Source organism: Schistosoma haematobium, chromosome 4 (assembly GCF_000699445.3).
Source record: "Schistosoma haematobium chromosome 4, whole genome shotgun sequence".
Classification (NCBI taxonomy): Eukaryota; Metazoa; Platyhelminthes; class Trematoda; order Strigeidida; family Schistosomatidae; genus Schistosoma; species Schistosoma haematobium.
In genome coordinates, this window is record NC_067199.1 from 39,986,584 (window position 1) to 40,130,762 (window position 144,179).

The 144,179-nt window shown below is 38.3% G+C and overlaps 4 protein-coding genes across 6 annotated transcripts in view; 2 read left to right on the forward strand and 2 right to left on the reverse strand.

Moving 5' to 3' along the window:
- Positions 1–8,586, reverse strand: part of LDB2_1 (LIM domain-binding protein 2) — a 16,458-nt gene extending 7,872 nt beyond the window's left edge. Inside the window, exons 1-6 of the mRNA XM_051216393.1 lie at positions 8,331–8,586; positions 8,098–8,296; positions 4,786–4,864; positions 4,641–4,743; positions 4,312–4,607; positions 3,766–3,964 (exon numbers count right to left, since the gene is read on the reverse strand). Of these exons, the coding sequence (XP_051066987.1) occupies positions 3,766–3,964; positions 4,312–4,607; positions 4,641–4,743; positions 4,786–4,864; positions 8,098–8,267 (847 nt within the window). The 5' untranslated portion in view covers positions 8,268–8,296; positions 8,331–8,586. The remainder of the gene's footprint in view (positions 1–3,765; positions 3,965–4,311; positions 4,608–4,640; positions 4,744–4,785; positions 4,865–8,097; positions 8,297–8,330) is intronic.
- Positions 8,587–17,481: 8,895 nt separating this feature from the next.
- Positions 17,482–45,376, forward strand: MS3_00008056 (uncharacterized protein). Of its 2 annotated transcripts, XM_051216394.1 has the most exons (13): positions 17,482–17,740; positions 17,776–17,869; positions 17,900–18,030; positions 18,065–18,115; positions 18,153–18,225; positions 18,259–18,938; positions 22,281–22,359; positions 27,362–27,649; positions 29,396–29,715; positions 30,975–31,094; positions 32,148–32,871; positions 39,301–39,740; positions 42,525–45,376. In XM_051216394.1, the coding sequence occupies exons 1-13, from the start codon at positions 17,634–17,636 to the stop codon at positions 42,631–42,633; spliced, it is 3,216 nt and encodes a 1,071-aa protein (XP_051066988.1). In that variant the 5' UTR covers positions 17,482–17,633; the 3' UTR covers positions 42,634–45,376. The 2 variants fall into 2 exon arrangements, with proteins under 2 accessions (XP_051066988.1, XP_051066989.1); XM_051216395.1 differs by lacking the exons at positions 17,482–17,740; positions 17,776–17,869; positions 17,900–18,030; ... (3 more) ...; positions 22,281–22,359; positions 27,362–27,649 and adding an exon at positions 40,368–40,460 and having other exon boundaries at positions 28,878–29,715.
- A 137-nt stretch (positions 45,377–45,513) lies between these two features.
- MS3_00008057 (uncharacterized protein) lies at positions 45,514–54,651 on the forward strand (the record flags this gene model as incomplete). Of its 2 annotated transcripts, XM_051216396.1 has the most annotated exons (3): positions 45,514–46,762; positions 50,193–50,743; positions 53,043–54,651. In XM_051216396.1, the coding sequence occupies one exon, from the start codon at positions 53,048–53,050 to the stop codon at positions 54,218–54,220; it is 1,173 nt and encodes a 390-aa protein (XP_051066990.1). In that variant the 3' UTR covers positions 54,221–54,651. The 2 variants fall into 2 exon arrangements, with proteins under 2 accessions (XP_051066990.1, XP_035587201.2); XM_035732513.2 differs by lacking the exons at positions 45,514–46,762; positions 50,193–50,743 and adding an exon at positions 50,793–50,796.
- A 622-nt stretch (positions 54,652–55,273) lies between these two features.
- On the reverse strand, positions 55,274–116,374 carry PHKA2 (Phosphorylase b kinase regulatory subunit alpha). Its single transcript, XM_051216397.1, has 23 exons — positions 116,264–116,374; positions 114,483–114,669; positions 114,288–114,446; positions 114,039–114,255; positions 113,923–114,005; positions 113,806–113,886; positions 107,214–107,464; positions 105,963–106,179; positions 103,750–104,031; positions 101,013–101,190; positions 98,818–98,927; positions 94,829–94,979; positions 92,994–93,060; positions 90,596–90,669; positions 86,255–86,506; positions 85,798–85,890; positions 81,812–82,332; positions 74,505–74,753; positions 67,211–67,442; positions 65,484–65,512; positions 59,323–59,655; positions 57,757–57,966; positions 55,274–56,818 (listed from the first exon to the last, which is right to left on the reverse strand). The coding sequence occupies exons 2-23, from the start codon at positions 114,543–114,545 to the stop codon at positions 56,543–56,545; spliced, it is 4,128 nt and encodes a 1,375-aa protein (XP_051066991.1). The 5' UTR covers positions 114,546–114,669; positions 116,264–116,374; the 3' UTR covers positions 55,274–56,542.
- Positions 116,375–144,179: the final 27,805 nt, after the last annotated feature.

Sequence of the window (144,179 nt, forward strand, 5' to 3'; positions counted from 1 at the left end):
GAACATGGAGGACACCATTTATCAGTCTCAGTCCTTTCATAAAACATCAACTGGGAAAGCTTGGAATAGAAATCATTTATAGGAAGCGTGATAGTTCATGGAAGTTGATCGCGTAAAGGAGAGCTATGTTAGACTAACACTTGTTAGGGTTTCAAAACACGTTAAATGAAGTCTAGAATAACAAGCAACTCATTATAATGGGTGGCTTAGAATTGACTTCAGTAACGATGGTGAGGTTTATATAGTCAAATAACCAGGCTAGGAAACAGTCAGTCAGTCAGTAACAACGTAGAACTTCGTACGTACGTACATCAGTTCGAGTTGCCACACCACATTAGCACAGAGATGCAGCGGCCGATTCAAATCCCGTAGTGGTAGAGGTAATAAGAGTATAAGCAGTAATCGGGAAGATTAGGGTTTGGAGATGTTATTTAAAGAGTATAATCCAGTGAAATAAATTTGGAAAGAGGAAAAAAGGGACATGAAGGATTCAGAAGATTAGAATTTGGGAGAACACAGAGAGTGGATGCACCTGCGCCATTGCAAACGATTTTGAGCCATGTCATTCAGGGTCTCTAACCATCGGTTGCTTTCATCTCGCGGTCCCCAACCAGGTAGTCTACACCTACCGACATGACTCAAACCACTTGTCAGTGACTTCATGGACTTGTGCCATGTTTTGGTCTGGCCGCCCCTAGCTTTCTTCCAACCTACTCCTATACCACTGAACATAGCACGTCGAGGCAGTCGGTCGTTGGGCATACGTAACACATGTCCAAGCCATCTCAACTGATGAAGTTTCACTACTTCATCAATTGATTTGTCATCCTTACCTAGTACCCGTTCCCTAACAACTGCATTGCTTACTCGATGGTCCCAGGATATACGAGCAATGTGTTGAAGGCACCTATGATCAAATACTAGTAGCCTACGGATATCCTCTACTCTTACCGGCCATGTTTCACTGCCATAAAGTAGGACGGAACGAACTGCTGCGCAGTAAACACGTCCTTTGGTTGATAGACGGATATCTCGCCTACGCCATAAATGACGCAAGTTGGCAAAAGCTAGTCGAGCCTTCTGCATCCGTGCTGAGATTTCGTCACACACTAAACCACAAGGGCTGATGAGACTTCCAAGATAAGTGAAGCGGTCGACACACTCAACTACTTCACTCCCTATCACTAGTTCGGGTGTCGATGTAACCCAATCCTGAAGCAACATTTTGCATTTCGAGGGAGAGAATCGCATCCCGAACATGCCTGCATTGTTGCTTAGAGTGGTCAGAAGACTGCATTTTGTCAGCGTCTTCACCAAATAAAACTATGTCATCTGCATATTCTAAGTCAACAAGTGAACCTCCCGGTAGAAGTTCAACCCCTGGAAATTTAGATGAGGAGAGTGTTATCTCTAAAAGTACGTCAATGACAAAGTTAAACAAGAATGGGGAGAGTGGACAGCCCTGACGAACACCACTTGAGGTAATCAATTCTGATGACAGTTCGCCATAAGCTCTCACTCTACCAGTTGTGTTCGAGTAGAGAGCCTTTATAAGGTTAATGTACTTCTTTGGTACTCCTTTCAGTGACAAACACTGCCATAGAACCTCACGATCAACAGAGTCGAATGCCGCCTTAAGGTCGAGAAATACTACCATTGTGGGGCGTCTGAATGTGTGTCTGTGTTCTAAAACCTGACGTAGTGTGAATATCTGATCTATACAACCACGTCCAGGTCGAAAACCGGCCTGGTTTTCTCTAATCTGCTCTTCACGAGCTTTTATTAGGCGTCGAAGTATTATTGAAGCTAATATTTTAGACACTATATTAGTCAAACTGATTCCTCTGTGATTGTCACAAGAGGACTTTTGTCCTTTCTTATAGACTGGCACAATCAGTGATTGAGACCAGTCAGATGGGATTACGTCCAGTTCCCAAATTCTACCTATGACCTCGGTTAATCTCATTGCTAATACTGGACCACCATCCTTAAAAATCTCAGGAGTAAACCTGTCAGGGCCTGCTACTCTCCCTCGTTTCAGATTTCCTATGGCTTTTTCAACTTCGTAAAGAGACGGAGGACCTACATTAACTTGCCATTCAGGTTGACTAGAGATCGTGGGAAACCGAAGTGTGGCTGAAGGCCAGTTGAACTGATCCTTAAAGTGTTCTGCCCATCGATCCAATCTCCTGGATTGAGAATGAATAATATGTCCATCTTTCTCTGAGATTGTTTCGCTAACGGTCGGGTTCCTAATTCCGGTTTCCTTAACGAGTCTGAACAATTGTCTGCTATTACCTATTGCCGCTGCCTTTTCCATCTCTCTTGCTTTCGCTACCCACCACTGTTCGCGATCATTGCGTAGACTTCTTGTCAGCTTGCGCTTAAGCTGACTCCGCTCTTCATTATGTTCAGAGCCGGGTGGAATGAGTTTCCGAGCATCTATCAGTGCGATAGATGCTGCTGAGATCCAGTGTTGCTCCCTAACCTTCTGGTTTACCTTACTAGCAGATATCACTGCTGTTTCCACAGCTTTTCGGATATCATTCCATGCTGCATCGGGGTGGGCATCACATACATGGCTGCCTAACTGTTTGCCTAGTTGTTCCTGAAATATACTCTTAGCTTGACTATCATTAAGTAGGCCCCTAAGAGGTTTCCTTGCAGCGTCTTTCCTACGTCCAGTAAGACGCAAGCAAATACGCGCTCGCACTAGAGCATGATCTGAATCTAGGCATGTGCTCCAGAATGAGCGGCAGTCTTCTATTGAGCCCCTCCATCGGTGGCTGATAGCGATGTGATCTATTTGGGTCCAACGTTGGGACGAATTCGGAGGTCGCCATGTTAAAAGATGTTTTTCCTTATGCTTAAAGTTAGTATTTGCAAGGAACAGGCGGTTATCTGAGCATAGCTGCAAGAGACGGTCGCCATTATCTGTTCTTTGAGCCACGACACCATAAGATCCACCTAGGTGTCTTTCCCTATCGCTAAGTTTACCTACTTGAGCATTAAAGTCACCGGCCACTATTACTACATCCGAGCGCTTAGCTTTTCGGAGAAGGTCCGAAAGCTTTCTGTAAAACTCATCTTTTACATCATCTGAGCTGCAATCAGTGGGAGAATAGGCAGAGACGACTAAGAGGCAACGACGAGTGTCCCTATCTTTCCGGATTCTTACTGTTCCGTTCAGTCGGACAGCGCACAAACGACTGTCTACTGGGATCCGGTCTAAGAGAGCTAGTTCTGCCCTAGGACTCAATGCTATACCTACGCCGGCGAGGCCACGGGAAGCAGAATCAGGGCTTCCAGATACACGAAGCGTAAATCGAGTCGGTTCTTTATTTTGGCATGGTGAGGTCAAATGAATGACGCTACTTGGATCCTGTATGCGCGTTTCGGAGACGCAGCACACATCGATGGCGCGAGATTCTAAAGTTTTAGTAAGGAAGCCTGCTGTCCTATTTGGCAAAGTGTTCGTACGTTAAAAGCTCCTACGTGTAGTTTAGAGCGTGGTTTCAGGAGACCAGGAACGGCGTTCCACGTACTCAAATCGTTTGCCCTAGCGGTGCGAGGTGATAAAGAGACGTGAGGAGGGTTAGTCATGCTGTCCACCTCAATCACTTCAGCGCGGAATGGCGTGTTTGCCTTTTCTATACCATACCACTGAAACTTAGTTATGCTGCGCTTTTTTACCTGTCCAATATGCCAATTATTGTCTTTAGAGATGGAAATACAAATGATCAGTGAGAAAACTGTTCAACAAACCTTGGGGCATCATTCTCTGCCATTTCTGAAATAAAGTGGTTTTAAGGCAATCACGGGGTGTAAGACTATATGCCTTTTGACGCGACATCAGTTCTTGCATTGGTTCCAGAATTATACATAATCGGAAGAAATTGAGGGTGGTATTTGTCATGCCGTATCTGGTAATGTTCTTGGATAGTTGATCTAAAAAAGCTGGGTCCTAAACAAACAAAAGCATTAAAATTGTACCGAAAAAGTAACAATACAACTATTAAATTATATTTCGCAAAGGATAGTTACCTATGAAATATAATTACGGTTAATACCAAACGGAAGTTTCAGGCAACAAAACTCAGAAACCAAGCACAAAGTTGCGAGCTATGTTCTGAACCATGAACTGAGATAACTTACTTTCCAGCTATAAATGTTAGTCTCTATTACTCAAATAATATTCTGCATTAGTCTTTAGTTTATATTATATATATACTTTAAATCCGTTTAGTTTCTTAATTTGAGCACTTTAGTAATGTGTGTGAATTCATAATTACTTAAAGGAAATGTACTTACTTGAATGCCAAGCATTGAGCGCATTATCATTTCACGATGAGTTCGGATGAGAAAAATCCACGACCGAATCCTCATTAAATCATCAAAAGCGAAATCGAGTGTTAATCGACCTTCCACAACAACCGTAACAGGAATAGATCTAACCATAGTCATAGTCATCGTTGCAGATTCTGAATCCAGAGTTAAAATTGGATGATGAAAATATTCATGGTTCAATCTAAGATTGTAATAAAGTTCACCGCATCCACTTTCAAATATACTGCGAAAATAACGAGGAATGAGCGTTCGCCCGATTGCTAAGAGAGAAATGTGACATAAGATAGGCTTACTGTAACTTTTTGGACCCTCTTCCGTCAAAAAGGCAAGAGTAAGTGTTGCGTCATCTTCAAAAAAGTCAGTAGCAAATGACTCCCACCACAAACTATCACAGTCCTGAAAATAGGTTAGTGTCTTGGAAAACATGTACAGACATACGTCGCTGCGCTGTTGTAATCGCTTATTCATTTCAAATATCCGTAGCTCTGGTTGACCTATCAAATGCGGTAGTCGATTCCTAAAATAAAGGAAAAGCTGTCATGAAATATAAATATAATAGTGGCAGTGTATGGTATAACTATTTTAGACTGGAAATCGGAGTTACTTTTGTTCTAGTGAAATAATCAAGATCTTTTGTAAGAACAACACTGAATCCGCTTAAGATTTTTGATAAAGAAATTTCTGCATTTTTAGGCGATGTAAGTTTCAGATCGGTTGCAGTGGGACTGTGTTCAATTCAGAGCAATAAGACCAATCTGTTTATATTAGATTTGAGATATCGTACTGTGTTAACTTTCGAAAGACTCAGTTCCTCAACAGTTGCCAATTGAACGACAACCTGACAGCATAATTGGTAATGAATAAAAAGACTCACTAGATTCAGCTACGAAATTTTTCACTTAGCTATGTACTATTTTGTATCATCAGTTGATTAGCATTCCCTCAATAATTTTAGCAATCAGAACTCATTAAGTGAAGACGAGAAGAGCCGTTAAGATGGACGCAGATAAACTTGAAAACGTGTTGGGAAACCAGATTAAGTCGATGGATGTGTAGGAAAACGAACATGACGGCTTTGATGATACAGTCAATGGTATCGCCGACTTTACATATAGGCAGGTCTGAAACATGATCTTAGATACTTGGTTTCACCAACACGAAAACTTATCCAGCATAAACTTTCTCAATTAGGAGAATAATTAGAAGGCTCACATACTTTTACGTAATATTTAAGCTAAACTAGATAACCACTGTGATTATTTTACAACAGAACACATGGGACAGAGCTTCCGTGGAAATAACTGCATCACATCCTATTATTTGATCATTCATTACTTTCTAACAACCGCTATTACTGTTTGAAGCTAGTAGTGAATAAAAACGATGGTTTGAGATCGCAGTGCAACAATCTGTCATGTGGACTTTTTAGATTAAAATATTACCAGTGAACATTTAAATTATTTATCCTCATATCCAATTGTTGGCCAGTTAAACGTGGTAAAATACACAGGATATCGATATACACAGTAAGATATCAAACTATCTTACAATGCTGCTTTAGAAGTGTGACGAATCTGAAGAATATGACTCAGGTTAAAGCAGTTTCGATGTGACTGATTCAATGTCTATCAGTGCAAAAATCTGTTGATCCTTCCCACCATTTCAAGTCACAAGTGAAATGTCAAAGTGCTTTCACCACTTAGCACCGGTGAGGGGAAGTTTAGAAAACCCTAACTCTAGAACTTGTTGTAAAAAATGTTACATAGACCTCAAAAGCTGTTACTTAAAGTAATATATGTGTAGACAAAAACTGGGACTGATAGGGTAGGTGTAGCTATACTTAAGTATATCGCTGTTGATATCAAGTTAATAGTGTTGTTGGGAATGTGAAGTCCCAAAGTACAACTTTTGAGGAAAACCAACATCGATTTAAGGTGATGCACTTCTGCTGTACTACTTTGTGAAAATTCAGAGGGTTTTTATTGTAACTTTGTTTAATGACAATCGCTCGGTTTACAACTTTAAATCATTGTATCTGATATGTAACCAATTAACTTAAAATGTATTTTTAGTTCTATTAGAAACCTTACCAACAAAGCTCCCATTAAGAAACCGGACCTCTCTCTCTAGTCAGTGGGGGAGGGGATGTTAATATTTTTATTTATTATTGAGGTCGAAGCTGCAAAGATATTAGCTCAAAGCACGAACTGTTCAGTTGGAACTGATGCCTGATTAGACGTTAATGACAGGGTTATTGAATACATTATTTACTTAGGAAACTAGTGATCATGTTTGATAGGTACTAGCACTGACAAAAATTAACTAACTTGGCCTAAACCGCAAATATAATGTCCAATGTTGAAAGCTGTCACCTACCCGTTGTTTGGTTACTACTAACACAGGATTAAAGGTTTATTGAAGACTGCTCTATGAATAGTACAACTTCCCGTATGCATCTCCTGGGTTACATGAGTCTCCTAAACTCAGGTGATTGACTAACGTCTAATACTTTATGACCAGGATACTAAGGTCATATTCAACTAGAGCAAAACATTACACATCAGTAATTGGTGCTTTAATCTCTCAAAGAACAAGTGGTTTTGTGAAAACCTGCACATCACCATTTACTGAGCAAGCCGAGGAGTAACGGTATGGAATACTAGTATAAGAAGCAACCCATCTGACCCAGCAAAAACTTGGGTTTAGTGTCACACATTACCTGACTTACGAACCCTTCAATTATTAAACGAATGTCATGGGGACTTTATATGATAAATTATTTATAGACAGGAAGGCATCACGTGCGTGACACAGGTACTAGAAGAGCTGAAATGGATACCGAACGCCATTAAAGGGTGCTTATTTCAGGTCAGTATCACGATATATGGAACACGTTGGTTGATTGTCATATACAATATTCATTCCCTTGATTATCATCAACGCGAAAGATATGCAACATTTTGATTAGCGACATAAGGATGGATAAATTTACCCCACCGTTTATGATTCGTCAATGAAGAGGAATAATTCGAGGCATATGACGACTGGATATCAGAACTACGGCGGGGTAAGGTTGCAGTAAATTGTTGGAGAAACCTATTGCGCCAGCTATAAGAACACTATGATATGAGACGACAGAAAACCATTCCAGGTCGTTACTCGAAACCCTAACTTTTTAAGATTTACAAGCATCTACTTTTAAATTGGTGTGGTTGAACGATGAGATACCACTGTACAACTTTAAACCAAATGGAAAAGCCCGAAATCACGCGGCGAAGAAGACACGTGAACGATTCTCGACTACTTCCCGCTTGGTTAGACATAATCATTAATGACAAATCATTTGTGGCGAACAATCGGAACTGTATGTACTAGAGCAAGAGTGAACCACGCCCCAACCACACATGAATAGAAACAAATCAGGACTGCTATTCGACATAGATTTTTGAGATTTAGCGCCTTAAATCCAGTAAAGATACTACCAAGCTGTGCATGAGGACGAGAACTTGATGGGTCCGACCATGATATATAATAAATGATAAGAGAAAGACGGACAAGATAAACTATGTAGTTATGGCGACACGTAACCAAAACGCAGAAACTGCCCGAGACCACATCACACAGACATTAACCGTGCAAAAAAATTGGGTTCAAACATATTGTCGTACTAGGTGATAGGTCCACGACTGTTTGAAAAAATATTCAAAACGGCTAGATACACTTTTAAGAGTTAAAATATTATAAACTCACAATGATAGTAGTGGATGGTGATGGAACTGGCTAGGATGACCATGTGGGACCATATTTGGGATAGGATGAGGGGAACCAGGATTCATACCAAGAGTGGAGAAATAATGGCCTGGTATTGGTCCAGAACCTGAAGCTGGTGTAGCAGGCTCACGGTCATGAGGACCAGACATTTGGATACCATGACCCGAATGGAGCATTCCTGAATAATTATTTCTTAACCAAAAGTTTCATACCAGGTGGGAGGGTGTTTGGCAAATTTAGAGAACTTGATATCACCGGGCCTGAGTGAACTGGTTGCATATGGAGAGGCTGAGACCCACCACTCGCAACCGCAGAAGGCATCCTGTTCATTGGAGTTTTGGAAGGGAAGCCAACTGCATGTGGAAAATTCAAAAACTTCTCCGGATATTCTGAGATATTGGGATCCAGCGTTGGCAAACGGATAACACAATAGACAGACTTCAACGAGCCAACCAAAATGGAGTCGTCCTAAATAAGAAAAACAGACAGGTTAAACAAAAATGGTCATCTTACTACATAGCAGTTTAGCAGAGAAAATATCATCTTCAGCTTGTTCATTTGTAAGTTTTAATGTGCATGAGTAATAATTTTGTGCAACCGAACGCGTGTTTATAAAAAAGCGTAATGATTTTCTAATTTATGAATCAACTTGCTTTTGTGTGTTTTGGCATCAAGAGCTTACTAGGTCAGATCTAGCTTGAATCATTTCGAATAAAGTTATCAGGCGCTTACAAATCTTTTTGTGATGCGCTTCTTGATTTTTCACCAATCTTCGCACCTGCTGGGATCTTGCGTATTTTCTTCGGGTTTTTCAATCTAGTAGATTCTATACTGTTCCATTGTCTTAGGTTATATATATATATGACAGGTTTTGTACAGCTCTTTTTGCAGTGGTTGGTTATTCTCATAAATTCGGACAGCATGAGTGTTTCTTCATTACAGAGAAAAGAACGCAGTGTGATTGGTACAACAAGTGGTTTCATAAAATAACCAAACGTTTGAAACCTACAAAATTTGGGGTGTCCACAGCCTAACTTCCATTATCTCTGCACCTGCTGTTGTTGCAGCAGGACTTCGCTGATCCAGGAGGCGATGAGCTTTCTGACGTTGGTCAGTAAAAGGTTGATGATAACTGAACTGATGATTAGGGCACTGACAGAAAATTCTGCCAGTTCTGTATGCTCAGATAAACGAGAAGCTAAATAGTCGACTGAGAAACCTGAATAAGTAAAATCTTTGAGACAAATAAAGATTAACACATCACTGCATGTCGGGTTACATGAGTCTAAAGCCGTATCTGAAGACCTAGAAAACCGTTACAAGTACATTTGATGTGAGTGTCTTGGGTGAAGGGAAATAAACAACAGTTTAGAAGAAACCCACTTCCACTAACAGTAAATGGTTGGCTGACAAACCTTCGGTATGTTCCCATTCTGAGTCACAGAATATTCCTCCGAATTTTCGAAGTAACACTATCCTTAACCCTTGAGTAGGAAACAAATTTAATTTCACCGAACATTCGTGTGAGAATCAAAGAACGTTGATCCAGCATTTAGACTTACGTATGACTTAGGGAAGGTTGGAACATTTATTGGTAACATATTACCCAGACATTCTACGGGAGTTCGGACCGTAAAACTGTTACAGATGGTTAAGGGGACTAAGGGAAATATTGGTCCCCAATCACGTATGCTCTTGAAGGTGATCCTAGGGTCAGAGGACCGAATAGAGATGTTGTTAACGAGTGGTCGAAAGCGCTACCATTACAACACACATGTTGAACCTAATGTCTCTGAAGGATAGATTAAAAAGTCCTATGTGAACTAGAAATCTGTCAAAAGAATGGTGAAGAAAACCATCTTCTGGTGGATCTCCAAATATCAAGGTCTTGGGAGAGAATACGAACAAAACTTGCATGGGTAGGTCATCCTCTTTAGGAGTCTTGTGCACAAACTCTCATAGTATGTGAAATAAATTTCATGAATTAATAATGTGAGTCAACTAAGTGAAGCTGCTGAATTATGGTCTACTTTGTCATTAGTACTGCTCTAATAATAAACTCGATCTCAAAAATGTAGATTTGTCATGATGTAGCTGCTTCATCTACAAGATCTTACGTGGAAGTCACTAACTCGTCTTATTGTAACAATCACCAATATATAATCGAGAACATGTAACAGCTTATAGAATTATGGTCTACTATGATATTAGTACTGCTCTAATAATAGACCTCATCCTACACTTGTAGATTTGTCATGATATAACTGCCTAATCTATAAGATCTTACGTGGAAGTCACGTCATCGTCTATACCAACTCACTACATCGTAACAATTACATGATAGAGAACAAACATAGGCTAGAGATAGAACAATATATTTAATATGAATAAAAGATATAAGGTAACATTCAACAGGGACCACGCCTGCATGGCCGAACCATGCCATACGATCAACCCCAATTAATTCAATTCATTCTTCTCACCCTCTTCATCGCTGGGTTTTCCTCCGTGTTATATGTTGATTGTCTATTTCCCACATTGTCTCGCGTTAGGGCCCAATGCCACTACAAGCTTAGGTTGATTGGTTAAAAGTTGACTTCAAACAACTAAGTATGTGTAGAAACAATAGAATTCAAGTATTCATTCACTTCCTTATTTTGTATAGGCGTTATATTCCCTATTATCTTATACTAAATGCTGAGAGGCCTTGTTCGTCTGAACAGGCAATCCCACACTCCACTGTGACTGCGTAAAGACCTAAATAAAGACCTATTCACTACTAGTTTGGTTCCTTCTATCAATAGCATGAGGGTTCCCTACAGGCACGGAAAACACATTTAGGCTGGACATAGATTAATATGTTTAATATGAGTAAAAGAGATATGTTGCATATGCATGATAACGTCTACAAAGTTGAGCCATGCCATCCGATGTATTCTATTCATCCTTCCCGCCTTCTCCATTGTTAGGTTTTTCTCAGCGGTAAATGTTAAATGTCTATCTTACCAGTTATCTCATCTTCAGCTTTGAGGAATGTGTGGTTAGGGCACAATGACACTACAAAGACACTTATCACATCCGTGACTGAAACTTGGTTAGTCCATGACTACAGAACTGTACAAGTACAACTACCTAAGAGGTGATGAAAATAGATGTAGGGATGAGAGGGATCCTTGTATGCGTAACTAATAATACGGATAAATGTTCCTTTATTTTCGAATCTCGTAACAATGAGGGTCAAAAAAGTTATATCGTTGGATGCTCTGATAATTGAGAAGGAAGTTATCTAACGATTACTGTGATATCTGAAGCCACATAAGTTCAGTGGTCCTTATCATATTCACCCTAGGATCATGGAAATTCTGATGTATATAATTGCTGAAACTCTGGCAGTACTATTTTATATATCTCCCAAATAGACTAGGTTGTCAAGGGATTGGAAAGATGCAATTATAAATACGGTTTAAAGGTGAAGTAACAAACATTTATAAGCGATCACCCTGTTCGTCTAACCAACGTAGTCGCCAAAAAATGTCTACTCTAAACTATATGGAATGGGATAATCTTTTGTGAAGAGGGTAACATGGTTTCGAAGGGGGTCTTTCATCCTTGACAAATGTCGTTGCTGGGGAATATTTTACTGCATCGGGAGATATTAACTGCCTCGTATATGTGATTTTCACCGATCTCAGTAAAGCCCAAGCTAAACTTTCTCAGATTAGTCTTAAATTAAAACTGGAAAGTTTTGGAATCCATTATAGAACTAGAAGTTGGATGCGTAACTCTATTGACAATAAGAGGCAACATGTACTGGTAAATGGGGCTTTATCCATATTGATATCTGTAGAGAGTGGATTTCCTCAAAGTACACTCCTTAGCCCTCTTCTTTCTTGCTTTATGTAAATGATTTGCTAACTGTCGCAAAGTCATATTTTCTACTCCTTAATAATAACATTAAGACTTAGGGAGCCATACACTCCATGACTGGTGAGATAATACTACAAGAATACTTGAATTTACCGGTTGAAAGGGTAAAAAGGTGGACATAAATCTGTAGTGTCGGTTATTATGTTAAGCCCACATACTTTATTGTAGTTTTCGGACAGCTCATACTATTCATTCTACTTGAGTCACATTCTGACCTTGTTATTTATTCGCTTATCAATTTTGACTGTTTTTATATGTACGCGTAGGTGTGTGTACATTTCTTATCCCATTACTCATCACATGTCTGCAACTGACTTTTGTGTAACTACAAACATTGATTAACGCTTGGTTAAAAGGAGTTGGCTAACCAGCCATCTCCACTGAGCGTCGTTTCTCTTCTCTCTATTCCATTCGCTTTATATACAAAATATATGTATTGAAAAGTCCGTTCTCGTTATTTGACTTATTTAATTCCGTTATTGACTAACGCGATTTAAGTCGACGATTATAGACGAGGGTAGGCGACATACTTATTTCGATATCAAACATTCATACGATCTAATTTGAGTCCGATCCACGGGCCACTAAAGTGGAGAGCCCTTCCGACAACATCGTTCAATCTAGATGACGACAAAATTATGGGCCCCACTGAACATCAATTCTAGCAAGAGTGCAGTAGTGCATATAAATAATTTTAACAGTTTACATAAGTACAGAACAAATAAAATGTAATTACATAAAGTGATGGATTATAAAAATTTAGGAGTCATAACCCGCGTTGACCTTGTAGATCACCAACGTAGATGATCTATGTCGAAATGATTGGAGGCCGACTCGAGTTAGACGTGAATGGTGTGACGAACCAACTAACGTCGAAGTCACACCTCGTGGTCAGCACCTTACGTGGACTACCCCATTGACGTAACAAGGTACTATAGATGCTTTGAAGACTGTACAACACAAAGGACGTTATTACAGAAATATATTAGTTAAAGTAGATACAAGCGAAAGTAAGACCACTGCCGCATGGGCCAGTCCATGGCGTATGATTAACTAATGCGCGTTGGTTGTACATGACCTTGGCAGGGAGCGACGATCTGTTCGACATTCAGTGATCCAACTGTCGGATGATTTGGCTAGGGCTCAGTGACATTTCACTGGCCCTACAATACTCCCCCACCAGATTCAGCGGCCGTTTGAATCGGTACCAAACATGTTGGGAGCAGTCGCGCGCCGGAGAGTGCCAGACGAATATTATAAATCCTCCAGGTATTGCTTATCTGTAAAAGAAATGGAAAGGAGGCGGCAGAAACTGGTCGCGAAACAGCGAGTCATAATATGTTATTAGGACGTTGGTTAAACGTAAAGCGATTAACCATAGAAATAATGAAAAGAACAAAACGTTTTATTGTTCTATCAAGTCGCGCTGAAATATATAGCCTTGACAAGTAATTCAGTTCCTCCGATGACAAACGTTAAGTCTGCCGCAAGAGTAATGATGCTATAGCGATAGTAGGATAAGTGTATTATCAATCGATATCCATATTTGTACTGTCATTAGTTTAAAGTTGTAAGTCGGACAGTGTCGTTGACAGCTATTAATTAGTGTCAAATTCTAGTTATACCTATATCTAACAGACTAACCGTAAGTACAGAAGTATAACAGTGAAGAGTGGTCGTGATTTCGTTGTGCGAAGCTATTGACCAACTTGTAGTCACAGTTTGAAAAGTCGATGACTGCTGTTACAGTCAGTAAGGGTTGAAGGCTACAAATCGACAGCAAAAGGTGGCACGATGAAGTCTCTAAAAGATGATAAACGGTGAATGCTGCGTGTTTGTTCGGTTAGTGAACAGAAAAATATCGAAAAGAACATAAGAAACCAAGAGTGTCACTCTGGACTCATGTCAATGATACCCGTGAAAAACGCTGTCAGTGTTGGGATAGAGGCGACAATATCGTTTTCAGTTTGCAGGAGATTCGCTCGACTGCATAAACTGATGATTCGCGCGAATGATATTGTCGTCAGACCACCAATTGAACTGGACAGGTTGTAAATCGTCGAGTAGTTGAACAGCCGATTGATGTACCGGAATCATCTGTTAAATAACAGCCACGAGGAAACAATACTTCATAAAATGAAGTACGACATCGAAGTAGAACAACTACAATAGTTCAGATGTGTTACAATGTCAAGTCTAAATAACATCGTTCTTACGTATATTGACAGTTGCACTGAACGTTCGCTTAGGTATGATTAGCGTAACAGTTGGATGTGTGAATAAAAACATATACGAAACTATGGTTGGGTTCGTGGAGAATTTTCGAGGACGTTTAGATATTTTCCAAACCCGTATCGCATGTAAATAAACCGAAAATAGAATTAAAACGACTGTTGTGTAATAAGGAAATCGAGCCATGATTTACCGTGTGAATTATTAGCAAATACAAGGGGTATAATAAACATTAATTAAAATGGTAACCACCAATGTAACTAAGGTTTAGAGGGTCCAGGTAACGTGGCCATTTCGTAAAAGGATGATACAAAGAGCTTATTACCTAGCATTAAGTGACATATTAAGTACGACAACATGTGTACTTGGGACATGGACTAAGCGTGCTCGTGTACATGCAATATGTTTTACCACAGTATGTCGACTAACGAGTCATAAATGTACATGATTTCGACTAAAACTTGACGGCAGTGACAGAATATATGACTAGTTTACGTGAAAGCAACTACGAAATGTTATCACGCATCATAAATATAGTACGAAATAATCTAATGAAATTATGAAACTCGCCTGGGTTACTCTTGCCTTTAAGTAATGAAGTAGGCAGTAGTTTGAATCTGGATTATGTACGAGGTACTGTTGATTAAATTTTTCGATTAACACAGCGTTGTAGACGTGAATTTCTAGCATTCGTATCCTCTGTTTGGCCATGGAACTCAGCAATTGGAAATTAGGCAGGCAGTGGTAAAAAAAAAGCAAAACATTCTAGTGGATAGTGGTTAAGCAGAAAGATGAATTTATAGTCGATAGTTAATCTTGTCTTATTTATACCAGTGGATAAGGTACAAAGAGATATGCGTTCGTGTTGCCTTGTGGCTATACTCACGAGTGGTTGATATTTTAACAGACATATTACACAGGAGCATTTACATGCTCCTAATGCTTGTTAAAGAACCACGATAGCCGATTATAATCGTAGTTGATTGGTTAGTTCTGTCGATTGAACGAATTATCTAGGTTTAAATGCTAATCAACATTGACATGAAGCAACGAAAGTTCACAGTAACAGATTAACATAGGCGATGATAAAAATGAAAAAGAATAAGTATAGAATACAATAATAAAGATTATAGTGATAGGTTGCGTTATTCGAAGTCTTGCTCACCAGTGTAAATCACCAACGTGGATGATCTATGTCGAAATGATTGGAGGCCTACTCGAGTTAGACGTGAATGGTGTGACGAACCAACTAACGTCGAAGTCACACCTCGTGGTCAGCACCTTACGTGGACTACCCCCATTGACGTAACAAGGTACTATAGATGCTTTGAAGACTGTACAACACAAAGGACGTTATTACAGAAATATATTAGTTAAAGTAGATACAAGCGAAAGTAAGACCACTGCCGCATGGGCCAGTCCATGGCGTATGATTAACTAATGCGCGTTGGTTGTACATGACCTTGGCAGGGAGCGACGATCTGTTCGACATTCAGTGATCCAACTGTCGGATGATTTGGCTAGGGCTCAGTGACATTTCACTGGCCCTACAACCTTGTGACTACGATTAAACATAAGATTGCCGCTGCCCAAAGCTTTGGGGTCTCATGGACTACTCAGTACTCGTTTCGTCAGCTCGATGAGGTTAAGTTAAGGGTACTATACCTGGCCTTTGTGAGACCGCACCTGGAGTACAAAATTCAAACGGAGAATATTGGTTTAAAATATGAAGCGGATACGCTTAGAGTTCAACGGCGGGACACTAAATGGTACAAGGTACTGTCGACTTAACTTATGAAAACAGGGTGAGACGCTTCAATCTATTTATGAGGTGGTTTGATAGTGACTTACTGTATACTTGTTATTTCCGATGAAGACTAAAGAAATGGTAACTGCCAGGATTAGTTTATAGGCTATTATTGCACACATTCTCATTGGACAATTATTAACTAGATTGTGTTATATATTTATATTCCTTTAATCATGAGCTTTTGATTAACCCACTAACTACTGTTGCATGATTCACTACACTTAATCTGTTACCATTTAATTGTTCACAACCTCTACAATTCATAGCCAATTTTGGCTTGATCATGCATAATTGCTACCCTTCATTTTATGGTATGATGTAGTTGATCACGTATACACATAATCTACTTGTTTTTGAAATATAATATTCACAAGGTGAAAGCTGATTTCAGTGTTCTGAGCTGAACAAGCATAACAGAGAGTGAAGCCGGAGATTTTTGAGCCAGTGAAAACTTAGCACTTAGCTTAAGGTTATTGATGCTCTACCGATTTTGACTGGTATTTTTTGTCACGTTATGTTGGAAAGTGGCCATAGGTCATAACATAAGTCCGAAAATTTTCAGGATTATCTAAAGATTTGGAAACTTAGTAAGTGACTCTAGTAAATGGATGAAAATAATAAGAGTAAACGGGGCTTCCCGGATATGAAGATATCATGGGACGACATGGACTGGAAAGACGGAACGAGAATGTTAACAGATTTGCAAATAAATGTACGTCAACGCCTCATCAAGATGCTCAAGAAAGGAAATATCAGAAAATGTGAGAACTACAGAGAAATCACACTATTGTCAATACCGAGAAAAGCTTTTTACAGAGTGCTTCTGAACCGGAGGAAAGACCCATAGACGCCCAACTTCAGGATTAACAGTCTGGATTCCGTAAAGATCGGTCGTGCGCATGCCAAATCGCGATACAAAGGATCATCGTTGAACAACCAATCGAATGGAACTCGTCACTATACATCAACTTCCTTGACTATGAGAAGTGGTATGACAGTGTGGATAGGAGAACATTATTGAAACTTCCTCGATACTATGGTGTGCCTGAGAAGATCGTCAATATCATACGGAACTCATACGATGGACTACAGTACAAAGTTATGCACGGAGGACAGCTGACAAGTGCATTCCAAGTGAGGACCGAAGTCCGACAAGACTGCTTACTCTTCCCCTTCCTCTTCTGAAGGTCGACTGGATTATGAAGACATCGACATCTGAGAGGACATTTCGAGAGCTTAAAAACACAAAATCAAATTGACTACATTTAGAGTTTGGTTTTTTGCATGGAAACATTAGTATCCGGGAGTTTGTCAGAGAACGTATTATCAGAATCGGTTTACAAATTTCAAAGATGGTGCTGGGAATCGATTTCCTATCCTTTCATCTGACCACTGAAAGAAAGAACTCGCCAACAAGCGGACGAAAAGAACTCGATCGGCTTATAAAAGTTCATCACAATGATATTGGATATTGGATACCTTATGGTGACCTTGGGATGCTTTTATTACCGTAACCTTCGTTAAGGCTCCACAGACGTACGGGTTGATGTCGTTTGCCCTCCTAAAAAAGGCCTTCGGTATTGGGAAAGCAATCGACGACCGGGAGTTTGACGAATTTCTTAAGGCAGTTGACGTCAATGATGTCCATGTCGGGTTTGTAGTTCAGTTTTCTCTGACCGACATTTAAGGCAATTGAGTAAATTATTGAGAAAAAAAGCAGTCCGGTTGTTTGTCCTAAAAAATGAGGACTCAGGTGTCATATTTGATTCTTCAGCGCTAAAGGTATGCCAAAAATTATAATTTTACTCTCAGGATCCTGTGAAATCCACTCCAACCATTAATGTTGGTCGTCAACAGTTGAATCTTAGTGATATGGCGTTTGGGTCTTATTCATTGAATAACAGAAAACCGCTCTTGCATTCAATGAAAATTCATGATATGAGGTGAGTTCGACCCCTAACTAATAATAACTTGTAGTTCCATTGGACAGGTTCTGTTTACTCGAGTTTTTCATGAATTTGACGAGTGGTAAGTACGAAAAAATTCTTAAGCAAATACTTTTCAGGCGAAAGCTGTATCCGAAAAGTGAACACAACCAGGGGATCAAGCAGGAAACGTGTGTTGGAAACCCTGAGTTGGTATGACAACTTACTAAATTTATTTTCCCATAGTTAAAGAAACAAAACTTAAAAAGTTACAAAACCTTGGCAGTTTGCCTACTCATCAATTTGGAGTGGTGTTCACCTACTAGTGGGTCGTGTCCCAACAAAGCATGTTCACAAAAGCCACATAGCCGTCGGAATTTCTATCATCTATTCAACACTGATGTTTCCCACCACAACCAACTAGTTCCTCAGTCGTCCGCGGATACTAGCTTAAAAATATCGGCTTTTACCGCGAGACGTTTTTACAATATGCTCTTTGAACACTGGGTTCAGCTGAGCCTAATAATAGAGACATTGTCGAATGAATGTGCAATAGCCGTATGCAGCAGTGCTAAGAGCTATTGGGGCACGCACAAACTTGTTCCAGAGGCACACTGTACAGAAACCATTGCAAAAGCTTTCAGCAACTTTCTGAATTATTTCCGAGATCTATGTCTGCCCAAATTATATTTTCCGATCTGGCCTACGTTAAATGTCACATTATCTACCGATTTTGATTCATTATCACCCTGCTCTGATCGATCACGTGCTGATTGTGTTGCTTATTGGCTTAATATGGACCCTAGTTATTCTCAGTCAATGATTGTCGATTCTAACCAAGTCTCCAAAGATAGTCTACTCGATGTGTTTGTGAGATCCTGTCTGGCACCTTTAATTATTAAGGGTAATAGTAAAGAACATCGTAGGTAAGTGAGCTTTACATGATACACCTTTAACGCTTAAGCTGCATTATAAAAGTGTTCACCTTAGTATATTATGTTTGATGAGTTTGTAGCCGTCTAGTTTATCCGTACAATACGTAGTTATGATTTCAGTTTTTCTTTTGGATTTTAGATCATACAGCATGTAGGGATTGTTTAGTTAGCTAGTTATTCACACACTAACGTTAAAAGGGTGACTGATACACTTTTTATCGAACCACTACTGGACAAAGCTATAAACAGTATCTCAGGTTTATCATTCTCTTAGAAGCATTTGATTTTAGGTGAATAAAAAGCACTGGAATGAGTATTCACGCCTTTCCAAGTGTCTGCCGGGTAATTTTCCTTTGCGTTTTGTCACTTGTATTCCTGTCGCCGGTTTTATGTTTTTTTTTTAGTAGTGTTTTATGTTAGGAATCAATTCATATTGATGTCCTGTCATTCAAGAATATTTTAGGTCTCTGTATGGCTGGTTTATTTCTTTACAGGCCAGCTAAACTGTTCTTTTGACTTCTTCCTACTAGGCAACAAATTTCGAGATTCCTGTGGGTCACTTTGTAAATTATGTAAAGTTTCGCCATCTGTCTACTTAGGTAGTTCAACTACTTCGTGATGCGCTATGGTTGGGAACTTTTTTCATGAATCTTTATATTTGCTGGTAAAGAAGAGTCATAAAATGTACTCACCTTATTCACGTAAAAATGTTACTCAGTTCAGCCTATTTTTTAAATCATAAATTCGTATATATTTCTGATTATATTCTGTTAGATTAGTCTTGGCGAATTTCGCTCACCATAATTTAATCAATATATGCTAGCCAAAAGCGTCCTTACTTCAGATTATTTAAAAGTCCAGTAGGTATGGTTCAATCGTGTTTCATTCCATATACTCAATCCAAGCACTCACTGAGTTAAAAACATTTTTACTGTATATTCGACGGGACTGCATCATATACGAACCGGAAATCGACTACTCCTGTTGGCAGAGCGGTTTACGTTTAATTGAAACATGCATATGGCAAGATTGGAAATTAATTATTGGCATATACAAACATAGAGGACACTATAAGAGTTGATTCAAGTGGTAGCTCTTAGTAATGTGTCACCTTTGAGTAAAATGTCTTTACTGGAGAATCTATTTCAGTGAGACTGCTACAAAGCTGCGGATCAATGGAGCGATGTGTCGCCTTTAGATAGAAAAAATTATGGCATGGATCTGACGTCTGTATTTGTGTTCCAGAACCCGAGGCGAAATGTCCGGTCAACAAGTTCCTTACTGGCAAAAACGTCTGTTTTTTCCCAATTTCACTTCAGTGCCATAGACGTCAGATGATTGTAGAATATTAGTTTTAAAAAATATGTCAATTTGATTCCTCCGCAGTTGTGACATGACTTCTGTCCTTCGTCATAAATGGGAATAACTAGGGATAGAAATCAGGATACCCTTTTATTGATTAGTAAAATTATGACGTCTTTTGAAGTTTCTGAATCTTTTTCACATCACAGTGTAAATTTTAATACCCAAATTTAGTCATGTCTGCAATTGGGTGCTTATCAGGATACAGTTGCCAATCTATTTGTTGTCCTTTAATTTGACCTTTATGTTTTTTTATGAACTTAAAGCCTTCAATAGGAGTTTTTCGTTTTACCCTGTAGTCGTTAACACTCCACACAATATATATTCAGGCAAAAATCTGCACTTTAGTCTCTCCATACTTAGCCAGTGCTATTCAGTCGATCGGGATTCAGTTCATAATAGTGCTATATGCACGTGTTCTTCTTCAGGTCCGTATTTGAAAACATTTATTTCCTTATTTCATTCTCGTTTTGGATCATTCTCATACTTAGTTCTTTGCATTACCCTTGGCATTGTAATTCTAACTCCTGCCCAGTCGTACACTGACCATGACTAGCCGACCAAGTGTTTAACTTGTCCCTAAATTTCCATAAGATGTTTATTGCAGATTCACTGGTCGGATAAGGACGTGAATGTTCATTTTCTGGTTCAAAGTATAGTTCTGGTTCAGTTAGTCGTCGTTTAGGAGCGCAGATGCTACCTCTAGTCTTCACAAAATGAGTGCCACTCAAGGCCTAGGATACTAACGTATACGTAGTTACTGATTTCAGTTAACCAACTTGATTGTAATATCCAATTTTGGTTAATAAACATCCACAGCATTGAGTTCTCTTGTTTTGTATTTTTATGCTAATAAATAAAAGGTGCTAGGATTGAAGCTTCAACAACTAGTTCAGAACACCAAAAATGTCACTTCGTCCTTTTTATTAACATTTAGAGGTTATGTAGAAGACCTTATGGGAAACTGAAACGTTATCGATAGGATGGTAAATAGTATTCCACCGGGAGTGTTCACAGCATTTCCGGGTAGAGTACATAAACACATTGACAAGCTCTTTTCTGAACTCCGACTATACACTAGTACGCGCCACACATCTTGTGTTTTAGAGGTTAAAACATCCATCCTAAACGGATTGATGTAAATTTGCATCACTTACCACCACATTACTTTGGTTAGTGACTGCCAATCCACCCAAAGAGGTAAAGATCCGTAAGAATTTCGAAGTTGCTCAGGCATTTAGATTCAACCGACATTTCAGGTTAGTTTGAAGAATAAAAGTGAATTTCTGGTTAGGAGGTTGTTTGAGTTGCTTTGGATGATTTGGCAGTCTGGATATTCAATAGTCTTGGGATAAGGCGATTATCGTACCATCTCTGAAGATAAATATACTATAATTATCGACTTTGAGTCTGCTTCCAATAAGATTTTTTCGAACCATATTTTCCAATATTTAAACTTTCTTACCATTGTTGATACTATTATTCCGGTTTTGATATTCTTCGTGTCAAGTCCATTTAACTTTACCGATGTTATGTTTCGGCTTGAACCGACACACATTTTTGCTAGATCCTACGTTGGTTCTGACTTACCAACTTTGTGAGCACACCAGTGTGTTTTAATGGGATTCTAGAAATTCACTTACTGTAACTATTGGCTAAAAGTCATTGCCTTGATCACTTTTATAGAGGAATCTGAATACACCACGTGATCACATCATGATAGGAAGTCAATAGACAAGCGCTCTAAGTAGTGCTGTCCGAATGCGTCGTCATGAAAAATAAACCATATCGTCACATTCCTGTAGTCGCAGGTAGAGTTGTTCCTATTCGTTTGGTAGCCATAAGTTCGACAAGTCAAAATACAATAGACTTTTTTTGTTTGTTGAGGATTGCGAGAGATTTCACATATATACACGCTATGCTGTGCTGTAATAGTAATTTGTAAAATGTATTGGCTGATTTTTATTGTAGCTTTCTTGCTCGTTTGATTACTGGTATTCTTATGTTCCATACTGGCTGGATTGATGGTTCAGGATCACGTTCAAATCCGGTAGGTTTTCAGGAACTCATTGTAGTTAATCTGTTAATTTAGTCAACTGACAGTTTTCGTTGCAACATAGAAGTAAAGAAATTATGACAATTTTAAGTGGTACCATCTGTAATGGTATTTGTCAAGTATAACTAAGCGTTATGGATAGTTATATTTCGCCTTAATTTGATGGTAAACCATATTTTAGATTGTTCTCGTGCTTTGAATTCTCTTCTACCAACTCGGATTATCTCATTGGAAACCATTTTTACAGATGTTCATGTACATCTGGTCAACACGACATTCATTTATTGTCTTTGTATGTAAGGGACAGAAATATATCAGGAAACCTTAATTGTTGTACTCTAGAGTTGAAAAGACTTTCAGCATTTCAAGGCGAGGAAGGGAAGCAGGGCCTGATAGATTAACTCCTGGGATTTTCAAGGGTTGGGGTCTATTTTTGGCAGTTGTATTGACTAAGATCTGAGCTAGAATCTGGGGACTGGACGTAATCCCATCTGACTGGTCTCGACCACTGATCGCTTCAGTCTATAGAAAGGGACAACAATCCTCTTGTGACAATCACATAGATCAATTTGACTAACATAACGTCTAAAATATCAACCTCAATAGTACTTTGACGTCTAACTAGAGCTTGTAACGAGTAAACCTGTGAAAACCCGGTTAGTTATAGACCAAATATTCACCCTCCAGGATGTTCTGAAACAGCTATATTTCCGACGTCCGACAACAGTTGCATTCCTTGGCCTTAAGGCGACGTCCGGCTCTGTTGATCGTGAGGTTCTGTTTCAGTATCTCACTGAAAGATATACCAAAGAAGTACATTAACTTTGTACAGGCTCTTGATTTAAACACTATTGGTCGAGTCAGAGCTTATGAGAAACTGTTATCGGAATCGATGACTTAAATTAGTGTTCGTTAGAGTTGTCTGATTTTCTTACTTCTAATTAACTTTGTCAAAGACATGGTTCTGCAGATAACACTTTCATCGTCTGACTTTCCAGGGATTGGTCTTCTACCAGAAGATTCACTTGTTGACTTAAAATGTGCAGATGGTATTGTTCTGTTTGTCAATGATGCTGGCGAAATCCAAAGTCTTCTGGCTACCTTAATTAGCAATGGAAGCATATTTGGGATGCGATTCTTTCCCTTCCAATGCAAAATGTTGCTTCATGACTGACCTGGGTCAGCACCTAAATCAATGATAGAGAGTAATGTAGTTGAACTCCGCCTGTAGCTCTTCTAGAGTTACTGCCGGTCCCAAGCCCGGGTAAAGGAGGAGGGTTGGGCATGGGGTTAGCGTCCCCATCCCGTAGAAAACTAACTCGCTAAAAAAACGCTTACCAGAAAAAATAATTCAAACCATTTTAACTCTGCCCTGAGAGTTAGAAGGTCTTCATTTAGAAGAATTATGACGCTTCATGGTGAAAGCCGAATTCCTTCGGAAGCCACGAGGCCGATGCCCCTTCTAACAACCAGAGCAAAAATTTTTATAGGTACATGGAACGTTAGAACAATGTGGGAAACCGGGAAGACCAGCCAAATAGCAACGGAAATGAGGAGATACAACTTGGCAGTACTGGGAATCAGCGAAACCCACTGGACCCAAGTTGGACAGAAAAGGCTAGCTACGGGAGAGATACTGCTATACTCCGGTCACGAAGAGGAAAATGCTCCACACACACAGGGAGTTGCTCTTATGCTGTCCAAAGTAGCACGAAATGCACTTGTAGGATGGGAATCCCACGGATCCAGAATCATCAAAGCATCATTCAAAACAAAGAAGGAGGGGATCTTAATGAATATTATCCAATGTTATGCACCCACCAATGATAGCAACGACGACATTAAAGATCAATTCTACGAGCGGCTGCAGTCAATCATAGAGAAATGCTCAAGAAAGGACCTCACCATTCTGATGGGAGATCTAAATGCCAAGGTCGGAATAGACAACACTGGATATGAAGATATTATGGGACGACATGGACTGGGAGAGAGGAACGAAAATGGAGAAAGATTTGCAAATTTGTGTGCATTCAACAAATTAGTCATAGGAGGCACAATATTTCCACACAAACGTATACACAAGGCTACATGGATCTCACCGGACCACACTACAGAGAACCAGATAGACCATATTTGCATAAAAAAAAATTCCGAAGGACAATGGAAGATGTGAGAACCAGGAGAGGAGCTGACGTAGCTTCAGATCACCACCTAGTTGTAGCCAATTTAAAACTGAAGCTAAAAAAGAACTGGACAAGTGGACAAACAGCAATACAAAGGTTCAATACAGCCTTCCTTCGAGATACTGACAAACTCAATGAATTCAAGATAGCTCTCAACAACAGATTCCAAGCCTTTCAAGATCTACTGAAGGAAGAAGAAACTACCATGGAGGACAACTGGAAAGGCATCAAAGAAACATTGACTTCAACGTGTCAAGAGGTTCTGGGCCTAAAGAAACACCATCATAAGGAATGGATCTCTATAGAAACACTGGACAAGATCAAAGAAAGGAAGAACAAGAAGACAGCAATTAACAACAGCCGAACACGAGCAGAGAAAGTCCAAGCACAAGCTGAATACATAGAAGCAAACAAGCAAGTGAAGAGGAGCATTAGAGCCGACAGGAAGAAATACGTGGAAGAATTAGCAACGACGGCAGAAAAAGCTGCTAGAGAAGGAAATATGAAACAGCTCTACGATACAACGAAGAAACTATCAGGGAAATACAGTAAACCAGAGAGGCCGGTCAAAGACAAAGAAGGCAAGCCAATCACTGAAATTCAACGACAGCAAAACAGATGGGTAGAATACTTCGAGGAACTCCTGTATAGGCCAGCTCCAATGAATCCACCGAACATCGAAGCAGCATACACAGATCTTCCTATAGATGTCAATCCACCAACGACGGAAGAAATTAGAATGGCCGTCAGACAAATCAAGAACGGGAAAGCAGCAGGACCCGACAACATACCAGCTGAAGCACTGAAATCAGACGTCGAAGTAACCACAAGCATGCTTTACCCTCTATTCAAAAAGATTTGGGAGGAGGAACAAGTGCCAATGGACTGGAAAGAAGGACACCTCATCAAGATTCCAAAGAAAGGAGATCTGAGCAAATGTGAAAACTACAGAGGCATTACACTACTGTCAATACCAGGGAAAGTCTTCAACAGGGTGTTGCTGAACCGGATGAAGGATGCAGTAGATGCCCAACTTCGAGATCAACAAGCTGGATTCCGAAAGGATCGGTCGTGCACAGACCAAATTGCAACACTACGGATCATCGTCGAACAATCAGTTGAGTGGAACTCGTCACTATACATCAACTTCATTGATTATGAAAAGGCATTCGACAGTGTAGATAGGAGGACATTATGGAAACTTCTTCGACACTACGGAGTTCCTGAGAAGATTGTCAATATTATCCGGAACTCATACGACGGACTACAGTGCAAAGTAGTGCATGGAGGACAGCTGACAGATGCATTCCAAGTAAGGACCGGAGTCAGACAAGGCTGTTTACTCTCTCCATTCCTCTTTCTTCTGGTGGTCGACTGGATTATGAAGACCTCGACATCTGAAGGAAAACACGGAATACAATGGACAGCTCAGAACCAATTAGACGATCTGGACTTCGCAGATGACCTAGCCCTCCTATCACGTACACGTGAACAGATTCAGATAAAGACAGCCAATGTAGCAGCAGTCTCTGCATCAGTAGGCCTCAGCATACACAAAGGGAAAACCAAGGTCCTCAAATTCAAAGCGGAGAACAGCAATCCAATCACCCTTGATGGCGAAACTCTGGAAGATGTAGAATCCTTCACATATCTGGGAAGCATCGTCGATAGACATGGAGGTTCAGATGCAGACGTAAAGGCGAGGATTGGCAAAGCAAGGGTCGCATTCCTACAATTGAAGAACATATGGAACTCAAGACAACTTTCAACCAATATCAAAGTAAGAATCTTCAATACGAACGTCAAGGCAGTTCTACTGTATGGAGCTGAAACTTGGAGAACTACAACAACCACAATCAAGAAAGTACAAGTATTTATAAATAGCTGTCTACGCAAGATACTCAACATCCATTGGCCGGATACCATCAGCAATAGCCTTCTGTGGGAGAGAACAAACCAACTACCAGCTGAAGAAGAAATTAGGAAAAGACGATGGAAATGGATAGGACATACATTACGCAAATCGTCAAACTGCATCACGAGGCAAGCTCTAACTTGGAATCCTGAAGGGAAGCGGAAAAGAGGAAGGCCAAAGAACACATTACGTCGGATAATAGAAGCAGATATGAAAAGGATGAATTACAACTGGAAGGAGTTGGAAAGGATTGCCCAGGACAGGGTTGGATGGAGAATGCTGGTGAGCGACCTATGCTCCTTCACGAGGAGTAACAGGTGTAAGTAAGTAAGTAATGTAGTTGAGCGTGTCTACTGCTTTACTTATCTTGTTGGTCTTATCAGTCCTGATGGTCTGGTGTCCGACGAAATCTCGACACGGATTCAGAAAGCTCGATTGGCTTTTCTCAAATTGCGTCGCTTGCGGCATAAGGAAGATATCCGTCTGTTGACCAAAGTGCGAGTTTACTGCACAGCAGTCCGATCCATCCTACTTTCTGAGTGTAAAACATGGCCATTAAGAATAGTGGGTGTTCTTATTTTGTTTATTTATTTGAACATATAAATGTTGGTACAAGGGGTTACCAAATGCATATGCACCACACAATAACAATGAGAATGTTCAGGGTTTTGTCAATTTTGTAAAAGTACTTTGCACTTCGAGAGTGCAAAGCACAAGCCATATCTACGGACACTAATTGCCTACTAATTGAGTGCGAATTGCATGGCTTGGGTTCCTCAAGGAATAACAGGTGTAAGTAAGTTTACCGTAAAGAAAACATCAAATTAACCGAATCTCTATGAATCATTTCATCCTACAATAATTATTTGCTTTTGTTCTCTAAAATTTATTATTTTAGGGGGTCAGTTGTGGGAATTCATCAATATCTAATAAACAGAATGTGCCCGTCAGTTTATTGGATCAGTTACTTACACAAACAGGTTTCAAAACCATAGGAACGGATTCAGTATCATTCGGAAGTATATTTAACTGCACTGTAATTTCTGGCCAGTCTCGTGCTTATTTAATGGCACTTCTTCACTTCGCTACGTATTTCTTGAGATTCATGTGCTTGATTCACACACAGGAATGCCTCCCAGAACTTGGACCAGCTGATCTGTTTGAATTAGAACAACAGAAACGGCGGGTAGGTGGTGATCACATTAATTTTTAGAGTTGATACTTTTATGCCGTCCACTAGGGTAGGTTATCGCTCTTTATCAACTTTACACTTGTTTTCCTTATGTGATCCTCAGTTCCTCGAAAAAATTATAGACCTTACCGATGCATTTAAGTTGTATTTAGTAAATAATAACTATCATAATTATTACTTAAGGGTTTAGCCTTATGACATGGGTTGATTATTAATTTAGTGTAATGTAGGTAAACATACATTGGATATCGAGACTAAATGGTTATTAAATAGATTTATGGCAAATTTAACAATTATCACTTCATTTTGAATTGCCAGACCCTCTGGATTACTGTGCTCCTTTTAGGTCTTAATGTTTTCAGTTTAGTCACACATAGATCTATTCTTTGTGATTCGAAGAGCTTTATTGAACTTCGTATTATAGTGTATCCTTTTGTTTAATAAAACTGTCGAATAGTATTGCAAGCGTAACCAACGACGAGGAATGCGAATTAATAAGTGATCCTAAATAAATAAGTTTATAAGATAGTGAAGGTTTATGGTAATTGTATTACCACTAGTGTCTTCTTTGACCTTTTTCTTTCTAGCTTACAAATTGCCAATTTGTTCGATGTTAATGTTCCCGTATCAAAAAAGCTTGTAGATTTCAAAGATAGCCTCTGTAACTTGTTTGATGACTTTGTTCTGCTTTATAATTATATTCATTCACGTTTGATGAGGGTGGAGGATACCGCTTAGAACAATGATCAAAGTCTATCATACTACATTTTCATACTCAGTTGAACTGAATTAATCAAGAATGTGCATCTCTAGATTATTTATCGTACTGACGTTTGGTGATGGTTATATGCATAACTAGCTTTATGCTGTTTTTCACTTGAAATTGTGGTACACTTCTTGTAAAATTATCCATATACCATGAAGGAGGTTAAAGAATATTCAGACTAGAGTGTACGACGTCAGTCTGCGTAACTTACTGGAAAAGATGTCTCTTAAGTAGCCTAAAATGTTTATAACGTACTGCTGTATGGATACAAATATCTTGGTATTTTGTTGCCTTAAGTGCAATATATGAATAACAACAATCAGGCAAATAATTGTCACTTGTTGACAATTCAGCAATCACACACAGATGTGTCAACCCATTATAAAATATATATATATATATCTACTGCTTGAGAGAGCTAATAGATACTACAACCGGAATGAAATGATATTTGAATATATGACCCACTAGTTGTAGGCTAACCCTCTAAAGTTATGAATCACGATTTCACAGAAATGCATGTTATATGGTGAAAATGGAGAAATGTTTTGATAATGCGGAAAGCAGGAATTATCAATATGGATTTATTTCAGTATTGCAATCCCCCCTTCCCAAAATTGTCTAGTGTGCTATTAATGTTTTTCTGTTGACTGTATATGGACCCGATTCCATACTAGTTCATATTGATTCTTCAAGTGTTTGTACTCTTCACTTATTTTGTACTTTTGTTAATACCTTTCAAATTGTGGTCGTCTCATACGTTGTAAATTCGAATATTAGGTTGATCGTGAAGATCAAGACAGTTCTTTATATACTTTGATGTTCAATGTTGATATAGTCGTGCCTACGTGGTAATTTTTTTGAATACAACGCTTGCATGTAAATCTGTTTTTGATAACAATAGGGCCTGTTATTTTAGGATTTAGACAACGAACGGCTCGTTGAAAATAAAAACTTATCTTTACTTTTAAAAGACTCGTCTAGGTGCTAAATCACGTCGTAAATCTGGATCGGCAACCAGTAGTAACTCAACTGGTCACAGTGGTGATGCACATGATTCTGGTATCAGTTCCCAGGAAGATTTGACTTCTGCATTTTATTCAGCGAGCACTGGATCATCTCCTACACACGTTTCTGGTATGGCGTTGTGTATGACGCATCGACTAACTCGTGACCAATGTCGAATGGCTGAAGTAGCTGCTCACTTTATGGTTACTCGAGAGGCTGCTGCAGCAGCAGCGGCGGCAGCAGCGTCCGGTCCAATTAATTCTCAAACTTCTGTTAGCACAACACGGTAAGTTTACATTGTGTGAGTTGTTTTTTCTATTGTGTCGAGTAAAATCGATGTTTATTTGCATGTAGTTTCAATCCAGTTGTTTGAAACTACGTGCTTCCATTTTTCATGTGTTGTAGTTTATTCAGGTTCATTTTGCCTCAGTTTTCATTGAAGAACGTCCGATATGATATGAGTGACCATACGAAAACTATTAAAAATTTCAGTGGATTCTTACTATCCCGATCATACAGTTCTACTGATTTCATATCGTTGATACCTCAATAGTTTAAACTCTCTCTCTCTCTTATAAGTACTTGAAAATTCTCTCATTGAAGATTACCACATGATTGACTATCTGGACTGATTTTCGAAATTCATGTATTTTTTGATAACAATTCATTTATTATTCATTCAGTTAGTTATAGGCAAGGTAGAACTGACCATTCATGTGCTACACCACATCATAGCGAGATGAAATTATCAAGGTTAGTGAAAAAGTAGTAGAAGTAGCAACAGGGTTAGTGGTAGTAGAGAATATCAGGCATAAAAGATATAATTTGAGGAGAAAGTAAATTTGCGGAATAAAGCATACAAGGTAATTTTAAACATGACTGTAAGGAAAATGGAGAGTAAATGTATCTACACTATTGCAACCAATTCTAAGCCATGTCACTCAATGTCTCCAATCATTAGTTGTAATAATCTTATTGACCCCTAACAGTCTGGGCCTACCAACACGGCTCAGTCCAACAGTCAATATCTTTATGGACTGATGCTACGTCTTGGTTTGGTAGCATTCAGCTTTCCTCCAACTTACTTTTAAATCAGCAATCATCGCTTGTCGAGGTAGGCGATGATTGGATATGTATTCTTTAGTCAAAGCTTATCTTACATCGTAAATGCTTTCCGAGATTTTGTCAGACACTTACCTACTAGGACTAGTGAGACTTCCAAGATATGTGAAGTCATCGGTGCGTTAACTAATTCTTTCTATACCATCAGTTAAAGTGTTAGTATAAGTCAGTCGTGAAGCGACATCTTGCATTCGGAGAGAGAGATTCATCCTAAACATTCTTTGTCATTCAAAACGATCAGAAGACTCATATAAGTGTCTTCATCAAACAGAATTATGTCATCTGCATATCCCATGTTCATAGATAAAATTCATTGTTTGATTATTTTTGAATCGTACATATGCTGTTTACGTGTTGTTTATCGTCACCTTTATATATTCTATAATATTATTGTTTTTCATTTTAATCGTCCGATAATTGCAGTTCAACTGACACGTCATCGGGATTAGTAGACGGTAGCAGTGCTGCTAATAAACCATGTCCATCTAATAACTCACCTCGTTCTTATCGATCTCGGTATACTGAAGTTCCTTTGCTGATAGAGTGAGTAAATCATCATTTCCTGAAGTTTTTCTTTAAAAAAATAACAATTCTTATCTGTGAATCCGATCATAAATTCAGAGTATCGACAGATGTTTTCGCTGCATTTGTTTCACTAAGTAATTATTGTTCATCATAATGAATGATTTCTATTTTACTCCTTTGGTTGCTATTATCTAGGTAGCTATGTAATTTCTTTGACATATATATCTCTCTAGACACTTCGTTCATACAATACTTTTTGCTATCCAAATGAATTCTAATGAAATTGTCAACCTTCCTAAAATAGATTGAGATCATAGTATACTACGAATTTTCCGCCGCTTTGAGGTCATATATTTTCAGGTTACTTTACCATTGAGGTACATAATATCCCTCTTAAAATTAATCAGCCCATCATTAGTCATAAGCAGAATAAAACCTGGAATAAATGTTCAGGTCGCCACATTACTATTGTCACAGCGAAATGGGATTGTCAATACAAATTGAATAAAAAAATGTTCATGGCCTTTTTGGTTATCCTCGTGTAATAAATAATTATTTGGAATTCAGATAATCCATTCCTATGCATACTGCTAATATTGCAGACTAATACACCAATTATACTCCTCACGAAACTTAAAATTCCATGTTTTTATCTTTGAAGAAGTTGAGATTACTCATCATAGATGGGTTCAAAATGTAAATGTCGTCGTTCTATACTCCACTGTTTTTCAGTGAAACATAAATCTTTTACGGAGGAAACTATTTTGAATCAACCAATTCATCAACTATTTAAAAAAAACTACATTGGTTAGCTTCACTTCTTTAAGCATAATTAAACGCTGAGGTTGTTTACAGTTTCCAGTCTGAAATTTAATGACCATCAGTGCCTAAGCATAATATGATATTATTTGCTGTATATATATTTACAGTTTTGTTAGAATTTGGCCTTTTGTTTATAACATGTGATGTAGATCATATGTTTTATTTGTTTGTTTTTATCTATTGATTGATTTTTTCGTCCGCGTTTTAAGTATTTTTTTTTTGTTTTTCATTGCTTGTTTACTTTTTTAGAAAATTTTTTGATGGTGATGAAGAGTTGTGTAGTTGTTTACCGATTGAAGTTATTCCGGGCTCAGGTAATCATCCTAGTTCCTTGACGTTACCACTAGGAAGGAGCAGCAGTCCAACTTCACCGTGTAATACGTTAGATAATTTTAAAACTCATTGTTTACCAATCTATCCACAGTTTGCAGACCGTTCATCAAAACATTTGTGTTCACCGCAGTCACGCGATCACGAGGTTCCATTTTCATCCTTATCAAGAGTAGGGGATGGATCTAATGTCTTCAATATTGATAATATGTCACCATCGTCATCGATTTATCATACCGAAGAAGAAATACCACATGCTGTCAATCCAGTTCATCATTCTCCATTGCCAACACTTGCAAATCATTCACTAATCTCTGGTACTGTCACTGATATATACCATAGTGGTCATGTGTTACAAGCAACTGTTGAACACCCTGAAAGTTTCAAATCACGCTTAGAAGAAAATTTACTTCAGTGGATTACTTATGGCCCAGCTATTATTAACGATTTAAATGACTTATCAGTCTATAGTAATAACTCCAACAATAATACTAGACCAGAGGAATCATTATTATCGTCCACCCAATTGAATCCATCAATTAAATCTAGTCTTTCATATCCGAAATCAAGAGATTGTCAACTGAAACCACTTAAATGGTCTGCTACAAGTTTATTGATTAATTGCGATGCTAAGAGTGTCGAGGTAAGATTAGGAGGGATTTTTTGTAGTTTTAATCTTCTTTCCAAAAATTGTTTTAATTCCGAGATTTGGTGCAATATTTCTTAATAATAGACGATCAGGAGATTCTTCTAATGCGGAGCGCGATCTATGTGAACTAAACAGACCAGACAACTGCAATACATAACTACGTACTTAGACCTGTTGCCCTTCTTGGAGCATAGGCCGCCGACTATAGATCTCCAATAAACTATCCTGGGCTCTTCTTTTCAGTTGTTGCCTAATGGTATTCATGATCTTGATGTCTATCTCTAGTTTCTGGGGCTGTGTTATTTGGTCTATCTCTTTACATTTTCCCTTGAGAACTGCATGTTATGGTTTGCCTTGTGATACAGTTTGATGGTTTTCGTCAAGTTTGTTTTATCCATTTCCAGCGTCTTTTCATAGTTTCCTCTTCAGCTGGTATCTGGTTTGTTCTCTAACACAGTAGGTTGTTGCTGATGGTATCTGACCAACATATATGGAGTATCTTGCGTAGAATGCTACTTATAAATATTTGTACCTCTTAGATGATAATTGTAATTATTCTCCACGTTTCAGCTCGTAGAGTTGCACTCTCTTGACGTTAGTATTGAAGATTTTGGCTTCGATATTGATTGACAGTCGTTTTGAGTTCCATATCTCCAGTTGTAGAAATCCTGCCCTTGCTTCACCAGTCCATGTTTTTACAACTGCATCAGATAATCCTTGTTTACCAATGATACTTCTCGGGTACGTAAAGGATTCCACTTCTTCTAGGGCTTCTCCGTCAAGAGGAATTTGTTTGTGCTCTTTGTGTTGTATTTCTAGATATTTTTTCCCTCGTGAATTTCGAAATCTACTGCTCCAGAAGTTGTTGCTGTATTAGCTGTCTTGGCCTGTATTTATTACGGTGCATGAGATAGAGGGGATAATACATCCAAATCTTTTAGGTGAATCCAAGCCGTTCACCGTATTTCATGCCTCCTCTGAAATGTGGAGGTCGTCATAATGCAATCAACCAGCAGAAGAAAAAGAAATGGCGAGAGTAAGCAGCCTTGTCTGACTTCAGTCTCCACTTGGAATGTATCTGTAATTTGTCTTCCATGCACAACTTTACAATTCAGTCCGTCGTGAGGGTTCCGTATGATAGTGGAGATATTCTTGGGCACTTTGTATTGTGAAAGAAGATTCCATAGGTTTTCGAATCCTATACCATAATCAGGGAATTTGATGTATAATGATGAGTACTATTCTGTTGATTGCTAGTAATGATTTGCAGTGTCTCGATTTTATTGACACACAATCGATCCTTATGGAAACTAGTTTGTTGATCTTGAAGTTGAGCATGTGCTGAATCTTTCATTCGGTTTAGAAATGTTGTTGAAAACTTCGCCAGATACTGAAAGCATTTTGATCCCTTTTTAATCCCTTCCTTTCTTTATTATCATGATGAGTTATCCCTCTTTACGCTCTGCTTGTACTTGTTATTCCTCCCAAGTTTCTCTGGAGAGAGGATGGAGTATTTTTGCAGTTGCTCGTGTATCAGAATTTAATGGTTCGACCATTATGCTTGCTGGTCCTCCTTTTTTGATGTTCCTGATTTGTTTAATAGCCTTGCTGATTTCTATGGTGGTAGGGTGTCATTTATTGGTGGAAGTCCATGTGTCATATTTCAATATCATATGTGTTTAGTGACGCTGGTCTATTCAAGAGTTCTTCAAAATGTTCTACCCACTCTGTTCCACTGTTCTTCAACCTCAGTGATTGGTACTCCTTCTTTGTTTTTGACTGGTTGCTCTGATCTACTATATTTCTTTGTAAGTGTCCTGGTGGTTGTATTATGTAGTTCTTTCATATTTCTTTATCCTGCATCTTGTCCTACTTTGATTGCCAGGTTTTCTACGTATTTTCATTTGTCTGTTATCATGCTCTTTACTCACTTGTTTGCTTCCATACATTCAGACCATAACTTGGCCTTCTCTACCTTCGTTCCTCTATTGTTGACTGCTGTTTTCCTACCTTTTTGTTCTTGAATCTTATCCAGAATATCTATAGAGATTAGTTTCTTATTCTGGTGTTTGTTGTTTCCAGCACATGGGATAATGAAGTTATTGCTTGATTAATCCTTTTCTAGTTGATCTCCATGGGAGTTTCCTCTTCTAGTAGGTCTTGAGGTCTTGTGAGACTTGAAACTTGTTGCTGAGAGCTATGTTGAACTAGCCGAAACTGTTAACATCTTGATGAAAGTCTGTACAAAACTTTTGTCACACTGCTTCGTTTTTAGCTTGACCACCACCAGATAGTGATCTGAAGCTACGCCTCCTTTCTTTGTTCTTACATCCCCCATGTTCCTTCCGGATTATTTTAATAAGGCGTACGTAGTCGACCTGATATTCTTCAATGTCGTCTGCTGAAACCCATGTAGCTCTGTGTATATGTTCACAGGGGGGAGATAGTACTATTTATAACCATATTGCTTAAAGCACATAGATTTGTTTGTCTCACCATTCTCGTTCCTTTCTCCTGGTCCATGTCATTTCTGATGTGTTCACACTCAATGTTGTCCATTCTAACCTTGGTGTATAGGTCTCCTATCAGGATGTTAGGATCCTTTCCTAGGCACTTCTCGACTGCAGCATCTCATAAAACTGATCTTAATCTTCTTCGTTGCTATTATTGGTGGGTGCGTATTACCATATGACTTTGGTTTTAATTCTCTCTTCTGTTTTGAAGGATTTTTCGATGCACCTGGAGTCGTGAATTTTTTACCCCATGAGAGATTTTTGTTCGCCTTTAAACACCAGTGTGGGGGGCATTTTCTTCGTGATTAGAATATGATAATAGGTCTTCCGAAGTTAGTCTCTCTTGTCCAGATTGTGTTTAGTGGGTTTCACCCATTCCCAGTATTTCTAGGTTGTAACTTCTCATTTCCGGCACACAAACTTATACAAGGTTATTAAGTTGCATTTAATCACATGTCAGGTAGACTGTAGATTAATCCACGTCAATTATGTCTCTCCATCCAGTAGAACATCGTTAAACTGCTCTTTCTTTTGAGTACTCTGTGTGTAGTAACTTAAAAAAGTCAATTTATAGCATACACAATTCAAATTATCCGATTTTTATCTACTGTTGCCTTTTTATTCACAAACATTATAAACATTGCTAGCTTCAAAATGCCACATGTTTGATTCCGTAATATTGTATATGACAATTCTTAGATTGGTCATGAATACCGTTAAGAGTGGTATAAAAGTTGAATCGGAAGTTAAAATTTAAGTCAATGATAGTGGAATAAACACTTATATTCTGCTAGATTCGTGTTGGATGTTAAAACCTCCCGACCACCCACATAACCGAAGATTCATTCTTACTGTGCTTTAAAAAGAAACGTCGTTTGGATAATTGGTATAAGTAATTAGAATAGAAAGCTTTAAAGACATGATTTATAGGTTTATTGAATAAGACTAGAGATTCCATCGTTTAATTGAGAATTTCAAGCGATGTTAGATTGTTTTGGGTACAATATAAAGCCTAATTGTTTAGTTATTTTCCAACTAGTCCTTTACAAAATTGTAATGAAGTGCTCAGTTTATTGTATGCAATATTTTTTATTGCCTTTTACAATGTATATAGCTCAAAGCTTAGCGTTAGTTTACTGAACTTTAATTTGTTTCAAAAGTATTAATGATAAATCTATTACGTAGAAGATACAACAAGTCTACTTTACAAAATGATTTGCATTCACCTCAATATTTCTTACAGATGTAAATAAATAATATATTTGTAATATCCCAATGAGTAGAAAATTAGATTTTCTGACGTTTCGTGACTTAGTGTAAGTCACTTCTTCAGAGAATAAATAACCAAATTAAAATTAATCCAAGTTTAAATAGTACAACGGAACAATAAAAATAATATTTGATCAATCAAAAACAGGTCTGAACAAGTTAATAATTTCTTACAGATGTTCAAATATTTTGTATACTACAGAGTAAATGCGGCAATGAAGCCGTAAAATTTCATCAAACAGGATAGTTGGGAGGTGTGCTTTGCTGACTAAAACAGAATGATTTGGAATAAGACTAAGACAGTTGATAAACTCATCAATCGTTGTTTTAAGTCATGTTCGAAGTTGCAGACGTCCTACTCCATATCTATACACCATAATCATAATAATAGAGAACCTTAAATGACATGACTGAAATTCATTTTTCTAGCACGATTATCCTCATCATCACATTTTTCCTAATTATTGAGTTTTAGCAGTCATTTTTTGTACATTCCATTCTCATTTCAATGATATCATTTTACTTGTACATAGTTCTTAATTATTTTTGTTTTCATTTATTCAACTTATGTATTGTATATTTTGTTAATTTCTCACTATGCTGATGTGAAGTATGGTAAATTGTTCTAATATATATGTTTAAAACTGACTGTATACAAGACAGTGATCACTTCTCTCTACATTATTAACAATATGTTACACGTATTAGCTTTGATCATTTATTTATTATAAGAATCACCCACTTTTAATTTTTAGAATAAATAAATAAATTAAGCCTAAACCTTATAAATAACTGTGTACATAATGGATTGAAATGATTGGCAATAGTCTTTTAAACTGGCTCATATTATTACTGTTGTTTTAATTCATTTTAAATATTATATTACCACGGTGATTTAATATGAATGAATAAACGAATACATTTTATTTGTTATCAGGTCAAATTGAATTAATGTTATGTAAGCTGTTAGACCCTCTATATATGGCTTATTTTATTGAATTTTTAATGGAAATTTTGTTTAAAATTCAATGAAACTGTTGTATTTAGTAGTAGTTGATACGTCCGATATGGTATTCAAGACCGATTAGTTTGTGTGTATTTTCATGTTTTAAAATTATTTAAATAGTTAACATTTTTGTAGTTGGCCTTTAGAATAAGTGATATAATTTTTAGAGTATCTCTTTTTTATGTAGGGCATATAAAAGTTAGAGAACTACTGTTAGTCTATTTGTTCTAATAAATCAAATCTGTCATGCAATCTACCATCGTTTATTATAGTCGTTATATGGACATCAATAGTTGGTTAGTGTATCAATACACTAATAAACTGGATAATTTTGTGATCGATTTTGTTAATGAATTGTGATTTATGGAACAGTAATCATGAAGAAATACACATTGTAAAATGCTTTTGCATTGGATCTCATTTATCTATAGCATCAATCAAACCTGTTTTTAACCTCTAACTGCTAAATATACATATGTATTCCTGATAACTAGTTATTTGTGTGTCTAGGACATCTTTCCGTATTTTAAGAAAATAAGTACCACTTATTGACAAAAGTGAACGAATACTAAGTCATCTACGCAGAGATTTTAGGCATGTTAGTTCTATGTTTTGCACTTGTTAAAACTTTACTATTACTAGTCTGTTTCAGTATTTCTTAAGATTAAGTCTAGAAGGTTTGGTAGGTTGGGTCTCTCCTAATAACATAATATGAATTGCGAAATGTTTTACCAATCCACTACTTACTGTAGGTAATTGAATGCTTTCTAAAGGGCGGGTATAATGCATATATATATATATAGTACTTGATTATGGATTCCTTCAGTGTCGCTTGCATCTAGCAAACCTGCGTTCACTGTTTTGAAGTCAGATTTAAGACTGTTGACAAGATAGACGAGTTGATGAAGCAGCAGCAAATCTGTATTATTTAGGGTAGTTAGGCCAGTTAGTAACACAAGCTAATTATTATCAACCTTGCAATGTAAAACTGGTTAAAAAAATACAAGCTCATAAGAATAACTCCCAACTTCAGTCAATCATTTTGCTGTGTAATTTATTTTAGTAAGATTTTTATTAGGTTGTAATTTCTACATTTGCAGTCACAGCTGAAAACTAATTACGTTCGCGTACATATTTTCATTCTTCATTTCAGCCTCGAACAGTTTTTTTCACCCTTCATATTTCATCTTTATCCTCATATATGTTGTTTTTGCATTGTAAACATGTTGGTATTTTTCTCCGATACTCTAGAAAATTGTGAGAATTGGAGCTTCTGTATTGTCTTGTTTCCCTGTTTATTAAGTAGAAAAAAATATGATTTTTAGGAGTTTCTTCATATTGACATAGTGTTTGAGAGTTAGTTACCATGGAATAGTTATTATGAAAGTTGTACACCTTCATTTGCTTGCGCCCACATTAGGAATAATATTTAACACTTGAATTTCATTCGCTAACTATCGATTTTGATCATTACAACCTCTGTTGACCATGATGTAATTGTAATCTATGAAATCAGTGATTTTTCTTGAATATCACCTTGTATTGCTTATGATAAAAGATGGATTAATTTTCGAAAATTTACCCAGTTTTAAAATAGACAATCTAATTGTTTTTTTTTAAAAAAATATAAAATAGGCCCTAACGCTTATTCAGTCCAAATCTACAGATTCAATTTCAAGCAAGGAATCAGATGATGCAAATCTGAAATTAAGTCATCATTGTACTATTAGCGCTGGAAGTAGTAGTGGTACACACGTTGGTCGAGATCGTGTAAAAGTGAAGTTGGATGAGACAGAACCCTTTGAACAACAATCAGTTCTAACGACACCACAGTGTAAACTTGGGTCATGTATTACTCGGCGTATTATACCAATTAAACCTGCTCCTTTGGTATTTCGTCTTATCGAACAAATCCATATGGTGTTAGATGCAACAAACTGTTCACTGATGACTCTGAAACATCTGGAGGGTAATCTGCAATTGATTTATCTTAAAAGTACAATACTGACAAATTTGTTAGTTAAAGAAGGCTCAAATACGCTTCACCGAGTTGATCGGATGACCATTGCTGCAGGGTTAGTGATACTAATTATTTTTAATATTTGCTTACTAAAATTAGTTTTCATGCATACAAGTTACGATATATAGTAGACTTTTTAGAATTTTTTTATTCACTTATTGTAACATTGAATAAATGATTAGCGACTGGAGGTTTGATTACTGCCCTGTCTACGTTTCGAGAGGTTGAGCATTTAAATTAATTTTCTCGTTGACGGTTTCCGTTAAACTCATGTATATAAACTTGTTGCAAAAAAAAGTTGAAAGGATGGCTTATATGATGATAACATAAAATGCTGTGGTCATTTTTTAAACTGGTTGTCTGAGTTGACCGGGTATTTTGAAAAACTGATTACTTATAAATAACAATACTATGTAGTATATTTGGGTTTAGGGTAACAGGGAAGTCCAGGATGCACATTTTAATGTACGTGGATCCATTAGCCGGATTTACCTGCATTAGTGTTGATGTCCACATTAAGACTCGAACCTTTTTGTTTAAAAATTCAATGCGTTGTCCATCGACTTAATTAGTCCGCTAACTTATTCAATGAATATGAATTTATTTGTATGGGTTTGGATTATTCCATTGTTATATATATATCGATTGTTGTCTGTTCTGTTCAATATATTGTTTTGTCAAGAAGCATCCAATGATGTACGTGTTTGTGGTGACATTTTGACATTAAAATCAGTGGTTCATTCCGATTTCCAAATCACGTGCATTTTGTTTTAAAGTATGCATCGTAATTCCATTTAGTTAATAATGCTGTTTTGAAATAATATGATTAGTTAATAGAGTTCATTTCCAAAATTATCAATTACGATTATGTTTAATTTTAAACAGTTAATTCAACTTATTCTATTTCACTATGTGAATTGTGAAATGTAATTCTTATATCATTAATTTAGTATCAGTATAACAACTAGTGTGAATTCATCTTACTGTTACACATAATAACAAACAAAACGATTTTAGAATATTTAGTATATGGTTAGCAGTGAAGTGCAGTATCCATGTCGCCTATTTTAGACTTCTCAGCCGACTTCACAATGTGACTGACTTTGAATCTGTCGAAACATTCAGCTGACAATTTTCAGTTACGACAAAACTCATGTTCTGGATTTATTTGCTAGCCACTATGTCGAGACAATCCTTTCAGGATGTACATATGGCAACAGACATTAATCGGTTGAAGTTCTTAAACGTCAATAACAGAAAATTAAAAAATCTCACAGTTGATAAGATAAACTTTAAAGATTTCTGTACACTAAACTCCAGTATAATTCTGCCGTTTACGTAATCCAACCTGTTAATCTATGTCAGCCATTTTGAAAATCGTTTGAAGTGATGTATACGTGTGAAAGTGCGTCAATATTTTTTTAACATTTATTATTCAGCTCACTAGTAGATTTTACGGAAGACTTCGTTGTAAGAAAACCCTAAATTTACCGGTAACCAACATATACTTGGGAATCGTACATTTGTTTCACGTTATCTATAATAAAGATGCTATTTTTAAGATATGACTTCATCTAATTTAAAACATCGTTATGAAGTGTTCGGTTGTTTTCTGAATTCCTTGTATTTCACTGCACGTTGCTTTATCTCATCTCAATGCTTGTAGCCACTAACCCTGTAGTGAAAGAGAATGCAGGTGAGAACAACCGATTATATTTAGTACAAAATTACAGAGTTACTTGATAAAATAGAATAACCATACTCTAATAGTTCATTTGCAAAATTTTCATTAATTGTTTCAGACTTCATTGTTCCTGCATTTCTATTCCCGTTCTTCCCTCCTCGATCTTCTCAACCTTCTGCTGCCAGATATTCTATTCCTGACTAGTGTTATACACTACTTATGTCAACATAAGTAACACACACTGCACTTATCTCCCTTTTAATAAGCTGTTGCCGCAGTATTTCCGATCGCCGTACCACTGTCTTCTTTGGTGTTGTTCGTGACTTGCACTCATGATGCTCTTGAAACCATCTCTGCAGTTAACTGGAATTTACATGCTTCTGCTTATCTTCTCTCCAGGTCGTGTAAACCGAGCCACGTCTCTCCGTAACACTGTACTATCCTTCCCATTTCAGAATCAGCTTTCCTGACCCTGGTCCCCCTGATATGTCACTTTCCCATACTCTACAGTTTACCAGGTCCCCACCGCAAAAGGATTCTACGTCCTTTTCTGCTGTTCCGCCTTCTTTTTGTCTGATATTTGTTCCTTTTCCATGTTCTTTATTGTCTCTCTCTCTTTTCTTAACCTTGCTACCGTCCACTTCTGTTGTTGTGGCCAGGTCTTATTATGCATTGATAGTCGTGGTTGTCTACAATACATAAACAGGAAAGGTGACTTCTTGCTTGTTCCTTGTATGGAGACACAATGCGTCAGCAAAATCAATGTTAACTCTTTCTTCCAACTTCCTCATTTAGCGGTTAACCATTCCTTTAACGTCCGGTTGTTTCTTTCTACTGCCAGACATCCTATTATTTCTATCTACAATTCAAGACAATTATTGATCGTATTTTTGTATTCGACTAAACATAGAAGTTAAGTTATTGATTTTGATAATCGTACTACACCAATTTTCACTTTGATTGTTAACTAATGTTTTCGTATACACCACTTAAAACTCGCTATTGGAGTGTATAGTAACCCATAGTTCTTGATTGAACGCTAGATTATAAAATCTTCACAGTCACTTAGTTACATTGATCATTTTTCACTGATTAATTAGATAGCATATATATATTTATAAATAGTAGCTTTTTGTCTTTTTTTGTTATTTGTAGTTGCTTGCCAGAAGATCTACCTTTATTGCTGTCCATTGCATCATCTTGTTCTGCACAAGTTGCGAATATCTTACATTCTAGTCATTTCGACTGGTTTAATTTAGGATGATGCACTTCATAATAAACTTTTTTTGGAGTAATTAGTCACAATTGATTATCACTTATTCAGTTTTCCTTCAGTATAAAATATCATTAATCAGGAATCGTTAATTTTGTAATCATGTTACGGTCATATAATTTGATTCTCTATATTGAAAACATACTCTAACATAAATGACAGACTTTTAGATGCCCATCATTTTTTTTGATTGATCATTTAATTATATCGTGTAAATTATTAAGTTCGCATTACTACTTCTTTTTTTGTTGATAGCACTCCCTTGTACAAATCCCTTTTTTCCTTTAATAATTCATTATTGTGAATTTGTCTGTTTTTGATGGAAGAATGATGTTTATATATATGTGTTTGTCTGTGCATAATTCAGATTTTCTACAGAAATTTTCAAAAATCGATTATTATCATTATTATTATTATTAAAAATCCTTTACTTGAAAACTCCAGAAATTACGAACAATTTGTTGGGAAATTTCACTGTAATAAATGTTTTGTGAAGCGGGACACGGAAAATCAAGATTCTCCGATATAAAACAGCATGCAACAATCGGATCACACTTGACGGAGAAGATTTGAAAGATGCGAAAACCTTTACATATCGGGGCAGCATCATTAGTGAATGCGGTGGACCTGATGCAGATGTGAAGGCGCGGATCGGAAAAGCAAGAGCAGCATATTTACAACTGAACAACATCTGGAACTCAAAGCAACTGTCAACCAACACCAAGGTCAGGATTTTCAATACAAATGTCAAGACAGTTCTACTGTATGGGGCGAAAACCTGGAGAACTACGAAAGCCATCATCCGTAAGATACAAGTATGTATTAACAATTGTGTACGCGAAATATTTCGGATCCGTTGGCCGGACACTATCAACAACAACCTATTTTTGGAGAAAGCAAATCATATCCTGGCGGAGGAAGAAATCAGGTAGAAGCCCTGCAAGTATATAGGACACACTGAGTAGAGCACCCAACTGCGTCACAAGACAAGCCCTCACATGGAATCCTCAAGGTCACAGGTGGAGATAGGGAATAACAAAAAAGACAATAATTCGAGAAATCGACACAGACATGAGAAAAATGAACAAAACTTGGATGGGACTAGTAAATAAATCCCATGAAATACTGAGTTGGAGGATGAAGGTCAGCAGCCCATGCTCCATTGGGAGTAACAGGCGAAAGTAAGTAACAAAAACGCGGCAAATCCGGTAACCTATACAATGCACAAAGTATTTGTCGGTAGGATTAGTAGGAATGACATTATTTTGAGGACTGGGACGTTTTACTAACGGCGTTTGAGAGTGAATTTATAAACTCCGAATAGAAATACCCTGGTACGGTTGAGGGTGGGGAGTCCGCCCTAACATGGTCGCACGTATACAGCCACTCACGGGGAAATCCTACTCACTGACACCTCGCGGCGGGGGTATTGTTTACGAAAGTGAAAGGAAAAAAGGCGAATGCTCGGCGCTTTAACCAAGTTGGTGAATATGGAGAATCCACCCAGTGGACGAAAACTGAACCTTGCGAATATAGTTCAGAAAGAGACCGAAACAAAAGAAATAAAAACTATAACCTCAAAGGATTTATTCCGGAGAATCTTTTCATGGCTCCGATACATTTACAAAAAATTTAAGGTGTCACCAAATATCCTTATCAATAGACTTATCTATTTGCTCTACTATATAAGATAAATGGAAGGTGAAGATAATAGAAAATATAGACAATCACCATTCTAAATGATGCAAGTAGACTAGCTGACCGGCTATTTTTCATCTGAAACACGGTACCTAACTTTGAACTTAATAGTGGTTTGATTCAATATAAAATTGGGAAGCCTTATTAAAAATGCTTTGAAAGTATTCAGTTGGCCATCTCTGTCCTACACTTTCAGTGAGACAGAAACTTTGTAACTGTGTTATACATCCATAAAAGCAAACGATTCTCCTTAATGATTAGATTTACCTACAAAGCATTGGTAAAATATTTATGTTAACGTAGGATGGTATTCTGAATCGATTTTAAAAACTCCGAATGCTCTGGTAAGGCGGAGGGTAAGGAGAGTCAGTTCTCTCTCTCGAAATGCTTCCACATGGTCACGCGCATACGGCCATTAACAAGGAAGTCCTACCCAATGGCTTCTCGCACCAGGGGGGTTGTTTACAAAATTGAGAGGACGAAAAAAGAATGTCCGGCGATTGGACCGAGTTGGTGGATATGGAAAGTTCAACTGGGGAGTCGGGAAACCCTGGTTCAAAACCAATGGTGCACCCGGGTTCCAGGATCCTGAAGAAACAAATGGCGTATGAACCAGTGGATGTTCACAGGCTACCATGGGACGGCATCTCCTTACGTCGCTTCACTGCTTTATTAATCAGACCTTTAAGTTGAGGGCTTGTAGTGTGCCCCCAAGAAAACAACACGCTTCGGTCTGGGCACACGAACAGTATGACAGCCCACACACAAACCAAGGGAATTATTTGGCGCGTATGTATTCGGTGCCGTTTTGTATCAATATTTGTGTTCAAATAAATAGATAATTTGAACGGATTTATGAAATCCAAAGCAACTACTGTCTTATGGTGCCTTCATATAAACCATTCTTTTCTAGTAATCAGTCTGGATGTCCAAAGAATTTGACGTAAAAACCCATGGGATTAAAAATTTGTTTTGGATACAGAACTCACCACCATACACCCTATCTAGGTAAAAAGCTTGCTAATCTCAGTGTTGCATAATACTACTAGTGAGCTTTGGATATCCTACTTATATATATATATATATATATATATATATATATATATATATATATATATATGATATAACTCAGCTTTCCATTTTGAATTAAGCACTTGACAACCGTATTATACCTGTCTGCGGTGAATACACTAGACTGTGTCTAAAGGAACACTGACGAGCTCAGCCTGGAGAGTCAGTCTCTCAATCACATTCGAGTTACCTGAACTTAGATGCTGATAAACGAGGAACAGGAAATAAACGCACGTGCCATTATGGAGTCGAGTACTGGATTTATGTACATCACAGTCGAGTAACACAGAATAGGTGACATACGTAACATAAAATTTATCATCCAGCGAGGGCTTAAGAAATAGTCGTGAATAAACAAGGACTGAGATTACAGAGAAATTAAGTACATCATGTGATGTAATCTCATTACCCTTAATATGTACATCGTCGATAATATCCGGTCATTAATCCTGATAACTAAGTACATAGGTTAAATAAAGTCTGGCCGTATCAGCCGGTAACAGTAAATCTGTTATTAGTTCCAGATAGAACTATTACCATCGGTGGCAATAAAGGATGTTAGTTTGACTAAAGTGCTACTTGGGACTAAGTTTGTTATCCAATAATGTACATGAGGAACATAAACAATCAATGGGTAGTTTTGATTTGGTAGCATTACCCATGCATCTTAAAACACCGAGAAACGATAAGACGACAACAGAGAAAACCCACATTACACATGTAAACAACCAACTCTAAACTCGCTCACGTCCAATATCCAATGTCTTTGTCACAACGTGTGCAAACCAATTGGTTTCTTTGCGTTCTCTTCTTGTTGTTTTGTTTCAGCTCCAGGTCATTGATATTGTCCAATTGGTGGTAGTCTAGCCACTTGGCTGCACTAATTCTAGTCAGTTTGGTAGTCGTTTGTGTATCATGTAGTTCGATCGAGTGCGTTCGTCTCAAGGCAGTAGGGTCTTGGGATCCAACAGCTATTGCACTGCCAGGTAGGGGGTCGGTTGGTTGCTGTGTGGAAAACAGTAAAGAGAAAAATTCCAGTGCTAAGAGAGGTTGGTTGTGTCAAAAGGTAAATAAATAAATTAATAGTTCAAACAGTATGAAGAGGTCGAAATGTACGAATAAAAGGGGAAACGGTGATGATAAGAAACGAGGTTGAAATAAGCTGAAGTGATGGTGGCAGTAGTAGGTAGATTACAAAATATGCATCAGACACATTCCAAGTGGGAGATGGCATCCCATGGGTGAGTACATGTTTGTCAAGCCTTCACTTGAAGCCGTCCACTGAGATCTGTGGGCACTCCTGCCGGCAGAACATACCAAACGGGGCAAATCTTAGTAAGTAAAAGTGGAGGTGTGACTGAGTTTTTGGTCCTGGTAGGGTCTTCGTGTAGGGATGACTTCGTGTACTTAGCACGCTGTGTACCATTGTCACGTCACTCCTTATTCCCATATAACTCAGAGAGGACTATTTTAGCTGTCGGAGTTCATCTTCGTGAGATTTCTTCCTTAACTCCATCACCCACTTCGTTGCTCGTCTCTAAGAAATTTACGCTTCTTTCGAGGAGAGGAGGTGAATGAACTTTGTGAACCTCGAGGTGAGGCCATGAGTTTGTCTTAAGCAATGTAAGAAACAACTTTGGGGTGATTGCATCAGGTTGTCTATATAAAAGTGGAGAGTCGGATTTGAAGTGTAATTAGAACTGGCGTCCAAGCTCTCTGTGGTTTCTAGTCTTGTATCGCGCTATGTGAAGATGATCGGGAAAGGCTTATTGTGGAGGACGTACGTTCTGTCCATTTCCCTAATATTGTGAGGTCTTTCGACGCCCCAGCGCACCTCCGTCCCTCCTTATGACCTCCGTCTCTTATGATCGTCAGTGTGAGCGAGGGCTGACGCGTCAATTTTGTCTAGGACGTTGTTTGTTAAAGTCAGAAAGAGTAGTGAAGTTAAGGTGATCCGCTGTGAGACTTTCGATTTCGAGACCCTCTGGCCCACAGGCATTTCATGTGCCTTGATACAGGGCATCCAGTTCTACAGGCGACTCTGGAGCCAGGATAGAAGTGAGTCATTGTGACTCGTCTTCGCGACGTTTTGGGTACTGTGTTTAAAGCTTCTTCGAATCCATAAATATTGCTTAGATTGGTACCTTCCCGCTCTGGAAGGTTCTCAAGCTGTACAGTTCTAGAAGAAGGCCAGGTGCTCAAGACTTGTCTTCTCTAAATCCGTGTCATGTCTCGCAACTTATCTTGTTTTTTAAGGCACAACAGTAAAACAGACCAGAATACAATCAAGTGTCAGTGGACCTCGATCAAAATCTCGCAACACAGGAAACTACGAAGATAGTCATGTTGACTGCGTAGCAATCTACGTTAGCTGATTAGGATCTAGTCGATGACCTCCTATTAGGATTAAAACAATGTAGGTTTTACTCTTAGTTACTTCTTTGCTTTCTGTTGGGCTGTAGTTTCTACTATTCTTCAATGAATGGTAAACGTTTGTGAGTTTAAAATTAGAACTTCGTATTCCATTTCTTCCACGTATTGGGTAATTTTTATCTATCACAAACACCTTGAATTTTTTTCAAGCTGTATACATTGACATGTTAACATAGTTCCAACTACTGGACCAACCATATCGAAAAACGTATGTATATAACTAATCAGTCTGCTACATACCTCCATCTGTTAACAGCTTCTCAGGCAAGTTTTATCACAGTAAAACATCACGTGATGGAGTAAATACCTAACTACCTCTTGAGCGACGTACGTTAGCTGAACAAGGAAGAACAGAAACACTCTTCCAGCTCAAACTGAAAAGCATAGTTATGACTAAAACCTGGCTCTCTACGGACTTCACGGGCGATGAAGTGAGCGTTCACGACACAGTGCTACCCGACTGTGACAGGAAAAACAAAATAGGGAGCGGTGTGGCGATATATGTTGACAGCATTCTCAAAGCCACGATGCCGTAGAAGATCAAGCTAGATGAGTTATCGGGCTGTCGCTGATGTTGCTTTAAATTGAACAACGTGAAGTACGTGGTCAAGGAAATATATTGTCCATCCCACACACAGAAGGAAAATGCACCCAAGGTAATACCGATGCTATCAAGCCTGAGATTTGAACGGATACTCTTAAACGGCGATTTCGATACCCCATCACAGATTTGATGTGATAGCGAGAGGGAGGTTTCACAAGAATTTCATTGTAGCCATAAAAATCCTCAGCATGACTTAACATTAAGACGACTTTAGGAAATGGGGGAAAGACAAAAATCTTTCAAGACATGAATATCTGCAAAAACCTAAATATAAATATTCGGTTTGGATGCAGAACTAACGAACCAGTTTATTAGATAAGGCTAAACAATGTTAATCTGTATGACGTACGAAGCGTTTTTGAGTGACTCGTATTAAATTATATCAAAGCACAAATTCTGTATTCAATCTGGACGATTCTGATTCGAGAAAGAGAATAAATTATGTAAAAAGTAGAAAATATCTCAAACGGTTCAGCCCGTGCTATACAGCCAAGGGATTTTCTAGAATAAATTAACATGCCAAACGACACAAGGAATAGTCAATAAACAAGAGAATTAATAGAAATATTCCCAACACGATGGGACCAGATATCTATCTGCAAGGATTCCAGGAACCTTTCCAAAAAGACAGTCAAAAGTTAACAGGCATACACAGAACCACGCAGTAATCTTGATTTTTGTCAAACATGACTTTGTTGTCTATGGTCCGGCAACGATCGACAGTAAATTAAGTGACAAAATATATATCTTTAACCAGGACCAAATAACAGAAGCCTCGATAGGGAAGACTGGAGAATATAAAGTGTGATTAACAAGAGACCTCAATAAGAGTTAGAATACAGGTTGAGGCGAGGAAACAAATAATCGGCAACTCTGTCGTATAATGTGTTTTTCCTATTACACTATCTACTACCAAATGACTAGCTCCTAGCCGAGAAGGTCCACGCTTAAAAATCAGAAGCGAGTAAGAACCACAGCGCAGTCATACTTGACGTGATTGAACTAGAGAAATTATACAGGGACAAAGATGCACCATACCTTTGCTGCAACAGTGGAAAATTAACGGCCACGAGGGAGAATTTTCAACACTATCCACATCCATAAGCGTGATGAAAGCTAATACCAGGTGAGCACTGGTAGATTGTGAGGGATAGTGTCCAAGAAGCCATCCTTCACAATGTACGACAAGTGAAAAATACATGTGGAATAACACACAGAAAATCAGACACGGGCTACAAGCCAAGCCTGGCATCGATGAAAAGTTTCTCTATATAGGACTAGCAACCACAGAGAGCTTGGACGCCAGTTCTAACTACACTTCAAATCCAACTCTCCACTTTTATATAGACAACCTGATGCAATCACCCCAAAGTTGTTTCTTACATTGCTTAAGACAAACTCATGGCCTCACCTCGAGGTTCACAAAGTTCATTCACCTCCTCTCCTCGAAAGAAGCGTAAATTTCTTAGAGACGAGCAACGAAGTGGGTGATGGAGTTAAGGAAGAAATCTCACGAAGATGAACTCCGACAGCTAAAATAGTCCTCTCTGAGTTATATGGGAATAAGGAGTGACGTGACAATGGTACACAGCGTGCTAAGTACACGAAGTCATCCCTACACGAAGACCCTACCAGGACCAAAAACTCAGTCACACCTCCACTTTTACTTACTAAGATTTGCCCCGTTTGGTATGTTCTGCCGGCAGGAGTGCCCACAGATCTCAGTGGACGGCTTCAAGTGAAGGCTTGACAAACATGTACTCACCCATGGGATGCCATCTCCCACTTGGAATGTGTCTGATGCATATTTTGTAATCTACCTACTACTGCCACCATCACTTCAGCTTATTTCAACCTCGTTTCTTATCATCACCGTTTCCCCTTTTATTCGTACATTTCGACCTCTTCATACTGTTTGAACTATTAATTTATTTATTTACCTTTTGACACAACCAACCTCTCTTAGCACTGGAATTTTTCTCTTTACTGTTTTCCACACAGCAACCAACCGACCCCCTACCTGGTAGTGCAATAGCTGTTGGATCCCAAGACCCTACTGCCTTGAGACGAACGCACTCGATCGAACTACATGATACACAAACGACTACCAAACTGACTAGAATTAGTGCAGCCAAGTGGCTAGACTACCACCAATTGGACAATATCAATGACCTGGAGCTGAAACAAAACAACAAGAAGAGAACGCAAAGAAACCAATTGGTTTGCACACGTTGTGATAAAGACATTGGATATTGGACGTGAGCGAGTTTAGAGTTGGTTGTTTACATGTGTAATGTGGGTTTTCTCTGTTGTCGTCTTATCGTTTCTCGTTGTTTTAAGATGCATGGGTAATGCTACCAAATCAAAACTACCCATTGATTGTGTATGTTCCTCATGTACATTATTGGATAACAAACTTAGTCCCAAGTAGCACTTTAGTCAAACTAACATCCTTTATTGCCACCGATGGTAATAGTTCTATTTGGAACTAATAACAGATTTACTGTTACCGGCTGATACGGCCAGACTTTATTTAACCTATGTACTTAGTTATCAGGATTAATGACCGGATATTATCGACGATGTACATATTAAGGGTAATGAGATTACATCACATGATGTACTTAATTTCTCTGTAATCTCAGTCCTTGTTTATTCACGACTATTTCTTAAGCCCTCGCTGGATGATAAATTTTATGTTACGTATGTCACCTATTCTGTGTTACTCGACTGTGATGTACATAAATCCAGTACTCGACTCCATAATGGCACGTGCTTTTATTTCCTGTTCCTCGTTTATCAGCATCTAAGTTCAGGTAACTCGAATGTGATTGAGAGACTGACTCTCCAGGCTGAGCTCGTCAGTGTTCCTTTAGACACAGTCTAGTGTATTCACCGCAGACAGGTATAATACGGTTGTCAAGTGCTTAATTCAAAATGGAAAGCTGAGTTATATCATATATATATATATATATATATATATATATATATATATATATATATATATATATGTTAAGTAGGATATCCAAAGCTCACTAGTAGTATTATGCAACACTGAGATTAGCAAGCTTTTTACCTAGATAGGGTGTATGGTGGTAAGTTCTGTATCCAAAACAAATTTTTAATCCCATGGGTTTTTACGTCAAATTCTTTGGACATCCAGACTGATTACTAGAAAAGAATGGTTTATATGAAGGCACCATAAAACAGTAGTTGCTTTGGATTTCATAAATCCGTTCAAATTATCTATTTATTTGAACACAAATATTGATACAAAACGGCACCGAATGCATACGCGCCAAATAATTCCCTTGGTTTGTGTGTGGGCTGTCATACTGTTCGTGTGCCCAGACCGAAGCGTGTTGTTTTCTTGGGGGGCACACTAGAAGCCTTCAACTTAAAGGTCTGATTAATAAAGCAGTGAAGCGACGTAAGGAGATGCCGTCCCATGGTAGCCTGTGAACATCCACTGGTTCATACGCCATTTGTTTCTTCAGGATCCTGGAACCCGGGTGCACCATTGGTTTTGAACCAGGGTTTCCCGACTCCCCAGTTGAACTTTCCATATCCACCAACCCGGTCCAATCGCCGGACATTCTTTTTTCGTCCTCTCAATTTTGTAGACAACCCCCCTGGTGCGAGAAGCCATTGGGTAGGACTTCCTTGTTAATGGCCGTATGCGCGTGACCATGTGAAAGCATTTCGAGAGGGAGAACTGACTCTCCTTACCCTCCGCCTTACCAGAGCATTCGGAGTTTTTAAAATCGATTCAGAATACCATTCTACGTTAACATAAATATTTTACCAATGCTTTGTAGGTAAATCTAATCATTAAGGAGAATCGTTTGCTTTTATGGATGTATAACACAGTTACAAAGTTTCTGTCTCACTGAAAGTGTAGGACAGAGATGGCCAACTGAATACTTTCAAAGCATTTTTAATAAGGCTTCCCAATTTTATATTGAATCAAACCACTATTAAGTTCAAAGTTAGGTACCGTGTTTCAGATGAAAAATAGCCGGTCAGCTAGTCTACTTGCATCATTTAGAATGGTGATTGTCTATATTTTCTATTATCTTCACCTTCCATTTATCTTATATAGTAGAGCAAATAGATAAGTCTATTGATAAGGATATTTGGTGACACCTTAAATTTTTTGTAAATGTATCGGAGCCATGAAAAGATTCTCCGGAATAAATCCTTTGAGGTTATAGTTTTTATTTCTTTTGTTTCGGTCTCTTTCTGAACTATATTCGCAAGGTTCAGTTTTCGTCCACTGGGTGGATTCTCCATATTCACCAACCCGGTTAAAGCGCCGAGCATTCGCCTTTTTCCTTTCACTTTCGTAAACAATACCCCCGCCGCGAGGTGTCAGTGAGTAGGACTTCCCCGTGAGTGGCTGTATACGTGCGACCATGTTAGGGCGGACTCCCCCACCCTCAACCGTACCAGGGTATTTCTATTCGGAGTTTATAAATTCATCCTCAAAAGTACCCGGGACAATGTAGACTGTTTGGAGTTTGATAATGTCCTCACATTTTTACCATGTTAAAGTCATTATTATTCCAAGTTTGTTATTGTTTTATTTTTTCAGAAATCATGTATAAACTTGATCGTTTAATACCAAGTTCAATTAATTTTGTACATACGGATACAATGTATAAAGTGGAAAATTTTTACCATCTTGGTAAAGAAAATAATTCATCTTCTTGTATTGAAATGTCAAGTGAATTTATTTCCAATGAATTGAATGAACGTGATAAAAGTCTTCTTAAAGAGCTTGGCGAATTGGACGATAATATATCATTTCTTTTAAACATGTTTAAAAGTTATCATCCGAAAAATAAGGTCAATGTTTGTGATGCTCAAAATGCATCAAAATCTGACTTTATTTCTGAGCTTCGTCAGTTAACATATCATATTTCAAATCTTTCAAATCATTATAAAACAAATCTTGTTAAAGATGTACAACACGACAACATTTACAAAGAACTAAGTAAATTAGACTTAGAGTTAGACGATATTTTTAGTATGTTTACAAATTATTGTCATCTTCAACATATCAATAGCACAATGACAAACAGTACTCCAACACCTTCAAATAAATCTGTTACTGTTCCTAAAGAACCTTTCACGCTTATTATTCAGTGTAATCCAAATAGTTCTCCATTATCGGTATTATTGTTTTGTCACATACTACTTAGTAACCAACATAAAGTAACAATTAACTCATTTGTACATTCAACAGTAAAAGAACTTCCTACATCACTTAAAAAGCTAATGGAAATCCTTTCAATTGATATGCATGGTTCTTCAAGTAATAACACATGTTACTGGCAAATTGACACAAAACTGTGTCTACATTTTATATGGAACTCAAGCTGTCCTGATATTACTGTTTCATCCCTTGATAAATCTATTACACCAACAACGTTGTATGGAGAATGTATGCTTGTACAATTGATTGGGAAAATTCTAGAACCTCACAATTTCGACCAACTCTCATCACTTATTATTACTATAGACTCAAGTTTACTATTACACGGATTATCGATACGTAACGCTTCCCTAGATGTAAAACAAAAGTCATTAAATATTTTAAATAACCACCCATATTTTGTGAAGTTCAATCGTGAACTGCCATCAATCGTTGATTGTTATCTATTTGTTTGTATTAAGGAATTGAAACTGTCGGATGTATTGCCAGCTAATCTGAAATCATGGTTGCAGTTTTGTTGTAAATGGAAAAGCTTTAATTTGTTACCACTTTAAGTTTTTCTTTGTCGCCTAAATTTGATAAGTATATTTACTGGTGTATAAAAAATCTTATTTTGCTATGATTTTTAGGTTGAGAAAAGGCGTTCATGAGAACTACTTTCGTAACGTTATGTTTGAGTACTACCTATTAATTCAGTGGTTCCAAATGTTTGTCTTAGTTGGACTACTTACTAGTATACCTTGTCTAGATCAAATGATAATAATCAACATCCCAGTTTTTTATCATTGTACTTTGAATATTAATGATCTCTGCAAAGTAAGGTACTAATTCAAGATGTTTCAGAATTTAACTAGTTATTTCACTCACCATCTTTGCCACTCTGGATTTCTTTTAGATTCTTTATCATATATGCAAACAGAATGGTCTGATTAGTATGGCGTTAAATCTACCTAGTTTTCTTTACAAAAGATAGTTTTCTATCATTATGATTGTGTTTGAGTCTTATCTATGCAGCAAATCATGAGATAGTGAACATAAAACGGTCTTTGTGAGAAAAATTGATGCAATTAGTCAATAGCCAAATTATTTTTTTGATAGTGTTCTTAAACAGACGTATCTGTTCCTCAGTATTTAAGTGTTAAATTACTCACTTTAGCGACCAGGTACAAGTTCGTACACGACACCATTGCCCTTTTATCCAGTAGAACGAGGTTGAAACCATTTAACTAATATTTAAAACTACCACACTCTAAGAGTTAATGATAATTTCCAACTGCCTAAACTATAACATAGTTCAAATTCATAACAAAGTGGTCGCAAACGGAATACTGTAACCATTAAGCTACAACTTCACCAATCAACTTTAAATGCCCAGTAGCTAAAATTTGTTTATAAAGTTACAAAATGACCATTTTACTTGTTTGATAAGTTCTTAAATCTAATCATGTTAACAAGTGAAGCCAAGTTGTATATATTCAACTGAATCACCATCTCACAGGTCCGACTCAACGTTGATATGGTTGATTGCTTAAGATCATTTTCATTTAAAATAGTTTACTTGACACATTCTTGTGCACAAGTTTTCATTTGTACTGACATTGTTTGGTATGATAAAAGTTTGCTTTCTTATATATAGCTCAGTTGTTCTATCTCTGTCGTGATTTGCACAACTTTGTTCGTAATTTCCAAACTAGTTGAAGCTTACAAGCTAACTTTCTCAAGTAATTATGATCATGGACACCTCACTAGAATTCCGCAAGCTTCTTAGGTTTCAGAATTAAATCTAGGATGGTATAAGTGCTGCGTGCCATTATGCTACCTTAATTTAGCCGCCCTCCTGACTGACAGTAGGTGTTGTTGGATTATGTCTTTAGCGAAGTGTCAGAATTTTAGACACGTTGAGTTTTAAGCAACGTGAAACCACATTACAGGACCTCTTGTACTGATTTCCTTCAAGTATCGAATATTGATGTTACTCCTAAAGCAGTTGTTTAGTGTGAATTCATTTTTAAACGGTTGTTAGGCTGATACATATTTCCTGTGAATAAAAGTCGCTTTTATTACAGTCAGAAATCCCCAATTCACGTACTCCTTTTAGTTATACAAGTAAAGGAATAAATCATCATTCATTTACTTTTATAAGTTAATACATGCAATCATTCTAAGAAAGTACATACACATGAAGAATCGTACTGTAATGTATTTTTCTGCATATCAACTTCTTTAAAATAATTTGAGGTACAATTGGACTAGATTAAACAAATCAGAAAAGGGCCAAATGTCGAAGAAATACCATGACACACTATAAACTATCAAACTAAATTGAAATTATGATTTAAAGAAAAGATGGTTGGGGAATTCAAGATGGCAGAGACATCAGAAAATAAGAATTGAGTATCTTTTGCAAAGTGAATTAGATTATTACACGTAATCCTATCATAATAAAAGTATTTCGATACTAATTAAATTCAACAATCAATAAAATCAAGAGAAGATTGATTGTATAAAATAAGTAACAGTATCTACAGGTGAGAGGATATTACAAAATAGTAGGATATCATTAAAAATTAAACAAGCAGTAGTGTCATTATGAATTCTCCAATCCACTAGATGAAACATGATTGAGAAATGTAAAATGAGAAGAGTCTATACTTGATTGTATAAAGGGCAGAAATTATTGACTAGGAAAAGCCGTTTACTACCAATGTCAATAGGTGAATACACCAGTGTGTAGTGTACAAAAGTGTGCATAAGACAGAGTGAAATGAAGGATAAGAAACTCAGTAGGGACATGATTTATGTGTATTTACGTAATATGAGGAGTAAAACAAGAAAGAAGGACGCATGAGTATGCGATTGCAAAACAAATAAGAATATTATTGAACATTGCAATTGATTGGTAAAGGCTTATCTGGGTTTAAACATTTATTACACGTAAGTAATTCAGATACGGCACGTACCATATAGGACATTGTACCGAATTTTCCGGCAGGTGGTGTGTCATAGAAGCGCTGACAAATATTATGTAATCCGTTGCACGTTAAAGTGCTTTGTCTACGTGCTTGGTTATTATTACTAGGTATTGAGTCAGTGACTCCAGATTGCTTCATTGGTTTTGCACAACACACTGTGGCGTTTCCGCCATACTTTATCTAAGAAAAAAAGATGTAAACATTACGAAGCTTGTCAACTACTCTATCACTTAACATTATCAGTGCACAATTGATTGCTTTCACGAGCAAGTATTTACCGAACTGAGTCATTCCTTCAATCAGTAGGATATAAGTGGTTATGGAAGATAACGACTAATGTTACCCACTACATCATCATTGGTGTCGGATGGTGGTTAGTTTTGCAACTCTTTAGCATAACAATAAAACAGCTAAATTGCTTTATGAGTAACAGGTTTCTCGTTACGACTTTAATAAAGACAAATTGTTGAAAAGGATTCTTAGAATGATGACAGTATTTATCCAGCTGTGGCTGTACGAGTATGGACAAATACTGATTAGTAATTATCTTACTTCCATAATCGCTTAATGTACGACGAGACGGTGGATCCTACCAGAGAGCATTCGTATTCTAGAGCTAAATACACTGCTTGAACAGGTGCATATAACAATGACCTTTAGGTTAAAAATATTTAGATTCAAATAATACTGTTCACATTCAAATTATTCTTAGGAACATTATGATTTAGAACAAACTACCACAATTTATGTAATCAAAATGTTATGAGAACTTGAAGTTCAAACCAGCAATTTCGAAAATAAATGTAGTGGTATGGTAGCCAGAAATCGATTGATACACAATTGTATACTACTTTTACTACTACAACTACTGCACATAATTACTTAGTCGAACTGTTTAAATTCTGGCTTATTATCAGCATCATTCAACGTAAGGTAAGAATACCATTTAAGGTTTAACGATTGAGATAGTGATTTGGTTTCAGTATAGTCTAATAAAGGGTGTCTTGTTAACTGTTTAACGATTTCTGTTTCTTCCAACAACTGATGTTGAACTAATTGAGTTACAGTTTCGAACAGAGTTTAATTAAACTTTATAATCAAACAAAGCAATCACTTACTTGATCAATTAAAAATAAATTATTTGCTTTCTCCACAATATCTTCAACTTTAACGATACAATCAATAAATATTCGATTGTCAACATCATGCATCATCAATGAACCAAGTACGTGAATTGCTTCAATAATTAATTGACGATATTCTGGTGTACTAACCATTGTGCATACATGTTCAACAGTTAAAGCAAATTTATGTTCATCCATTGTCATCTAGATTAAGTGAAGGTGGGGGGAAGATGGTAGAGGATACAAATATTATTTTAAAAAATAAAGGAAATATAAATCTTTTCTTATAAAATCAGCATTGATAACAGGATTTTTAACATTAAATTCCAAATAGATAATATGGTGTCAAAATACTGAAGGAGAAATTATTATTCTTCAAAACAAGGAATACTCAGAATACCTTAAAATGATTCCATAAGGGAAAAAAACTAGTGATGTCGAAAGATGTTTCATCGGTAAAAGTTTTAAAATACTTTGGTTATCACTGACTTGTAATCCTAGGTTATCCATGGAATAGTGAAGAAAGTTACAATTTCCAACTACCAGGTTACAAACTTGAGTCTCAATCTACTTCGATTTAAGCAGTTACGTAGTATCACTGAACTGCATACAAGAAGCATGGCTGGTTTATTACGTACTCAACTGTACTCAATGTTTGGCTATAATGTTTACATCAGATACAGTTTTATATTACATAGAGAACATAAACTGGGGTAGATGGGATAGGGCATGAACATTTGACCTACTTGGTCAAAAGCTGAATGGTTTAATCACTAATCCAAACTAATGCATGAAATTATATTTGATTATTAAGTTGTTTTTGAGCATTGGTAAGTCACAGACTAATGATATGAACGAATGCCCAGACTAAGGAGTTATCACTCTAATCTGATCTGAGTCACGTAGGAAAATGTTGTCTAAATCAAAACCTATACCTCGTTTTTATCGAATGATCAAATTAAGCTAATAAATATCACATACAACAAGCAGTTTTGAAAATAGAGAATATGGAAAAGATTCTTTTGCAGAATATATTGTTTTATGAAAATGTTAGAACGTAAAAACAAAACAAAACAAGGACTTGACAAATTACAAAGTTAAAAAATGATTTATTTAGTAGTATACACGACATTTAGCTAAACGATAAATTGAGCCAACCAGACATTAGCCAAATCATAACGGGCGAACGCTATTGGACTTTATGAGTAAGAGAGTACTTGTAGTCTTGAGGGAACAGATGATCCCTGCTCAGTTATTAACTAATTGTAAATATCCCTGTCCTACAGAGCAGTAATAGAATGAATAGCTCAATGATAAATGCTCAGATTGTGAAAGTGGTTGATACGGGTCAGGATCAATCAGAGAGTGTCAGCTATCTGACAACTGAAGGTACACCTTGCTGAGGACGAGTGTCAACCAGGACAAAACCTAGGTGAATACAGGGTATCTTGGTTAGCTATCTCCAACTACCTAACATCCCAAACAAAGTGATTAAAGTGCAACTAAGATATACAAATAATTGTATCTTTTTAATTATTTCAGAAAGTGAGAAAAACTTACTTCTTTTGTCAAATTATGACTAAGTATTAGACTGCCAATGCTTAAACCTTGCATATGAGTTAATGTGACATACACTCGTTTATAGAATCCAGGTGGGACACGATTCAATGCACCATCAATTTTACGTCGACGACTCCAAAGGCTTCGTAAATCAGTTTGACAATTTTCATTTTCTGCCTCAGTTGTAACACTAGCGACTATAGACTGTTTACGTGATGCAATCAATGGACGACTTGCAGTGGATCTTTTCTTTACAGAACCAGAAATAGTATCTAACGTAACCTGTAAGTTATCTTGATTTGTAAGAGTTGTATTTATAAGTTTAATTGGTTGCTGTATAAAAGTAAGTAGGATATAAAAATATTACAACTTTAACTATTATCGAACAGGATGCAATTACAGTAAAAAAAAACGAATTGAATGTTACAACTTTATGTAAATTCTTTGAAATACTATGTAAAAACGAATAAGGACTTCCCACTATATACTTAAAAGTTATTGCAGTTGAAATTTTGAGAGAGAAAAAGACACAACTATTATTGATCTAACTGTATACCATTAAAAACTTAGTGACAGAAATAATAAAATCAAGAAACCAGTTATCGGAACATTCCAAATAATATCAGTCAAACAATAAGATGAAGGCTGGAGAGCAAATCGAAAGACAAAAACTGATGAATATTTTTTTAAGAATTGTGTTATGAACTAATATTGGATATCACGCCATAGAATAAGTTACAATTAGGTCATTAGGTCAAGATACTATTGTCCATAGTTTCAAATTTAATCAATTCACGATTCAGTATTCCGCACTAATATGTCACACTTTGAAACACACCGAACTTGATATATCATGAACTGTTTACTAGAACGCATCTGCCAGTTAATGAGCATACAAAGTAACTGCTTAGTTGGTTAATTGTGAAGATAAGCAGATTTTTGGAACAGAACATATTATTATGATTAATGAATAAAATATAGAATTTTCCAAGTTACTAGTAAATTTGAAAGTAACATCGTAAGTTATTTGAGCACACGATAAAAAGTCTAAATAATTGAATGGGATTAAATTGCTTGGTTTCTTTAATATCCTTGAAGAGCTGATGGTAAATTCACCGTTAAAATCCCTGTCTATTTATGGGCTTATCAGGAAAACTATAACAATGTTTCGCTGACATCATATACAATGTGAATAAGAATACAAAAAATTATTAAACTGAAAATCGAGGAATATTGATAGTCTGTAAAATCAAGTAGGACAAAGATAACTTTTTCGATCACATACATACACATAAATCCTTGAGAAAATACTGTACTGTAGAAAAATGCTTGGGAAAATAACTCAAAAGAAAACACCAAACGCTAATGGATAAAATGAAAAAGCAAGCATAGTCTCTATGTTTTAATTTGGGAAATTACAGACACCCGTGAAGAAGACAATAAAATAAACACGTTAATACTATGAATCTACTCAAACGTTCAATTATTTATTAAGCATTCAAAAGAACATATGAAACACAAGACAACTGTCAACCAACATCAAAGTTAGAACCTTCAATACGAACTTCAAGACAGTTCTACTCTATGGAGCTGAAAGGTGGAGAACAACCATAATAATCATCAAAAATGTACAAGTATATATAAACAATTGTTTACGCAAGATAATTAATGTCTGTTGGTCACATACAATCAGCAACAACCTAATGTTGGAGAAGACAAACCAGTTTCCATCTGAAGAGAAAATTAGGAAAAGACGTTGAATAGGGCGTACTAAAAACGATGACAGACCGGATAGTTTGCATTGATAGTGTCTGTAAGTACGATGTGAATAGAAACCTCCTATTCTCTACAAGATTCTAGACATAATGTGTTGCTGACAATCAGCAGTTAGAACATAAGCTCAGCCTAGAATTTCATGCCCATTGCATCAATCAAACTAGAAGTAGAGCAGTAAAAAAATCAACATTTTGTAATCTTTATGCAATCCCATGAGGAAATTGCTTTCTTCCTTTAAAAAATTAATATCAATCAATTTTGCAAGTTTGATTCTCATTCAATTTTAAGGTAAATAAACAACAATAATACAAAATCTTTGAAAGTATCATCACCAAGCAAAGAGTATACATATTGCTAAAATGTTTTGACATGTCAGTTCTAAAACAACGTAGAACATTTGAAATGTGTCCATCAGGTCTATTTAACATGACATCAGTACAGAGAGATCAAAATATCCACAAGATTCCCAAATTAGTTGAACAATTAACAATGTAAGTGGTAATTTATGTACTTAAAAATATCAACGAAAATAAATAAAAGATCAAGTATTGATAATCTGATTCAAGAAGAATGAAATTGCATATGAAAAAGTACAAGATAATTTTATAGTTCGAGATATAATGGAAAACAAAGAGTAAATTCATCTCTACCATCGCGGACATTTCTGAATTATATTGCTAAATTTTCTCATAACTTTCTCCGTCTTTATTTCCCAAATTTATACTTTCTTTTCAAGTCGTATATTCGATGCCTGATCTTTTCTATCATCTCTGATACTGTTAGTACCTTTACTGTTCTGGGACTTGGCGTGACAAATTCTCTCTGCCCTAATAGAGTAAAGCAACTTGAAATGATGTACATAAGTAAAGGTTCTACATTATGACTGACTAAGATCACCAAACATCTCAAATCAGAGACTGTAGTAGCAGTGCAAACTCCAACTGCACCAGCCAACCTGGTTCGGATCAATAGTCGATGGCTAAAACTGAGGATAAAGAAGAATTGGACAATCGGAAAAGCAGCACTATGAAAGTTTGATACCGACTTTCTTCGAGATGTTAACAGTTTCGGCTAGTTCAACATAGCTCTCAGCAAAAAGTCTCATGTCTCACAAGACCTCAAGACCTACTAGAAGACGAAACTCCCATGGAGATCAACTAGAAAAGGATTAACCAAGCAATAACTTCATTATCCCATGTGCTGGAAACAACAAACACCAGAATAAGAAACTAATCTCTATAGATACTCTGGATAAGATTCAAGAACAGAAAGGTAGGAAAACAGCAGTCAACAATAGAGGAACGAAGTTAGAGAAGGCCAAGTATAGGGTCTGAATGTATAGAAGCAAACAAGTGAGTAAAGAGCATGATAACAGACAAATGGAAATATGTACAAAACCTGGCAATCAAAGTAGGACAAGATGCAGGATAAGGAAATATGAAAGAACTATATGATACAACCAGGACGCTTACAAAGAAATATAGTAGATCAGAGCAACCAGTCAAAAACAAAGAAGGAGCACCAATCACGGAGGTTGAAGAGCAGTGAGACAGAGTGGGTAAGAGACTTTGAAGAACTAAATAGATCAGAATCACTAAAGCTACTGGGCATTGCAGAAAAATACACAGACTTCTCGATAAACATTATTCAACCAACAACAGAAAAAAATCAGCAGTACTGTTAAACAAATAGAGAACGGGGAAGTAGCAGGGTCAGTTAAGGCCCTAAAGTAAAAATAAACACAACATTTGAAATTATACGAAAAAACGGATCTAATTCGCACAAATAAACTTTCCACACTTTAACAGTATTATATATATACATTATAGTTCCATGAAATTTTAATGACTAAACCTGTTGACTCTGTCTGAACGATAAAATAACACGTTCGTATGAGCGATTCGAAATATCGTGAAAACGGTAATAAATCGTTTTTGGGTATTGACAGTGAAATAAATCGTCAAGATAAGTAGAATAAAATATAATACAAATTGGTCTGCAATGCTGACAGAATAGTGAATTATGAACATGTTCTGATGAGCCGCAGTAGAGTAAATAGTGTCGATTAGCGATGAGTGGATTCGAATTTAAATACGTAGAGTTCCCGTTTGTAGGATAAGAATGATCAAGTTGTGAAATGATAACTGCATTGATGGCTGATATTCATTGTTGTACTGCAATCGATAATAATCATAAAATGTGAAGTCAGTGTACGTTGTCGTTTGCGTTATGACAGATGAATCGATTTATCGTTAAATATGTATTAGTAGAATGACCAGAGTGGGTGATGAATGATGCAGCATGCAGTTATACTTGTGGACGAATAGATGAGATGAACGTAATCGTTACTAATCAGTTAGTAGATTTAGAGGCATCAACAGACATAATAGGAGGCAATATCGAAATGAAAAATGTGTGGTATGATAACATAAAAATGACCTCGGCTAAGTGAATGAGTGCAATAATGGGCATCTTCGCAATCATATCACTCACCGCAAAAATTATAATTTTATGAACACTCCACGATATGACATTCAAAACTCAATGGACTAAATCTTATTATTCAATAACGTAAAGTTTGCCTGCTTTAAGTGAGTTCGTTCCAAATTTTTCATGTCATTTTTTCGCCCACTATTCTTATCCTACAAACGGGAACTCTACGTATTTAAATTCGAATCCACTCATCGCTAATCGACGCTATTTACTCTACTGCGGCTCATCAGAACATGTTCATAATTCACTATTCTGTCAGCATCGCAGACCAATTTATATTATATTTTATCCTACTTATCTTGACGATTTATTTCACTGTCATACCCAAAAACGATTTATTACCGTTTTCACGATATTTCGAATCGCTCATACGAACGTGTTATTTTATCGTTCAGACAGTCACAACATAAGTGCATGTTAAATTTTTTAAATGCTTATCAATTTGCTCATATTCGCATGCTAATGTTTCCATTTTTGTCCGTACCTTTACGATATTCATGTATTTTTTTTACATAAGTATGACACTGTCGTATATTACACTCACTCCTGTTGTGACACTACTTTATCGGGTGTTACTTATTGTTAACGTGAACCACACACCTCTTCAATGTTATTTTCGAAAACAGACATTTTTTCAAATGTGCTATTTTCTACAAGGGGGTTATGTAGTGTCGGTTATTATTTTAAACCCATATACCTTATTCTAGCTTCCGGACTGGCTAATCTATTCATTCTAGTTTAATCATATTTTGACCTTGGTAATTATTCACTTGTCAACCTTGACTGCTTTTACATGAGCGTATGTGTGTACACTTCTTATACTACTCATCACATGTTTATAACCTAATTTTGTGTGACTATAAATATTGATTAACACGTGGTTAAATGGAGTTGGCTCAAGCGTCTTCTCCACTGCGCGTCGCGTCGCTTCACTCTTTTCTCTTCGCTTCTCCGACATTTTGTCTGAATCAAAGATTGTATGAAATATACGTATTCGAAATTCATTCTCGTATTTGACTTATTTAATTCCGTTATTGACTAACGCGATTTAAGTCGAAGATTATATACGAGGATAGGCGACATATATATTTCAATAACAATCATTCATACGATCTACTTGGAGTCAGATCCCAGGCCAATAAAACCCATTATACACGCACCTGCTATTCCAAATTATTATCAAACAGGTTAAATAAGAATAACAGATTTATGATAAAAATAATAATTCCGGTATTGATAAGGCAAGTATAAGTGACAAGTTATTAGGCTATTTTGTGTCTGCTATTGTATCAATCTTGAACAATCATTTATTTTCATATTGGTTGTCATGCAATGTCTTGGCTCAATATTTTGTAAGCATATATATTTAGTCAGTTGGTATTAGTGGTCCCATTTTTTGAAACAACATACTCAAATAAGCAAATGGTTTTTGTCATTCTACTTTTTATTCCGATATCTTATCTAACTAACTTCTCAAGAAATGATAATAGCATTTATCCACAACAAGAAGTACCTACAATCTTGGGGGAACCAATTCTTCGAATTTGAACCGGCGCCAACCAGCTCCGCAGTCAGATGAGAAGTTACTATTGAGCTATTTGAAACCTGACTGACCTCCTATGCGACTGAGAAATCTATAACCGACTTACTAATAAGTAGTGAATAATGATATGTTTGTCTAGTTCTTTAATGTTGATTAAGCCGCAGCGTGGATACAAGATGACTGGCTAACGCATGCAGTATGTTGATATGTTAATTGGTTAGAGATAGTTAACTGGGAATATCTCTATATATATCTCTATATATACACAAGTCTGAATACTAAGGATTATATGATTACTTGAAAAATCCTATTTTTATAACAATGAAGATCTATAAAAATATAAATTTACCCCTGTAGATTTACGATGGAAAGTTTGGTCTGGAAAAACAAAAAAAGCAGGCGAACAGGTAAAAATAATAAATTTTAAGACAGATATATTATCAACAAAACTTCAACTAACTAATTAGCACTTCCTAATTCAAATACAAATGCTGCAAATACGACAATGAGGAATAAATATTTTGACCAAGTAAGATACAGTACTAATTAGGATAAATTTCGGTAAGGTATAAACATACAAGTGACATTGTAAATGTGGATACATTGTTCGATCCATCACATTTTCAAAATCAATCAACTTTGCATTATTTATTTGTGTTTGAATCCTTACTTTACTGATATTAAGGAATGAATGCTGACCAGGCTCTTTTTAACATATATGGATGATGAGAGGATTACTTCTATATCGCTGTTATGTTATAAGTATTTAGGCATGCGTAAACATCAACTCTGAGATGTAGGTAAATCAAGCTGACGAGTCCAGACTAAGAGAGAAAGCATGTCCTGGATTCCAGTGCTAGTTACAGTCCACTTTTTCTAAATAAATTGTATCATAATAGTGATATCGAGACAATCAGCACAGGATGCGTATACATCAAAAAAGACTAATCCGAATTTAGTCCTGAATAGGAACAGAGATAGCTCAAACTCTCAATAATAATGTTTTGAAATCATTCCTATCCTACTAGAGAACATTTCAACAAAGATATCTTAGTTTAGGTAGAGAGGCAAGCCTTGAAGCAACGTTTATGTGATTCATAATCTTCGTAAGTTGTGTCAGCAATGTTAGAAAATTGATTAACTTACATACAGATATTCTTTAACATAAAGTACCGGTCTTTCCACTATTAATTTGTTATTTTAGTCTGTTGTTCCTTACGCTCGAAACCTGACAGTAAAAATGACACTACTGACAAGTGTCTACACTTACCTTTGAATATGTGATATTCTTCTACCAGAAGTTACAGTTTTCTACTAACAATTAGAAAAGTTCTTCGACCTATTCAACAATCAGTAGTGATTTATCTAAAATTTGGTTACACGTAAAGTTTGTTCGTGCCTATCAAAATGTCGATATCTACTAGCGCGTTCAACGATAGCTTACTGCTCATTTATGGATGTGTATACCACAGATTTAATACTAGTCAAAATCCAGAGTAAACCATGTAGAAATCCGAGACAAATAAACATCATATTGATTTTAGGGATGCGACATCCTGATATCTCGTTATTATATCATAGACATCTTAATAAATCTATCAAGAACCATACCATAATAGGGTTACAATCAAAGATGGAGTGATAATACTCTTATAACCATTACTATTGGTATTAAGAAATATTAACTCATGTCCAAAATATATAATAATCTCAAATAATGAACTTCAATGACTTTAATTATCTTTTCATGAGTGAAATTACAGGTTGACCATTAATCACAATCACAATAATAATAATAAATAGCTTGGAAAATTTAGTGTTTATTATGATACAAGATTTTTTAATGATACTGGGATTCTTATGACTCATTAACCAAATTCAGGTTTATGTATTCGGTTGTGAAATATACAACTGATATGAGAAATCGTGGATGCGCACTGCTGAGGAGTCCCAGACTAGGACGGAACGGTCATCCAGTGCTTCCAGGTTTTGAATAATGATCTAGCATTCATCAATTCATGATCTAAATCAAAATCTTAACAATCTCCACAACCCAACACTGAAAATGTTACTTACTTGTCTTAACAATACGCATATCTTCGCCATTGAGTAGATTATGTAGTAAACGTTTCGTATCGATTGGACGCATTGAGAATAAAGCATACAATGAATCCTCAACAGTTAAACCCAAACCACGAGCTAATTCAGCAGCCATCATTTGGATTATTAGCCCAATACGTAAGCGTAAAATATTTTCCAGTTTTTGAGGTTGTGTACGTGCAAACATTGATAAATAAATAAGAATTTCCTTTAAATAAATCGAACAAATTTATGGAGAATTAATGGATCCATAAGAGGTTGAACTGAGAAACCAAATAAGATCAATATCTCTCAGGAAAAATATCGAGTGACAGACGGAAAAAAGATGTATGACTCACTTTCAGGTCCTCGGCAAAGTTTAATAGGAAGCGTTAAAAAACCACGAATGATGGAGTTTGATAGTGAACAAAGCGATCTAAAGTGATGTTAGGGGTTTTCATGGCGTCAAATATCACGTGACAAAATCACCCATCAGAATACTAACTTCTGTGACCCCATCAATGTACTAAACTAATGATCCGTCAAATAGTACTATCAGCCTTGAGTTAACTCTGAATCCTTATTGATCCTCGATATAGAAGCTTTTCACCTAGCCCACCCCGTTTAGTCCAGAACACAAATATCAGTCTCCACTATATGAATCGTATATTTCAGATATACGTGGTTTATATACGAGCAGAAGGAACTATCGCTGAGGATGATGATTATCTAAGGGATAAACCTTACTGCTATTATACCTCAGTACAGTCATAAGTACAAATTCGCCCTAAGACCCCAAGTTACTATTTTGGAGATATTTGTCCTCCAACTAACCTACTTGGTATGCTGAGACCTAAAGGAACGAGTGTTTCCCTCGATACATCTAGACTGGGTCATCACAATAGGGAAATCTAACCATTATATCAAGATAGCAGCTACAGTTGGGATAGAAAAGTCAGAACTCAACTTAGTATGAGACCGGAATTAGATGTGGGAAATGTATGAGCACAGCTCACTATATGGAACTTGTTATGTCTTGTGGTCTGTCAATTCTCACGTGATAAGATCGCCAATCAGAAAATGACTTATACAATCTTAGTACTGTGCCAAACAAATGACGTGTTGACCGATACGAGAAGCCTAGAGTCCTTATTGATCCTTCTCGCCTAGCCTTGTCTGTTGAGACCAGAACACCATCTCAGCTTCCACCTTATGGATCATATATTTCAGACATACGCGGTTCATATACAAACAAACCAGATCACATCATACCGTAAAATAGAAAATGATAATTATACAACATCAAGCCAAAACGTGTCTGTGATTGTGAGAGGCTGTAACTAATAAATTGGGAATAACTTAAGAATAGTAGATCATATAAAAGTTTTTGATTGAGATCATGAACCAATTGATGTTAGACCACCATTGAAAACCTAGAAACACTGGACGGCCGTTTCGTCCTATTTTGGGACTCCTCGGCAGTGCGCATCCACGATCCCGTCCGCGGGACTCGAACCCAGGGCCTTCAGGCTCGTGCGCGAATGCCTAACTTACTGGACCACTGAGCCGGCATCCGATGGTGTTAATAGGTCAAATAGAAGGTTATGGTAAAAGGAATATAGATATATATAATCTACTTATTCAACAACTATACAGTAAGAATATATGTAATAACAGTCCATAAATAGTTCCCAGAAGTTACCCATAATTTATTCTTCTCCGAATACAACAGAACCATTCACTTCTACTTGAATATTCCTAGTTCATTTTCCCGTGATAGGCAATGAACTTAGTTTTAAGTATCCAAAGACTACACCATAATGAACCTGGGATATCTGCATTTCATGACGAATATAATCTTTGTAAATAAGAGCTTTCGTCTAAATTTGAACGAATAGTTTCACAATATTTGGGCGCCGAGTTAATTTGAGTCATTAAAGAGGAAGAATGTAGTTGTAAAATCTCAGCGAAAGAATTTGAAGTAAATCCAACGTTTCGCCTGGCAATCTGCTCCAAGCTTTTTCAAGGAAAATATAATCAAAGAACAAAATTATATTAGATATTCGATAATTTTGTTGTTTGATTATATTTTCCTTGAAAAGCTTGAACCAGATTGCCAGGCGAAACGTTGGATTTAATTCAAATTCTTTCGCTGAGATTTTACAAATACATTCTTCCTCTTTAATAATCTTTGTAGTTATGATATATCGAGCTACTGAATGTGTTAAGACAAAGGTATAATCGATTTTTCAGTTATGTAATTTAACATCAAGATGGTAGATCGATCAATATAACTACTAATCACCATATATATGTGGACAGTTTTAATATGTCAAGTCATAGATATCACTTACATAAAAATCGTGAAGAGTTGAGGCTAATTCATAGAAGATTACGATAACAAAAGACAGATAGCATTAATGAACCTTTTGACTGATATTGAATAAATAAACTACTGGGGGGGTTTGCCTTTTTAATCCTCTTTGATAATACATCAATATCCCTTCGCCTTATTGACAGTCTTTTACTGTGTTGTCCTCACAACGATGTTTATTGAGACATTTATAAAAAATATGACGAATAGAGCGAAGTAATGAGTTTGTTATTATAATTTCACACTAATAAAAATCAGGGTTTCAGTAATAATAAAATAGAAACCATTCAAGCAGTAGTGTTAAACCACAGTACTACAAATTTAAGAGTTTACATCACGGACTGATTTTAGACAACCAATGAAAGCTAGGAAGCACTGGACAGCCGCTTTGTCCTAGTACAGGACTCCTTAGTAGTATGCATTTACGACCCCACTATAAGAGAACGAACTTAGGACCTTCGATCTCGCAGTGAGCATCTAAAATTTAGACCACTAAGCTGGTGTCTAGTGGTTTACATATGTAGCTTCAACCAATTCGCGATATTGGGCATGTCTCTGGAAATAATTGAGAATGAATAATAAAGTAATTATAAGACGAGATGGACAAAGCGATTATTATTCAAAGGTATTAATTATCGTGAGAAAAACTGAGACAAGTGGTTATGGATCCCACGATATAATAAAAGAGAACTAGCGAGACATCGATAAACAGCTGAATATTAAAAAAATTATGTAAGGATAAAGAGAAGAGAACGTTACAGTTATGCAACGACATAAAGTTTCGAAGAAAGACATTGGTCAATAAGTGCCCCCAAATGCCCTGGTATGGCCGAGAGTGGGGAGAGTCCGCTCTCCCTCTCGAAATGCTCTCACATGGCCACGCGTATATAGCCTCTGCCAGGGAAGTCCTACTCACTGCCTTCTCGTGTCGGGGGTGTTGTTTACGAAAATGAGAGGACGAAAAGCGAATGTCCGGTGCTTTAACCGGATTCCAAACCAATGGTGCACATGGGCTCCAGTATCCTGAGGGAACGAATGGAGTATAAACCAATCGTTGGTCACAGGCTACCATGGGACTGCATCTCCTCACGATGCTCCACTGCCTTGTGGATCAGACCTTCAGGTCGAAGGCTCGGGGAGTGGCCCCCTAAGAAAACCACCTGCTTCGGTTTGGGCACCCGGGCAGTATCACAGCCCTCACACATATCGAATGAGATTTGTGTGGCGCATATATATTTGGTGCCTCCTTGTACCAATGTCTATGTGTTAAAATAAATAAATAAATAAAATAATAAGGTATAATAAGTCGATTGTAACCCAATCTAATGTTGGCTATTTTGATGTCTAAAGTAAGGAGAGCACTTGTACAGATTCCTTATGAACACAAAATTCAAAGTTGTTATGGCGGATGCGACAGCTTTAAATGTATATGAACAATGTGGCACACTTTTGGTGAGACCTGGTGGATAATTTAAAAAATTTTGTCCATGTAACTTTTCGTATTGATTAGAAAAGTAAGTATAAAGTTCGTAATTAACTTTGACTGAAATCTTTTGAATCAGGTTCATAAATTCAGTGACGTGTGGGTTATGTTTATAATTCTGTAGTGTTCTCATTAATATTCATCATTTAACATGTGATGCAAGATAGAATAAAAAAGCATATTCTATGCATATATACATAATGATGAAGTTTAGAGGGAAAATTGAATGAAGTATTTATCTATTTATCAGCAACAGAGAAATCGACAGTGAAGGCTCGAAAGGTCTTGATATTTAAAAATTGGTAAACAACAGAATTCAATTAAGCGGTTAAAATCAAATCAATAACTACATAAAATCAATAAAATGTTGCAGCATTCCGTTATGTTGCGCTAACAATGAATAACACATACAATATGCACAGATATACAATGCGTTGGATTCAGTTTTTAACATACGTCAACTCCTATATATACTGGGAAAGAGCGAATAACTAACCAACCATATGTCCAGACATACATACACATAAATACTTCAACGGAATAATCAGTGATCATAATGCGTGGATGATATGTAAGGAGATTAACAGAGATGATATATATATATATATATATATATATATATATATATATATATATATATATATATATATATATATATATATAATTGTTTAAAAGGGAAGATTTTGGTATAGAAAATATGCAATTAATTGCTATATACACAATATTGACCCATTCATTGTGTTCATTTCATCAACAACATCTTAATATGGTCATTTATACGAATATTTGTCAATATTAGGACGAATAGTTTGACAAAAATTAAGCGCCGAGTATAGAAAAGTTATTATATGTGAAAATTATATCTGAAATAATCTCAGGGATTGAAATGTAAATAATTTCAACGTTTCGTCCAGTAAACTTGTCTGGATCTTTTCGGCTGAGAATGATAAGACAATTATCATTACGAGAGAACATAAAGGGAACACGACAGTTAATATGAACAAATCGGACTACGAGAAAAAAGCCCGTATGAACTAATTAAAGAAACGAAAAGTAGAACAACGCTTAATACACTTAAGGCTAAAACCAGTAAAACCTTACAGTCGTTAAAGGTTAAACTGGGATCGCCATTATGGTTTATATTATATCTGAGTTGTAACCCTTGTAGATTCTACGAACTTTTAAAGATTCACAAGAATAATATTCCACTAAGACCAGTGGTTGATTTTACAAATTCACCGTATGATAAATTGATTAATTATGGAATTAAAAACTATGGAATTCAAGAATATTATCGATACCATCCATATAGAAGACAATGAAATGATGGCAAGTTTTGATGTATCTCTTCCTTATTTACTAATGTACCTGTCAATAGAGCGTTGGATATTATTTATGATTGTTTAGAATCTGACTCAGATTTGAATTTACGATGCCCATTAGATCCACCTGAAGTTATTAAATGGTTGAAGTTATGTTTACAAACCACCTTATTCATATTTCGAGGAAACCCTTACAAACAGAAAGAAGGTAATAACAATGGGTTCACCAGTTTCTCCGATTGTAGCGAATTTGTTCATGCATTCCCTAGAAGCCAGTGTGTGTTATCTACATGCTGTAGATGACATTTTTATTATCATTAAACGGGATGGCTTAGAAGAATTGTTTGAAAATGCAAACAGCATTTCGGAGAGCATTAAGCTAACAAAGGAAATAGAATTTAGTGACCACAATCTAGTGTTTCTCGATTGTTTGGTTGAACGAAGACATAATAATAATAATAATTTGAAAATATATGTATTTAGGAAACCAACACATTCTGAAAGATACTTAGATTATAGTTCGGCTCATGCGCTTTGTAAGAAAGTCACAGTTGTAAAAAATGTAAGTCCACCGTGGTCATCCCATACCATAATGAAACATCGAAAGAAATCAAAGGGATTCGAAACAAGTACGATATAAGAGTGTATTTTCAGGCATGTGACACCATGAGATCAACATTAGTAAAAGTTAAGGATAGATTCTCAAAGGAAAAACAACAAAATATTGTCTATGAGATCAACTGTCATGATTGCAATGCAGCTTATGTGGGAGAAACTTTCAGACAATTTGAATGTGAGGTTGAGGGAATACAAACAGTGTTTGAAAAATCTTCCCAAATCCTCAGTTAACCTAAAGCGTTACATGTGTTAGAAACAGGACACAAGATTAATTTTGAAGGGACCAAAATACTTCAGAAAGGTTTTAACATTCATAAAGATTGACAACAGAAGCGCTGTATATATGGGTGAACAAGAACAGCCTGAACCGAAAGGATGGTATTCAATTAGCGACTACTTGACAAATATTCGCTAACAAGTAATTGGACCCATTCTTTATTTCACATGTATCGTTATTTTGACTGAAATCAATGTGAGTTATTTTTTAAGCAAAACAATTATGTAATTGATTATTCTCATTTTACATGTACGTCAATGATTCAAAAACATTTTTTTCAACCTTCAATTGGCACTTTTATTTTATTTTTTCATATAAAACATATTACACCAAATAACAATCATTAATAACTCAATCTTACACATATATACACACAATTCGTTCAGTCATTTATATTCACATTGTGAACTTTTCACATGATTCGCATTTAACTGACTCATGTTATCCTATTTACTAATGACAGCATCGAAACATGATAGATTAGCACAATATAGATTTGATTTGATTGTTAAACGCAATATATTTCTTAGATGATCTTGATCTCGATTTTTACCCTGAAGAAGTCCAGATAAGTTTGCTGGAAGTAACGTTATTTCAAATATAATTTTTAATATGGTCAGTTAGTCGCAACATAGAACCTGGTACGTATGTACATCGGTTCAAGTACCCATACTCCATAAGTACAAATAAAATTGTCAAGAGAAATTCCAAGATGGTTAGAGGTAGTAACAGTATCAGTGGTAATAGAAAAGATTAGATATCGAAGATAGAACTGGAGAAGAAAATATAAATAAGTAGAATACAAACAAAAAGAATTATGAAGAATTCAGAGGCTTAGAATCTGAGTGAAGGTAAAAAATGGATGCACTTGCGTCATTGCAAACGATTAATTTCTAACAATGTATATTAGAAAAATTTCCATCAATAGAATAGAAAATAAGGATTTCAGGTCTAGAGGTAGTAATTTAATAGTTAACGAGTACTTGACTACTAACAACTAAGCATAATAGGTTCATAATTTGTTCTGCCTTCGTTTATTTGATTAGCTAAATAACTGTTGAGGCGATTTTATTCGTCAACTGTGTCAAGTCATAACAAATCTAATCAAGTTTTTATCTTAGCAACAAACTGTTAATTTTTAAATGTAAATATTTTTAGCTTCATCAATAAAGTGGATATAATTAATAAATGAGTGAAAACAACAGTGATTTTCTTACTTGCGTAAGTATTGTCATTAAACTGTCTTCACCACACGCTTCTTGTATCAAATCGCATAACTGATCCGGTGATAGCGGTGCATCAATAACTTTTTCACGTGGTTCTGGTGGTAAACCAACAGTTACTTGCTTTTGTAAGACTAATATATCAGCTAACGATTTAGCCAAACTATCAGCACGTTTACCTAACAGACCAGCTGTGTAACGTAGTAGGAACCATGATGTTGTTTGCGTAGCTCGTTCATAGACCTAATAAAATAGAAGAAAAAAAGAGAAAGACATAGCAAAAATGTAAGTAAAATGATTGAATCAGTCCATTATTCGGTATGATCAGATGAGTTTAAAACCGCTTTTCTACATAGTAAACACTTCCATGCTTAGGAAGTGACATGTATGAGCGCTGGTTCAATAATTATGGAACTCGACTTGAAATCATTATAGTTTGTTGGTCCCGATTCAACTACACTTGCTTTGATCCAAACACCTGTGCCAATTACATAAACATGTACTTGCTTGCGAGTTGCAGTACTTAAAGTTTAATTAGAAGCTGATATGGAAGCTAAAGTGATTGACTTGTAACTACCAGAAAAGATATATAAACCCTGCTTCAAGTCTTTCGTTTCGGGAAACTCAGTAATTGAAAATTAAGTAGACATACACATAGTCAGTTACATGAGTTAGTTATATTCTAGTTAAAATGGCAAAAGAAGATACTGAAGTTTTAGTGGAAGCTACTCACAAGAATGTTTGTAAGAAGTGTGTAGCGGAACGTGGAGTCGAAGCTGCAACTAATATCAGATGGAGTGAAGGGTTTCAGTGGATCAGAAGTACGGCGTTGGCAGAAAACTTGGAGACTGGAAGAGAAGAGAGTTCAGATGGCAAAACACACTGAAAGATACGAATGGATGATTTAAGGCTATGTATATGTATTATGTGAATACTTGGAAGCTTCTCAAAATATATTCACCTCTCCTGCCTACTGTCTTGCATAACATAATGACTGCATTAGTTAAGTGGTGTGATACCTTGTATATTGCTCAGAAAGAAAACAAAAATTTCCAAAAACATATATTATGGTTGTGCATAACACATTACAAGACATACTTTCTATTCATCATTACAAAGACTCATATTGATAATATAGTAAAGTGTAACTTAGTAACTACACAGTAGTTCATAAAACATTAATTTTTAAGGACTGAGTTAAACAAAGTCTAAGTCAATATGCAAAACAACTTGTTTTATGCTATCAAACGGGCCCGACCGTTGTTGCTACCTTGACGTGGTGGTCGGGCTTGCCTATCGTAATGAAGCAACCGAGCTATACTGGCTGGAACAACCGTTCCTCAAGGTCCTACCATGTCAGACAGGTCGGTTGAAGAGCGGTAAGACTAAAAGCAACAAACCCAAGGTCCGAAGGCGAAGTCGTACTGTTGACTGTACAGAGGTGTGACAGCAGTAAGGTGTTTCCTTCAGACAACCAGCATGACAGCGATGCTGCCTTCCCACAAGGAGGGGTGGGGTTAGAAAAGGTCGACCCTAAAAATGCGCACTTCGCCTTATCCCACGGATATCCGTCTCCGGCGGTGAGGTCTCAAAAAGTACGGAGCTAACACAAAAATTGCCCATAAAAAGATCGTGTGTGACCGACCTCAAGCAGTTGTCCATTGGGCACTGCGGTCACGCTCCTAGGTCACTAAGACCACCTCTAATCCAATTTCCTTTTCAGGTACCTCCAGAAGAACCCTTCCACGGTGTGGGCAACCGGGAAGTGATAACCGCCCTCATACCTCTAACAGCACCCAAGACCACTGTATTCATAATCAACCTCCCTCTTCAATTCCTCCTACATCGACTTTCGCCTCTAAACTTCCTTTTTCGGCTTCCCTCAAGTGTCACCATAGCTAACGATTCTAGTGCTCAAAACACTATCCCAGGTCTACTGAAACCTCGCTACAAACTACACAATGGAGCCATCAACATACGCACACTATGTCAAGTCGGTTGACAGGCTTCCTTGGCTAGAACCCTAGAATCTCGTACCATTGATTTATGTTGTGTCTCTGAAAAACGCATACAGGTCATTCACTTGACCTCACCTCGGTAAAACGGAGAGCCAACAAGATACACCCTCCGTGTATCTGGTGACCCGACGGCCAGCTCTCGTGGACTGGCAGGAGTAGGCATAGCACTAAGCATGAGGGCCGAACAAGCACTGTTAGAGTGGATCCCCGTCAACAGTCATCTATGTGCTGTTCGGCAAAAAGGCCCCGTAAGAACTCGGAAGGATAGGGACACACGTCGTTGCCTTCTCGTCGTTTCTGTCTACGCTCCCACTGACTGCAGCTCAGATGATGTGAAAGATGAATTTTACAGAAAGCTGTCCGAACTTCTTCAGAAAGCTAAACGCTCAGACATAGTACTCGTAGGGGGTGACTTTAATGCTCAGATAGGTAGCTTAAACCAAACAGAAAGGCATTTAGGTGGGTATTTTAGTATTCCGGCACAACGAACAGATAATGGTGATCGTCTGCTGCAACTGTGCTCAGACAATCGCTTATTTTTAGCAAACACAAATTTTAAGCATAAGGAGAGACATCGTCTAACATGGCGACCCCTACACCAAACCCACGATGGACTCAAATAGACCATATTGCCATCAGTCATCGTTGGAGAGGGTCGGTAGAAGATTGTCGCTCATTCTGGAGTACCTGCTTGGACTCCGACCATGCCCTAATACGGGCACGCATCTGCTTGCGCCTCACTGGACGCAAAAAGCCACATTAAAAAGACCCGTTAGAACTGACTTGAGTAACGAGAAAACCAAAAGTAGGTTCCAGGAACAACTGAGGTCACACTTAGGTAGTTGTGAAGACGAGGCTGACCCAGATGTTGCTTGGAAGGGCATACAATCAGCTGTGGAAACAGCAGTGACATCTATTAGCGACTTAAACCACAGAGTTGCAAGGAACCAGTGGATTTCTTCAAGGTCTGTCACACTGCTGGATTCTCGCAAACTCGTCCCATCAGGTTCTGAACATGATGAAGAGCGAAAACAAATCAGATCTAGGTTAAGAAAAAGTCTAAAGAACGACCGTGAGCAGTGGTGGGTAACGAAAGCAAAAGAGATGGAAAAGGCGGCGACTATAGGGAACACAAGACAGCTTTACAGACTAATAAAAGAAACTGGAATTAATAAGTCAAGTGTAAGTGAGATTATTTCGGAAAAAGATGATACTCTCATCTGCTCCCAGTCCAGACGTTTAGAACGATGGGCGGAACATTTTAGAGAACAGTTCAGCTGGCCTTCAGCTACTCTACAACTACCCTCCATTCCCAGACAGTGTGAATGGGACATTGAAGTAGGTCCCCCGACTCTTGCTGAAGTTCAAAAGGCTATAGTTAATCTGAAACGAGGAAGGGCAGCTGGTCCAGATGGATTGGCTCCAGAGGTCTTTAAGGATGGTGGTCCAATTTTAGCGATTAAGTTGACTAATATTTTAGCTAAGATCTGGGAATTAGACTTTATCCCATCTGACTGGTCGCAATCACTTATCGTCCCAATATATAAGAGAAGGGTTAAAATCATCCTGTGACAACCATAGAGGGATTAGTTTAACTAATATAGTATCTACAATACTGGCCTCGATAATTATCAGACGCCTAACTAAGACTCGTGAACTGCAAACACGAGAGAATCAAGCTGGCGTCAGACCTGGTTGTGGCTGCATCGACCACATATTCACCATTCGTCAGATTCTAGAACACAGGCATACTTATCGGCGTCCGACAATGGTGGTCTTTCTCGACTTAAAACAGCATTTGACTCGGCAGACCGCGAGATTCTGTGGCAGTGTCTGTCACTGAAAGGCGTACCTCAGAAGTACATAAACCTTGTGAAGGCTCTTTACTCGAACACTACTAGTCCAGTCAGAGCTTATGGCAAACTGTCATCTACTTTTGCAACCTCAAGTAGTGTCCGTCAAGGCTGTCCACTTTCTCCATTTTTGTTTAACTTCATCATAGACCTATTGATGGAAATAACACTCTCGTCGACTGAATTCTCGGGTATTGATCTCCTTCCAGGAGGTCCACTTATCGACTTAGAATACGCAGATGATATAGTCCTGTTTGGTGAAGACGCTGACAAAATGCAGAGTCTTCTGGTAGCACTGAGCAACAATGCCAGAATGTTTGGAATGCGCTTCTCTCCCTCTAAATGCAAGTTATTGCTTCAGGACTGGTCTGCGTTAACACCTGAACTAAGGATAGGGAGTGAAGTAGTCGAACGCGTCGAAAACTTCACTTATCTTGGAAGTGTGATCAGCCCTAATGGGTTGGTATCGGACGAAATCTCAGCACGGATTCGAAAAGCTCGTTTGGCATTTGCCAACTTATGTCACCTATGGCGAAGGCGAGATATCCGTCTATTAATAAAAGGACGAGTATACTGCGCGGCAGTCCGTTCTGTTTTAATTTACGGCAGCGAAACATGGCCATTAAGAGTAGAAGACACTCGTAAGCTATTAGTATTTGACCACAGATGCCTTAGAAATATTGCTGGCGTCTGTTGGGATCACTGGGTAAGTAATAGCGAGGTTAGACACAGGATATTAGGGAATGATGGTAAATCAGTTGATGAGGTTGTGAGTCTTCATCGACTGAGATGGTTGGGCCACGTGTTACGTATGCCTGAACACCGATTACCACGACGTGCAATGCTAACCGGGGTAGGGGATGGTTGGAAGAAAGTCAGGGTCGGCCAAACGAGAACGTGGCATCAGTGCTTGAAGTCACCAACTTGTGGTCTGATCCATGTTGGTAGATGCAGACTACTTGGTTGGGGTCGGCGTGACTATCGTAACTAATGGTTGGAGACTGTGGGTGACATGGCTAAGAATCGGTCACAGTGACGTAGGTGTATACACTCTATGTTTTCCCTTAAACTAAGAGATTAAAATCGCTTCATATCTTTCTTTTTACGAACTAATTCTTTCTTCCTGTACCATACCTTTATTACAATCTTTCTTCTATATATTACCACCTCTGAATTAACTACTTTTATGAATCCGGTGTCCATCTTGTTTTAATGTTGTATGTCAACTTGGACCGATGCATATATGTGCCTGGTCCTACGTTGTAGCTGACTGACTAACTGATCAAACGGATAGACTTTTGTGCTTAGAAATGGCTACGGCACACCTTTCAATACGAAGAAAATTAGTCCGAATTACATGTTACACAGGCGATTATGTAGTGATTTAGAGAATCGCCTCAATATTCACAAATTACTATCAGCAAAAAAAGACAAATAACAGATTAAGCTAATCAAAACAAGAAGGAATTCCCAGATTAGTGCCATTAATCGCATAGCCTTGGTTGAAGTTAGACATGTAAACCATTGAATGCCGGCTCAGTTTTAAAGTAAAAACAGCTCATCACCAGACCAGAATTCTCTCGGTCGGATGCATCGGGTTAGGATGCACTACTACATACATTCACTAAGATAAGTTCAAACCAATCATAACAAGATAAAAGAAACTGTCCTTAAAGAATAATGAAAGTTTATCGGTCAATCATAACCAAGGTAGAGTCTGGGTGCATATGTCCATGAAATCATCAAGATGTTAACATTAGGATTCAAGAGGAAAAGCTAAATTTGTGAACTAAAAAGGTTTAAAAGAATTTAAAGAACTCAATACCCAAAGGAAAACAAAAACTCAATGCACCGGAGCCATCGCGATGGATTTTGAGTCATGAAAGTTTCTAAATGATTCAAGTTGTATTTCCCAGCAGCCAATTAGAACGTTTACTGATTAATTCAGTAAATCTACATACAACTTACTGTACTGAGTGAGCTTACAGTAAGTGATAATGATATATGATATCCAAATGTTAAAGTAGATAAAACCAGATTTGAACATGTAACTTTAGGGAAGATAGAAACATTTTGCAAAGATTTTAGAAACAGGTATAATCCCTTAAATTTTCACATGAAACAGAATTTGATGATAAAATAGATTTCCATAAACAAAATATATTGTATACATGAGCAAATTTTTGCACAAAAATCTATGAATAGTATAAGTTTATCAACCATAAAAGCACGTTTCAGCTGTTGAAAAAAAGTGCTGATATTGAGGTGGATGAAACGGTTTGTGATAAACTTTGTATTCTATCAGATTCACACTAAAACAATAATTCCTTCTAGTAAATTCATAAAAATTTGGCGCAACCAGGCAGTACCAATAACATTCACAGCACGAATAATGTTTATAAGTGGAGTACAATGATTTCCAAACATATAATACCGTGCAACAACGTCAGGATATGAAGTCCTGTGGTAGCCGATGACCAAAATGGATTAGTATGTTATTTGTTCTCTAAGGATCATGGAGCCTATGTACATCATTGGTTTGGAATCAGAGTCTTCCTATTCCCTCTAGGAGGATCCTTCATATCCACCAACCAGACATTGGTTTCTTGTCTTTTAGTTCCCATACACAGCACACCTGACAAATGAAGGGAGTGAGTAGGACTACCCTGGAAGAATATCTGAGTTTCTAAGTGTCTTTTTGGTTAACACATAACTGTAGTAAAAATCCTAATTTGAAAAGGTCAGAAGAATTGAGTGTAGAATAATGATCATTTCAAAGAAATCAAACAAATATTCATACACACTAACCAATGAATTTTGAGCAAGAAAATTGCACGGTAAGCTAATTGTTGTTCAACAAGTATTGAAATTATATCACACAAATCCCACACATGTTTGTATAAAGACATCAAATTATAATCAATATTAATCAGGTGTACAGTTGAACAGTGAGTTGTGAAACCAATATACTACTCTAGTAAAGAATTCTAGATGTTAAAACTCATACACCAAAATTTACGCAACATAATCATTTCAATTAATGTATTATAAAGTCATCATATTCACTATAGGAAAAAAAGTAAAGTCAGTTTATTCAAAGAAAAAATCATGAACTAATGCAAAGGTTAATTAGACCTATTAATAAGGGACGTAGCATATTTTCTGAAGGATTTCTATCCATTGACACAAAAAATGATATAACCGACAGTTTGAATAACATTCAATGCTGTTAGTAAAGTAGTATATTTCAGACAAACTATTTGCTTGAAAGAATAGTAGTATACACTATTTAAGCTTTGTCTTCATACTATGCTGAATGAAAATCGAGTAAATCGGTAAGAGCTTAAGTTTAATTTAGTATAATATAAACAGATAGTAAATATAAGACGAAATAAAACAGTTGCACAGTTTCGTTGTCATGGATACAAACCTCTTTTAGTAATGACCGAACAGTAGCTGGTTGTGTTGGGTCTATTCCAGTATTCCAGTCTAAACCACATAATTGATGTAATCTTCCAAGTATTTCAACTTGTTCAGCTAAATTATCAGTACATCTTAATCGTTTAACTAATTGATCCGGTGATAAGGAATTTAACCAATCTGTGGAATCCAGCCCACATGTACTCGATCTTCCTTCAGATGTACGACGACTATGTGTACCAGAATAATTTGGACTGTTCGTAGGATTGATTTGGTCTGAACTGACTAAATGGGATGGGGAACGTTGCGATTGTTGACCTCCACAAGTATTTGAATCTGTTGTTTGATAAGTAATATTTGGATCGAATTTTTGATGTTCATGAGATCGAGAAGTAGAAGATTGTTCATGTTGACATGTTACTGTAGATGAAGTGTTACTTTCCGGATTGATAATGCGTTTTAATGCTAAACGTGACGCTTTGGATGTTAAATCTTCATTTTGTGTTTGGAGTAGACGATAATTTGTAAGATCTGTGTAAGTAGATAACATAGTAAAAATATATTAAAATAATATGATGAAAACAAAATAAAAAATAATAAAGTGACAAAGCAATGTATTGATTCAAGATGTTATACGTTAAAATAAAGCAATAATGAGATTGAAAAGCTGATAAAGATAAATAAGAACAAATGATGAAGGCAAAATAATTTTGTCATTAGTAAGTAGTAATTATTTGAGACTAATCTCGTTTAAGATAATACTGGAAACCAGGAAATACTTGAGAACTGTTTGCTTCTCGTATAGGTGTTGGTAATGTTAGATTCCCAGAACTCACTTGGTAAATGTCTCATTATAGTGAAAATTCACTAACATTCCACTACTAGAAACGGTTGATTTTATTTGCAATGAACTAACAGAGAGGCGCATAGAAACTCCAATTCCAGCATCCGCGATAAAACAGTTAATTCTTAGATGCGCAATCAATGTCCAATTCAGATTTGACAACGAATACTATAGACGGCTAGATGGAGTTGCCATGAGATCACTATTGGGCCCTCTACTGGCTGATATTTTCCTTGCAAAACTGGAAAACGGACCACTTAAAAACATAGTTAGCCATTTACCAACTTATTATCGCTATATAGACGATACCCTCATAGTATTAGAAAAAGAAAATGATAAGACAATTGACTTAATATATTTAATAACACTCATCCATCAATTAATTTTACATCAGAAGGTGAACAGAATGATAGCGTATCATTTCTAGATTTCCAACTAACAAGAAGAGCAGACGGAACTTTAAAAAGAAGGGTACACAGAAAGTCTGCAACATGACTATACACTCATTTCCATAGTGCAGTTCCAATCAGATACAAAAGGAACTTGATAAAGATCTTGACTCATCGAGCTAGAATGATCTGCTCTGAAGACACCATTGAAGAAGAATTGAATAATATTCGCGACCTGCTTAGTATGAATGGGTATCCCATGAAATTCATCGACAAACATATGATGGAGAAGAAAACAAGGACAAAGATACCCACCGTCCCTAAGAAGGTACTATTCATAAAACTACAATTCATAAATAACACCACTGAAGAAATCTTGACTTAGAAACTAAGAAGAGCCGTACAAAAAACATTTAATGCTGCCAGATTAAATGCAATCTTCTACAATTATCCCAAGATAAGAACAGCCAACAAAGACAGACTGCCTGAATTCGCCAAATCTATGTGCATCTACCGTTTTAACTGCTCTTGTTGAGCCAGTTATACTGGGCGTACAATTCGGCAAGTCCGTCATCGTATTACAGATCATCCGTCATGGTTAAGCAAAGGACAGGTAAAAGTGATTAAAAGTTCAATTCTCTCACACTTGGTTGACACAGGTCATCAAGTCGAATTGAATAAAGCTTTTAGGGTTATCTACAATATCCCATCAAATTTGCCACATGGTTTACGAGTGCGCCTCTTGTACATTGCGGAAGCCATCGCAATCCATGTTCACAAACCTGACCTTTGCATTCTAAAGAGATTCGTACAACCACTTTCTCTGCCCTGGCCATCAGTATAAGATTTCCTTCAAAAGAACTATTTTTCATACTTCTCCCAATAGTTTTTTTTAACTTTTGTAATTTTGTTTCTGTTGCTTTTGAACTTAATAACTTCTCAACATTCATCTCTTGATTCTTACGTAACTACTATCCTATTGACCATCCATTAAAAAATTCTGTTCCTTCTCTCTTTTTCATATATTACGCAACGTAGCAACTTCTTGATTTAATAATTACTTTGAATATTAATAATCCTCTATCTTCCAACTACTCAACGTTAATTTAAATGTCATTATGTAACTATTATGTAGCTATTACGTAACGTATCCACTCGATGAGTATTATATCATTATTGTAAATCATATATTAGTGTAGAACCATGATAACAAACTAATTGAAAATAAATCTCTTCGCTCAAATCGTTCCTTCTTTATTTACCAAATGTCTCATTTTTTGGAAATTTGAAGTCCTTGTTTTCGCGCCAAAAGCGCTTATGTCCACCTTCATGTCGCATTTTCCACTAGGGAGGACCTTAACTGTTATTGGTTCGTTGTCTCTTTTAATATGCTATTCTGTAACGTCTCCCAAAGACATTTTTATACTGTATATATACGCTTGAGTTGTTGTTTTTGTTGTTGTTCATGCTTCTGGTTGCTTGTGGAATACATTTCCGTCTTCTCAACCTGGACTTCTATCTCTGGTTAGTGGGGCTGGGACGCATCAGAATAGTCAACTTGTTTGATCATTGTGTCACTGAATCTTCGTTTCGTTCGCAGATTAGGTGGACTCGTAATCTCTCCAAGTATAGCGATAAGGCTGCTCAGTAGTGAGGATTCGGAGCCCCACTAGTGGTGGAACCTAGGACCTTCAGGTCACTCCGTGAAAGCTAGAAATATTAGAACCAATGGGTTATTATTACTAAATATTAATTGATGATAAGACCCAAAACAGGAAACATGTAAGCTCCATGTGTAAAAAAAATCCAGTAATATGAGCTACATTCAAATACTTAATGATTTATGCCATAGGAGATGGAAAAAAGGATAAAACGACAAGGAAATGGACTCTAAGATTTGCTTCTTAAGTTATCGCAAGATTTAGAATATAAAACAGGTAGTAATCATTTATCCGACAGGAAATTTCAGTTATCTAAAGTACGCACATAAACACCTATATAATAAATAACGTTTAACCAATAAATGCAGTGAAACGTAATTGAGGATCATTACCTATGTAAGAAGGATTGCGGTAGTCCAGAAAAGACTAAAATCGCCAGTGTAATGATCCCATGATATAGATAAAAGCCTTGTGTGGGGTTCATCAACATATGCCTCCTGCAGTTAAGGCAAGATGTTCGAATGAATTTTAAAGAATAACTACGCCTTTTCTGCTTTCAGTAAACTTGTGTGATTCTGATATTTAACAGTGAAAAATATGCATAAACTACGTCTTATTACGTCATAGATGTTTTTGAAATGTTTATCAACTTTAGAGACTATTTCGACAAAGGTAACTCCTACAGAAAGTGCAGCATTGGTAAAATATCAGTCAATTTGTGTTAAGTTCACTTACTGTGGTCCAATATGGCTTGGATCACCACACTTCATTCGATTATTCGCAATCAGAACAATAATTAAGGGTAAATAATAAATACGTAGATTCCGATAACACAAATAACAAATATACAGTGTTAATAACATCAGAGTCTATGTCGAAGGATTTCCTGGTAGCATCTCAACTTATCCGCCAGCGCAGATTGATTGAAAATGGATCCGACTTAAACCTAGACAGAGCATGCAACAACAGTGGTCTACCATGGTAGATAGTTAAGCAGTTCGTTGTTAACTCATAAATAAAACAAGAAACTCCTACTATTATTACAATATAACAGACTCCTCAAATTTGTTATACACAAAAAACCCCGATTAATTCAACTCACCATCATCTGTTTGGCCATCTAGCGGATCATCCATTTCAACTTGCCAACTACTATTGGTATTATTCTCCCCTTGATTGTCGCTTGTCCATTCGACTAAATTAAAATAGAAAACACTTTGATGAAAAACATATAAATAGAAATCATCATTACTGTTTGAGAAAACCTACTGAGAATTTTTAATATTTATTCACCATTTACAATTTAGATACTTCCGAACCATTTAATCTCCATGAAACCTGAAGGTCTAGGTTCGATCCTCGGTGTGGTCGTGGATGCGTACTGCGTATGTACTCGGTGTTGACCCATATACTTGTTTCATGAAAGATAATGGAGATATTACCTACGCATTTGCTCTAAACTAAAATAAATGAGGCTACGTAGAAACTTTATAAATTAAGACACTGTAACACTCAACATCATGAGAAATATTTATAGTTATTAAAGAACATCATATTACCTGTATTACGATTAAACAAATCCAATGAAACAGCATGAGCTAAAGCCATAGATTTTCGTCGCATAGTATGTCTTTCAAAACTGTCTAATTCAGGGACAACTGGTGATATACCACCACCAGTAAGTATAGAATCACCAGAACTAACTGTGAAGTGATTTTCATCTACAGTCAGACTGTCAGTACGTACATTCAAAGTCATTCGACGTTGTGAAGTACAGCTAGTGATTGATTTTGCACGTTGAAGTATAGCTTCTAATAAAGTAGTTTTTGAAAAAAGAGAAAACAGAAAATAATAGAAATAAAAAATAGGGGAGGGACACACGACAAGACTGTTTTTTTGTCATGCGAAACTATGTAGGGTTTCACTACACTCGTGACAGCCATGAATAAAACTCAACTAACAAAGATTTTATAACCAATTTTTCTGTGCTCAGAGTAATACAGTGAAATTCATGTACATGATTTAAATTAAAAATATATGTAGAGCAGTTGGATATTGTTAAACGGTGGCGAATATCGAGAAAGCTGTAAATTATGGAATTTCTTAAAATGATTATTATTCTTATTACATTTTGATTGCATAAAATTATTAAACAACTGGATTAGTTTATTTTACATTGATTGTATTGTACATTTCTTTTGGACTTTTTAATTTTGGTAATACGTTCCACTGTTATTCAATTATTGCTGACTGGTTACTTAAACTTTGTTCTGTTCTCTAACATTTTATGGAATGATTGTGTTTAGACTAAAATTCCCTATTTTAAGTGTGTTGTGGTCTGATAACCCATGTATATATAAATCAGAAGTGTGTAGGGAAGATATCTAAATGCTAACTTCGTCTTCTATCGCACTGATAGATGCTCGGAAACTCATTCCACCTGGCTCTGAACATAATGAAGAGCGGAGTCAGCTTAAGCACAAGCTGAAAAGAAGCCTACGCAATGATCGCGAACAGTGGTGGGTAGCGAAAGCAAGAGAGATGGAAAAGGCAGCGGCAATAGGTAATAGCAGACAATTGTTCAGACTCGTTAAGGAAACCGGAATTAGGAATCCGACCGTTAGCGAAACAATCTCACAGAAAGATGGACATATTATTCATTCTCAATCCAGGAGATTGGATCGATGGGCAGGACACTTTAGGGATCAGTTCAACTGGCCTTCAGCCACACTTCGGTTTCCCACGATCTCTAGTCAACCTGAATGGCAAGTTAATGTAGGTCCTCCGTCTCTTTACGAAGTTGAAAAAGCCATAGGAAATCTGAAACGAGGGAGAGTAGCAGGCCCTGACAGGTTTACTCCTGAGATTTTTAAGGATGGTGGTCCAGTATTAGCAATGAGATTAACCGAGGTCATAGGTAGAATTTGGGAACTGGACGTAATCCCATCTGACTGGTCTCAATCATTGATTGTGCCAGTCTATAAGAAAGGACAAAAGTCCTCTTGTGACAATCACAGAGGAATCAGTTTGACTAATATAGTGTCTAAAATATTAGCCTCAATAATACTTCGACGCCTAATAAAAGCTCGTGAAGAGCAGATTAGAGAAAACCAGGCCGGTTTTCGACCTGGACGTGGTTGTATAGATCAGATATTCACACTACGTCAGGTTCTAGAACACAGACACACATTCAGACGCCCCACAATGGTAGTATTTCTCGACCTTAAGGCGGCATTCGACTCTGTTGATCGTGAGGTTCTATGGCAGTGTTTGTCACTGAAAGGAGTACCAAAGAAGTACATTAACCTTATAAAATCTCTCTACTCGAACACAACTGGTAGAGTGAGAGCTTATGGCGAACTGTCATCAGAATTGATTACCTCAAGTGGTGTTCGTCAGGGCTGTCCACTCCCCCATTCTTGTTCAACTTTGTGGTCGACGTACTTTTAGAGATAACACTCTCCTCATCTGACTTTCTAGGGGTTGAACTTCTACCGAGAGGTTCACTTGTTGACTTAGAATATGCAGATGACATAGTTTTATTTGGTGAAGACGCTGACAAAATGCAGTCTTCTGACCACTCTAAGCAACAATGCAAGCATGTTCGGCATGCGATTCTCCCCCTCGAAATGCAAAATGTTACATCAGGATTGGGTTGCATTGACACCCAAACTAATGATAGGGAGTGAAGTAGTTGAGTGTGTCGACCGCTTCACTTATCTTGAAGTCTCACCAGCCCTTGTGGTCTGGTGTGTGACGAAATCTCAGCACGAATACAGAAGGCTCGACTAGCTTTTGCCAATTTGCGTCATTTATGGCGTAGGCGAGATATCCGTCTATCAACCAAAGGACGGGTTTACTGCGCAGCAGTTCGTTCCGTCCTACTTTATGGCAGTGAAACATGGCCAGTAAGAGTACAGGATATTCATAGGCTACTAGTATTCGATCATAGGTGTCTTCGAAACATTGCTCGTATATCCTGGGACCATCGAGTAAGCAATGCAGTTGTTAGGGAACGGGTACTAGGTAAGGATGGCAAATCAATTGATGAAGTGATGAAACTTCATCAGTTGAGATGGCTGGGACACGTGTTACGTATGCCCAACCAACGACTGCCTCGATGTGCGATGTTTTGTTGTATAGGAGTAGGTTGGAAGAAAGCTAGGGGCCGCCAGACCAAAACATGGCAGAAGTTCATGAAGTCACTGACAAGTGGACTGAGTCATGTTGGTAGGTGTAGACTACCTGGTTGGGGACCGCGAGATGAAAGCAACCGATGGTTAGAGACCTTGAATGACATGGCTCAAAATCGTTTGCAATGGCGCAGGTGCATCCACTCTTTGTGTTCTCCCAAAATATAATCTTCTGAATTCTTCATGTCCCTTTCTTTTTTCTCTTTCCAAATTTATTTCACTGGATTATAGTCCTTGAATAACATCTTCAAACCCTAATTTTTCTGATTACAGCTTATAATCTTACTACATCTAGCACTACGGGATTTGAATCGACCACTGCATCTCTGTGCTAATGTGGTGTGGCAACTCGAACTGATGTACGTACGTACGAAGTTCTACGTTGGTACTGACTGACTGACTGGCTCAACTTTGTCTTCTAATTGGACAGTGGGTTGGAATGAGCTCGAAAACAAATAGGCTTTAAGATCTCAGTTGGTATTCATCAATGAAATAGGTTATTGATCAGTCCTACGGACGAAGTAGTTAATAAGTGGACACGACAACTATCTTCTCGTAAAATAAACAACCATATCATACGAGAACAAAACAATGGAATCTACTCGAAAATATGATAAATATTAGGAAGTAATACTGAAATTCCATACTCGGAAAAGCAATTTTTATCCCAGTAGAGAGAAAATGGTGTTTCGAATTAGCTAAAAACAAAAATACTAGCAATGTAACAACGTAACAACTATGAGAGTAGATTCATAGACTGAATTACGAGAGTGGTAACTAATCTAATAACTGCTATTCGTTCTGTTGCATACATTAGTAGTTTGGAAACAGCAAGTCATGGATCTGATAAAGTACAAGTTGTAGTACAGTTGGTATGTGGCTAGTAGCGGGATCGAAGATCAGCATTTAGTTCTACTTATGACTCATCAGATGGATGTTCACCGTGATACTCGAACCTTATACCTATCGTTTCAAACGCCAATGCGTTATCCACTGAGGAACGAAGTCCAGCTAACCTGCCCACTGACCTCAGTTTTAGACAAATTTACTAAAACTTGTGAAATAACGGTATATTGAGACAATTCGCTTAGGATGCCAATTTAACTGCGCGGATGTCCCGCAACACACGTCGTCGAAGTCTCTAGAGACCCAGAGAACATTTCATCTAATCAGCATTGGATAGAAGCTTATCAGAATCATCTGGAAAATGAGGAGTCATGTGTCAGGTTTTCAATTGGATATTTATCTATATTGTTGCTACATGTAGTGCTTCCAGGGATTTCTAGAATCCCAAAGCTAAGCATAAATCCATAAATACTTTTGGCTTTACATACATTGACCGACTTTACGGAAACGCTCTTAATCTCATTGAGCACTTCTTTTTAATCGTTTTAATTGACGTGTAGAAGCTTAGGGTTATAGGAAGCGGTTGATTAGGAAGGTAGAAATAAGCGTTTTAGTAGCAGACTTAACAATGAAAACAGAGACTAATCAATTGAAGTCCAGAGTACCAATAATAACAAACTGCAAATCTTCACTAATAAAATACAGTTTGGAAAGTGAGTTTCTGAACTAGTAACGAATAAACGTTCTCATCAAAAAATAACATAACGTATAGTTGTAACGTTAATTTTGATGAATCACTTCGGTGATGGTGATGCATTAAAATAATAAACAAATAAACTTTTACATAAATTTTACACTTACGAGCAGATTCACTGAAATCTATTTGCCTTAAACAAGATGTTTCTTCAAAATCTCTAAGAGTACCAAGTATGACACTGAAATTAAACATATAGGTAAACATACTAATGTACGTAAAGCATATTAGCTAAATTTATAGACAACCATTGTTTATAATCAAACCAGTCAATTATAAACAAGGTAGAACCTAGCGTACATGTGTATCTGTCGAAGTCACCACACCAAATCAGCACAAAGATAATGAAATAGTCTAGACAAATCTCAGACTAGTAGAATAAGTAACAGCATTGGTGGGAGTAAAAGAGGTCAGTTATAGAAGACAATGATTTGAAATGAAAGAATAAATTTGAAGAATGAAAACAAATGAGATGATTTTAAATCTCAAGATCAGAGGGAAGACAAAGAGAATAGATCTAAGACATTGCAAACAATTCTAAGCAAAGTCACTCAACGTCATCGACCACTGGTTATGATAACTAGGCAGACCCTAACCAAGTAGTCTGAAAGTACCAACAAATCAGGCCAACAGTTAAAGAATCTAAGGATTGATACGTTTTGGTTTCACCTCCCTTAGCTTTATTCCAACCTACTCCTAAACCAACAAAAATTGCTCGTTGAGGAAAGTGGTGATTGAATGTAGGTAATACATATTTTAACTACCTTAATTGATGAAGGTTTACTACCTCACTAACCGATTTGTCATGCTAGGCTATTTCTCTTGGTCTCACTTGAGCATTCTTCCCTCAGTGTGCAAACGTTTATATTAAAATAGACGTGATACAACATAAGGCAATGAGTTAGGCATTATAAGTTAACTATTATAGCACACAAACTAATATTACTTACTGAAAAATCTAGTCTCAAACGATTTTTTCCAGCTAATGTCATTACTTTGTGATGAAAACTATGCTCAATTTGTATTAAAAAAACTACAAAATAAGAGCTCAAATTTAAATAATCTACAAGTATTTAAAAAATTCCTAGTAGATTCAAATGTTGACGACAAGTGGATGGAGATAAGAAGGAATCCATAAGTTTGAAGCAAACATACATATGGTTGAAGGGAAAACATTTTAATCAACCAGTGTCGAATAAAAGTTTCTCAAAAACATCTAGAAAGTGAAGAATCACGTGCCACATTTCTAATCGGATGACTACCTTTGTCTAGTAGGGTTCCAAAACCTTTCAGAAGCCCAAGGCCATATGAAATGTTATAAATACCCTCGATTTTCTGTACATAAACTAACGTTGGAGTAAAGTGTTCTTTCCACATGCCGTGCCTTTTCTCTCGTGTTCAAGTTGTCACGTAGATCTAGCCTGGGGTTATTAGAGGAGTTTAGTAAACCGATTCAAGAGTTCAGTCAGAAGATTTATCAGTTCATAGTTTTATTCTATAACTATTAAACACTTGAATGTTATATTCTCAAACTGTAACCTACCATTTGACATATAAACTATCACTGTATGTTTTATCTTCCCTATATTATTGTTAGTCAATTACAGACTTATCACTTACTCTTTCTTTCACTTATAGTTAAACACAAATTGTAATTTCTTATTTATATTGATGTGTGGTTAGGGATTTACTTTACATAAATGTATGAGTTATGAAAAAGAATCGGCTGCTCAGCAAAACTGGCTAACTGCTTTGTCTTCTGACTGGACACTGATTTCTAACGAACTTGAAGAAAAACAGGCGTCAAGTTCGCAGTTCGCTGTTTATTGGACACTATCATTGGTTATCAGTCTGATGGAGAATATAGGGGAGCAAATTAAAAATACAACTGGACAATACAATTACTCCCATAATAAACGATTTAATCACATGGGTCCCAATACAATGAAAGTGCCTGTTGTTTTGAAGATATGACAATTGTACCCATTTTTGATAAATTTCAGTTTTCTTTTTTTATTCTTTTAAAAAGTCAGTTAGATCAAAAAACAGAATTAATCTCGCATTACAAATTTGATACTATTAAATTTTCGCTCAACAAAACATAAAATATTAACTATGTAACAGTTAATTTATTTTGTTTTCACTTTTGTTGATTTTCAAGACTGACTAAGGATCAATCTGCGTTGGGATAGAAACTCATTTGACAGACTTCTCAATATTATATGGAGTCAGAAGTTGACCACACTTTGTAAAGAATAATGAGCCAAAATATTATACAGGATGCAAAATGGATCAATTCGCTACTGAATATTATTAACTGAAAACCACAAATTGTTATCAATACTAGTAACATATTGAATAAGTGGCTCAATAGCCTAGTGACTAAATGAAAATTCTAGATTTTATTCTTAATCACTACTAAGGATTTATTATGAAAAGGTTGTAAATATTTATCTACATTTGAAGTATATTGTGTAACAAAAACCCTATTAGTTGAATACATACCGTGTTGCATTCATATAGCCTGAAGCCATTTTTTTAATTGCTGAAGATAATGGTGTTGGAATAACATCTGAAAAAAATATAAATTAACGCAACAGTGAGGAATTAAAAATAATAAACATTAAATTGTACACGGATTTTTATCATGGATTGATAATTCAATAAACGATCGTTAAAAATTACAGAGTATTGTCTCATCATTCTACTTAGACCCAGATCGTTAATGAGTAACCAAGATATCACATGAAATATTAAACAATATGATGTATAGAGCATTCGGCAAGCATCTACAGAACTCATTGAACTTCAGACAGTCGGTGATAGAGAACGATCATAATTCTGTACGAACAGTAAGAAGATTTAGACTACTTTTAACCTGTTTGTCTAGACAGATAGTAGCTAAATTTGATAAATTTAATAAAGACCAATACATCAAAAACAGTTTATCCCATTTCGAAAATAAAGCAGTTATGATAACAGACAAAATGTGGACTTCAACCAACGAATTTCATATAAACAATAGCACAAATTTACTGTAATGCTGAAAAGCTATCCAACTTAACAGTCTGCCAATTCATGAACAATGAATCACACACTTTTTCCCATGAAACATAATGATGATAGATGATTTACGTTACAAACCTAGAATCTAACCAATAAACTACATATTTTTCTTTTGTTTGACCTATCAGTTACACAGCCTAAATATTTGAGGAGAGTCCGTTTTAGGTTACGTTAATGTGGTATTAAAATAAAAATATTCCTTTTATACTAATACCATATATATTCGGTGGATTAGGATCAAAGTAGAGACTGGTACAGATGTGATTTGGCCCAAGTAGCCATACCACATTAGCATGACTAAATGAAAATAATGTAGTAGGAATGTTAAAGACGATGACTAAACCTTAGGAATATGGTTTAAAAAAGCAAAGTGGAAAGGTATGTATGAAGGGATACTGTAATTCAAAGCAATGATTTATAGTAATGAAGCAGAACAGAACGGACTGTTGTACATCATACTTGATTTACATAGAAGATGAGCATATTGCCTACTCCACAAATAACACAAGTTGGATGAAGTCAAGAAAGATTTGTTTAGATACTAACTCACTAGAGCTGATAAGACTTTTAATAGAATGGGAATGGTAGATACGCTCAACTACTTTACTCTCTCTCTCTCTCTCTCTCTCTCTCACTAGTTCAGATGTTCATGTAGATCAGTTCTGAAGTAACACTTCGTATTTAGAAAGAGAAAAAGGAATCCTAAACATGTCGGTATTGTTCCTTCAGGTGGTTAAAAGATTCTTCATTTTGTGAGTATCTTCATCAAACAGGACTATGCTATCTATGTATCCTAAGTCAGTGAGTACAGCTCCTAGAAGAAGATCAACCTTTGAATGGTTAAATAGTCTCAAATCATTACAGACTGATCTCATGTGGGGTAATAATGAAAACCAGAGATTATTGAATAAATACTTCATCGAAGAATGGGACTCCTTGTTAGTGCGCACACACGACCTTATCACAGGTTGAATCCACAAGCTTCAGGCTCAAGACGAACTAATAAAGACTACTGCGTCGACGCCCGATCGGAAAAATATAACTTCAATTAATTTGTTACATAGAAGCGATCGCCATCCAGTCCCACTAGCGACAATTGTTTCACTCCCAAAATGTTTAGACTCCACCAGTTACAACTTTTTGCTAATAATTCGGAAATATCTTGAAGTAACTCACTAGTGAGCTCATTGCTTTAATTTATTTGAGCAGGATTCTCTGGAGATAAGTTTAAATTACATCTTGTATAATTACAAATGCTTAAAAAACCCATTTACCTGAACGAAAATATCGGCGATATATTGGGAATAAAAGTAATGGGCGTCCAGGACTAGTCCATGCATGTTTTAAATAACCTATACATGTTCGAAAACAATCCAACAGAAATTCTATATCCAAATTTAAATAAAATGCATGATGATCAAAGAACTACAGAACAATGAAGAAAAAAACATATAAGAAAAAAGTCTACAGAAGTAATTCATTGAATAATCAAAAGCAAACAAACAAAATTGTGAAGTTTAATGTTTACAAAATCAGTATTCTTGGTTACACATAGAACTTAAGTCAATCAAACAAAAATAGTGTAGAACGTAACGCAAATGTTAATTGGACCAAGGTCTGATACCACGTTAGCATGGTGAGATGGAATTAACAAGATATATTATGACCGAATTAATGTAATACCAATATTTAGGATGATCAGAAAAGCGGTATAAAAAGTAGAAATTAATACTGAAACTCAGGGACTAGGAGCAAGTGAAGAATGAATACACTTACTTCACTGCAGAAGATCCTGGATCATCGCACCTATCGGATTCAACCAATACATAAGATTATTATAAGGAACATGACAAGAATTATGATCACTCTGACACGCAATTCCGATAAAAAAATTAATAAATCTAATGTTTGGTTGGTTAAGTGTTGGCTCGGATAATTTTAGCTTTCTTCTAATGTAATCATGTCCCAGCAAGTATTGAAATTTATAGTAATTGGTGTATATATTATTTGTAGAAATTATCGAAGAGAATTTGTAGTGAACACTATAGGTCAATTATTTATTGACTAGTTTATATATGTATCACAACAAAATTATTTTGTTTTCGAAATTCTGAAGTTTCTTATGGTGAATGTACAGTAGAATGGAAACATCTCATGTATATTGGTTAGAACAAACAGTTTACAATTGATAACACGTAAGCATCTGTTTTTCACCTATTATGTTGTAAGACGTGAAGTGACCTTATATTAGCATCGAGTGAGTATGTAGTAAGCCCATTCAACTACTGTATTATTTATCTGCTCACTATAATTTAGACACTTGATCCACTATGTAATTTTCTGTATGAGTCTGATTGAGCACATATCAATTTTTAATCTATTCTCCCATTGGTCGTAATACACAGACAATCAATAATTTATCCATACTTCATTAACACTCATAAATATATATGGACTTTTAACACACACACACACTCCCTCTTAGTTTCCCTTTGTGTTTGCCTCCTGTACGCTTACGGATTTTACCAATCTTTAACAATAAACTATCTCTATAACTGGTGTTCAGGCTTTTGAATAATCTCGAGTAAGTCCATAATTCTACTAAAAGATTTAGCCTGAATTTAATATTCAGTTGACGGGATACTATTTATTGGAGTCAGATATAGGGGAAATTAGCCCCTACAAGTATATCAAATAATGATTTAGGTGTTAACATATTTTTTTAACTTTTTCTAGGACTAGTCATCTCCTAGGCCATCACAGAAGGGTTTAAAAACTACAGTCGAATAAACTCAGAGTGGGATTCCGAACACCCTATCCAAACAAGTAGTGTCAACCCTATTGGCGTACACTTTTTAAAAACTAGATCTTTACTGGAAAGCATACTTCAAATATTAACACAAGTCGACCAACCTATCCTTATCACTGAGGTCTGAAAAAATAACTTATAGAGAATCACACTTGGTGAAATTCCAAGTAAAAATTTATCAACAATGGTGCTGACAAACACATTATTCACCATATTTTCGATTATCCAAACATCTTTTGCATACTACAAGTGTGTATTATTTACACACTAAAGAAATAAGAAGTATACACATAAGGTAATCAATTTAGACACTAATTGACTCAGAGATTCGAGCACAGTTCGCAGTCTACAAGAAATATCAAAATTCACAAATTACTTCCTGTCAAAATGACATTCTCCTCAGCTTTACGTGCACACATTGTATGAACTAACGAGACATTCGGTATACTTTAAGTATTGGATGACATTACATAACAAATAGGAATAATGAGAATAACTGTTTCTTAAAACCGTTGACACGTAAATCACACGTTCAAACCACCGTGATTTATTTTAACATACTGAACTTGGTAATACAACAATTAGCCCTTATACCAACCTAAATACCGAATTTGGAATACATGATTATAACAATATAAGGAAGAGATTAAAATAACCGCGATGGACTTTTAGACAGCTCTTAGCCAATCAGAAAACAGCCTTTATAAGTGTTCTCTTATCAGACTGGAAAGAGGGACAGAAAATGGATGTACATTCTGGACCATTGGGAATTAAAATTATCTCGGCCTCAACCCAAGTTTAATTGTGCTAGGCTAAGTGTATCACTGGTCACACACAGTCAATATTGCATGACAACAGAACAGGATCATCAATTGGTATTGATGACAATTTAGTTAAAACACTAGCCACTAAATGCCCTGGTATGGCCGACAGTGTGGTGGGTCCGCCCTCCCTCTCGAAATGCTCTCACACGGCCAAGCGTATATAGCCTCTGCCAGGGAAGTCCTACTCACTGCCTTCTCGTGTCGGGGGTGTTGTTTACGAAAATGAGAGGACGAAAAGCGAATGTCCGGTGCTTTAACCGGATTCCAAACCAATGGTGCACATGGGCTCTAGTATCCCGAGGGAACGAATGGAGTATGAACCAATCGTTGGTCACAGGCCACCATGGGACTGCATCTCCTCACGATGCTTCACTGCCTTGTGGGTCAGACCTTTAGGTCAAAGGCTCGGGGAGTGGCCTCCTAAGAAAACCACCAGATTCAGTCTGGGCACCCGGGCAGTATCACAGCCCACACACAAATAAAATGAAAATGACGATATTTACTGAAAATTCTATTCACGCTTCGATTAACAGTCAAACAATTCACATTATTATTATTATTTTATTATTATTACTTATTTACCACGTCACTTATTCACTCTCTTTTATTCCCACTTCGTGTATCCTTACTTTTCGACTTATACAGCAGATCGCCTATGGTGGAAACTCGGTTCTATCTAAACGTTCTCGAGTCACTGCCTGGTTGAAAATTATTGTATGCTACCACCGAATACTAATACTGAAGCAGTTTTTCTGAAACCACGTGCACCATTCAAACTGGCTGCCTTCAACGTTCGCACACTTATGCAGGTCGCACAACAGATAGAGTTGGCTATGTCTTTGGAAAGTCTTAATATCGACGTTTGTTGTCTATCCGAGACCCGTATTCAAGACTTCGGTGAAGTACTACAAATTCGCTCTCCATCTGCCACTTCAAATAGCTTGTTTTATGTGTGTTTATCCGGGGACCCTGTGGTATCTTCGTCTGATTTTGCTGACGTTGGTGTCGCACTAAGAGCTAGAGCTGAGGCAGCACTAATCGATTGGATTCCCATTAACAGTCGGTTATGTGCTGTTAGATTATAGTTCCATCAAAGTGAGAAGAAATCGGCGTGAGAAACCATGTCTTTTCGTCATCTCCGCTTATGCCCCGATAGATTGCAGCCCGGATGCAATCAAGGATTAATTCTACCACCAGTTAACCGTTCTTCTCCAGAAAGTGCGTTCGATAGATATTGTAGTACTAGCCGGAGACTTGAATGCTCAGGTCGGGCGTCTAGGCACAGAAGAGAGTCGTTTAGGTGGCCGATGGGGACTTGTTGGTCGCAGGACAGATAACGGAGACCGTCTACTGCAACTGTGCACAGACCACAACCTGTTTCTGGCTAGCACTAACTTCCGGCATAGTCATCGCCGATGTGCCACCTGACCGAATTTCATAGGTACAAAAACTAATAAAGTATGAAATTATTTATTACCGATTGATAAAACAAAAGTTAAAACAAACTACAGTTTAAGCATGATGATAATGAACAAATCTCTAAACTCTATAAAATGTTATTGTAGAACACAAAATATGTTGTTACATTAATTCACTTAAACATAAATATATTCAAGATTATATGACTAACCTGAGGAAGAAAAGCTAATGTTTCATCACCTAATCGATAGAATTGACTTGTTGAAAATATTCCTATTTCACCAGTTGAACGACCACTTAGAGAAAGTTTTTCACAAGCACCTAATAAATGATAAATGGAACAAATATATCTATGATGAATTTGCAATTTACATATTTGAAATATTCATTTCTTATAATTAAAATGATATATTCACATAATTATATGTTTTCTATGTTAACATTAAAAATGAATTCATTATTTCCATTCATCGAACAAATGTAGATGAAGACAACTCGTGTAGCAGAGGTCTTTGCATCAGTAGGCCTCAACATACACAAGGGGAAAACCAAGATCCTAAAATACAACACGGAGAGCACCAACACAATCACACTTGATGGCGAAACTCTGGAAGATGTGGAATCCTTCACGTACCTGGGAAGCATCATCGATCAACAAGGAGGATCAGATGCAGACGTAAAGGCGAGGGTTGGCAAAGCAAGGGCCGCATTCCTACAACTGAACAATATATGGAACTCAAAACAGCTTTCAACCAATACCGAAGTCAGAATCTTCAATACGAATGTCAAGACAGTTCTACTGAAACTTGGAGAACTACCACAAACATCATAAAGAAGGTACAAGTATTTATAAAGTTTTCTACGCAACATATTCAACATCCATTGGTCAGATACCATCAGCAACAAACTACTGTGGGAGAGAACAAACCAGCTTCCAGTTGAAGAGGAAATTAGGAAAAGACGACGGAAATGGATAGAACATACATTACGCAAATCATCAAACTGTATTACGAGGCAAGCCCTAATTTGAAATCCTGAAGGGAAGTGGAAAAGAGGAAGATCAAAGAACACATTACATCGGGAAATAGAAGCAGATATGAAAAGGATGAATAACAACTGGAAGGAGCTGGAGCGGCCTATGCTCCTTCATGAGAAAAAAACAGGCGTAAGTAAGCATTTCCATTCATATTTTGAAGAAGTATACAGACTAATGAGAAATTATTTTGTTATAATAGATTATGATTATTGGGATCATGTACAATATAATTCATCTGTGTTAAATAGCAAATGAAGTATGAAATAAATCACTGAAAAAAAAACAATAGCCAACACTTTGAATTATAAATCGTGGAACATTTTTACAAGTAAAATTAATCAAATATTTACAATGAGTTGGTAAACAATAGTTTACTATTTGATGGTAGTAGAATGAGAATCAAATTCGAAGAATAGAGAGAACTCTACTATTTCCTTCAAATTTGCATACTAGACAAGGAGTTACATTCAATGTATGGGGACTAGTGGTACTAAATAAAGGTTGATTGGTACGATGATAGAACTGTTGATGTATCCAGTTTAAAGTTCAGTAGCTGAATCAATCAGTTACCGCTTGCTAAGACGAACATAAGATTACTCAAATTTCGTTAAGAATGCTACAATCTTAGCAGAAATGATAACTTTAAGTTCTTTTTTTCCAAATCGATTTTGCGCATGACCTTTGCTTTTTTCTGATTGGTTACCATAGCTCTCAGCTAAATTTCTGTACTCTCGAAGTTCATGTCTTCGTTTCTAGATATACAGAGTTGTGTTACGTTGTTTCATTCTGCCACCAAACACAATAAAAGCAGGGAGAACTTCATTTTAAACTTTAAAATTAATTATTCTAAAGATACTTACCGTAAAAAAACACTTGTCTCCTATTTTCTATGAGATAATTGGTGACAGGGCTGAACCAACTTACTTTTCACCTCTTTTATGGGTCACCCTATGTTGGAATATTTTATTCCATTCTTTATTATTCAGGGTCAATAATCAACTGTATGTGCAGATGCATGGAATTTTATAATTGATTTTCTTAAGACAGTGATATGATTACTTGTAAATCAATGACTTTCGTATTTAATCGTATGTATTTTGTGTAACGATGAAAAAAATATTAGCTTGAAGCTCACTAGACCCTTAGTTACGGCATTATTCTAGTACTGATTTTAGTATAGGGGCAAAGACGTGATGAGTCCATTGCCAATAAATAACTTACGTACCAAATAAAGTGCTTTTAGCTTCCCTAGAAGACAGTTTTATGACAAGTAAAATGATATGCAAACAACCCCATTCCGTAAATCACATTAAAACTAATTTTACAACAACAACAAAAATTATTCGGTGATAATAACTATTAAGACTTACCTAGATGTCGATAAAGTTGACCGAGAATTTTAGCTGGATAAACGTTTATTCCAGCTTCATTATAAATCTCTTCAAATGTTTGTACTTCAACTTGATATTCCATTAACTGTTGTTTAATCTCGTTATCTTCAGCTACAAGTACAACTTGCACTGATAGGTCTGGTTTCGGTTCAGTAACCTTTAGTTAGACAAAAAAATAATGTGAAAGAGTGAAAATAACTAAGAACAGAATTGTAGGTCAGTCACAACACGAGTAGCTCAATGGCAATGTTTCAAACTGTGAGGCTGAATAATCTGGATTTGAATTCAGTTAGGAAAACCCTCAGTCCCCTCAAGATTACAGACAGACAAACAAACAAACAAAAAGAAACCAATTCGGAACCTGACACAGGTGTGTGTTGGTCCAAGTCGTGATACCACATTACCATGACGAGATGGAAACAACAAAAGAGATCGAAACAATGCAATAGCCATGATAAAAAAGGCTAAACATTGGGAATATGGTTCGAGAAGACAAAGTGGAAAGGTATGTATCAAGAGATACTGAGATTCAATGTCTAAAGAAAGATAAAGAGTGCATCTGTACACTAGTAAATGATTCTAAGTCACATCGTCTAAAATCTCCAACTACGAATCGCGGTTATCACGTGGACCATAACCAGGTAATCTGCATCTTCTAACATGGCTCAGACCAGTTGTCAATCACTTCATGGATTGATGCCATGTCTTGGTTTGGCTGTTCACAGCTTTCTTCCAACCCACTCCTGTACTACCAAACATCACCCTCGAGGTAGACGGTGATCAGGAATACGTAACACATGTTCTTACCACCACACTCAATTTACCATCTTTACTAAGTACCCTATCTCTAACTCAGCATTACTTACTCGAGCGTTCCACGAAACATGAGTACTGACTCGAAGACACCTATGATCGAAAACCTTCAGCCTAAACTTTCCTTCTACTTTCATAGACTATATTTCACAGCCATAAAGCAAAACAAGACAGACTATTGTACAGTATACACGCCATTTGGTTGGGAGACAAAGATTTTGTTTATTTATTATTTATTTGAACACATAAATATTGGTACAAGAGTGCGCCAATATATATGCGCCACACAAAACAATGAGAATTTGAAGAGAAAGAAAAAAAGAGGTAGGGAGCGTGAAAAAAAGGAACAATAACGAAGAGGTTAATGTAAGGTAGTGTAGTAATAATAATAGTAATAATGAGGGAACGGAAAGGTACAATCAGAAGAAATCTTTCAGTTAAGGAAGACACAACCACTTTTTATGAAAAAAGTAAAAGAAGGCTACAGCAGGATCACCACTGGCTTTTATTCTGAGCCATATCTGATAACGTCTCTAGCCACTGTGTAGCACCATCTCTCGGACCCCAACCAGGGAGTCGTGAAGGACCGACAGAAGCCAGTCCTTTGCAGCTTTCTTTCATACCAAAGATTTTGACTATGTTACAAGTAAGACTAGTTGGATAAAGCTAAGCTACATGTCGTAATCTGTGTCGATGTTTCGCCAGAAACCAACCCAACAGGGATGACAGGATTTTTAAGAGAAAGAAAGTGATCGATGAGCTCAACTAACTCTTTTTCACTAGGATCAGACATTGGCTCACAACAGTCCTACAGCAAAATTTCGGATTTAGAGGGAGAAAAACATATCTCAATTGTGAAAAGATTGCCAATCAGAACACCGACTTATACGACCTTGGCGTTGTGCCAAACAGATGATGCGTTAACCAGAACGAGCAGCCTAGAGTCAGCTGTGTCCTTATTAATCCTTTTAGCCTAGCCCTGTCCGTTGAGTTCAGAACACAATATCGGCTTCCACTGTATAAATCATGTATTTCAGACATATACAGTTTATATACAAGCAAACCAGACCACATCACACCATAAAATAAGAAATAACAGGATCAAGTCAAAAGTGGCTGTGATTGTGAGAGACTGTAACGAATAAATTGGAGATAAGTTAAGAATGGTAAATCGTATCGCAATAATCAGTAGGTCAATCGAAAGGAACACGAACATATATATATATATATATATATATATATATATATATATATATATATAGCTTAGTTACTTAATGAGTATCAAATAAGAATACATGTAATAATAGTCCATAAATAATTACTAGCAGTTACCATCCATTTATTCTTCGTTAGGATATAACAGTTTATTTCTATGATGCAAACCCTTTTAGCTGTATTTGATTGTGAATTGGTAGTTTGTAAGCGTTGTTCAGATTTTGATACATGCATTCGTTCATTGAAGATCCTGGAACCCGTGTGCACTATTAGTTAAGAAGCATGATTTTTTAACTCCCCCTACACAAAAACTCTGTGTCCGCTAGTCCAGTTTAAGCACTGGACGTTTGCTTTTTTTCTTTTCAACCTCGTTAAAACAATTACCACCCAATTGTAGTGAGTAGGAATTCCCTAGCAAAGGACATAAACGCGTGGCCATTTCAAGATAGAAAACATACATTCATTTCGTTTAATTAGTTAATACAGATAGTTCCAGATGAGTTGTAGTGTACTGTATAAATCTGCATTTAGTTTGTTGGATTCATTCAAATTACTTCAGTAATTTTCCTGAAGTAAAAAATTCCGTTATGACGTGAACTATTTTAATGAATTATATTAAATGATATTATATTCGTATGAGTGAAAGTGAGAAAACTTATTTTTAAAAACAATTAGCTATGTCACATACCATACGTCTTCCAAGGGGGTCTATTTCTCCAGGCAATAGAAGACCTTCATAAATAATACTTGCCAATATATATAATGATTGACCCCATATATGTGGTAATGCACCGACTGGTACACGTGTTTGTGTATGTGGATGAGCGATTTCTGCATCGATCGCGTCTATAGGTAATGAATAGGATTCTGGTACATAACAACATGTTCTGCTAAGAACCTGTGTTGTTATTTCACTTGGTCTACGACTTGCACTTCTACTACTGTTTGAAGGTGTAAACGAATGAGACGACTGAAATGAATAACAAGAAGTATCTTTAAAGCAATACCACATTTGATTTATGATAGTTCAACGTTCACATAAGGGTGGAATTGTATGTAAAAGTTTTCACAATACAATCCGACCCAAACACCTACGAATAATTGTTTAAAATATAACTCAGTAATTAATGACTCGACGTTGAAAGATATCTTGGTGTTGTTAGAGCAAGTGATATTATCCAGTTACCGAAATGACAACAGAAGAAACGGGATTAACGGGGCTTGTATTCCGAAAACCAGTGATTGAAAGATTAAGTCATCACTTTGAAATTATTATTTTTATTTGAACACATAAATATTGGTACAAGAGAGCGCCAATATATATGCGCCACACTTAACAAGCTAGTTTACAATGAATACATAACCTGGCCAAATTTTCATGTCTCTCTATCTAGCAAGATCATCTAATATCCAAACTGAATACAAGGATAAATGGAAATGTGTGGATATTTTACTGACAGATTTTATTGTTATGAAATTATCACAGATAGTATGATTTACAAATCTTTCTGTGGAAGTTAGTGTTTTTGAGGGCCACCGATTATTAGATTCAATCTTTTACCTGAAAGGTATTGATTATAAACAGAACAATTGGATGGACTATGACTTAATTTTTTGTAAACAGTAAACCATACTTAAGAAGGCTACGAGCGTGGTAGTAAAACTAACAACAGAAGTTAATACGTTTATACATTATTTAAAGTTAGTTAAGATTTTATGCTTTAGTTGAATCGGGGTAGCATCACATTTGTCAGGACTGCACTACAGTGATTCGGATAAATTTAGAATTCCGTTCAGATGACGATTATGATCAGTAATGTAGGAATAGTTAAAATGAACTCAATTTGTAAATAATTTCTGTTCATATTTTTATCTTTTATAATCTTGTTCAATGTACAATCCTCATTTTAGCTGTAAAACGTTGTTTGTCTTAATATTAACTTCCTTCAAGAACAAGTGATAAACATCCAGCTCCGAGTGAATTCGTCTTGGTTCGCATTGAAGCAGTCACAAAGTCATTAAAACGGAATGCGAAGTGCTTTATTGGCTAACTGGACGTGCAGAAAACTATCCCAACCGACGAATGAGTCTCAACTTTTGATCTTTAGTCAAAGTAACCCTAATTAAGCATTTTACAAGCGAGATACTAATCTATAAGAGAATGAAAATCTGGTGGAACACGTTATTGGGTAACATGATGAGGAGAAATGTTAACTTGGAACATTTTTGGGAAAATGGTACTGAATTAAATTTCAGATAGTTGGAAGGACTTGTACAAAATGTTCTCAATATTTCTGTATTCCTCGAAGAAGGGTTTTTTCAGTCGTGCAACTATTGTTCTCATATTTAAAAACAAGATCATTAGTACATGTGTATTTCACGATTACATAATCAGACACAGCTAGCATTACTTTGCATTGATAGCGTAATACTTTAAAGTTTACTGAAATGCTAACAAACAAAAGCAATTGCGGTTTACAACATGAGCTGACCTTAGTTAAGCAACCACTCAAAGCCAGGAATCACTGGACAACTGTTTTGTTCCAGTATGAGACTCCTCAAAAGTGTGCACCCATGACCCCATCTGGGATATGACTCAAGATCCTAAGATCTCGCTGGGAGTGGTCAGCCTTTAGAACACAAAGCCAGCATCCAGTGGTTGAAGTCAAACACGTAATCTATTGAATGTCAGCCCAGTAATCTAAAGGTTGAGACATGTAGGTCAGGGATCTAAACCCTAGTGGGTTATGAATTCACACTACTGAGGAGCATCGTGATAGGGTGAAACAACCGTCCAGTGCTTCCTGATTTCCAGTGGTTGTCTAACTAAGGTCAGTCTGTTATGTTAACTATGAAGCTTGACAATCTCCACAAACCACTCATGCTCATAAAACCAATTACCTCTGGGATAACGACTTCTTGAAGCATTTGCATATATCGATCTGCATCGTCAAAATCTTCGCGGAAACTTGCATCAATCACGAGCCATGCAAAAAACATTGGCCATTCACATTCAATACCATCAAACATACGTAGCTCCCAAGGCTCGTAATACAGACGGTTCACATCTTCTCTAGCAGTACGAAATCCATCACGTAAAAAACGTCGACAACCATATCTAGTATCAAATTTATACGAAAACAAAAGTGTTAACAAGTTGCAAAATGCTTTTGTAAGGAAGTAGTTTAAGTCAGGATGTCGTTTGAATAAACTCTCACACAACAGTTTGGTCATGATACATTTGAGAAAATAATTAGGGTCAAAACATTAAACGAATGAAATCGATAAACCTTCTATAATGGTAAGCTGGCAGATAGAGATGAAACTATCGATAAACGTTCAGTGCTCTACCCACTATAATATAAAGCAGCTCGAAATACATAAAACTAGGCAGTGTGCTGGAATCACTAACACACAAAATTCAATATATAGCATAAATCTATGTAATACAAGAAAAATATTTCGAGTCCATAACCCGGGCAGTATCATAGTCCTTACACAAATCAAATGAGATTTGTGTGGCGCATATGTATCTGGTGCCCCCTTGTACCAATATCTATGTGTTCAAACAAATAAAATAACCATAACATGATAAAATAAATTAACGTATACATTTTACAGAAGAAATTTATTTAGATGGCTAACTTGAGATTCCTAGTTCGGTTCATGTGAACTTCAATAGTGAGGTGACTCCATATGCCTAATTTTAGTATAATCACTCACCAATAACTCATAATAGATATAGTGGAAAGATAACTGAGCCACTTCAATCAATAGATTATATTATCAACTGGCTTACACGCTTTTGCACAGACGTTTGTAAACTAACTTCCACACAACTTACTTCATTACTTCTCCATGCTTCAAGGATACTTAAAATTGATTTATTCTCAACTCTTCTAGCCTAGTGACTCATATTCCATAGTTATAGATTGTCTGACTTCATACAAGCCAATGGTTCATGCCTTGATATAAGTAATGAGATCACAATTGCTCTAACTGATTGCCGATCTCCTAACAGCTACTGTAATGTTTATATTTGAAGATTGTCTTCAATTACGTAAATCTGGAATATCTTAAAGAACGGTATTCTAATTATTTACCAACACAAAATCGTTCAAATTATCATCATAGTCTTAAGCGATTGCTAACCTCCCCAAAAGCTTTCGAATGATTGCGCTACGTGTTCTTTCAATTAATTCATCGTCCGTGACAGCAAATCCAGGATATGTCAGTATACTTAACAAGCCAGCATCGGTCTCTTTGGAGTTGGACTCACGAGGAAGCATACTTTTAACAGCTATATTACACTGTTCACATTCGTCGAGAGAAACACGAATTGTTGATAGATAACTTCCATCAGCACCAAACAAATCTAAGTCTGTAAGAGCCTCCAAAGCTGCCTGAAATTAAAAGAGAGGGTTATATATACACTCAGTAATTATATTCTAAATAATATGAGCTAATAGTCCAAAACACAAAGTGGATTCTATAGGTTATAACGTGTAGACTTTTATTATTATTATGATCACTTTTAAATCCAAAGGAATTAATTTTGGCATAATGGAAGCTCAAGAATAAAACAGCAAAAACCAAGTCAAAAATAGTCAGTCAGTTAAAAGGTAGGACCAGACACATATATACATTGGTCCAAGTTGCCACACCTCATTAGCACAGCAAGACGAACACTGGATTTATAGAAGCAGTTAACTCAGTGGTGTAATATATAAAGGAAAGATTTTATGTAGGGATATAGTACAGAAAGAGAGAATTAGTTCGTAGTAAGAAAGATGTGAAGCGATTTTAATCTCATAGTTTAAGAGAAAACAAAGAGTGTATACACCTACGCCATTGTGATCGATTCTGAGCCACGTCACGTAGTCTCCAACTACTAGTTACGATAGTCGCGGGGACCCCAACCAAGTAGTCTGCGTCCACTAACATGGCTCAGACTAGAAGTTAGTGACTTCAAGGACTGATGTCACGTTTTGGTTTGGCCGTCCCTAACTTTATTCCAACCATTCCCAACATTAGTCAGCATTGTGCGTCGTGGTAATCGGTGTTCAAGGCAAAAATAATCTGATTATTGAGTTTAGATGTTGGTTGGAGGTAGTCAACAGGAAACCCTGGACCCGGGTTTCGTGCTACTTGGCACTCGTCAGCAAGGTGTACCTGTAATCTTGAGGGAACTGGTGCTCCCTGGCGGATTCGATCTCGTGTCACCCAGCTTCACAGTCAGAGACGTTACCACTGAGCTATCCGAGTAGAACATCAATTCAGTCAGTCAGTCAGCTACAACGTAGGACCAGGCACATATGTGCATCGGTCCAGGTTGCCATACCTCATTAGCACAGCAAGATGAACAGCAGATTCATAGGAGTGGTTAGGTCAAAGGTTGCAATAAGGATATAGTATAGGAAGAAAGAATTAGTTCGTAGACAGAAAGAATGAAGTGATTTTAGTCTCTTAGTTTAAGGGAAGACAGGGAGTGTATACACCGACGCCATTGTGATCGATTCTGAGCCATGTCACCAAGAGTCTCCAACCATTGGTTACGATAGTCACGCCGACCCCAACCAAGTAGTCTGCATCTACCAACATGGCTCAGACTAGAAGTTAGTGACTTCAGGCACTGATGCCACGTTTTGGTTTGGCCGCCCCTAACTTTCTTCCAACCATCCCCTACCCCGGTTAGCATTGCACGTCGTGGTAATCGGTGTTCAGGCATACGTAACACGTGGCCCAACCATCTCAGTCGATGAAGATTCATAACCTCATCAACTGATTTACCATCATTACCCAATACCCTGTGTCTAACCTCGCTATTACTTACCCGGTGATCCCAGCAGATGCCAGCAATATTTCTAAGGCATCTGTGGTCAAATATTAGTAGCTTACGGGTGTCTTCTACTCTTAAGGGCCATGTTTCGCTGCCGTAAATTAAAACAGAACGAACTGCCGCGCAGTATACTCATCCTTCTATTGATAGACGGATATCTCGCCTTCGCCACAGGTGACGTAAGTTGGCAAATGCCAAACGAGCTTTTCGAATCCGTGCTGAGATTTCGTCCGATACCAACCCATTAGGGCTGATCACACTTCCAAGATAAGTGAAGTTGTCAACGCGTTCGACTACTTCACTCCCTATCCTTAGTTCAGGTGTTGACGCAGACCAGTCCTGGAGCAGCAGCTTGCATTTAGAGGGAGAGAAGCGCATCCCAAACATTCTGGCATTGTTGCTTAGTGCTACCAGAAGACTCTGCATTTTGTCAGCGTCTTCACCAAACAGGACTATGTCATCTGCGTATTCTAAGTCGATAAGTGAATCTCCTGGAAGGAGATCAATACCCGAGAATTCAGTCGACGAGAGTGTTATTTCCATCAATAGGTCTATGATGAAGTTAAACAAAAATGGAGAAAGTGGACAGCCTTGACGGACACTACTTGAGGTTGCAAAAGTAGATGACAGTTTGCCATAAGCTCTGACTGGACTAGTAGTGTTCGAGTAAAGAGCCTTCACAAGGTTTATGTACTTCTGAGGTACGCCTTTCAGTGACAGACACTGCCACAGAATCTCGCGGTCTGCCGAGTCAAATGCTGTTTTAAGTCGAGAAAGACCACCATTGTCGGACGCCGATAAGTATGCCTGTGTTCTAGAATCTGACGAATGGTGAATATGTGGTCGATGCAGCCACAACCAGGTCTGACGCCAGCTTGATTCTCTCGTGTTTGCAGTTCACGAGTCTTAGTTAGGCGTTTGATAATTATCGAGGCCAGTATTGTAGATACTATATTAGTTAAACTAATCCCTCTATGGTTGTCACAGGATGATTTTAACCCTCTCTTATATATTTGGACGATAAGTGATTGCGACCAGTCAGATGGGATAAAGTCTAATTCCCAGATCTTAGCTAAAATATTAGTCAACTTAATCGCTAAAATTGGACCACCATCCTTAAAGACCTCTGGAGCCAATCCATCTGGACCAGCTGCCCTTCCTCGTTTCAGATTAACTATAGCCTTTTGAACTTCAGCAAGAGTCGGGGGACCTACTTCAATGTCCCATTCACACTGTCTGGGAATGGAGGGTAGTTGTAGAGTAGCTGAAGGCCAGCTGAACTGTTCTCTAAAATGTTCCGCCCATCGTTCTAAACGTCTGGACTGGGAGCAGATGAGAGTATCATCTTTTTCCGAAATAATCTCACTTACACTTGACTTATTAATTCCAGTTTCTTTTATTAGTCCGTAAAGCTGTCTTGTGTTCCCTATAGTCGCCGCCTTTTCCATCTCTTTTGCTTTCGTTACCCACCACTGCTCACGGTCGTTCTTTAGACTTTTTCTTAACCTAGATCTGATTTGTTTTCGCTCTTCATCATGTTCAGAACCTGATGGGACGAGTTTGCGAGAATCCAGCAGTGTGACAGACCTTGAAGAAATCCACTGGTTCCTTGCAACTCTGTGGTTTAAGTCGCTAATAGATGTCACTGCTGTTTCCACAGCTGATTGTATGCCCTTCCAAGCAACATCTGGGTCAGCCTCGTCTTCACAACTACCTAAGTGTGACCTCAGTTGTTCCTGGAACCTACTTTTGGTTTTCTCGTTACTCAAGTCAGTTCTAACGGGTCTTTTTAATGTGGCTTTTTGCGTCCAGTGAGGCGCAAGCAGATGCGTGCCCGTATTAGGGCATGGTCGGAGTCCAAGCAGGTACTCCAGAATGAGCGACAATCTTCTACCGACCCTCTCCAACGATGACTGATGGCAATATGGTCTATTTGAGTCCATCGTGGGTTTGGTGTAGGGGTCGCCATGTTAGACGATGTCTCTCCTTATGCTTAAAATTTGTGTTTGCTAAAAATAAGCGATTGTCTGAGCACAGTTGCAGCAGACGATCACCATTATCTGTTCGTTGTGCCGGAATACTAAAATACCCACCTAAATGCCTTTCTGTTTGGTTTAAGCTACCTATCTGAGCATTAAAGTCACCCCCTATGAGTACTATGTCTGAGCGTTTAGCTTTCTGAAGAAGTTCGGACAGCTTTCTGTAAAATTCATCTTTCACATCATCTGAGCTGCAGTCAGTGGGAGCGTAGACAGAAACGACGAGAAGGCAACGACGTGTGTCCCTATCCTTCCGAGTTCTTACGGGGCCTTTTTGCCGAACAGCACATAGACGACTGTTGACGGGGATCCACTCTAGCAGTGCTTGTTCGGCCCTCATGCTTAGTGCTATGCCTACACCTGCCAGTCCACGAGAACTTGCCATCGGGTCACCAGATACACGAAGGGTGTACCTCGTTGGCTCTCCGTTTTGCCGAGGTGAGGTCAAGTAAATGACCATCAATTAGGTCATAACATACCACACAACAAAAGTAGAATACATTTATTGGTGAATTTTTAGGCGCGAAAAACAAATCTTTATTTGTTATTTATTTGAATATATTTGTACAAGGAGACACCAAATACATATGTGCCACACAACAACAATGAGGCTGTGAAGAGACGGATGTAAAGTAAGTATAATAAAAAGAACAACAAGGAACAGAAATAAGTGTATGAGAGTGAAGTAATAATAATAATAATAATAATAATAATAATAATAATAATAATAATAATAATAGGAATAGGAATAATAATATTAATGGGAGTAGTTCCGTTAGCAAAAATATAACCAGAAAGAATTCTTCCAGTTAAAGAAGTTACGTTCATTTTTATGAAGTAAAAGAAAGTTACGGCAGGATCACCACTGGTTTCTATTCTGAACCATATCTGATAAGTCAGTCAGTCAGCTACAACGTAGGACCAGGCACATATGTGCATCGGTCCAGGTTGCCATACCACATCAGCACACAAGATGAACACCGGATTCATATCTGATAACGTCCCTAGCCACTGTGTTGCACCATCTTTAGGACCCCAACCAGTGAGTCGTGAAAGACTGACAGAAGCCAATCTTATACAGCTTTCTTTCATATCACGACATCATGTCATACACTGACCACCTCTCCACTTTTCCCGACCAGTCCCAGCGTCAGCAAATAATGCACATGGAATTCTCTGGGACGACATTCGTAAGACATGTCCAAGCCACCGAAGTCGATGTTTCAAGATGGTGACACCAATTGGATTATCGTCTCTGTGCCCGAACACACGATGCCGAATATCTGCATCACTAACATGGTGTTGCCACTGGATGTCAGCAATCCTTCGGAGATAGCGATGATCGAACACAGAGAGTTGTCTAACATCCTGAACTCGGAGAGGCCAGGTTTCACAAGCATAGAGCAGAACCGCTCTCACCGACGCGCTGTAGATCCGACATTTTACAGCCAGACTGACATCACGAAGGCGCCAAAGAGTGACCAAAATGGTATAAGCCGCTCTGGTTCTCACTAAACGTGAATTGATCTCGTCCCTCACGTAACAGCCAGCACTTACGCAGCTACCCAGATACACGAACTTCTCGACTACTTCTACCTACTTACTATCCAGAGTTGATGCAGGTTCATGGCCTTGCCGGTCTCGTCATAGTGCTTTGCACTTAGAAAAGATTAAAAAGCCTTTCTCCAAGCAACAGATCCACACTACCACTACCTACATCCATCAGAGCTGTTTCCAGAACGCCACTGATGGCAAAGTTGAAGAGCAATGGTGACTGAGCAACCCTGCCTAAAAAGATAAATACACGAGTGCAACAACAATTCCTGAACACTTGATACTTTAATATAAAATAGGAGAAACTAAATCGGTAGAATCAGTTTTGAACCGTAAAACATGTTACAGGATAGAAAGTATTGTATCTAGTGTCCGTGTTCATCCGACTTGTGATTTAGACAAACCAGGCAACCAAGTGACCGACTTATGTCTTAAAGCTACCACCTGAAGGCATTCATCTGTTTCAATATTAAACTAAAACGGAAGTATCGGATGGTACTTTAGGTCTTATCATTTGAAATAATGGTTAACTGACAAGAACAACCGCTATTCGTCGTATGACAGCTGAATTTTGTCTTGGTTTGTGGATCAGAAGCAAGTTTACGAACCTTGTTTTGAAACATGTTTGCTGCGTGTAAGCTAGAGATAATATCTGCATTCTCAAATCGAAGCAGGTAGACTGGCGCTCGAACCCAAGACTAGATGGTAAGAAGTTGAGTGCTTAGATCATTGATCAACAATTTACTGGTGCCTAAGTAAACCGGAAAGGTAATAATAACTTTTAGCATGCCATACCGTTCGCTAAAACTGTGTTAAGCAAGCACAGAAATCACATAAAAATACAAAAGATTATCCATAATCAATACTAAGAATTTGTCATGTTACAAACATAATAACGCACAGATTTTCCCTGGTCTCCGGCCGTCATAAAAACGCAACTTTTGATGTTATTTCGCCATCTTAACCTGTAATCTTTGAGCAAGACCACGAAATAATAATTTTTTAACGGCAACCCCTTTTATCACAGAATACTCGAAGTATCTCAATAACAAGTCATATCACTGCAGTTTAGTTTGAGCTTGGATATAATTGGACTTTTGTATATTATTTCGATAGTTGAGAAATGAAAAGAGTAGATGGGGAAGTTTCGATGATCTACGTTGTTACTGACTGACTGACTGACGTTTACAAAACAAATGATTTTTAGAGCATTAAACCACAGTATCAATGAACCATGAATTTTAGGTTGAATCTGGAACTTTTAGCAAATCATATAAACGCAAAAATTAAGTGAAAAGCAGACGTTACCTACCTTAGCCATTCCAACAGATGTCGTGTTAAGTTCTGGAAGCCCATGATTGGTTTTATCTCCACGCTCCCATATCCCGTAATCCTGAGAATTTTTTTATATTAAAACATATTTCCTTACAGGAATGCGATAAGCGTGTTCAATACAGAAAACCAGATTCTGAACAAAAGCTACTTCTTCAAGAGTCCAGATAATGCGCAAACCTAAAAAAAAGTCAATCACTTGGTAACAATTACCAGCAGCTGTCATTTGAGCAAGAATAAGAAGAAAGACAGATATTGCATCAATTTGCAAATGACCCCATTCAAGATCACCAACAACAGTTTTATATGAAGTACTGTCAAACTTTGCATGTAATGAATGGATAGGATTTTGAGTCTTCTTCAATAGTTCTACTTTATCAGACTGTTTCATATAGCAGATGAGTATGCCACGCATCAGCTTCACTACACACTAAAAGAATATTTATTATTATAAAAGAGTACCTTTTCCAACTCATAACTCCGACAACGATCTTCATCAACATCTGGTAATTTCCTATAGACCAGAGATAGACCCCAGATAGAAAGTGAAGCATATGTGTTATCTCTAACCCATGCATGTGAGCTTTTCGATGAAGACGGTATCAGTCCAGTTATAGAGTGCTATAAAAACACTGAGACCCAAAGCGCAGAAAATACCTGATAACATAAAATGCTTGATTCGAGGAGGGTGAAGTAGAAATCAAGTTTCTTTTTATCCATTATCTTAAACAGCAACTATGGTTACCACAAATCAAATCTCCAATTTCCGTGTAACAGAAGTAATGACCTAATCTCTTAGTCTCTGATGATGATGTATCCGTTTTGTTTGGATTTCACCAAATTCCTAAAAAACATAACGTATCAAGAATAAAAGATGGTCTCAGACACAGGTTGTAAAGAACTGTTAGCAGTTAAGGACAAATTTTCTTTAACTAAACTTCCGTTTATTTGACTCGAATCACTATCGTATACTTGATAGAACCGAGCAATGGTAAACTCTTGGGCTTTCATCTAGAACTTATAGAATACTCTGTGTGAAGAGGCTATGTCACTCAAATGATTAAAGTCGACCACGAGGTTTCTGAGAATGCAGTTGACCAGTGAAAAATCGGAGGCAAAGTTACCCACAGAGGTATATACATCAATAATGAAATAAAAGTTAGGTGTACCTTACAAGAATGACAATCGTCGTCACCTAGTATAACAAATTACTATAAGCCTCTGAATCAGTTAGCAAATCTGTGTATCGCTTCTAATAGCATGACATAACTATTTAGTACTTTTAAGCTACTGTAATGAAGTCTCCAAATATCATTTGCCAAAATGTTCAGTTTATGGACCCTGAAAACATATCTTTCTACCATGGTCTAGTAAAGCTCTGAGATGAATGATATACCTCCACCCAGACAGACAACCTGATTTTTATTCCATTAATATTACGAAGCCTTAGTTATTTGTCAGTCAAATGACTCAAAACTATGTAAAACATACCGACTGATCAACTGCCGAAAAGTGAGAATATATCTGGAAATTGAGACTGCCAGTTATGTACACAATACTGAACACAATTATCACGACGGTATAATTTATCAGTCGACAAAGGAATGGTCAGGAACGGAGATAACGAACACAAACCAAACAGTGGTGACTTAATTCAACTATTAGCAACGGTAAACCACCATTAGTTTTCAACTCTGTAGTTAACAAATACTAGTTATTTCAGCAATTTTCTTACTGAGCATCGTCTTACGAAGCAACACTGATACATGTTGTGCGTCCGGCGGGATCTTTCCAGTAGGTCCGACGACGTTAAGGAAGAGTTACAAGAACAGTATGGAGAGACGTGATAAGCAAAGGGGTTTTATGGTTGGAAAAAGGTAATGATTTCCAAACACTAATGAATTGTGGGCACTAACGTACGAGGTGCATTAGCTTACGAGAAAAATTGCGACCATAAGTGGCATTTTTGAGGCTTTTTATTTGTAGAACACTTTTAACAAAGGATACTCTGCGAAAATTTAACTGCCTAATCTCCATATTTTTAAAAACTCTGGGTAGATCTTGGGGTTTTTCGCAGTCGTAAAAATTTTGGGGAAAAACCTTAAAGTTGTGTGGGATTCTGGGGAAATATTGGAAAAAAAACCCAAATTTTCCAATACTTTGAGGATTGTCTCCGGACCTAGGAAAAAATTTGGATTTCATGCTATTTCCCCAAAGTTTTCTATAGCGCCTCCCAAAAACAGACAAAATTTTTCCCAAAATAAAGATATTGGGTGGTAATTATGGTTTTATAAAACTTGGCTTATAAGCCAAGTGTTTTCAAACTTTTGCACTTGATATTACTAATAGTGAATATATCATGTTATAATATTTGAGACCAGTCAGAATTTAGTAGAGTTGTTTGAGTTTCTATAGAATATAACCAGATAAGCGCATACTTTAATCTAACAACTCCATCACTAAGTTCACTAAGGAACCACCACCTTTGTTCTTGTCGCGGTCAGATTACAAAGGAGTTTCGAAACGTGTAAACACATATCCAATATCCAATATCCCTATGAGCTGTATGAAACACTTGATTTCTTTGTACTGGTTTCTTGTTGCCTCAGTAAGGTTTTAGATCTTTAACGATTTCCGATGAGCGATAGTCTGGCTACCTGATCAAACAGTTTAAGGGCTATTTGTGGGTTTAAAATTTTTGTAATGTTCAAGTGGTTCAAATAGTTGTGGAGGGAATCGAAGAAGCTTTCGCTTAACAGGCTTCCGTGTCTAGGATCAGGGGATCACGAATAACTTCAGGCAGGGACCTAGGTGTGTTAACAATAAAAGAGGAAAGAGAAATTGGTGAATCATAGTATGATACTATCCTTAGTCCTTAAGAATAGATCAAGTTGCCTCTTAAAGGACTCCTGGGAAGTCGCTTGGACTAGCTCGGCCGTCAGACAATTCCAGCATTTGACAACTTCCAAGGAGTAAGAGTTGTGTCTACAGTCCGTTCTGCTATGTTGTGTCTCCAATTTATGAGTGTTGCCCCTTCGTTTGGTGTTGGGACTAAGCTTAAGCAGGTGTTTAAGAGGATGTCTAGAAGTGTTAAGCATACTGTCAGCCATCAGAAGGTCATCTCTAAGACGCCTATGCTCTAACGGGTAAAGGTTAAGTGATTGGAGGCGCTTTTCATAAGGTTTAAATTTGAGTCCTCGAACTGATTTCGTGGCTCGCCGTTGGATACGCTCCAGTGTCCTTATCCTTTTGAAGTGAGGGAGAAAATACTGTTTCCGTACTCTAAATGGGGACGGATAAAACTATTGAAGATTATGTGGAAAGTTATTCCGTCAAGCTGTCCATAAATGCGCTTCAATGTTACCAGTGCAAGGTTAGCTCGGAAGGCATTTTTGTCACAGTTAGCATAAGACTTTAAATCATAGGGCACCAGGACTCCTAAGTCTTTTTCGACTTGGGATACCACTAGAGAGGAGTTTCCTAAATTATAACTGTAGTCTGCGACATGTCGCAGATGGACTACTTTACACTTTGAAGTGTTAAAGGTAAGTCTGTTATCGTCTGCCCAACTTTGAAGTCGAGTCAGATCCTTCTGAAGTGCCTGTGTAACAGCTTAGGTTGGTTAGTTGACAGTTGACCTCAAACAACCAAGCATATGCCTAAACAGTATAGTTCAATTATTCATTTACTTCCTTATTTTGTATAGGCGTTATATTTCCGATTATCTTATATTGAATGTTGAGAGATTTGTTTGTCTGAAGGAATAATCCCACTCGGCTTAGCAAATGTGAGAACATCACGCTAAGCGGCGTTGCCAGGATTGAGGCTGCTTCCCTCAGTATGGCAGAATGGACCATATCTGGGCCAAGAGAAGTATCTTTTGTTAGGTGCTGCAGTTTCCGGAACATCAAGTCAGCTCTCAGGTTAACTACGGAAAGTCCTGTGTAGTTGCAAATGAAGCTGTCATCAGTATATTTGATGTAGGTCGGTTTAAATGTCCGAGAGTACTGTTCAGCCAAAAGGTTAGCGGCGTCGCCGTCGTTATAGGTCGGGCCGTTAGGACCTAGTAGTTGGGAAACTCCAGTTTCGGCTTGACGAAAAGAAGCTCCATAACGAAATAAGCTTTTCGGATCAGAGACAAATTTATCCATAAGCTTTGTCTGGTACTGAAGCCTGTCTTTCCTTATAGCCTTCGTGCATATGTTCTTTATATGCTTGTATTGCCTGTACGTTCCATTGTTGTCAGTTCGTTTCTATTCTTCCCAAACAGTGCCTTTTGCGGCATAGCAGGCGAAGAGTGCGGTTCTTGATGACTGTAGTTTGCTTGTAGCTTTTGGGGACCGTTTGAGGAACTGACTGCTTTGTAGCACATGAGAGCGTGTGCAGTAAGAAGTCCCAATGAGTATCTACATCGAGTTGAGGGATATTGTTGCTGTTATATATTGTTACATAGCAGTTACTTTGATCTGACACTTATGATAGCTACCTTTGGAGCCTCGTTTTGTCTACCTCCGGCCCTAAACCAACTTCACCTCTCTAAAAATCAATGTTTTACAAAAACTAAGTGAAATACACCACTTTAACCACCGAAACTCTGACCTGGTCTTCACAAAGAAATTGTGACCCCTGGTGGTGTGACCCGAGATTCCTCAAAAGCCACAAGGTGAATGCCTTTTCCGTTAACGAGAGCCAAAATCGATACAAATACATGGGATACTAATGTTATTTATAAACTCAAAGGGGTCATTAAAATAGAGTTGAAAATAGGACAACACTCCCATGAATGTAAAATGTTAGTTGCATGTATATATCGGGCTTCAGACACTCATAGTTCTAGTGGCACTACTATGAGTGAGTCATTTGCTAAGGGTGTCTCCCTTAATTTCGCCTGCAAAACTGTTTGTTGTGATTTGAACCGTCCGAGCATCAACTAAAAGATATACTATGACCCATACTTAGTACCTGAAACACTCATAGTTGGCGGTAACATTTACACCTGCCTACACGAAATAACGCCATCTTCGACTTGATATTCTGTCACACTGTCACTGTCAGTGGTAATTGACGGAAAGTTTCACAACAGCGATCATAAAATAGTCCTTTTCACTCTATTGGTTCCTCCAAAATGCAACAGACCCAAGACAATAAATATAGAGAATATGCACACGCTGATTGAGAAAGCTTTCGGTTCATACTGAAGCGCTCTGAATGGAACAGTTTCTCCACTAGTGATAGGCCCCCGGAAACACGAGAAATATTCACTACTACTCCTATGTCTTCACTAGACACTATTTTTCGATATGAAATCTCTTTTTCTTGTTACTCCATACATCAACCAATAACTAGGTCTAAGCTAAAAATGGCATATTGTATATCAAAAGAATTCAGTGCCCAGCACTTGAGGGTGTGCAAAATCAGCATAAAAAACATAAACATCCGGACGAACGTGCTGCGCATCTAAATTCAAAAACTCATGTCTTCTCTTTGTAAAGCTCATACGAAAGAGTGTGGATCACAATATGCACTTCATACGCCACGATGGTGTGACGTATAATGATTGAACTGTCATTTGTTAACTGGTAAGTGGATGGCTTTCCCAAAATGTGAGTAAATTTCATGCCCCAGATAATAACATCAGGCATACCAGTAAGAATAATTTTATTACCATTAACTTTTATCTTAGTAATATACATTCCGACACCAAAACACTGAAGCCAAATGTAAGTTCTGTTGCAGGTGACATCCCATGAAAACCTTTAAAAAATGGCAGGACAGGACATAAGAACGACATTGCTCAAAATATTCACACTATACTTAGACACAGGTACATATTCTAAAACCTGAAAGGTAACGTATGTTGTCCGCATACACAAATCAGGACCGAAAAAAACTGGTCCAGAACTACAGATATATAATTATCGCCCCAGATATATCATGCATAATGGGAGAAGTGATAAAAAATCAACTGTCAAACCATCTACTTAAGGAAAACCGACCCGTCACAACATGGCTTCACTAGAACAAAGTCCTGTAGGACTCCTGTGAGACTTGTTTAACGAGGTTACTCGTAAACGTGACCAAAAGCAACTAGTGGTTATACCGTATTTCAATATCAAGAAAGCTTTTGACAAGGCACCTCACAATCCAATCAACAGACAGTAGTCACCTGGAATTACTAACCCACTATAGTAATGCGTTAAACCTTTTCCCGCGAACAGATACGAAATAACTAAAATTAATTCTACAACATATACACATCCGCCAGTAACCAGTGTTGTGCAGGGTAGTATCTTGTATCCATCGTCTTTTATAATCTACATCAACAGTATATTCAGATCCGTCAACGCAGGTGAAGTTTGCCTTAACGCTGATGACTTGAAAGTGATCTTTAAAACTAGCGATCGCGATGTACGCAGTACTCTGCAAGCAATCCAGGATGAACACAAGGTCGATAACTGGTGTAAGCGATGAAGCTTAGAACTGAACACAGAGAAATGCGGCTGGCTATGTGTTGGAGAAATATGTGTTAAGGTGAAAATAACAACTAACAAGAACATATTGCCCAAACGCACGTCAGTAACTAACCTTGGGGTGCATTACTCGTATAATTTTTACTTTTCTGAACATATCTCCACCAAAGCATCTAGAATGCCGAAATTTCTAGGCTTCCTGCGAAACAAATCATGAACCATTGTTCGGAAAATATATGTAAGATCTATCGTTAAGTACCGATAGTTCTTAGTTTCCAACCTGCCCTTATCCGACACACTGAAGATGGAAGGAATGCAACGGGAATTTACTCTCAAAATGCTTGAAAGTGACTCACTCATTGACTATCATCCATGATGCCATATCCTAGGACTTGAATCCCTCTGGAAAAGAAGGCTTAGGTTCAATTTGATTTCCTAATTCATACTCCTCTAAAACCTTAATTCATTTGCAATATAATTTTCATACAGGGCCCACTTATATATGACTTTCGAAACAAAGTACTTACGGTCAAATTTGAAAACTGCAGGCCGGAAACTCAGTATAACGTCTTCCTCATCAAGTATGAGCTAATATGGAACAGCCTTCTCTTCGAAATACGTATGACGGATGAATTATATACGTTTGAAGGACATCCTGATGAAGTCCTTGCTTGAACTGATCTAGCACGCGTAAACATATCTGCGCCGTACTCAGGCATCATAGGCTCTTTACATGTCTAAGCCACATCAGGCACTGAGTTTAGTTTCCCTTTCTTTTCTTCCTTTCATCCACATTAGATATGTCTCCGCGGCTATATGTCCCTTCTTGAAGCTTTACAAGAAGTAAAGTGGTACGCACTAACGGTACCTCTCAACTATAGTCGGTCTCAAGGGAAGATCACTACATCCTAAAGAATTGTCGAGAGAACCTCACAATCTCCTGATCAGACAGCACCACGCCATAAAGTAGAAACTTACAATTATACAAAACCAAGCCAAAGGTGGGTGTGACCATAAGTGACTGTAACTAGTACACTGGGAATTGATGGTAAACCATATAATCGTAGTCAGTGGGCCAAATTAAAGTCTATGATAAACGAAACATGAATCTGTAGTGTGGCGTCCAGTCGCGGTTGACTATGAACACCGCTACAGAGAAACACGTGCCAAATAAATCCATAAAATCCCCCGGAAGCCAAATATCAGAAGGCAGTTAATGGACCAAGTCGAGATATATTTGCTGGAGATCTCGTGGTATCGAACGAATACCGAGATCGTGCCAGGATACAAGCTTGATTACAGAGCGTAGCCGAATTCGCGTGGGGTCACAATCAAATAGGGTATAATGGATGTTTTTTAACACAGTTATACAAAGAGCACATTAAACAGTCACTGGTACAATTGGTTATAATAATAATTGTTTTCAATAAACCAATCGTGTTCTCGTAATAAAAGTGAGTCACTACAAATCTATGTATAATCTTGTTACTGGATAATAATTCGATAAGAATATTTGTTAGATCTATTAAAGCTCCTAGGCCACCCGATTGAGATACGCGCGAAGCCGAAGTATGGAAATATAGAAGGCTTCCGTTAACAGTAAAATAAAGAATAATTATAACGTACGATAGTGCAAAAGACATCTGATAGCTGTGTCTATATTTGACAGTTTATGAACAACAAAACCCGAACCAAGAGCAAAACAATATGGAAACTGTTGCGTCTAAATAAGTGCACGAAACTGTGGATAATCGCTTCAGTAATTAAGGTACAGTAATTAAAATGATAAATAAAATGACAGGTACAATAAACGTTATAAGTATACGTGAACATTTTAGAATATTACACTACAACTTGTGTTACAACATAGATGCAAAAATTGTTGGGAATACAATTGCTTACTGAATATAAATAAGTAGTACAAAACAATATACAAAAGAGTGGAAAGGGGACGAGTGAAACAATGTAAGACAAACTCAACAATATATGTAAAAATACTCCATGAATAATTCCTAGCAGTTACCACTTATTAATTCCTCACTCTGATATAACAAACTGTTCGAACTATTTGAGGAGCTTACAAGTGGTAGACGTATTAGTGATGGCAACTAACTGAATTTTCATGACATGTGTTTTGTACGTCAATCATCTGATGTCATGTTTTCTATAACCACAAGTTTTAAGAACAATTGTATTTCAATTTCACTGAAACTAATGTCCGAAAATGTCTCCAGTCACCTTGCCTTTCCCAGTTTTTAGGACATGACGAAACTCCAAACCTCTTTTTTAAGAAATAGACTGTCCTTCGTCATTATCAGTTCACTGACATTTATGACTAACTTCATACCAAAAACGTGCAGCAATGTAAAGATAAATTCAATGCCAAAGAAAGCATCTGACGACTAAAATGTAAAATTAGACCCGTTGCTATAACTTCGCGTTCTCTCAAGTTCATTATCAGTAGGGTTGTGGATAAAGATCTAAAATATCACAAACTACTGGTTAGTTTTATTTTATCAGATGCTAACCATCAACTTCATTCAAATATTTTCCCCTGTGTATCCTCTGTTAGAACGAGATACCAATACATCGAAATCCACACGCTCAAGCAAAGTTACAGAAGCCCTACAATACCTTAACTAGCAAAAATGCTATACGACGAACAGGTCTTAGGAGCTGGCCTAGTAAATGACCTAGATTCTTGAAAGTCCCGCTAACTAGTTGTTGAAGAGATTCTTATTTCATTCAAAAGCATTAAAAGCCATGGACATAAATCTTCCTTTTCACTCCGTTTATTATATTTAGACTGACCCCATTTGTCTGACGGTGACAATAAGAAGCCAAATATGAACTTAGTTACATGAGTTTACTTTATGAACTCCTTTACGCAGACAAAAAGGAGGGACGCAAATACAAAGCGACGGGAAAGAATGCGTGCCAACACCCAATACTACCTATCACAAGCGTTAACATAGCTCAAAATAGATAATACATAGCGTGACAGAGAGACATCGTATAAAGAACAAATGACAAACATATACGTGAGTACACACTGAGCTAATGAGCGCAGAAATATAAGGAAATGAAAGTAAGAGGCATATATGTGCAGAAGCTCACGAATTTACATGAAAACCATAGAATTATTACCGAAGTAAAAGTAAGTTAACAGTGACATGAATGTCCTAATAAGCAAAGTAATTTTGAAAGCTAGGATAAATCATGTGTGAAGTGGTACTGGGCATTATAGTAACACACACAGATCTGATCACACATGGTAACCCACTAATGATTGGTGAAATCAGCATGATCAACAGACCATTCAGGGACGGTAAAGCAGAAGGTCCATATAGTATTCCAGTTTACCCATTAAATTCAGACATCTAGGTATATGTGATAATGTTTCAAATTCTCTTCAGGAGGAGTTAGGGAAAAAACAGGTGCCAACAGATATAAAAGAGAGATTTCTCACAAAATTGTCGGAGAAAGTGTGGTGTTTATAAAAACTAATGATTCTTTTGCACTCAAAGCGTGCTTGGTTTCGAATTTCAAATGCAATACGATCGTATGTCCTTACCTATTTCTGTTTAACTTGAATTGTTCTATTTCGTGGATACCTCGATTGTATTGTAGCGGTAAATAAATCCCCAAAATAAATAGCTCTAAGTTTTCGACATTGGATGCTGACCATATGTTTTAGTGGACTCATCTAGCTGAAGGCGCTCGGCCATGCATCCGCACCAGATCACGTGTGGTAACGCCGTGCTCAACATCTACCGCAATCGCTAGCCAGATTAGATCAGAGAATTCTGATATATTGATAATCGCCAAATACACTCTTCCGATCTCCTTGACTCTGTCTTTTGATTTCTCTGGGTGGGAACGAAATACATTAGAAGGTGTTACTGGTAGAAGCGCTGTCAAACACTGAATACCTGTGACATCATCATTGGTGAGACCGACGTGATCTGGTACACCTAATTGCAAATGTGAGTCTGTTCCTTTTTGGGATCTTTATATATCACTGCCTTATTTTTTAATTTTTTAAACATTGTGATATTGTTTTCGCGTTTTTTCTTGGATATATATATTTTTTCCCCTTGTTCATTATCGTACTTCATACTTCACCATGACTGAAGAGACACCTAAAGTACTCAAGCTTAAGATTTTGTCCAGGCCTTGGTTTCAACACATGCCTTTCTGACCGGAGAAAAACGAAGCCTGGTTCTGCTAGGAAGAAGCCGACTTCCAAGAGCACGGAATGATGAAAACACGTGCACAATTCCTCGCAGTAGTCAAGAAAAAACCGCGCGAATTAAAAAGCTATGCAGGAGGAAATGCGAAGTGACGTGATGTGAGCAGGGGAGAGGAGAAGTGAATAGAGAAGAGGGCAATCTGAACACCGTTGTTCACAATGATTCCAGTATGACTGGCACAACCTGACAGTTGATCGGTCTGATGAACGCGACACTTATGATTGGTGAGAAAGCGATAGGTCACTCATTTCCAAACAAACCAATCACACTCGTATATGCTTGGAATAGGCATTGGTGGACTGTGGTGTTCACTCGTAGTCGGTTTGTTGATCGATATGGCGAAGATTCTGCTTGACTGAGTGTATGCATGTGTGTGCATGCATGCATACACGCATGCCTGCCTGCTTGCAATTATGTGTGTGAGTGTGTATATATTTGTGTGTGTGTTTGGTGTTTCGTGTGAAAGTGTTTCTAATGATAGTTGGTCATTATTGCATTGGTGAATCGAGTGGATTCGAGTGACGTTGTGAGTGGATTTTCTCAGTGGTATGCGAACTCCTCGTTGTAATTGTGCACATCTCAAATGCTGACGATGGACATATACACTTGATGTTCGAGTTGTACACCGTAGAGTGCATACTTATTGGGAGTTTGATGAGGTAGATGGTTTGTTTAGTGTTGTTCTGATGTGTTCTGCTTGACATAGTTTGCTTATGTGTTGTGATGAATGTGATTAATTTGTGTTTGTTGATGTTGATGTTGTTGTTGTTGTTGTTGGTGGTGGTGGTGGTGGTGGTGGTGATGGTTGTTGTTGTGGTTTTGGTGGTGTTTGTGAAGTTGATGCAGATGATGAGGATTAGGATTGTGCGTATGATTAGTATGATGAGTGTGAGGAGTATGAGGATGATGCTGTATATTAGTTGATGGATGATGTGATAGTGATGATGGTGATCGTAGCACCGCACGTCGGAGTGGCCGAGCGGTCTAAGGCGCCAGACTCAAGAGTGTTCTTCTGGGTGTTCTGGTCCACGATGTGGGCGTGGGTTCGAATCCCACCTCCGACACATACTTTCCACAACGAACAACACTGAATAAAACAACAACTCAGTCGACACCACAAACATCAACCAACAAACACAAACTGGGCCTCTCCTGTCTCTCTGTTCACCCACCTGACCAAAAACACACCGAGACACGTTCATCTGCACACATACCAACGTCTACAACTGTCACACCTCAATCCACAACATTGCAGCAACCACATACAGTCACGTAACCAATCGTGTATATTTGCATGTATGTATACGGATGCTTAGAAGCTTGTAAACATCGAGTCATCGGTGAATTTCACACACAACTTCTCACATTATCTCCTGAACTCTGGTGCAAATCATTCTCCACTTCACTCATCTCACTGACCGAATTCGTCCCATGTCTCGTCTTCCCAATACACTGTCAACTAGTTCTAACTACATTGCACACAACAACCGAAATCACATCACACCACATACACATACCCAGTCTTGTGTGCATTACGATCACAGACACGCACCCGACATTCACAGTCAAAACGCACACATAATCGACCGACGTTTCCAGTCCTCTCGATCAATACGTAGCAAAGTGAACTGCACAACACACACATCGATGAGATCAATATGGGAGTGGCGAGTTGGCGAGACCCATACAGACGAGAGAGTTGACGTGATCCACAACTGACTTGCCATCCACGTGTCGACGAAACCCACCGAATGCGGTGGATGAGATATAATCTGGTTTGATGAGGTTCCGTGCGACGAGCCAACATAGGGTGGGAGGGGATCAGTTAGGAGGAGATGCGAAGTGACGTGATGTGAGCAGGGGAGAGGAGAGGTGAATAGAGAAGAGGGCAATCTGAACACCGTTGTTCACAATGATTCCAGTATGACTGGCACAACCTGACAGTTGATCGGTCTGATGAACGCGACACTTATGATTGGTGAGAAAGCGATAGGTCACTCATTTCCAAACAAACCAATCACACTCGTATATGCTTGGAATAGGCATTGGTGGACTGTGGTGTTCACTCGTAGTCGGTTTGTTGATCGATATGGCGAAGATTCTGCTTGACTGAGTGTATGCATGTGTGTGCATGCATGCATACACGCATGCCTGCCTGCTTGCAATTATGTGTGTGAGTGTGTATATATTTGTGTGTGTGTTTGGTGTTTCGTGTGAAAGTGTTTCTAATGATAGTTGGTCATTATTGCATTGGTGAATCGAGTGGATTCGAGTGACGTTGTGAGTGGATTTTCTCAGTGGTATGCGAACTCCTCGTTGTAATTGTGCACATCTCAAATGCTGACGATGGACATACACACTTGATGTTCGAGTTGTACACCGTAGAGTGCATACTTATTGGGAGTTTGATGAGGTAGATGGTTTGTTTAGTGTTGTTCTGATGTGTTCTGCTTGACATAGTTTGCTTATGTGTTGTGATGAATGTGATTAATTTGTGTTTGTTGATGTTGATGTTGTTGTTGTTGTTGTTGGTGGTGGTGGTGGTGGTGGTGATGGTTGTTGTTGTGGTTTTGGTGGTGTTTGTGAAGTTGATGCAGATGATGAGGATTAGGATTGTGCGTATGATTAGTATGATGAGTGTGAGGAGTATGAGGATGATGCTGTATATTAGTTGATGGATGATGTGATAGTGATGATGGTGATCGTAGCACCGCACGTCGGAGTGGCCGAGCGGTCTAAGGCGCCAGACTCAAGAGTGTTCTTCTGGGTGTTCTGGTCCACGATGTGGGCGTGGGTTCGAATCCCACCTCCGACACATACTTTCCACAACGAACAACACTGAATAAAACAACAACTCAGTCGACACCACAAACATCAACCAACAAACACAAACTGGGCCTCTCCTGTCTCTCTGTTCACCCACCTGACCAAAAACACACCGAGACACGTTCATCTGCACACATACCAACGTCTACAACTGTCACACCTCAATCCACAACATTGCAGCAACCACATACAGTCACGTAACCAATCGTGTATATTTGCATGTATGTATACGGATGCTTAGAAGCTTGTAAACATCGAGTCATCGGTGAATTTCACACACAACTTCTCACATTATCTCCTGAACTCTGGTGCAAATCATTCTCCACTTCACTCATCTCACTGACCGAATTCGTCCCATGTCTCGTCTTCCCAATACACTGTCAACTAGTTCTAACTACATTGCACACAACAACCGAAATCACATCACACCACATACACATACCCAGTCTTGTGTGCATTACGATCACAGACACGCACCCGACATTCACAGTCAAAACGCACACATAATCGACCGACGTTTCCAGTCCTCTCGATCAATACGTAGCAAAGTGAACTGCACAACACACACATCGATGAGATCAATATGGGAGTGGCGAGTTGGCGAGACCCATACAGACGAGAGAGTTGACGTGATCCACAACTGACTTGCCATCCACGTGTCGACGAAACCCACCGAATGCGGTGGATGAGATATAATCTGGTTTGATGAGGTTCCGTGAGACGAGCCAACATAGGGTGGGAGGGGATCAGTTAGGAGGAGATGCGAAGTGACGTGATGTGAGCAGGGGAGAGGAGAGGTGAATAGAGAAGAGGGCAATCTGAACACCGTTGTTCACAATGATTCCAGTATGACTGGCACAACCTGACAGTTGATCGGTCTGATGAACGCGACACTTATGATTGGTGAGAAAGCGATAGGTCACTCATTTCCAAACAAACCAATCACACTCGTATATGCTTGGAATAGGCATTGGTGGACTGTGGTGTTCACTCGTAGTCGGTTTGTTGATCGATATGGCGAAGATTCTGCTTGACTGAGTGTATGCATGTGTGTGCATGCATGCATACACGCATGCCTGCCTGCTTGCAATTATGTGTGTGAGTGTGTATATATTTGTGTGTGTGTTTGGTGTTTCGTGTGAAAGTGTTTCTAATGATAGTTGGTCATTATTGCATTGGTGAATCGAGTGGATTCGAGTGACGTTGTGAGTGGATTTTCTCAGTGGTATGCGAACTCCTCGTTGTAATTGTGCACATCTCAAATGCTGACGATGGACATACACACTTGATGTTCGAGTTGTACACCGTAGAGTGCATACTTATTGGGAGTTTGATGAGGTAGATGGTTTGTTTAGTGTTGTTCTGATGTGTTCTGCTTGACATAGTTTGCTTATGTGTTGTGATGAATGTGATTAATTTGTGTTTGTTGATGTTGATGTTGTTGTTGTTGTTGTTTGGTGGTGGTGGTGGTGGTGGTGATGGTTGTTGTTGTGGTTTTGGTGGTGTTTGTGAAGTTGATGCAGATGATGAGGATTAGGATTGTGCGTATGATTAGTATGATGAGTGTGAGGAGTATGAGGATGATGCTGTATATTAGTTGATGGATGATGTGATAGTGATGATGGTGATCGTAGCACCGCACGTCGGAGTGGCCGAGCGGTCTAAGGCGCCAGACTCAAGAGTGTTCTTCTGGGTGTTCTGGTCCACGATGTGGGCGTGGGTTCGAATCCACCTCCGACACATACTTTCCACAACGAACAACACTGAATAAAACAACAACTCAGTCGACACCACAAACATCAACCAACAAACACAAACTGGGCCTCTCCTGTCTCTCTGTTCACCCACCTGACCAAAAACACACCGAGACACGTTCATCTGCACACATACCAACGTCTACAACTGTCACACCTCAATCCACAACATTGCAGCAACCACATACAGTCACGTAACCAATCGTGTATATTTGCATGTATGTATACGGATGCTTAGAAGCTTGTAAACATCGAGTCATCGGTGAATTTCACACACAACTTCTCACATTATCTCCTGAACTCTGGTGCAAATCATTCTCCACTTCACTCATCTCACTGACCGAATTCGTCCCATGTCTCGTCTTCCCAATACACTGTCAACTAGTTCTAACTACATTGCACACAACAACCGAAATCACATCACACCACATACACATACCCAGTCTTGTGTGCATTACGATCACAGACACGCACCCGACATTCACAGTCAAAACGCACACATAATCGACCGACGTTTCCAGTCCTCTCGATCAATACGTAGCAAAGTGAACTGCACAACACACACATCGATGAGATCAATATGGGAGTGGCGAGTTGGCGAGACCCATACAGACGAGAGAGTTGACGTGATCCACAACTGACTTGCCATCCACGTGTCGACGAAACCCACCGAATGCGGTGGATGAGATATAATCTGGTTTGATGAGGTTCCGTGAGACGAGCCAACATAGGGTGGGAGGGGATCAGTTAGGAGGAGATGCGAAGTGACGTGATGTGAGCAGGGGAGAGGAGAGGTGAATAGAGAAGAGGGCAATCTGAACACCGTTGTTCACAATGATTCCAGTATGACTGGCACAACCTGACAGTTGATCGGTCTGATGAACGCGACACTTATGATTGGTGAGAAAGCGATAGGTCACTCATTTCCAAACAAACCAATCACACTCGTATATGCTTGGAATAGGCATTGGTGGACTGTGGTGTTCACTCGTAGTCGGTTTGTTGATCGATATGGCGAAGATTCTGCTTGACTGAGTGTATGCATGTGTGTGCATGCATGCATACACGCATGCCTGCCTGCTTGCAATTATGTGTGTGAGTGTGTATATATTTGTGTGTGTGTTTGGTGTTTCGTGTGAAAGTGTTTCTAATGATAGTTGGTCATTATTGCATTGGTGAATCGAGTGGATTCGAGTGACGTTGTGAGTGGATTTTCTCAGTGGTATGCGAACTCCTCGTTGTAATTGTGCACATCTCAAATGCTGACGATGGACATACACACTTGATGTTCGAGTTGTACACCGTAGAGTGCATACTTATTGGGAGTTTGATGAGGTAGATGGTTTGTTTAGTGTTGTTCTGATGTGTTCTGCTTGACATAGTTTGCTTATGTGTTGTGATGAATGTGATTAATTTGTGTTTGTTGATGTTGATGTTGTTGTTGTTGTTGTTGTGGTGGTGGTGGTGGTGGTGGTGGTGATGGTTGTTGTTGTGGTTTTGGTGGTGTTTGTGAAGTTGATGCAGATGATGAGGATTAGGATTGTGCGTATGATTAGTATGATGAGTGTGAGGAGTATGAGGATGATGCTGTATATTAGTTGATGGATGATGTGATAGTGATGATGGTGATCGTAGCACCGCACGTCGGAGTGGCCGAGCGGTCTAAGGCGCCAGACTCAAGAGTGTTCTTCTGGGTGTTCTGGTCCACGATGTGGGCGTGGGTTCGAATCCCACCTCCGACACATACTTTCCACAACGAACAACACTGAATAAAACAACAACTCAGTCGACACCACAAACATCAACCAACAAACACAAACTGGGCCTCTCCTGTCTCTCTGTTCACCCACCTGACCAAAAACACACCGAGACACGTTCATCTGCACACATACCAACGTCTACAACTGTCACACCTCAATCCACAACATTGCAGCAACCACATACAGTCACGTAACCAATCGTGTATATTTGCATGTATGTATACGGATGCTTAGAAGCTTGTAAACATCGAGTCATCGGTGAATTTCACACACAACTTCTCACATTATCTCCTGAACTCTGGTGCAAATCATTCTCCACTTCACTCATCTCACTGACCGAATTCGTCCCATGTCTCGTCTTCCCAATACACTGTCAACTAGTTCTAACTACATTGCACACAACAACCGAAATCACATCACACCACATACACATACCCAGTCTTGTGTGCATTACGATCACAGACACGCACCCGACATTCACAGTCAAAACGCACACATAATCGACCGACGTTTCCAGTCCTCTCGATCAATACGTAGCAAAGTGAACTGCACAACACACACATCGATGAGATCAATATGGGAGTGGCGAGTTGGCGAGACCCATACAGACGAGAGAGTTGACGTGATCCACAACTGACTTGCCATCCACGTGTCGACGAAACCCACCGAATGCGGTGGATGAGATATAATCTGGTTTGATGAGGTTCCGTGAGACGAGCCAACATAGGGTGGGAGGGGATCAGTTAGGAGGAGATGCGAAGTGACGTGATGTGAGCAGGGGAGAGGAGAGGTGAATAGAGAAGAGGGCAATCTGAACACCGTTGTTCACAATGATTCCAGTATGACTGGCACAACCTGACAGTTGATCGGTCTGATGAACGCGACACTTATGATTGGTGAGAAAGCGATAGGTCACTCATTTCCAAACAAACCAATCACACTCGTATATGCTTGGAATAGGCATTGGTGGACTGTGGTGTTCACTCGTAGTCGGTTTGTTGATCGATATGGCGAAGATTCTGCTTGACTGAGTGTATGCATGTGTGTGCATGCATGCATACACGCATGCCTGCCTGCTTGCAATTATGTGTGTGAGTGTGTATATATTTGTGTGTGTGTTTGGTGTTTCGTGTGAAAGTGTTTCTAATGATAGTTGGTCATTATTGCATTGGTGAATCGAGTGGATTCGAGTGACGTTGTGAGTGGATTTTCTCAGTGGTATGCGAACTCCTCGTTGTAATTGTGCACATCTCAAATGCTGACGATGGACATACACACTTGATGTTCGAGTTGTACACCGTAGAGTGCATACTTATTGGGAGTTTGATGAGGTAGATGGTTTGTTTAGTGTTGTTCTGATGTGTTCTGCTTGACATAGTTTGCTTATGTGTTGTGATGAATGTGATTAATTTGTGTTTGTTGATGTTGATGTTGTTGTTGTTGTTGGTGGTGGTGGTGGTGGTGGTGATGGTTGTTGTTGTGGTTTTGGTGGTGTTTGTGAAGTTGATGCAGATGATGAGGATTAGGATTGTGCGTATGATTAGTATGATGAGTGTGAGGAGTATGAGGATGATGCTGTATATTAGTTGATGGATGATGTGATAGTGATGATGGTGATCGTAGCACCGCACGTCGGAGTGGCCGAGCGGTCTAAGGCGCCAGACTCAAGAGTGTTCTTCTGGGTGTTCTGGTCCACGATGTGGGCGTGGGTTCGAATCCCACCTCCGACACATACTTTCCACAACGAACAACACTGAATAAAACAACAACTCAGTCGACACCACAAACATCAACCAACAAACACAAACTGGGCCTCTCCTGTCTCTCTGTTCACCCACCTGACCAAAAACACACCGAGACACGTTCATCTGCACACATACCAACGTCTACAACTGTCACACCTCAATCCACAACATTGCAGCAACCACATACAGTCACGTAACCAATCGTGTATATTTGCATGTATGTATACGGATGCTTAGAAGCTTGTAAACATCGAGTCATCGGTGAATTTCACACACAACTTCTCACATTATCTCCTGAACTCTGGTGCAAATCATTCTCCACTTCACTCATCTCACTGACCGAATTCGTCCCATGTCTCGTCTTCCCAATACACTGTCAACTAGTTCTAACTACATTGCACACAACAACCGAAATCACATCACACCACATACACATACCCAGTCTTGTGTGCATTACGATCACAGACACGCACCCGACATTCACAGTCAAAACGCACACATAATCGACCGACGTTTCCAGTCCTCTCGATCAATACGTAGCAAAGTGAACTGCACAACACACACATCGATGAGATCAATATGGGAGTGGCGAGTTGGCGAGACCCATACAGACGAGAGAGTTGACGTGATCCACAACTGACTTGCCATCCACGTGTCGACGAAACCCACCGAATGCGGTGGATGAGATATAATCTGGTTTGATGAGGTTCCGTGCGACGAGTCAACATAGGGTGGGAGGGGATCAGTTAGGAGGAGATGCGAAGTGACGTGATGTGAGCAGGGGAGAGGAGAGGTGAATAGAGAAGAGGGCAATCTGAACACCGTTGTTCACAATGATTCCAGTATGACTGGCACAACCTGACAGTTGATCGGTCTGATGAACGCGACACTTATGATTGGTGAGAAAGCGATAGGTCACTCATTTCCAAACAAACCAATCACACTCGTATATGCTTGGAATAGGCATTGGTGGACTGTGGTGTTCACTCGTAGTCGGTTTGTTGATCGATATGGCGAAGATTCTGCTTGACTGAGTGTATGCATGTGTGTGCATGCATGCATACACGCATGCCTGCCTGCTTGCAATTATGTGTGTGAGTGTGTATATATTTGTGTGTGTGTTTGGTGTTTCGTGTGAATGTGTTTCTGATGATAGTTGGTCATTATTGCATTGGTGAATCGAGTGGATTCGAGTGACGTTGTGAGTGGATTTTCTCAGTGGTATGCGAACTCCTCGTTGTAATTGTGCACATCTCAAATGCTGACGATGGACATACACACTTGATGTTCGAGTTGTACACCGTAGAGTGCATACTTATTGGGAGTTTGATGAGGTAGATGGTTTGTTTAGTGTTGTTCTGATGTGTTCTGCTTGACATAGTTTGCTTATGTGTTGTGATGAATGTGATTAATTTGTGTTTGTTGATGTTGATGTTGTTGTTGTTGGTGGTGGTGGTGGTGGTGGTGGTGATGGTGGTTGTTGTTGTGGTTTTGGTGGTGTTTGTGAAGTTGATGCAGATGATGAGGATTAGGATTGTGCGTATGATTAGTATGATGAGTGTGAGGAGTATGAGGATGATGCTGTATATTAGTTGATGGATGATGTGATAGTGATGATGGTGATCGTAGCACCGCACGTCGGAGTGGCCGAGCGGTCTAAGGCGCCAGACTCAAGAGTGTTCTTCTGGGTGTTCTGGTCCACGATGTGGGCGTGGGTTCGAATCCCACCTCCGACACATACTTTCCACAACGAACAACACTGAATAAAACAACAACTCAGTCGACACCACAAACATCAACCAACAAACACAAACTGGGCCTCTCCTGTCTCTCTGTTCACCCACCTGACCAAAAACACACCGAGACACGTTCATCTGCACACATACCAACGTCTACAACTGTCACACCTCAATCCACAACATTGCAGCAACCACATACAGTCACGTAACCAATCGTGTATATTTGCATGTATGTATACGGATGCTTAGAAGCTTGTAAACATCGAGTCATCGGTGAATTTCACACACAACTTCTCACATTATCTCCTGAACTCTGGTGCAAATCATTCTCCACTTCACTCATCTCACTGACCGAATTCGTCCCATGTCTCGTCTTCCCAATACACTGTCAACTAGTTCTAACTACATTGCACACAACAACCGAAATCACATCACACCACATACACATACCCAGTCTTGTGTGCATTACGATCACAGACACGCACCCGACATTCACAGTCAAAACGCACACATAATCGACCGACGTTTCCAGTCCTCTCGATCAATACGTAGCAAAGTGAACTGCACAACACACACATCGATGAGATCAATATGGGAGTGGCGAGTTGGCGAGACCCATACAGACGAGAGAGTTGACGTGATCCACAACTGACTTGCCATCCACGTGTCGACGAAACCCACCGAATGCGGTGGATGAGATATAATCTGGTTTGATGAGGTTCCGTGAGACGAGCCAACATAGGGTGGGAGGGGATCAGTTAGGAGGAGATGCGAAGTGACGTGATGTGAGCAGGGGAGAGGAGAGGTGAATAGAGAAGAGGGCAATCTGAACACCGTTGTTCACAATGATTCCAGTATGACTGGCACAACCTGACAGTTGATCGGTCTGATGAACGCGACACTTATGATTGGTGAGAAAGCGATAGGTCACTCATTTCCAAACAAACCAATCACACTCGTATATGCTTGGAATAGGCATTGGTGGACTGTGGTGTTCACTCGTAGTCGGTTTGTTGATCGATATGGCGAAGATTCTGCTTGACTGAGTGTATGCATGTGTGTGCATGCATGCATACACGCATGCCTGCCTGCTTGCAATTATGTGTGTGAGTGTGTATATATTTGTGTGTGTGTTTGGTGTTTCGTGTGAAAGTGTTTCTAATGATAGTTGGTCATTATTGCATTGGTGAATCGAGTGGATTCGAGTGACGTTGTGAGTGGATTTTCTCAGTGGTATGCGAACTCCTCGTTGTAATTGTGCACATCTCAAATGCTGACGATGGACATACACACTTGATGTTCGAGTTGTACACCGTAGAGTGCATACTTATTGGGAGTTTGATGAGGTAGATGGTTTGTTTAGTGTTGTTCTGATGTGTTCTGCTTGACATAGTTTGCTTATGTGTTGTGATGAATGTGATTAATTTGTGTTTGTTGATGTTGTTGTTGTTGTTGTTGTTGGTGGTGGTGGTGGTGGTGGTGATGGTTGTTGTTGTGGTTTTGGTGGTGTTTGTGAAGTTGATGCAGATGATGAGGATTAGGATTGTGCGTATGATTAGTATGATGAGTGTGAGGAGTATGAGGATGATGCTGTATATTAGTTGATGGATGATGTGATAGTGATGATGGTGATCGTAGCACCGCACGTCGGAGTGGCCGAGCGGTCTAAGGCGCCAGACTCAAGAGTGTTCTTCTGGGTGTTCTGGTCCACGATGTGGGCGTGGGTTCGAATCCCACCTCCGACACATACTTTCCACAACGAACAACACTGAATAAAACAACAACTCAGTCGACACCACAAACATCAACCAACAAACACAAACTGGGCCTCTCCTGTCTCTCTGTTCACCCACCTGACCAAAAACACACCGAGACACGTTCATCTGCACACATACCAACGTCTACAACTGTCACACCTCAATCCACAACATTGCAGCAACCACATACAGTCACGTAACCAATCGTGTATATTTGCATGTATGTATACGGATGCTTAGAAGCTTGTAAACATCGAGTCATCGGTGAATTTCACACACAACTTCTCACATTATCTCCTGAACTCTGGTGCAAATCATTCTCCACTTCACTCATCTCACTGACCGAATTCGTCCCATGTCTCGTCTTCCCAATACACTGTCAACTAGTTCTAACTACATTGCACACAACAACCGAAATCACATCACACCACATACACATACCCAGTCTTGTGTGCATTACGATCACAGACACGCACCCGACATTCACAGTCAAAACGCACACATAATCGACCGACGTTTCCAGTCCTCTCGATCAATACGTAGCAAAGTGAACTGCACAACACACACATCGATGAGATCAATATGGGAGTGGCGAGTTGGCGAGACCCATACAGACGAGAGAGTTGACGTGATCCACAACTGACTTGCCATCCACGTGTCGACGAAACCCACCGAATGCGGTGGATGAGATATAATCTGGTTTGATGAGGTTCCGTGAGACGAGCCAACATAGGGTGGGAGGATCAGTTAGGAGGAGATGCGAAGTGACGTGATGTGAGCAGGGGAGAGGAGAGGTGAATAGAGAAGAGGGCAATCTGAACACCGTTGTTCACAATGATTCCAGTATGACTGGCACAACCTGACAGTTGATCGGTCTGATGAACGCGACACTTATGATTGGTGAGAAAGCGATAGGTCACTCATTTCCAAACAAACCAATCACACTCGTATATGCTTGGAATAGGCATTGGTGGACTGTGGTGTTCACTCGTAGTCGGTTTGTTGATCGATATGGCGAAGATTCTGCTTGACTGAGTGTATGCATGTGTGTGCATGCATGCATACACGCATGCCTGCCTGCTTGCAATTATGTGTGTGAGTGTGTATATATTTGTGTGTGTGTTTGGTGTTTCGTGTGAAAGTGTTTCTAATGATAGTTGGTCATTATTGCATTGGTGAATCGAGTGGATTCGAGTGACGTTGTGAGTGGATTTTCTCAGTGGTATGCGAACTCCTCGTTGTAATTGTGCACATCTCAAATGCTGACGATGGACATACACACTTGATGTTCGAGTTGTACACCGTAGAGTGCATACTTATTGGGAGTTTGATGAGGTAGATGGTTTGTTTAGTGTTGTTCTGATGTGTTCTGCTTGACATAGTTTGCTTATGTGTTGTGATGAATGTGATTAATTTGTGTTTGTTGATGTTGATGTTGTTGTTGTTGTTGTTGGTGGTGGTGGTGGTGGTGGTGATGGTTGTTGTTGTGGTTTTGGTGGTGTTTGTGAAGTTGATGCAGATGATGAGGATTAGGATTGTGCGTATGATTAGTATGATGAGTGTGAGGAGTATGAGGATGATGCTGTATATTAGTTGATGGATGATGTGATAGTGATGATGGTGATCGTAGCACCGCACGTCGGAGTGGCCGAGCGGTCTAAGGCGCCAGACTCAAGAGTGTTCTTCTGGGTGTTCTGGTCCACGATGTGGGCGTGGGTTCGAATCCACCTCCGACACACACTTTCCACAACGAACAACACTGAATAAAACAACAACTCAGTCGACACCACAAACATCAACCAACAAACACAAACTGGGCCTCTCCTGTCTCTCTGTTCACCCACCTGACCAAAAACACACCGAGACACGTTCATCTGCACACATACCAACGTCTACAACTGTCACACCTCAATCCACAACATTGCAGCAACCACATACAGTCACGTAACCAATCGTGTATATTTGCATGTATGTATACGGATGCTTAGAAGCTTGTAAACATCGAGTCATCGGTGAATTTCACACACAACTTCTCACATTATCTCCTGAACTCTGGTGCAAATCATTCTCCACTTCACTCATCTCACTGACCGAATTCGTCCCATGTCTCGTCTTCCCAATACACTGTCAACTAGTTCTAACTACATTGCACACAACAACCGAAATCACATCACACCACATACACATACCCAGTCTTGTGTGCATTACGATCACAGACACGCACCCGACATTCACAGTCAAAACGCACACATAATCGACCGACGTTTCCAGTCCTCTCGATCAATACGTAGCAAAGTGAACTGCACAACACACACATCGATGAGATCAATATGGGAGTGGCGAGTTGGCGAGACCCATACAGACGAGAGAGTTGACGTGATCCACAACTGACTTGCCATCCACGTGTCGACGAAACCCACCGAATGCGGTGGATGAGATATAATCTGGTTTGATGAGGTTCCGTGAGACGAGCCAACATAGGGTGGGAGGGGATCAGTTAGGAGGAGATGCGAAGTGACGTGATGTGAGCAGGGGAGAGGAGAGGTGAATAGAGAAGAGGGCAATCTGAACACCGTTGTTCACAATGATTCCAGTATGACTGGCACAACCTGACAGTTGATCGGTCTGATGAACGCGACACTTATGATTGGTGAGAAAGCGATAGGTCACTCATTTCCAAACAAACCAATCACACTCGTATATGCTTGGAATAGGCATTGGTGGACTGTGGTGTTCACTCGTAGTCGGTTTGTTGATCGATATGGCGAAGATTCTGCTTGACTGAGTGTATGCATGTGTGTGCATGCATGCATACACGCATGCCTGCCTGCTTGCAATTATGTGTGTGAGTGTGTATATATTTGTGTGTGTGTTTGGTGTTTCGTGTGAAAGTGTTTCTAATGATAGTTGGTCATTATTGCATTGGTGAATCGAGTGGATTCGAGTGACGTTGTGAGTGGATTTTCTCAGTGGTATGCGAACTCCTCGTTGTAATTGTGCACATCTCAAATGCTGACGATGGACATACACACTTGATGTTCGAGTTGTACACCGTAGAGTGCATACTTATTGGGAGTTTGATGAGGTAGATGGTTTGTTTAGTGTTGTTCTGATGTGTTCTGCTTGACATAGTTTGCTTATGTGTTGTGATGAATGTGATTAATTTGTGTTTGTTGATGTTGATGTTGTTGTTGTTGTTGGTGGTGGTGGTGGTGGTGGTGATGGTTGTTGTTGTGGTTTTGGTGGTGTTTGTGAAGTTGATGCAGATGATGAGGATTAGGATTGTGCGTATGATTAGTATGATGAGTGTGAGGAGTATGAGGATGATGCTGTATATTAGTTGATGGATGATGTGATAGTGATGATGGTGATCGTAGCACCGCACGTCGGAGTGGCCGAGCGGTCTAAGGCGCCAGACTCAAGAGTGTTCTTCTGGGTGTTCTGGTCCACGATGTGGGCGTGGGTTCGAATCCCACCTCCGACACATACTTTCCACAACGAACAACACTGAATAAAACAACAACTCAGTCGACACCACAAACATCAACCAACAAACACAAACTGGGCCTCTCCTGTCTCTCTGTTCACCCACCTGACCAAAAACACACCGAGACACGTTCATCTGCACACATACCAACGTCTACAACTGTCACACCTCAATCCACAACATTGCAGCAACCACATACAGTCACGTAACCAATCGTGTATATTTGCATGTATGTATACGGATGCTTAGAAGCTTGTAAACATCGAGTCATCGGTGAATTTCACACACAACTTCTCACATTATCTCCTGAACTCTGGTGCAAATCATTCTCCACTTCACTCATCTCACTGACCGAATTCGTCCCATGTCTCGTCTTCCCAATACACTGTCAACTAGTTCTAACTACATTGCACACAACAACCGAAATCACATCACACCACATACACATACCCAGTCTTGTGTGCATTACGATCACAGACACGCACCCGACATTCACAGTCAAAACGCACACATAATCGACCGACGTTTCCAGTCCTCTCGATCAATACGTAGCAAAGTGAACTGCACAACACACACATCGATGAGATCAATATGGGAGTGGCGAGTTGGCGAGACCCATACAGACGAGAGAGTTGACGTGATCCACAACTGACTTGCCATCCACGTGTCGACGAAACCCACCGAATGCGGTGGATGAGATATAATCTGGTTTGATGAGGTTCCGTGAGACGAGCCAACATAGGGTGGGAGGGGATCAGTTAGGAGGAGATGCGAAGTGACGTGATGTGAGCAGGGGAGAGGAGAGGTGAATAGAGAAGAGGGCAATCTGAACACCGTTGTTCACAATGATTCCAGTATGACTGGCACAACCTGACAGTTGATCGGTCTGATGAACGCGACACTTATGATTGGTGAGAAAGCGATAGGTCACTCATTTCCAAACAAACCAATCACACTCGTATATGCTTGGAATAGGCATTGGTGGACTGTGGTGTTCACTCGTAGTCGGTTTGTTGATCGATATGGCGAAGATTCTGCTTGACTGAGTGTATGCATGTGTGTGCATGCATGCATACACGCATGCCTGCCTGCTTGCAATTATGTGTGTGAGTGTGTATATATTTGTGTGTGTGTTTGGTGTTTCGTGTGAAAGTGTTTCTAATGATAGTTGGTCATTATTGCATTGGTGAATCGAGTGGATTCGAGTGACGTTGTGAGTGGATTTTCTCAGTGGTATGCGAACTCCTCGTTGTAATTGTGCACATCTCAAATGCTGACGATGGACATACACACTTGATGTTCGAGTTGTACACCGTAGAGTGCATACTTATTGGGAGTTTGATGAGGTAGATGGTTTGTTTAGTGTTGTTCTGATGTGTTCTGCTTGACATAGTTTGCTTATGTGTTGTGATGAATGTGATTAATTTGTGTTTGTTGATGTTGATGTTGTTGTTGTTGTTGTTGGTGGTGGTGCTGGTGATGGTTGGTTGTTGTTGTGGTTTTGGTGGTGTTTGTGAAGTTGATGCAGATGATGAGGATTAGGATTGTGCGTATGATTAGTATGATGAGTGTGAGGAGTATGAGGATGATGCTGTATATTAGTTGATGGATGATGTGATAGTGATGATGGTGATCGTAGCACCGCACGTCGGAGTGGCCGAGCGGTCTAAGGCGCCAGACTCAAGAGTGTTCTTCTGGGTGTTCTGGTCCACGATGTGGGCGTGGGTTCGAATCCCACCTCCGACACATACTTTCCACAACGAACAACACTGAATAAAACAACAACTCAGTCGACACCACAAACATCAACCAACAAACACAAACTGGGCCTCTCCTGTCTCTCTGTTCACCCACCTGACCAAAAACACACCGAGACACGTTCATCTGCACACATACCAACGTCTACAACTGTCACACCTCAATCCACAACATTGCAGCAACCACATACAGTCACGTAACCAATCGTGTATATTTGCATGTATGTATACGGATGCTTAGAAGCTTGTAAACATCGAGTCATCGGTGAATTTCACACACAACTTCTCACATTATCTCCTGAACTCTGGTGCAAATCATTCTCCACTTCACTCATCTCACTGACCGAATTCGTCCCATGTCTCGTCTTCCCAATACACTGTCAACTAGTTCTAACTACATTGCACACAACAACCGAAATCACATCACACCACATACACATACCCAGTCTTGTGTGCATTACGATCACAGACACGCACCCGACATTCACAGTCAAAACGCACACATAATCGACCGACGTTTCCAGTCCTCTCGATCAATACGTAGCAAAGTGAACTGCACAACACACACATCGATGAGATCAATATGGGAGTGGCGAGTTGGCGAGACCCATACAGACGAGAGAGTTGACGTGATCCACAACTGACTTGCCATCCACGTGTCGACGAAACCCACCGAATGCGGTGGATGAGATATAATCTGGTTTGATGAGGTTCCGTGAGACGAGCCAACATAGGGTGGGAGGGGATCAGTTAGGAGGAGATGCGAAGTGACGTGATGTGAGCAGGGGAGAGGAGAGGTGAATAGAGAAGAGGGCAATCTGAACACCGTTGTTCACAATGATTCCAGTATGACTGGCACAACCTGACAGTTGATCGGTCTGATGAACGCGACACTTATGATTGGTGAGAAAGCGATAGGTCACTCATTTCCAAACAAACCAATCACACTCGTATATGCTTGGAATAGGCATTGGTGGACTGTGGTGTTCACTCGTAGTCGGTTTGTTGATCGATATGGCGAAGATTCTGCTTGACTGAGTGTATGCATGTGTGTGCATGCATGCATACACGCATGCCTGCCTGCTTGCAATTATGTGTGTGAGTGTGTATATATTTGTGTGTGTGTTTGGTGTTTCGTGTGAAAGTGTTTCTAATGATAGTTGGTCATTATTGCATTGGTGAATCGAGTGGATTCGAGTGACGTTGTGAGTGGATTTTCTCAGTGGTATGCGAACTCCTCGTTGTAATTGTGCACATCTCAAATGCTGACGATGGACATACACACTTGATGTTCGAGTTGTACACCGTAGAGTGCATACTTATTGGGAGTTTGATGAGGTAGATGGTTTGTTTAGTGTTGTTCTGATGTGTTCTGCTTGACATAGTTTGCTTATGTGTTGTGATGAATGTGATTAATTTGTGTTTGTTGATGTTGATGTTGTTGTTGTTGTTGGTGGTGGTGGTGGTGGTGGTGATGGTTGTTGTTGTGGTTTTGGTGGTGTTTGTGAAGTTGATGCAGATGATGAGGATTAGGATTGTGCGTATGATTAGTATGATGAGTGTGAGGAGTATGAGGATGATGCTGTATATTAGTTGATGGATGATGTGATAGTGATGATGGTGATCGTAGCACCGCACGTCGGAGTGGCCGAGCGGTCTAAGGCGCCAGACTCAAGAGTGTTCTTCTGGGTGTTCTGGTCCACGATGTGGGCGTGGGTTCGAATCCCACCTCCGACACATACTTTCCACAACGAACAACACTGAATAAAACAACAACTCAGTCGACACCACAAACATCAACCAACAAACACAAACTGGGCCTCTCCTGTCTCTCTGTTCACCCACCTGACCAAAAACACACCGAGACACGTTCATCTGCACACATACCAACGTCTACAACTGTCACACCTCAATCCACAACATTGCAGCAACCACATACAGTCACGTAACCAATCGTGTATATTTGCATGTATGTATACGGATGCTTAGAAGCTTGTAAACATCGAGTCATCGGTGAATTTCACACACAACTTCTCACATTATCTCCTGAACTCTGGTGCAAATCATTCTCCACTTCACTCATCTCACTGACCGAATTCGTCCCATGTCTCGTCTTCCCAATACACTGTCAACTAGTTCTAACTACATTGCACACAACAACCGAAATCACATCACACCACATACACATACCCAGTCTTGTGTGCATTACGATCACAGACACGCACCCGACATTCACAGTCAAAACGCACACATAATCGACCGACGTTTCCAGTCCTCTCGATCAATACGTAGCAAAGTGAACTGCACAACACACACATCGATGAGATCAATATGGGAGTGGCGAGTTGGCGAGACCCATACAGACGAGAGAGTTGACGTGATCCACAACTGACTTGCCATCCACGTGTCGACGAAACCCACCGAATGCGGTGGATGAGATATAATCTGGTTTGATGAGGTTCCGTGAGACGAGCCAACATAGGGTGGGAGGGGATCAGTTAGGAGGAGATGCGAAGTGACGTGATGTGAGCAGGGGAGAGGAGAGGTGAATAGAGAAGAGGGCAATCTGAACACCGTTGTTCACAATGATTCCAGTATGACTGGCACAACCTGACAGTTGATCGGTCTGATGAACGCGACACTTATGATTGGTGAGAAAGCGATAGGTCACTCATTTCCAAACAAACCAATCACACTCGTATATGCTTGGAATAGGCATTGGTGGACTGTGGTGTTCACTCGTAGTCGGTTTGTTGATCGATATGGCGAAGATTCTGCTTGACTGAGTGTATGCATGTGTGTGCAT

Bases quoted from the DNA above. Each gene is read 5' to 3' on its own strand.
- MS3_00008056 (XM_051216394.1), top strand. From the start codon at position 17,634: ATGTCGTTTGCCCTCCTAAAAAAGGCCTTCGGTATTGGGAAAGCAATC. The intron at 17,741-17,775 runs GTTTGTAGTTCA...CCGACATTTAAG, and splicing joins GTCAATGATGTCCATGTCGG to GCAATTGAGTAAATTATTGA. The intron at 22,360-27,361 runs GTAGGTTTTCAG...TTATTATTTTAG, and splicing joins CAGGATCACGTTCAAATCCG to GGGGTCAGTTGTGGGAATTC.
- PHKA2 (XM_051216397.1), bottom strand. From the start codon at position 114,545: ATGGATAAAAAGAAACTTGATTTCTACTTCACCCTCCTCGAATCAAGC. The intron at 114,006-114,038 runs GTAATTGTTACC...ACTTTTTTTTAG, and splicing joins TGCTCAAATGACAGCTGCTG to GTTTGCGCATTATCTGGACT. The intron at 93,061-94,828 runs GTAAATGGGTTT...TATTTTTTTCAG, and splicing joins TCGCCGATATTTTCGTTCAG to ATGTTATTCCAACACCATTA.